The sequence below is a fragment of the Protomyctophum bolini genome (assembly GCF_963924005.1).
Source record: "Protomyctophum bolini genome assembly, chromosome: 20".
Lineage (NCBI taxonomy): Eukaryota > Metazoa > Chordata > Actinopteri > Myctophiformes > Myctophidae > Protomyctophum > Protomyctophum bolini.
The window spans coordinates 24090162-24234340 of NC_137881.1; the positions used below are offsets into that span (position 1 = coordinate 24090162).

General features: G+C 44.8%; 5 protein-coding genes across 9 annotated transcripts; 1 reads left to right on the plus strand and 4 right to left on the minus strand.

Annotated features, from left to right (window-relative positions):
* Positions 1-946: 946 nt before the first annotated feature.
* Positions 947-53096, minus strand: slc1a1 (solute carrier family 1 member 1; the record flags this gene model as incomplete). Its single annotated transcript, XM_080792287.1, has 12 exons — positions 947-1199; positions 31200-31334; positions 33086-33280; positions 33663-33785; positions 34733-34840; positions 35540-35724; positions 37657-37755; positions 39397-39439; positions 40968-41082; positions 42301-42393; positions 44065-44205; positions 52982-53096. The coding sequence occupies 12 exons, from the start codon at positions 53094-53096 to the stop codon at positions 947-949; spliced, it is 1605 nt and encodes a 534-aa protein (XP_080648413.1).
* A 1591-nt stretch (positions 53097-54687) lies between these two features.
* LOC308335813 (uncharacterized protein) lies at positions 54688-82338 on the minus strand. Of its 5 annotated transcripts, none has more exons than XM_080793027.1 (24): positions 82140-82338; positions 80802-80925; positions 80219-80422; positions 78977-79185; positions 78347-78491; positions 77609-77894; positions 76377-76638; positions 76154-76293; positions 75701-75829; positions 74484-74695; positions 73763-73888; positions 72188-72324; positions 67977-68105; positions 66890-67137; positions 66057-66243; positions 64443-64710; positions 63271-63404; positions 59593-59723; positions 58627-58775; positions 57005-57226; positions 56553-56641; positions 55791-55915; positions 55514-55633; positions 54688-54886 (listed from the first exon to the last, which is right to left on the minus strand). In XM_080793027.1, coding segments are annotated over exons 1-24 (3948 nt in total). In that variant the 5' UTR covers positions 82310-82338; the 3' UTR covers positions 54688-54884. The 5 variants fall into 5 exon arrangements, 4 of the variants coding, with proteins under 4 accessions (XP_080649153.1, XP_080649152.1, XP_080649154.1 ...); XM_080793026.1 differs by having other exon boundaries at positions 56553-56647; XM_080793028.1 differs by lacking the exon at positions 73763-73888 and having other exon boundaries at positions 56553-56647.
* Positions 69803-71416, plus strand: LOC308335843 (tudor domain-containing protein 3-like; the record flags this gene model as incomplete). Its single annotated transcript, XM_080793061.1, has 1 exon — positions 69803-71416. The coding sequence occupies one exon, from the start codon at positions 69803-69805 to the stop codon at positions 71414-71416; it is 1614 nt and encodes a 537-aa protein (XP_080649187.1).
* A 14376-nt stretch (positions 82339-96714) lies between the features above and the next one.
* Positions 96715-107976, minus strand: rwdd (RWD domain containing 4; the record flags this gene model as incomplete). Its single annotated transcript, XM_080792288.1, has 6 exons — positions 107816-107976; positions 106657-106737; positions 105960-106069; positions 104051-104201; positions 102700-102811; positions 96715-96830 (listed from the first exon to the last, which is right to left on the minus strand). Exons 1-6 carry the CDS (start codon positions 107837-107839, stop codon positions 96715-96717), a joined length of 594 nt encoding a protein of 197 aa, XP_080648414.1. The 5' UTR covers positions 107840-107976.
* LOC308335844 (mRNA export factor GLE1-like) lies at positions 98831-100984 on the minus strand (the record flags this gene model as incomplete). The annotated part of the gene is made up of 1 exon (XM_080793062.1): positions 98831-100984. One exon carries the CDS (start codon positions 100982-100984, stop codon positions 98831-98833), a length of 2154 nt encoding a protein of 717 aa, XP_080649188.1.
* Positions 107977-144179: the final 36203 nt, after the last annotated feature.

Below are 144179 nucleotides of genomic sequence, written 5' to 3' on the forward strand. Positions count from 1 at the left end.
CTGCCCGACAGCAACAATATATGACCGGTGTCTCTCAGGGCTCTATGCTTGGGCCGCTCCTTTTTCCCCCCTCTACACCAAATCTCCTGCTCCATAATAGATCTGCAATAGCACAAAGCACAGTGTTGCCGCTGTTGCGTCACGTTATTGTGAGCTTATATATCTGCTACTTTCTGTAAATGTTTCGCCTATAGAGTGTCGAGGTCTATGGGGGGAAATTAATGGGGAATTATTTCCCTTGTCGTTCTGAAAGGGGGCAGGACTGCGACGCTCTATTAAGAAGACAAACCTCTGAAACTGGGTTGAAGTGGCTAGAGGTGCCTCAAAAAATGACTCATCAAAAAAAAAGAACCGTTCGCTAAATTAATCGGTTATTTAGCAGGGTGAAGGCTCTTCTCGGAAACCTCTATCACTAGGGTTTTCCAGATCCGATCACGTGATCGGAAATCGGGGCCAATCACGTCATCTTCAAAAGATCGGAATTGGATCGGGAGCAAGAAAACATGATCGGCACATCCCTGTATATCATGGATATAATTAGACTGGATATTCTCTGTGATTTTGGATATTGTAGGCCTACTATTGTGATATGGCATAAACGTGTTCTTTAAAAAATATAAATATCGGATTGAGAAAAATCGGTATCGTGAACGTGATCGGAACATTCCTAATTATCGCCATGTAAAAGAACCATCTAAGGAAACATTTATTTTTCTGTGTGCACGTCTCCCATTCCCCACCCTTGCCCTGTCAATCAATCCCCAAATCTCTTGGAGCCCAGCCCCACCCCACCCCTGGAAGGAAGGTAAGGTGGAGCCTCTTTAAAACTGCGAGGTCTCGGTGAAGGAGATGGCGTCGGTCTTGTCGACGGTGAAGGCGGAGTCGCCACTTTAAAACTGCGAGGTCTCGGTGAAGGAGATGGCGTCGGTCAGGCGGAGTCGCCTCTTTAAAACTGCGAGGTCTCGGTGAAGGAGATGGCGTCCGTCTTGTCGACGGTGAAGCCTCCGTTGACGTAGGACTTCTTCTCTGCGTCCTCGTCGTCGGTCTCCAGGGCGAAGGGGTTGGCCAGGTCCTCCGAGCCGGATGGCGTCATCCCGGCGACGGCGTCCATGCGGTCCAGCTCCCGCCGCGACAGCTTCTGGACAATGCCGGCGCCATAGGCGTCCCCCAGCACGTTGATCATAGTGCGGAACCGATCCCTGGAAAACAAAACAAAAAACTAATTATTATGCCTTATTATGTATTATGTAATTTTTTTGGACCATTTACATGAGAACGCACACTTGAATGAACACGCTACAAAGTGCATGCATATATATGCCAGGTCGCTAGGTGGCGCGTGTCCTTGTGGGGTCCGTGTGACGCAGCGCTTATATAAACCATAGACATAAGTCACGCATGCGCAGAACTACTTCCGTTCTTCTTCTACACAGAAAGTAAACAAACGTCGCGTCCTCATCACACCATCACACCTCATCACACCGGACTATCCGACATGGTTGTTGTTGTTCGTTTCCCCTAGCCACTGACGCATGCCTATGACACCATGTAAAAACGTAGGACACGGGGCGAGCCGACCAGAGCTGGCGTAAGCCATGATGTCACAAGTTTTGCGGATCCACCGTTTTGCCTGTTTATATGGAGACCATAGGAAACGGCGTTCTAAAAGATTTCCACTCTGGGAGGTGGTTTCACTTCGTTGCGTTTTCACCTCCTGTGAACACGGTTCTCGTCTAAATGACAGCAGCAAACGATACTTTCTTTTGCCGTTTTTTATGAACACCATCCTCGTGTAAAGAGCACCTTAGTCTCGAGAGACTACTTTCTAAGAAAAATAATAATACTCCAGACAGGAGGAATGACAGGCTGCTTTGAACGAGCCACGCTGATTGGTTCACTCTGAACCTAGAAGTATGTGTAGATATGCAGTTCATATGGGGACATGTAAACGTTCAGTCAGTGTTGCCATGTCTGCTTATTATAAGCGACTTTGGGCTTGTTTTTCTGTAAAGTTGCTTGTAAATCATAGATTTTTACAGATCAATTGTTGTGGGTTTTTTGGGCTTGGTTTGAACCAGGGGTTCTTAAACATATTCATGGCAAGGACTGCCAGATTAGTATACAACATGATGTAACGATATCATCCACTCCAGACCAGTTCACACAGCAATTTTGTAACACACACCAAGTTTTCCTCCGAGGTGGAAAGCTTGGGTGACGTGAGGTTAGACTTCAAGTAGCACGTGAGATGTAAGTGTGCCGTTAAGGGGCCCAGCGGATAAATCAGATTATATCCGGTAGAATACCTAGTAGAAGTGAGCTGGTTCAAACCCAGGCCATCACAGTCCTAGTAGGAGGGTGCTGGTTAAAATCACCAACATGTAGAGGTGGGGGAGAGGCAGTAGATAGGGGGAGAGTAGGGGGGGGGGGGGGGGGTCAGGGGAAGTAGGTTGTAGTAGACACCCCTGACCTACTATGTTTGTTATGTTTTTATCGTTTACTATAGTCCTACTACTAGACCCCAGGAAATTACATTGAGCCACAAATAATCTGTATGTGAAGGGGGAGGTGACAAACTGACATATTGAGCCTACAGCACAGTATGGTAGCCCCCTTTAGTATACCCTAACCCATCGTTTTTGTCATTTCGTCATTTTTTTCAAATCTTCAAAAATGATGAAAAACTGCGCGCTATAGTATGCCGTACGATATGGGCTATAGCCCACGGTCCAAAATGATGAGAAACGAGGCTAACTTTTTTTTTCAACATTTCAAAAAACATGGGCTATAACCCATCGTTTTTGTCATTTCGTCATTTTTTTCAAATCCTCAAAAATGATGAAAAACTGCGCGCTATAGTATGCCGTACGATATGGGCTATAGCCCACGGTCCAAAATGATGAGAAACGAGGCTAACTTTTTTTTTCAAAATTTCAAAAAACATGGGCTATAACCCATCGTTTTTGTCATTTTTTCATTTTTGTCAAATCATCAAAAATGATGAAAAACGGCGCGCTATAGTATGCCGTACGATATAGGCTATAGCCCATGGTCCAAAATGATGAGAAACGAGGATAACTTTTTTTTTCAAAATTTCAAAAAACATGGGCTATAACCCATCGTTTTTGTCATTTCGTCATTTTTTTCAAATCTTCAAAAATGATGAAAAACTGCGCGCTATAGTATGCCGTACGATATGGGCTATAGCCCACGGTCCAAAATGATGAGAAACGAGGCTAACTTTTTTTTTCAACATTTCAAAAAACATGGACTATAACCCATCGTTTTTGTCATTTCGTCATTTTTTTCAAATCCTCAAAAATGATGAAAAACTGCGCGCTATAGTATGCCGTACGATATGGGCTATAGCCCACGGTCCAAAATGATGAGAAACGAGGCTAACTTTTTTTTTCAAAATTTCAAAAAACATGGGCTATAACCCATCGTTTTTGTCATTTTTTCATTTTTGTCAAATCATCAAAAATGTTGAAAAACGGCGCGCTATAGTATGCCGTACGATATAGGCTATAGCCCATGGTCCAAAATGATGAGAAACGAGGATAACTTTTTTTTTCAAAATTTCAAAAAACATGGGCTATAACCCATCGTTTTTGTCATTTCGTCATTTTTTTCAAATCTTCAAAAATGATGAAAAACTGCGCGCTATAGTATGCCGTACGATATGGGCTATAGCCCACGGTCCAAAATGATGAGAAACGAGGCTAACTATTTTTTTCAACATTTCAAAAAACATGGGCTATAACCCATCGTTTTTGTCATTTCGTCATTTTTTTAAAATCCTCAAAAATGATGAAAAACTGCGCGCTATAGTATGCCGTACGATATGGGCTATAGCCCACGGTCCAAAATGATGAGAAACGAGGCTAACTTTTTTTTTCAAAATTTCAAAAAACATGGGCTATAACCCATCGTTTTTGTCATTTTTTCATTTTTGTCAAATCATCAAAAATGATGAAAAACGGCGCGCTATAGTATGCCGTACGATATAGGCTATAGCCCACGGTCCAAAATGATGAGAAACGAGGATAACTTTTTTTTTCAAAATTTCAAAAAACATGGGCTATAACCCATCGTTTTTGTCATTTCGTCATTTTTTTCAAATCTTCAAAAATGATGAAAAACGGCGCGCTATAGTATGCCGTTCGATATAGGCTATAGCCCACGGTCCAAAATTATGAGAAACGAGGATAACTTTTTTTTTTCAAAATTTCAAAAAACATGGGCTATAACCCATCGTTTTTGTCATTTCGTAATTTTTTTCAAATCTTCAAAAATGATGAAAAACTAAGCGCTATAGTATGCCGTACGATATGGGCTATAGCCCACGGTCCAAAATGATGAGAAACGAGGCTAACTTTTTTTTTCAACATTTCAAAAAACATGGACTATAACCCATCGTTTTTGTCATTTCGTCATTTTTTTCAAATCCTCAAAAATGATGAAAAACTGCGCGCTATAGTATGCCGTACGATATGGGCTATAGCCCACGGTCCAAAATGATGAGAAACGAGGCTAACTTTTTTTTTCAAAATTTCAAAAAACATGGGCTATAACCCATCGTTTTTGTCATTTTTTCATTTTTGTCAAATCATCAAAAATGTTGAAAAACGGCGCGCTATAGTATGCCGTACGATATAGGCTATAGCCCATGGTCCAAAATGATGAGAAACGAGGATAACTTTTTTTTTCAAAATTTCAAAAAACATGGGCTATAACCCATCGTTTTTGTCATTTCGTCATTTTTTTCAAATCTTCAAAAATGATGAAAAACTGCGCGCTATAGTATGCCGTACGATATGGGCTATAGCCCACGGTCCAAAATGATGAGAAACGAGGCTAACTATTTTTTTCAACATTTCAAAAAACATGGGCTATAACCCATCGTTTTTGTCATTTCGTCATTTTTTTAAAATCCTCAAAAATGATGAAAAACTGCGCGCTATAGTATGCCGTACGATATGGGCTATAGCCCACGGTCCAAAATGATGAGAAACGAGGCTAACTTTTTTTTTCAAAATTTCAAAAAACATGGGCTATAACCCATCGTTTTTGTCATTTTTTCATTTTTGTCAAATCATCAAAAATGATGAAAAACGGCGCGCTATAGTATGCCGTACGATATAGGCTATAGCCCATGGTCCAAAATGATGAGAAACGAGGATAACTTTTTTTTTCAAAATTTCAAAAAACATGGGCTATAACCCATCGTTTTTGTCATTTCGTCATTTTTTTCAAATCTTCAAAAATGATGAAAAACTGCGCGCTATAGTATGCCGTACGATATGGGCTATAGCCCACGGTCCAAAATGATGAGAAACGAGGCTAACTTTTTTTTTCAACATTTCAAAAAACATGGACTATAACCCATCGTTTTTGTCATTTCGTCATTTTTTTCAAATCCTCAAAAATGATGAAAAACTGCGCGCTATAGTATGCCGTACGATATGGGCTATAGCCCACGGTCCAAAATGATGAGAAACGAGGCTAACTTTTTTTTTCAAAATTTCAAAAAACATGGGCTATAACCCATCGTTTTTGTCATTTTTTCATTTTTGTCAAATCATCAAAAATGTTGAAAAACGGCGCGCTATAGTATGCCGTACGATATAGGCTATAGCCCATGGTCCAAAATGATGAGAAACGAGGATAACTTTTTTTTTCAAAATTTCAAAAAACATGGGCTATAACCCATCGTTTTTGTCATTTCGTCATTTTTTTCAAATCTTCAAAAATGATGAAAAACTGCGCGCTATAGTATGCCGTACGATATGGGCTATAGCCCACGGTCCAAAATGATGAGAAACGAGGCTAACTATTTTTTTCAACATTTCAAAAAACATGGGCTATAACCCATCGTTTTTGTCATTTCGTCATTTTTTTAAAATCCTCAAAAATGATGAAAAACTGCGCGCTATAGTATGCCGTACGATATGGGCTATAGCCCACGGTCCAAAATGATGAGAAACGAGGCTAACCTTTTTTTTCAAAATTTCAAAAAACATGGGCTATAACCCATCGTTTTTGTCATTTTTTCATTTTTGTCAAATCATCAAAAATGATGAAAAACGGCGCGCTATAGTATGCCGTACGATATAGGCTATAGCCCACGGTCCAAAATGATGAGAAACGAGGATAACTTTTTTTTTCAAAATTTCAAAAAACATGGGCTATAACCCATCGTTTTTGTCATTTCGTCATTTTTTTCAAATCTTCAAAAATGATGAAAAACGGCGCGCTATAGTATGCCGTTCGATATAGGCTATAGCCCACGGTCCAAAATTATGAGAAACGAGGATAACTTTTTTTTTTCAAAATTTCAAAAAACATGGGCTATAACCCATCGTTTTTGTCATTTCGTAATTTTTTTCAAATCTTCAAAAATGATGAAAAACTGCGCGCTATAGTATGCCGTACGATATGGGCTATAGCCCACGGTCCAAAATGATGAGAAACGAGGCTAACTTTTTTTTTCAACATTTCAAAAAACATGGGCTATAACCCATCGTTTTTGTCATTTCGTCATTTTTTTAAAATCCTCAAAAATGATGAAAAACTGCGCGCTATAGTATGCCGTACGATATGGGCTATAGCCCACGGTCCAAAATGATGAGAAACGAGGCTAACTTTTTTTTTCAAAATTTCAAAAAACATGGGCTATAACCCATCGTTTTTGTCATTTTTTCATTTTTGTCAAATCATCAAAAATGATGAAAAACGGCGCGCTATAGTATGCCGTACAATATAGGCTATAGCCCATGGTCCAAAATGATGAGAAACGAGGATAACTTTTTTTTTCAAAATTTCAAAAAACATGGGCTATAACCCATCGTTTTTGTCATTTCGTCATTTTTTTCAAATCTTCAAAAATGATGAAAAACTGCGCGCTATAGTATGCCGTACGATATGGGCTATAGCCCACGGTCCAAAATGATGAGAAACGAGGCTAACTTTTTTTTTCAACATTTCAAAAAACATGGGCTATAACCCATCGTTTTTGTCATTTCGTCATTTTTGTCAAATCATCAAAAATGATGAAAAACGGCGCGCTATAGTATGCCGTACGATATAGGCTATAGCCCATGGTCCAAAATGATGAGAAACGAGGATAACTTTTTTTTTCAAAATTTCAAAAAACATGGGCTATAACCCATCGTTTTTGTCATTTCGTCATTTTTTTCAAATCTTCAAAAATGATGAAAAACTGCGCGCTATAGTATGCCGTACGATATGGGCTATAGCCCACGGTCCAAAATGATGAGAAACGAGGCTAACTTTTTTTTCAACATTTCAAAAAACATGGGCTATAACCCATCGTTTTTGTCATTTCGTAATTTTTTTCAAATCCTCAAAAATGATGAAAAACTGCGCGCTATAGTATGCCGTACGATATGGGCTATAGCCCACAGTCCAAAATGATGAGAAACGAGGCTAACTTTTTTTTTCAAAATTTCAAAAAACATGGGCTATAACCCATCGTTTTTGTCATTTTTTCATTTTTGTCAAATCATCAAAAATGATGAAAAAACGGCGCGCTATAGTATGCCGTACGATATAGGCTATAGCCCATGGTCCAAAATGATGAGAAACGAGGATAACTTTTTTTTTCAAAATTTCAAAAAACATGGGCTATAACCCATCGTTTTTGTCATTTCGTCATTTTTTTCAAATCTTCAAAAATGATGAAAAACTGCGCGCTATAGTATGCCGTACGATATGGGCTATAGACCACGGTCCAAAATGATGAGAAACGAGGCTAACTTTTTTTTTCAACATTTCAAAAAACATGGGCTATAACCCATCGTTTTTGTCATTTCGTCATTTTTTTCAAATCCTCAAAAATGATGAAAAACTGCGCGCTATAGTATGCCGTACGATATGGGCTATAGCCCACGGTCCAAAATGATGAGAAACGAGGCTAACTTTTTTTTTCAAAATTTCAAAAAACATGGGCTATAACCCATCGTTTTTGTCATTTTTGCATTTTTGTCAAATCATCAAAAATGATGAAAAACGGCGCGCTATAGTATGCCGTACGATATAGGCTATAGCCCATGGTCCGAAATGATGAGAAACGAGGATAACTTTTTTTTTCAAAATTTCAAAAAACATGGGCTATAACCCATCGTTTTTGTCATTTCGTCATTTTTTTCAAATCTTCAAAAATGATGAAAAACTGCGCGCTATAGTATGCCGTACGATATGGGCTATAGCCCATGGTCCAAAATGATGAGAAACGAGGATAACTTTTTTTTTCAAAATTTCAAAAAACATGGGCTATAACCCATCGTTTTTGTCATTTTGTCATTTTTTTCAAATCTTCAAAAATGATGAAAAACTGCGCGCTATAGTATGCCGTATGATATGGGCTATAGCCCACGGTCCAAAATGATGAGAAACGAGGCTAACTTTTTTTTTCAACATTTCAAAAAACATGGGCTATAACCCATCGTTTTTGTCATTTCGTCATTTTTTAAAAATCCTCAAAAATGATGAAAAACTGCGCGCTATAGTATGCCGTACGATATGGGCTATAGCCCACGGTCCAAAATGATGAGAAACGAGGCTAACTTTTTTTTTCAAAATTTCAAAAAACATGGGCTATAACCCATCGTTTTTGTCATTTTTTCATTTTTGTCAAATCATCAAAAATGATGAAAAACGGCGCGCTATAGTATGCCGTACGATATAAGCTATAGCCCACGGTCCAAAATGATGAGAAACGAGGATAACTTTTTTTTTCAAAATTTCAAAAAACATGGGCTATAACCCCCTTCACATTCAGTAGATCCTGTGAACTTTTGTGGCCAGATGTAATTTCTAGGTCTAGTAGGTCTATAGTAAATCATTTAAAAATGTCTACATGGGCTATGGGCATGGGTCCGAGTGGGCCGTGCACCCAGTTTTCACAAAGGGTCCACCCGTGTTAGCCCATATGGGCTTATGCGGGTTTCTAAGTGGGTCCAAATTTCTATTTCAGAACCATGTGTGCGCCACCTGTGTTTGCCTGTATGGGTTTGAACTGGGATCTGATTGGGCCTTAAGTGGGTACCAGCTGGGCGAATTATATGTGACCCATGTAGGCCACACTTGTGTCCGCCCTCATTGTCTTCCGTCCTGTTTCTTGCAAGCCGAAATAGCTCAGTTGGTAGAGTATTAGATTAAAGGTCCCTCAACCTGGGTTTCGGCAGTTGAAATGAAATTAGATATTAGATATAGAAAACCGTATGACTCTCAGGCTGAAGTTTGTTCAGCCAAATTTGTTTAAAAAGTAAAAATTAATTCTGGCTATAAAATAATTGTCTTGTAGAGCAGTGGTTGTCTGTGGAGCGAGGGGTAGGGCAGAGGGCGAGGGGTAGAATCCCCTTCGTTTGAAGGGATGTCTCGACGGGACTTAAAACGGAGCAACATCACTGAGGGCTGAAAGGTGGACGAGGTAAGAAGCCTTTTATGTACTTTATTATGGAAAAATATTATAATAACCAATATTATATGAATGTATTAACAATCTGCATCGCCAAAAATATCGCAATCTCTAGCAAAGGTTAACGTTACCTCACATGAACTAACGATATGATACGGCGTTGCATTCATACAACGTTACCCATTCATTTGGCGCCGCATCGGCGCTTTATTCTTTTTTATTTATCGCCGGTGCCCCGGTGATAGGCTACAACTCGGAAGCAAGCTAGCTTATTAGCAGGCATCAGTCCGACCCCCCTGACCACGATATGTCAACATTCTGCAGTTTTGGAGCCCTTAAAAGCCGTGAAATAGCCTACTGTACCTACATAACGCTGTCGCTGCATAACGTTGGCTACTCGCTGCAGTGATAGCTATGGTTTTATCATGACCAATGTTAAGCTAATCCCCACAAGTTGCAAAACTTACATAACTAATTAGCAATCTTGTTGTTTTTTCCCCAGGCAAACCAGCTATGGAAACAGATTGCAAGCTGCTGTGCAGACTGTACATTGGATGGAGATGAATCACGATGGCATTTTCATTGATAGAAAATTACTCTGTTCTTAATGATATTAAAAACGATGACCAGTGACCACAGCCCCTTCTTTCTATACTGTAAATAGTTTTTCCTTTTTCTAACCCTATATCTGTACCCATGCTATACAAACCAATAATCAATGAATCAGGTACAACTGTTGAGCAGGTGTCAGAATGAGCTATATCTAGCTGAATTACATTCTGCATGGTGGGCTACCAACATGAGACAAAACTACAATATATTTATTTCATCATAACCACAGCAATGTTATATTTACGTTGCATCTCTACAGCTTAAATCAAATGGAAAGTAGTTTCCAAAGTGGGTTATGGGCTAAATGATAGTTTGTACACTCAGAGTTAATTAACATTCATATAACAATATAAATTGGGGGTCCTAGAGACAGAAATGCCATCAAAGTTTGGGGACCACTGGCCTGCAGTGAGCTTGCAGATCAGCTATTTTCTGAGAACAGGTTGTATATCAATATCTACAAGGGACGTTCAATATTTAGGGACGTTCCAATTCCTAGGGGGATGATTTATCTCCCTACCCCTTGACACTCATTATGTAGGGACAAGGGGCAAGGGCTGAGGGGTAGGGTTAAAAAACGAATTGGGATTGGGCCTAAATGTTCAAATCCCACTCTTCCTAAAGTTTAATGCTAGTTATTGAGCTTAATTTACTGCTATTCTAGCAGTGGCTCACAGCCTCAGCCTCAGCCTGACTACCTCAAAACTCTAATTGTCGTAGTGGTTAAGATGTTGGCTTTCCACGTGGGAGACCAGGGTTCGATTCCCGGCTGTTACACTGTCATACAAAAGAAGACCTCAACAGCGCTAAGAAACATCTGATTAATATAATGCTGTGTTATTTAAACTTTACTAACTGAAGGCTAACGAACAAAAGATCACTTCAAAATTACCAGGAAACTTTGCCTGAGAGTGTCTGACTGATGGTGCAGTGGTCTAATCATCAGGCTTTCAGTACAGACATTCCATGTTGGCCGGTTCAAGTCCCATGTCATGACATCAAGGTGCTGGAGGACCATCGGGAGTTCCTCCTACAACTCAATGCTGCAGTAATTTGAACTTTTCAAGGCTTGAATAAAAAATAAAAACTCAAAAGCACCAGGAGACATCTGCTGAATGCCCCAAGGTGCCTTGGCTCAATGGTGTAGAGCGCTTGACCCGTTGTCTCTGCTTCAGACGGTTGGCCGGTTCAAGTCCCATGTCATGACCGCCAATTTCCGCAATTCCGCAATTTCCGCAATTACCATTTCCGCAATTTCCGCAATTTCGCAATTTCCATCTCCGCAATTTCCGCAATTATCATTTCCGCAATTTCCGCAATTTAGCAATTTCCATTTCCACAATTCCGCAATTTCCGCAATTAACATTTCCGCAATTTCCGCAATTTCCGCAATTAACATTTCCGCAATTTCCGCAATCTACGCAATTACCATTTCCGCAATTTCCGCAATGAACTATAGTTCATGGTTTTCGCAACGATTTAAAAAACAAATGTGAAAATGATAAAAAAAAACGACATACTATAGTTCAAAAGGTTAGCTGGACAGAGTTCTTTCAGACATAACCCCCAAACGTTACATTTCAGGAAACAGGGGGAGAGAGCACCGTCTCCCGATGGTCCTTCCCAGCACCTTGATGTCATGACATGGGACTTGAACCGGCTAACTGTCTGAAGCAGGGGCAACGGGTCAAGCGCTCTACACCATTGAGCCAAGGCACCTTGGGGCATTCAGCAGATGTCTCCTGGTGCTTTTGAGTTTTTCTTTTTTATTCAAGCCTTGAAAAGTTCAAATTACTGCAGCATTGAGTTGTAGGAGGAACTCCCGATGGTCCTCCAGCACCTTGATGTCATGACATGGGACTTGAACCGGCCAACATGGAATGTCTGTACTGAAAGCCTGATGATTAGACCACTGCACCATCAGTCAGACACTCTCAGGCAAAGTTTCCTGGTAATTTTGAAGTGATCTTTTGTTCGTTAGCCTTCAGTTAGTAAAGTTTAAATAACACAGCATTATATTAATCAGATGTTTCTTAGCGCTGTTGAGGTCTTCTTTTGTATGACAGTGTAACAGCCGGGAATCGAACCCTGGTCTCCCACGTGGAAAGCCAACTTCTTAACCACTACGACAATTAGAGTTTTGAGGTAGTCAGGCTGAGGCTGAGGCTGTGAGCCACTGCTAGAATAGCAGTAAATGAAGCTCAATAACTAGCATTAAACTTTAGGAAGAGTGGGATTTGAACATTTAGGCCCAATCCCAATTCGTTTTTTAACCCTACCCCTCAGCCCTTGCCCCTTGTCCCTACATAATGAGTGTCAAGGGGTAGGGAGATAAATCATCCCCCTAGGAATTGGAACGTCCCTAAATCCCACTCTTCTTAAAGTTTAATGCTAGTTATTGAGCTTAATTTACTGCTATTCTAGCAGTGGCTCACAGCCTCAGCCTCAGCCTGACTACCTCAAAACTCTAATTGTCGTAGTGGTTAAGATGTTGGCTTTCCACGTGGGAGACCAGGGTTCGATTCCCGGCTGTTACACTGTCATACAAAAGAAGACCTCAACAGCGCTAAGAAACATCTGATTAATATAATGCTGTGTTATTTAAACTTTACTAACTGAAGGCTAACGAACAAAAGATCACTTCAAAATTACCAGGAAACTTTGCCTGAGAGTGTCTGACTGATGGTGCAGTGGTCTAATCATCAGGCTTTCAGTACAGACATTCCATGTTGGCCGGTTCAAGTCCCATGTCATGACATCAAGGTGCTGGAGGACCATCGGGAGTTCCTCCTACAACTCAATGCTGCAGTAATTTGAACTTTTCAAGGCTTGAATAAAAAATAAAAACTCAAAAGCACCAGGAGACATCTGCTGAATGCCCCAAGGTGCCTTGGCTCAATGGTGTAGAGCGCTTGACCCGTTGTCTCTGCTTCAGACGGTTGGCCGGTTCAAGTCCCATGTCATGACATCAAGGTGCTGGGAAGGACCATCGGGAGACGGTGCTCTCTCCCCCTGTTTCCTGAAAAGTAACGGTTGGGGGTTATGTCTGAAAGAACCCTGTCCACCTAAAATTTTACAGATAAGAATTAGGTCAAACGTTTAAAAATAAAATAGCAATGCATTTTGGCCCATCATCTGACAGAATAGTCTGTGTTTTTGCATACTGGGGCCCGATTATAATCGTGGACAATGGCAATGTCATTTTCTTGAATTTTGACAATGAAAAACTACCGCAATTTCCGCAATTCCACAATTTCCGCAATTACCATTTCCGCAATTTCCGCAATTTCGCAATTTCCATTTCCGCAATTTCCACAATTATCATTTCCGCAATTTCCGCAATTTAGCAATTTCCATTTCCACAATTCCGCAATTTCCGCAATTAACATTTCCGCAATTTCCGCAATTAACATTTCCGCAATTTCCGCAATTACCATTTCCGCAATTTCCGCAATGAACTATAGTTCATGGTTTTCGCAACAATTTAAAAAACAAATGTGAAAATGATAAAAAAAACGACATACTATAGTTCAAAAGGTTAGCTGGACAGAGTTCTTTCAGACATAACCCCCAAACGTTACTTTTCAGGAAACAGGGGGAGAGAGCACCGTCTCCCGATGGTCCTTCCCAGCACCTTGATGTCATGACATGGGACTTGAACCGGCTAACTGTCTGAAGCAGGGGCAACGGGTCAAGCGCTCTACACCATTGAGCCAAGGCACCTTGGGGCATTCAGCAGATGTCTCCTGGTGCTTTTGAGTTTTTATTTTTTATTCAAGCCTTGAAAAGTTCAAATTACTGCAGCATTGAGTTGTAGGAGGAACTCCCGATGGTCCTCCAGCACCTTGATGTCATGACATGGGACTTGAACCGGCCAACATGGAATGTCTGTACTGAAAGCCTGATGATTAGACCACTGCACCATCAGTCAGACACTCAGGCAAAGTTTCCTGGTAATTTTGAAGTGATCTTTTGTTCGTTAGCCTTCAGTTAGTAAAGTTTAAATAACACAGCATTATATTAATCAGATGTTTCTTAGCGCTGTTGAGGTCTTCTTTTGTATGACAGTGTAACAGCCGGGAATCGAACCCTGGTCTCCCACGTGGAAAGCCAACATCTTAACCACTACGACAATTAGAGTTTTGAGGTAGTCAGGCTGAGGCTGAGGCTGTGAGCCACTGCTAGAATAGCAGTAAATGAAGCTCAATAACTAGCATTAAACTTTAGGAAGAGTGGGATTTGAACATTTAGGCCCAATCCCAATTCGTTTTTTAACCCTACCCCTCAGCCCTTGCCCCTTGTCCCTACATAATGAGTGTCAAGGGGTAGGGAGATAAATCATCCCCCTAGGAATTGGAACGTCCCTAAATCCCACTCTTCCTAAAGTTTAATGCTAGTTATTGAGCTTAATTTACTGCTATTCTAGCAGTGGCTCACAGCCTCAGCCTCAGCCTGACTACCTCAAAACTCTAATTGTCGTAGTGGTTAAGATGTTGGCTTTCCACGTGGGAGACCAGGGTTCGATTCCCGGCTGTTACACTGTCATACAAAAGAAGACCTCAACAGCGCTAAGAAACATCTGATTAATATAATGCTGTGTTATTTAAACTTTACTAACTGAAGGCTAACGAACAAAAGATCACTTCAAAATTACCAGGAAACTTTGCCTGAGAGTGTCTGACTGATGGTGCAGTGGTCTAATCATCAGGCTTTCAGTACAGACATTCCATGTTGGCCGGTTCAAGTCCCATGTCATGACATCAAGGTGCTGGAGGACCATCGGGAGTTCCTCCTACAACTCAATGCTGCAGTAATTTGAACTTTTCAAGGCTTGAATAAAAAATAAAAACTCAAAAGCACCAGGAGACATCTGCTGAATGCCCCAAGGTGCCTTGGCTCAATGGTGTAGAGCGCTTGACCCGTTGTCTCTGCTTCAGACGGTTGGCCGGTTCAAGTCCCATGTCATGACATCAAGGTGCTGGGAAGGACCATCGGGAGACGGTGCTCTCTCCCCCTGTTTCCTGAAAAGTAACGGTTGGGGGTTATGTCTGAAAGAACCCTGTCCACCTAAAATTTTACAGATAAGAATTAGGTCAAACGTTTAAAAATAAAATAGCAATGCATTTTGGCCCATCATCTGACAGAATAGTCTGTGTTTTTGCATACTGGGGCCCGATTATAATCGTGGACAATGGCAATGTCATTTTCTTGAATTTTGACAATGAAAAACTACCGCAATTTCCGCAATTCCGCAATTTCCGCAATTACCATTTCCGCAATTTTCGCAATTTCGCAATTTCCATTTCCGCAATTTCCGCAATTATCATTTCCGCAATTTAGCAATTTCCATTTCCACAATTCCGCAATTTCCGCAATTAACATTTCCGCAATTTCCGCAATTAACATTTCCGCAATTTCCGCAATCTCCGCAATTACCATTTCCGCAATTTCCGCAATGAACTATAGTTCATGGTTTTCGCAACAATTTAAAAAACAAATGTGAAAATGATAAAAAAAACGACATACTATAGTTCAAAAGGTTAGCTGGACAGAGTTCTTTCAGACATAACCCCCAAACGTTACTTTTCAGGAAACAGGGGGAGAGAGCACCGTCTCCCGATGGTCCTTCCCAGCACCTTGATGTCATGACATGGGACTTGAACCGGCTAACTGTCTGAAGCAGGGGCAACGGGTCAAGCGCTCTACACCATTGAGCCAAGGCACCTTGGGGCATTCAGCAGATGTCTCCTGGTGCTTTTGAGTTTTTATTTTTTATTCAAGCCTTGAAAAGTTCAAATTACTGCAGCATTGAGTTGTAGGAGGAACTCCCGATGGTCCTCCAGCACCTTGATGTCATGACATGGGACTTGAACCGGCCAACATGGAATGTCTGTACTGAAAGCCTGATGATTAGACCACTGCACCATCAGTCAGACACTCTCAGGCAAAGTTTCCTGGTAATTTTGAAGTGATCTTTTGTTCGTTAGCCTTCAGTTAGTAAAGTTTAAATAACACAGCATTATATTAATCAGATGTTTCTTAGCGCTGTTGAGGTCTTCTTTTGTATGACAGTGTAACAGCCGGGAATCGAACCCTGGTCTCCCACGTGGAAAGCCAACATCTTAACCACTACGACAATTAGAGTTTTGAGGTAGTCAGGCTGAGGCTGAGGCTGTGAGCCACTGCTAGAATAGCAGTAAATTAAGCTCAATAACTAGCATTAAACTTTAGGAAGAGTGGGATTTGAACATTTAGGCCCAATCCCAATTCGTTTTTTAACCCTACCCCTCAGCCCTTGCCCCTTGTCCCTACATAATGAGTGTCAAGGGGTAGGGAGATAAATCATCCCCCTAGGAATTGGAACGTCCCTAAATCCCACTCTTCTTAAAGTTTAATGCTAGTTATTGAGCTTAATTTACTGCTATTCTAGCAGTGGCTCACAGCCTCAGCCTCAGCCTGACTACCTCAAAACTCTAATTGTCGTAGTGGTTAAGATGTTGGCTTTCCACGTGGGAGACCAGGGTTCGATTCCCGGCTGTTACACTGTCATACAAAAGAAGACCTCAACAGCGCTAAGAAACATCTGATTAATATAATGCTGTGTTATTTAAACTTTACTAACTGAAGGCTAACGAACAAAAGATCACTTCAAAATTACCAGGAAACTTTGCCTGAGAGTGTCTGACTGATGGTGCAGTGGTCTAATCATCAGGCTTTCAGTACAGACATTCCATGTTGGCCGGTTCAAGTCCCATGTCATGACATCAAGGTGCTGGAGGACCATCGGGAGTTCCTCCTACAACTCAATGCTGCAGTAATTTGAACTTTTCAAGGCTTGAATAAAAAATAAAAACTCAAAAGCACCAGGAGACATCTGCTGAATGCCCCAAGGTGCCTTGGCTCAATGGTGTAGAGCGCTTGACCCGTTGTCTCTGCTTCAGACGGTTGGCCGGTTCAAGTCCCATGTCATGACATCAAGGTGCTGGGAAGGACCATCGGGAGACGGTGCTCTCTCCCCCTGTTTCCTGAAAAGTAACGGTTGGGGGTTATGTCTGAAAGAACCCTGTCCACCTAAAATTTTACAGATAAGAATTAGGTCAAACGTTTAAAAATAAAATAGCAATGCATTTTGGCCCATCATCTGACAGAATAGTCTGTGTTTTTGCATACTGGGGCCCGATTATAATCGTGGACAATGGCAATGTCATTTTCTTGAATTTTGACAATGAAAAACTACCGCAATTTCCGCAATTCCACAATTTCCGCAATTACCATTTCCGCAATTTCCGCAATTTCGCAATTTCCATTTCCGCAATTTCCACAATTATCATTTCCGCAATTTCCGCAATTTAGCAATTTCCATTTCCACAATTCCGCAATTTCCGCAATTAACATTTCCGCAATTTCCGCAATTAACATTTCCGCAATTTCCGCAATTACCATTTCCGCAATTTCCGCAATGAACTATAGTTCATGGTTTTCGCAACAATTTAAAAAACAAATGTGAAAATGATAAAAAAAACGACATACTATAGTTCAAAAGGTTAGCTGGACAGAGTTCTTTCAGACATAACCCCCAAACGTTACTTTTCAGGAAACAGGGGGAGAGAGCACCGTCTCCCGATGGTCCTTCCCAGCACCTTGATGTCATGACATGGGACTTGAACCGGCTAACTGTCTGAAGCAGGGGCAACGGGTCAAGCGCTCTACACCATTGAGCCAAGGCACCTTGGGGCATTCAGCAGATGTCTCCTGGTGCTTTTGAGTTTTTATTTTTTATTCAAGCCTTGAAAAGTTCAAATTACTGCAGCATTGAGTTGTAGGAGGAACTCCCGATGGTCCTCCAGCACCTTGATGTCATGACATGGGACTTGAACCGGCCAACATGGAATGTCTGTACTGAAAGCCTGATGATTAGACCACTGCACCATCAGTCAGACACTCAGGCAAAGTTTCCTGGTAATTTTGAAGTGATCTTTTGTTCGTTAGCCTTCAGTTAGTAAAGTTTAAATAACACAGCATTATATTAATCAGATGTTTCTTAGCGCTGTTGAGGTCTTCTTTTGTATGACAGTGTAACAGCCGGGAATCGAACCCTGGTCTCCCACGTGGAAAGCCAACATCTTAACCACTACGACAATTAGAGTTTTGAGGTAGTCAGGCTGAGGCTGAGGCTGTGAGCCACTGCTAGAATAGCAGTAAATGAAGCTCAATAACTAGCATTAAACTTTAGGAAGAGTGGGATTTGAACATTTAGGCCCAATCCCAATTCGTTTTTTAACCCTACCCCTCAGCCCTTGCCCCTTGTCCCTACATAATGAGTGTCAAGGGGTAGGGAGATAAATCATCCCCCTAGGAATTGGAACGTCCCTAAATCCCACTCTTCCTAAAGTTTAATGCTAGTTATTGAGCTTAATTTACTGCTATTCTAGCAGTGGCTCACAGCCTCAGCCTCAGCCTGACTACCTCAAAACTCTAATTGTCGTAGTGGTTAAGATGTTGGCTTTCCACGTGGGAGACCAGGGTTCGATTCCCGGCTGTTACACTGTCATACAAAAGAAGACCTCAACAGCGCTAAGAAACATCTGATTAATATAATGCTGTGTTATTTAAACTTTACTAACTGAAGGCTAACGAACAAAAGATCACTTCAAAATTACCAGGAAACTTTGCCTGAGAGTGTCTGACTGATGGTGCAGTGGTCTAATCATCAGGCTTTCAGTACAGACATTCCATGTTGGCCGGTTCAAGTCCCATGTCATGACATCAAGGTGCTGGAGGACCATCGGGAGTTCCTCCTACAACTCAATGCTGCAGTAATTTGAACTTTTCAAGGCTTGAATAAAAAATAAAAACTCAAAAGCACCAGGAGACATCTGCTGAATGCCCCAAGGTGCCTTGGCTCAATGGTGTAGAGCGCTTGACCCGTTGTCTCTGCTTCAGACGGTTGGCCGGTTCAAGTCCCATGTCATGACATCAAGGTGCTGGGAAGGACCATCGGGAGACGGTGCTCTCTCCCCCTGTTTCCTGAAAAGTAACGGTTGGGGGTTATGTCTGAAAGAACCCTGTCCACCTAAAATTTTACAGATAAGAATTAGGTCAAACGTTTAAAAATAAAATAGCAATGCATTTTGGCCCATCATCTGACAGAATAGTCTGTGTTTTTGCATACTGGGGCCCGATTATAATCGTGGACAATGGCAATGTCATTTTCTTGAATTTTGACAATGAAAAACTACCGCAATTTCCGCAATTCCGCAATTTCCGCAATTACCATTTCCGCAATTTTCGCAATTTCGCAATTTCCATTTCCGCAATTTCCGCAATTATCATTTCCGCAATTTAGCAATTTCCATTTCCACAATTCCGCAATTTCCGCAATTAACATTTCCGCAATTTCCGCAATTAACATTTCCGCAATTTCCGCAATCTCCGCAATTACCATTTCCGCAATTTCCGCAATGAACTATAGTTCATGGTTTTCGCAACAATTTAAAAAACAAATGTGAAAATGATAAAAAAAACGACATACTATAGTTCAAAAGGTTAGCTGGACAGAGTTCTTTCAGACATAACCCCCAAACGTTACTTTTCAGGAAACAGGGGGAGAGAGCACCGTCTCCCGATGGTCCTTCCCAGCACCTTGATGTCATGACATGGGACTTGAACCGGCTAACTGTCTGAAGCAGGGGCAACGGGTCAAGCGCTCTACACCATTGAGCCAAGGCACCTTGGGGCATTCAGCAGATGTCTCCTGGTGCTTTTGAGTTTTTATTTTTTATTCAAGCCTTGAAAAGTTCAAATTACTGCAGCATTGAGTTGTAGGAGGAACTCCCGATGGTCCTCCAGCACCTTGATGTCATGACATGGGACTTGAACCGGCCAACATGGAATGTCTGTACTGAAAGCCTGATGATTAGACCACTGCACCATCAGTCAGACACTCTCAGGCAAAGTTTCCTGGTAATTTTGAAGTGATCTTTTGTTCGTTAGCCTTCAGTTAGTAAAGTTTAAATAACACAGCATTATATTAATCAGATGTTTCTTAGCGCTGTTGAGGTCTTCTTTTGTATGACAGTGTAACAGCCGGGAATCGAACCCTGGTCTCCCACGTGGAAAGCCAACATCTTAACCACTACGACAATTAGAGTTTTGAGGTAGTCAGGCTGAGGCTGAGGCTGTGAGCCACTGCTAGAATAGCAGTAAATGAAGCTCAATAACTAGCATTAAACTTTAGGAAGAGTGGGATTTGAACATTTAGGCCCAATCCCAATTCGTTTTTTAACCCTACCCCTCAGCCCTTGCCCCTTGTCCCTACATAATGAGTGTCAAGGGGTAGGGAGATAAATCATCCCCCTAGGAATTGGAACGTCCCTAAATCCCACTCTTCCTAAAGTTTAATGCTAGTTATTGAGCTTCATTTACTGCTATTCTAGCAGTGGCTCACAGCCTCAGCCTCAGCCTGACTACCTCAAAACTCTAATTGTCGTAGTGGTTAAGATGTTGGCTTTCCACGTGGGAGACCAGGGTTCGATTCCCGGCTGTTACACTGTCATACAAAAGAAGACCTCAACAGCGCTAAGAAACATCTGATTAATATAATGCTGTGTTATTTAAACTTTACTAACTGAAGGCTAACGAACAAAAGATCACTTCAAAATTACCAGGAAACTTTGCCTGAGAGTGTCTGACTGATGGTGCAGTGGTCTAATCATCAGGCTTTCAGTACAGACATTCCATGTTGGCCGGTTCAAGTCCCATGTCATGACATCAAGGTGCTGGAGGACCATCGGGAGTTCCTCCTACAACTCAATGCTGCAGTAATTTGAACTTTTCAAGGCTTGAATAAAAAATAAAAACTCAAAAGCACCAGGAGACATCTGCTGAATGCCCCAAGGTGCCTTGGCTCAATGGTGTAGAGCGCTTGACCCGTTGTCTCTGCTTCAGACGGTTGGCCGGTTCAAGTCCCATGTCATGACATCAAGGTGCTGGGAAGGACCATCGGGAGACGGTGCTCTCTCCCCCTGTTTCCTGAAAAGTAACGGGTGGGGGTTATGTCTGAAAGAACCCTGTCCACCTAAAATTTTACAGATAAGAATTAGGTCAAACGTTTAAAAATAAAATAGCAATGCATTTTGGCCCATCATCTGACAGAATAGTCTGTGTTTTTGCATACTGGGGCCCGATTATAATCGTGGACAATGGCAATGTCATTTTCTTGAATTTTGACAATGAAAAACTACCGCAATTTCCGCAATTCCGCAATTTCCGCAATTACCATTTCCGCAATTTCGCAATTTCCATTTCCGCAATTTCCACAATTATCATTTCCGCAATTTCCGCAATTTCCATTTCCACAATTCCGCAATTTCCGCAATTAACATTTCCGCAATTTCCGCAATTAACATTTCCGCAATTTCCGCAATCTCCGCAATTACCATTTCCGCAATTTCCGCAATGAACTATAGTTCATGGTTTTCGCAACGATTTAAAAAACAAATGTGAAAATGATAAAAAAAACGACATACTATAGTTCAAAAGGTTAGCTGGACAGAGTTCTTTCAGACATAACCCCCAAACATTACTTTTCAGGAAACAGGGGGAGAGAGCACCGTCTCCCGATGGTCCTTCCCAGCACCTTGATGTCATGACATGGGACTTGAACCGGCTAACTGTCTGAAGCAGGGGCAACGGGTCAAGCGCTCTACACCATTGAGCCAAGGCACCTTGGGGCATTCAGCAGATGTCTCCTGGTGCTTTTGAGTTTTTATTTTTTATTCAAGCCTTGAAAAGTTCAAATTACTGCAGCATTGAGTTGTAGGAGGAACTCCCGATGGTCCTCCAGCACCTTGATGTCATGACATGGGACTTGAACCGGCCAACATGGAATGTCTGTACTGAAAGCCTGATGATTAGACCACTGCACCATCAGTCAGACACTCTCAGGCAAAGTTTCCTGGTAATTTTGAAGTGATCTTTTGTTCGTTAGCCTTCAGTTAGTAAAGTTTAAATAACACAGCATTATATTAATCAGATGTTTCTTAGCGCTGTTGAGGTCTTCTTTTGTATGACAGTGTAACAGCCGGGAATCGAACCCTGGTCTCCCACGTGGAAAGCCAACATCTTAACCACTACGACAATTAGAGTTTTGAGGTAGTCAGGCTGAGGCTGAGGCTGTGAGCCACTGCTAGAATAGCAGTAAATTAAGCTCAATAACTAGCATTAAACTTTAGGAAGAGTGGGATTTGAACATTTAGGCCCAATCCCAATTCGTTTTTTAACCCTACCCCTCAGCCCTTGCCCCTTGTCCCTACATAATGAGTGTCAAGGGGTAGGGAGATAAATCATCCCCCTAGGAATTGGAACGTCCCTAAATATTGAACGTCCCTTGTAGATATTGATATACAACCTGTTCTCAGAAAATAGCTGATCTGCAAGCTCACTGCAGGCCAGTGGTCCCCAAACTTTGATGGCATTTCTGTCTCTAGGACCCCCAATTTATATTGTTATATGAATGTTAATTAACTCTGAGTGTACAAACTATCATTTAGCCCATAACCCACTTTGGAAACTACTTTCCATTTGATTTAAGCTGTAGAGATGCAACGTAAATATAACATTGCTGTGGTTATGATGAAATAAATATATTGTAGTTTTGTCTCATGTTGGTAGCCCACCATGCAGAATGTAATTCAGCTAGATATAGCTCATTCTGACACCTGCTCAACAGTTGTACCTGATTCATTGATTATTGGTTTGTATAGCATGGGTACAGATATAGGGTTAGAAAAAGGAAAAACTATTTACAGTATAGAAAGAAGGGGCTGTGGTCACTGGTCATCGTTTTTAATATCATTAAGAACAGAGTAATTTTCTATCAATGAAAATGCCATCGTGATTCATCTCCATCCAATGTACAGTCTGCACAGCAGCTTGCAATCTGTTTCCATAGCTGGTTTGCCTGGGGAAAAAACAACAAGATTGCTAATTAGTTATGTAAGTTTTGCAACTTGTGGGGATTAGCTTAACATTGGTCATGATAAAACCATAGCTATCACTGCAGCGAGTAGCCAACGTTATGCAGCGACAGCGTTATGTAGGTACAGTAGGCTATTTCACGGCTTTTAAGAGCTCCAAAACTGCAGAATGTTGACATATCGTGGTCAGGGGGGTCGGACTGATGCCTGCTAATAAGCTAGCTTGCTTCCGAGTTGTAGCCTATCACCGGGGCACCGGCGATAAATAAAAAAGAATAAAGCGCCGATGCGGCGCCAAATGAATGGGTAACGTTGTATGAATGCAACGCCGTATCATATCGTTAGTTCATGTGAGGTAACGTTAACCTTTGCTAGAGATTGCGATATTTTTGGCGATGCAGATTGTTAATACATTCATATAATTTTGGTTATTATAATATTTTTCCATAATAAAGTACATAAAAGGCTTCTTACCTCGTCCACCTTTCAGCCCTCAGTGATGTTGCTCCGTTTTAAGTCCCGTCGAGACATCCCTTCAAACGAAGGGGATTCTACCCCTCGCCCTCTGCCCTACCCCTCGCTCCACAGACAACCACTGCTCTACAAGACAATTATTTTATAGCCAGAATTAATTTTTACTTTTTAAACAAATTTGGCTGAACAAACTTCAGCCTGAGAGTCATACGGTTTTCTATATCTAATATCTAATTTCATTTCAACTGCCGAAACCCAGGTTGAGGGACCTTTAATCTAATACTCTACCAACTGAGCTATTTCGGCTTGCAAGAAACAGGACGGAAGACAATGAGGGCGGACACAAGTGTGGCCTACATGGGTCACATATAATTCGCCCAGCTGGTACCCACTTAAGGCCCAATCAGATCCCAGTTCAAACCCATACAGGCAAACACAGGTGGCGCACACATGGTTCTGAAATAGAATGGCCCATTTGGACCCACTTAGAAACCCGCATAAGCCCATATGGGCTAACACGGGTGGACCCTTTGTGAAAACTGGGTGCACGGCCCACTCGGACCCATGCCCATAGCCCATGTAGACATTTTTAAATGATTTACTATAGACCTACTAGACCTAGAAATTACATCTGGCAGCAAAAGTTCACAGGATCTACTGAATGTGAAGGGGGTTATAGCCCATGTTTTTTGAAATTTTGAAAAAAAAAGTTATCCTCGTTTCTCATCATTTTGGACCGTGGGCTATAGCCTATATCGTACGGCATACTATAGCGCGCCGTTTTTCATCATTTTTGATGATTTGACAAAAATGAAAAAATGACAAAAACGATGGGTTATAGCCCATGTTTTTTGAAATTTTGAAAAAAAAAGTTAGCCTCGTTTCTCATCATTTTGGACCGTGGGCTATAGCCCATATCGTGATTCGTACGGCATACTATAGCGCGCCGTTTTTCATCATTTTTGATGATTTGACAAAAATGACGAAATGACAAAAACGATGGGTTATAGCCCATGTTTTTTGAAATTTTGAAAAAAAAAGTTAGCCTCGTTTCTCATCATTTTGGACCGTGGGCTATAGCCCATATCGTACGGCATACTATAGCGCGCAGTTTCTCATCATTTTTGAAGATTTGAAAAAAATGACGAAATGACAAAAACGATGGGTTATAGCCCATGTTTTTTGAAATTTTGAAAAAAAAAGTTAGCCTCGTTTCTCATCATTTTGGACCGTGGGCTATAGCCCATATCGTACGGCATACTATAGCGCGCAGTTTTTCATCATTTTGAAGATTTGAAAAAAATGACGAAATGACAAAAACGATGGGTTATAGCCCATGTTTTTTGAAATTTTGAAAAAAAAAGTTAGCCTCGTTTCTCATCATTTTGGACCGTGGGCTATAGCCTATATCGTACGGCATACTATAGCGCGCCGTTTTTCATCATTTTTGATGATTTGACAAAAATGAAAAAATGACAAAAACGATGGGTTATAGCCCATGTTTTTTGAAATTTTGAAAAAAAAAGTTAGCCTCGTTTCTCATCATTTTGGACCGTGGGCTATAGCCCATATCGTACGGCATACTATAGCGCGCAGTTTTTCATCATTTTTGAGGATTTTAAAAAAATGACGAAATGACAAAAACGATGGGTTATAGCCCATGTTTTTTGAAATGTTGAAAAAAAAAGTTAGCCTCGTTTCTCATCATTTTGGACCGTGGGCTATAGCCCATATCGTACGGCATACTATAGCGCGCAGTTTTTCATCATTTTTGATGATTTGACAAAAATGAAAAAATGACAAAAACGATGGGTTATAGCCCATGTTTTTTGAAATTTTGAAAAAAAAAGTTAGCCTCGTTTCTCATCATTTTGGACCGTGGGCTATAGCCCATATCGTACGGCATACTATAGCGCGCAGTTTTTCATCATTTTTGAGGATTTTAAAAAAATGACGAAATGACAAAAACGATGGGTTATAGCCCATGTTTTTTGAAATGTTGAAAAAAAAAGTTAGCCTCGTTTCTCATCATTTTTGACCGTGGGCTATAGCCCATATCGTACGGCATACTATAGCGCGCAGTTTTTCATCATTTTTGAAGATTTGAAAAAAATGAAAAAATGACAAAAACGATGCGTTATAGCCCATGTTTTTTGAAATTTTGAAAAAAAAAGTTAGCCTCGTTTCTCATCATTTTGGAACGTGGGCTATAGCCCATATCGTACGGCATACTATAGCGCGCAGTTTTTCATCATTTTTGAGGATTTGAAAAAAATGACGAAATGACAAAAACGATGGGTTATAGCCCATGTTTTTTGAAATGTTGAAAAAAAAAGTTAGCCTCGTTTCTCATCATTTTGGACCGTGGGCTATAGCCCATATCGTACGGCATACTATAGCGCGCAGTTTTTCATCATTTTTGAAGATTTGAAAAAAATGACGAAATGACAAAAACGATGGGTTATAGCCCATGTTTTTTGAAATTTTGAAAAAAAAAGTTATCCTCGTTTCTCATCATTTTGGACCATGGGCTATAGCCTATATCGTACGGCATACTATAGCGCGCCGTTTTTCATCATTTTTGATGATTTGACAAAAATGAAAAAATGACAAAAACGATGGGTTATAGCCTATGTTTTTTGAAATTTTGAAAAAAAAAGTTAGCCTCGTTTCTCATCATTTTGGACCGTGGGCTATAGCCCATATCGTACGGCATACTATAGCGCGCAGTTTTTCATCATTTTTGAGGATTTGAAAAAAATGACGAAATGACAAAAACGATGGGTTATAGCCCATGTTTTTTGAAATGTTGAAAAAAAAAGTTAGCCTCGTTTCTCATCATTTTGGACCGTGGGCTATAGCTCATATCGTACGGCATACTATAGCGCGCAGTTTTTCATCATTTTTGAAGATTTGAAAAAAATGACGAAATGACAAAAACGATGGGTTATAGCCCATGTTTTTTGAAATGTTGAAAAAAAAAGTTAGCCTCGTTTCTCATCATTTTGGACCGTGGCCTATAGCCCATATCGTACGGCATACTATAGCGCGCAGTTTTTCATCATTTTTGATGATTTGACAAAAATGAAAAAATGACAAAAACGATGGGTTATAGCCCATGTTTTTTGAAATTTTGAAAAAAAAAGTTAGCCTCGTTTCTCATCATTTTGGACCGTGGGCTATAGCCCATATCGTACGGCATACTATAGCGCGCAGTTTTTCATCATTTTTGAGGATTTAAAAAAAATGACGAAATGACAAAAACGATGGGTTATAGCCCATGTTTTTTGAAATGTTGAAAAAAAAAGTTAGCCTCGTTTCTCATCATTTTGGACCGTGGGCTATAGCCCATATCGTACGGCATACTATAGCGCGCAGTTTTTCATCATTTTTGAAGATTTGAAAAAAATGAAAAAATGACAAAAACGATGCGTTATAGCCCATGTTTTTTGAAATTTTGAAAAAAAAAGTTAGCCTCGTTTCTCATCATTTTGGAACGTGGGCTATAGCCCATATCGTACGGCATACTATAGCGCGCAGTTTTTCATCATTTTTGAGGATTTGAAAAAAATGACGAAATGACAAAAACGATGGGTTATAGCCCATGTTTTTTGAAATGTTGAAAAAAAAAGTTAGCCTCGTTTCTCATCATTTTGGACCGTGGGCTATAGCCCATATCGTACGGCATACTATAGCGCGCAGTTTTTCATCATTTTTGAAGATTTGAAAAAAATGACGAAATGACAAAAACGATGGGTTATAGCCCATGTTTTTTGAAATTTTGAAAAAAAAAGTTATCCTCGTTTCTCATCATTTTGGACCATGGGCTATAGCCTATATCGTACGGCATACTATAGCGCGCCGTTTTTCATCATTTTTGATGATTTGACAAAAATGAAAAAATGACAAAAACGATGGGTTATAGCCTATGTTTTTGAAATTTTGAAAAAAAAAGTTAGCCTCGTTTCTCATCATTTTGGACCGTGGGCTATAGCCCATATCGTACGGCATACTATAGCGCGCAGTTTTTCATCATTTTTGAGGATTTGAAAAAAATGACGAAATGACAAAAACGATGGGTTATAGCCCATGTTTTTTGAAATGTTGAAAAAAAAAGTTAGCCTCGTTTCTCATCATTTTGGACCGTGGGCTATAGCTCATATCGTACGGCATACTATAGCGCGCAGTTTTTCATCATTTTTGAAGATTTGAAAAAAATGACGAAATGACAAAAACGATGGGTTATAGCCCATGTTTTTTGAAATGTTGAAAAAAAAAGTTAGCCTCGTTTCTCATCATTTTGGACCGTGGGCTATAGCCCATATCGTACGGCATACTATAGCGCGCAGTTTTTCATCATTTTTGATGATTTGACAAAAATGAAAAAATGACAAAAACGATGGGTTATAGCCCATGTTTTTTGAAATTTTGAAAAAAAAAGTTAGCCTCGTTTCTCATCATTTTGGACCGTGGGCTATAGCCCATATCGTACGGCATACTATAGCGCGCAGTTTTTCATCATTTTTGAGGATTTTAAAAAAATGACGAAATGACAAAAACGATGGGTTATAGCCCATGTTTTTTGAAATGTTGAAAAAAAAAGTTAGCCTCGTTTCTCATCATTTTGGACCGTGGGCTATAGCCCATATCGTACGGCATACTATAGCGCGCAGTTTTTCATCATTTTTGAAGATTTGAAAAAAATGAAAAAATGACAAAAACGATGCGTTATAGCCCATGTTTTTTGAAATTTTGAAAAAAAAAGTTAGCCTCGTTTCTCATCATTTTGGAACGTGGGCTATAGCCCATATCGTACGGCATACTATAGCGCGCAGTTTTTCATCATTTTTGAGGATTTGAAAAAAATGACGAAATGACAAAAACGATGGGTTATAGCCCATGTTTTTTGAAATGTTGAAAAAAAAAGTTAGCCTCGTTTCTCATCATTTTGGACCGTGGGCTATAGCCCATATCGTACGGCATACTATAGCGCGCAGTTTTTCATCATTTTTGAAGATTTGAAAAAAATGACGAAATGACAAAAACGATGGGTTATAGCCCATGTTTTTTGAAATTTTGAAAAAAAAAGTTATCCTCGTTTCTCATCATTTTGGACCATGGGCTATAGCCTATATCGTACGGCATACTATAGCGCGCCGTTTTTCATCATTTTTGATGATTTGACAAAAATGAAAAAATGACAAAAACGATGGGTTATAGCCTATGTTTTTTGAAATTTTGAAAAAAAAAGTTAGCCTCGTTTCTCATCATTTTGGACCGTGGGCTATAGCCCATATCGTACGGCATACTATAGCGCGCAGTTTTTCATCATTTTTGAGGATTTGAAAAAAATGACGAAATGACAAAAACGATGGGTTATAGCCCATGTTTTTTGAAATGTTGAAAAAAAAAGTTAGCCTCGTTTCTCATCATTTTGGACCGTGGGCTATAGCCCATATCGTACGGCATACTATAGCGCGCAGTTTTTCATCATTTTTGAAGATTTGAAAAAAATGACGAAATGACAAAAACGATGGGTTATAGCCCATGTTTTTTGAAATTTTGAAAAAAAAAGTTATCCTCGTTTCTCATCATTTTGGACCATGTGCTATAGCCTATATCGTACGGCATACTATAGCGCGCCGTTTTTCATCATTTTTGATGATTTGACAAAAATGAAAAAATGACAAAAACGATGGGTTATAGCCCATGTTTTTTGAAATTTTGAAAAAAAAAGTTAGCCTCGTTTCTCATCATTTTGGACCGTGGGCTATAGCCCATATCGTACGGCATACTATAGCGCGCAGTTTTTCATCATTTTTGAAGATTTGAAAAAAATGACGAAATGACAAAAACGATGGGTTATAGCCCATGTTTTTTGAAATTTTGAAAAAAAAAGTTAGCCTCGTTTCTCATCATTTTGGACCATGGGCTATAGCCTATATCGTACGGCATACTATAGCGCGCCGTTTTTCATCATTTTTGATGATTTGACAAAAATGAAAAAATGACAAAAACGATGGGTTATAGCCCATGTTTTTTGAAATTTTGAAAAAAGAAGTTAGCCTCGTTTCTCATCATTTTGGACCGTGGGCTATAGCCCATATCGTACGGCATACTATAGCGCGCAGTTTTTCATCATTTTTGAGGATTTGAAAAAAATGACGAAATGACAAAAACGATGGGTTATAGCCCATGTTTTTTGAAATGTTGAAAAAAAAAGTTAGCCTCGTTTCTCATCATTTTGGACCGTGGTCTATAGCCCATATCGTACGGCATACTATAGCGCACAGTTTTTCATCATTTTTGAAGATTTGAAAAAAATGACGTCTTATGAAGGTCATTTATACTGCTCAAGGTCATTGATATTGGTCAAGGTCATTGAGCGGCACGCTATAGTGCGCAATTCTTCATCATTGTTGAGGATTTGAAAAAAGGTGAAAATCGCGGAAAAGCTAAAGGCTATAGTCCATGGTGTCGGAGGGCATACTATAGTATGTCGTTTTTCACAATTTCGGAGGATTTGAAAAAAAGGTGAAAATCGCGGAAAAGCTAAAGGCTATAGTCTATGGTGTCGGAGGGCATACTATAGTATGTCGTTTTTCACGATTTCGGAGGATTTGAAAAAAAGGTGAAAATCGCGGAAAAGCGAAAGGCTATAGTCCATGGTCACAGACTGCATACTGGTCAAGGTCATTTATACTGGTCAAGGTTATTTATACTGGTGAAGCCTTTCGCTTTTCCGCGATTTTCACCTTTTTTTTCAAATCCTCCGAAATCTCACGGAGATATATAATGTCACAGAGATATATAATGTAATATAATATACAGTATATGAGATATATAATGTCTCACCCTAGTGAGACATTATATACTTCACCTCCTCGTGTGTGGGCTAGGGAGGCACACCCTAGTGAGACATATATACTTCACCGTGCAACGGTATTGCACGCCATGAACAGCTGACATACAAGCTCACAGCGCGTCACGCATGCGACCGTTGTGCAACGTGGAGCTCTGCTGTTCTCGGCCGTTCTCTGCGCGCCCTCACGCGACGGGGGAACATAAAATAGGCTTGATGGGCTGCGCCTGCGCAAGCACGAGCAGGTTCTGCTGCTGTGATCATAAAGCGCCCGCTACGGTCTGAAGACAGTGACTGTAGCCTAGGTGTGGTTTTGAGGACAACTGCTTTGAATCGCTTTCATTGTGTACGGCGAACAGAAACCAAGTGATTTTATATTTCAAGGGCGAGAGATCACAATAAAAATACAAAGCAATCTTCCTCCGTACTGGGAGAAAAAACTGCATCTGAAAGTTTGATGGGATGCATTTTTGGGTGAGTGATGACAATCACTTCCCCGCCCAGATTTTTCCTGCCCTTCCGGGGCTCCTCTAACCCTTAGGCCACCGCTGCCACCATTACATCACCTAATCAACATGAGTTAGAATTTAATATATTAGCGCCCCTCACTTCACACGGGTGTTATTTTTTACATGCAGTGCAGTTAGTGACCACTTTTACGTTGCACGTGAGAGATAGAGAGAGAGAGAGAGAGAGAGAGAGAGAGAGAGAGAGAGAGAGCCTATTGCATATGCCTTTACTATTACATAATTTACGGTAAAATGCTGTTTCTGAAAGTCACAAATCAAAGTGCAGATCGAAGGACACCACACAAACAGTAAGCTGAACTCACAGGAGCCAATCCACTGCGACGATCAGCGTGACATCATTGGCTGGTAGTCCGACCGCCGTTAACACGATCACCATGGTGACGAGGCCGGCATTGGGGACGCCCGCAGCCCCGATGCTGGCGACTGTCGCTGTTATGCTGAAACAGACACAGATACTGTCGCTGTTATGCTGAAACAGACACAGATACTGTTGCTGTTATGCTGAAACAGACACAGATACTGTTGCTGTTATGCTGAAACAGACACAGATACTGTTGCTGTTATGCTGAAACAGACACAGATACTGTTGCTGTTATGCTGAAACAGATACTGTTATATATGCAGAAACAGATCTACTGTCACGGTCACTTATGCTGAAACAAACACAGATACTGGCTACTGCCTAGTGTCACTGTTATATACTGAAACAGAACAAACACAGATACTGGCTACTGCCTAGTGTCACTGTTATATACTGAAACAGAACAAACACAGATACTGGCTACTGCCTAGTGTCACTGTTATATACTGAAACAGAACAAACACAGATACTGGCTACTGCCTAGTGCCACTGTTATATACTGAAACAGAACAAACACAGATACTGGCTACTGCCTAGTGCCACTGTTATATACTGAAACAGAACAAACACAGATACTGGCTACTGCCTAGTGCCACTGTTATATACTGAAACAGAACAAACACAGATACTGGCTACTGCCTAGTGCCACTGTTATATACTGAAACAGAACAAACACAGATACTGGCTACTGCCTAGTGCCACTGTTATATACTGAAACAGAGCGTAGGGCTGTGTCTTAAGTACCAGGCCAAAGAGCATTGATCACGCCTCCAGGTCTTAAGTTAAGTAATAAGACCTGGTACTTAAGACACGCAAAATACAGCAGAGAGTGCATGGATACTGACACTGTTATGTTGAAACAAACAGATACTGGCTACTGTCACTGTTATATATCTCTTTGACTCGTAGTTTAATTAACACCCGTTATCTACCAACTACGATATATATCTTGTAGATATATCGCTTCATATCAAATATGAAACGGTTTAGCTAAAAATCTACTTTTAGCACTGCTAGGCAACGCCTTGCTCACCCCCGCCCACACAAAACATGCGCGCGCATCCCATAGAGTTCTGTTAAAATTACGAACTTCTCTCGGAAACTACGGCACTGTCCGTGGTGTTGATCATCCATCCGAGGTTCGGATCTGATTTGTGTTTTTTTAACGGCATCACGATTAAAATATTGACGTTTCTGGCGAAAGATAGACATAGTACCACCAGTGGCCACAGGGTGGCAGCAAAAGCATTAAGCAGAAACAGAGATAGATACTGGCTATCACTGTATGTTTCCCTGGAGTTCCCCAGTGTATTTTCCTCATGCTCTTGTTTGGTGATTGTCTGTCCGTCCGTACGGGGTCCCTGGCAGAAGATATTTTCAGATGGGGGTCCCGTGGGCCAAATACAGATCAATGTGGGCGTCCTCCTTGACAATAATAATCTAATCTCCATCATGTCTTCTGATGGAGGAACAACCAATAGATATAGAAAGGTAAGAAACCTCCTTCGGCTCTCGGGCGTGTGTGCTCAAGTGAGGGCGAGCTTCCGCGTTGGTGCTTCACTAGTCTCGCGTAGCCAGACAACTTTTTCTGAAGGTCACGCGAGAGTCTCGCATAAGCTCTCGCAGCGAGACTAGTGCTACACAGAAGCTTCTGCGCGTCACAGAGCGGACGTTCGGGTCTGACAAGTCCCGGAAAAGTCGCGCTGTGATTGGCCAGTAGTCACTCGAGTGGCAGCGTGGTTTAGCGTGGATGCACGTCGCTCCAATGACCTGCAGCGCCCAATGAGGTCGATATTGTTTAATATCCATGGGAACAGCGGCACCCACCTGATGGTGACGATCTGGCCCACGTCCAGCTGGTAGTCGTTGAGCTGGGCGATAAAGATGGCAGCCACGGCCTCGTAGAGCGCGGTGCCGTCCATGTTGATGGTGGCGCCGACCGGCAGAACGAACCGCGTGATGCGCTTGTCGATGCGGTTGTTCTCCTCGGCGCAGCGGAAGGTGACGGGCAGCGTGGCCGAGCTGTTACGGAAACACACAGGAGCAGTCAGTCAGACAGACAACTTGGATCTCCATATTTCAACTATACGTGGATTTCTTGTCTTCCCAGGAGCTCCCCAGCTAAAGTTGTTAATACAGCATCGCACTCATTTTAACCTCTTTATCCAGATTGTATACGTTGGCTATTCAAAAATGACACACTGACCTGGAGGAGATCATCAGTGCGGTGACCAGGGCCTGGGCCATCACACACACACACACGCATGCACACACACACACACACACGCACGCACGCATGCACACACGCATGCACACACACACACGCACGCACGCATGCATGCACACACGCGCATGCACACGAACACACCCACCCACACACACACACACACACACGAACACACACCTGGATGAAATCATCAGAGCGGTGACCAGGGCCTGGGCCATGCCTAGTGTGAAGGTGAACGGATTCTTCCTCACGATGATGAAGAAGATGAGCGGCAGACAGACGGTGGCGTGGATGGCCAGCCTGAGAGGACAGACAACCAATCAGAGACAAGCCTGAGGGGACAAACATCTGACCTCAGCTTTCAAACCGATTGGCTGCGTATGGATCATGATTATCTTTCTGACACGCGTGAAGCCATCCGCGCGCGGAACGGAGCCACAAAGAATATTCGATGGTTTTTCAAAGGTTAGTGAAAAGAACTCTCCGAAAACTCGGCAGGCAACAGGATAGAAGATGTTTTAAATACTGGTAGTCAATGTGTCAATGGGTTACAAATCCTATAATTGGTTTAACGGTTTAAAACGATTCACCATTAACCTCCCTGGTTGCTGCGTGAGTGGACACACTTGCGACGTTCCCAGACGCAGCCATCCTCCCTCTGAGCACACACAACCCGAGCACCGCCGAGCGAGTTAACGCGACCGGGATTTACTGTCCATAGTATTTAAGCCCATGTCCGTTAAGATTTAGAGGCGGAGGAGGGGCTGAACGGCCGACCCATGCTCTCATTAACCGCATCTGCAGCCCGAGCACTTTTAAATGTCCTTGGCCCTTATCAGCGCACACACAGAGCTCAGCTTTTTTCTTTTACAGGATCTCTGGAGCGCGAATCAGCCCCAAATGTCAGCCGTAAATCCCTGTGTGTGTGCGTGCGTGCGTGTGGTGGAAAGTAACTAAGTACATTTACTCAAGCCAACATTTTAGGTATCACTTTTCACTAGCCTACTTTTACTGTGATTATTATGACAAAACGTACATTAACCACTTCAGCCCCTGTACATATTTGGCGCATCTCAGAGCGACGCGTTCTGAGCTAGTACTGTAGATATGCTATTCTCAAAAGATTGTTATACATTTAGAAAACTTGAAATGAGACACATTCTGCACAATGAGGACTTTCACGTTTGGTACTATAAGGGTGTTACCCGCTCAGCACAGTCACCATGTCGTGCGTGCGTGCGTGTTACCCGCTCAGCACCGTGACCATGTAGAGGCCCATCTTCCTGAAGATCTCCCAGTCATCCACCTCGATGATCTTGGCGGCGATCAGGAACAGGATTCCCACAGGCATGTAGCTGCAAAGGACAAGTCAGACACTGAGCGCTTAACCCCTTTAGACCTGAGACCAGATTCTACACAATGTCTGAAAAACCTCTGTTTCTATATCAGTGGTGCTCAAACTATCTCATGTCACGGACCCCAACATTATATATGTAATTGGCCGCCGACCCCAATCTGAAAATATGTTGTTCCAGGGTAGAGTTAAAAACGTTCACTCTGAAAGAATATAATATTAAAAGATTTGCGCCACATTTTCACGATTTTTCAAATAAATAGCAGAACTACAAGCTCGTTTGTGAGGGTACCTACCCTAGGGGACACGGGGAGAACATGCAAACTCCACACAGAAAGGCCCTTTCACCAACCCCGCCTCGGGTATGGGCACTGATGACACGGAGGAGAGAACACGGCCCCAGCGCCCACAGCGTCCCGAGCGGGAATCAAACCCAGGACCTTCTAGCTGTGAGGCGACAGCACTACCGACTGTACCACCGTACTACTGATTTGGCGTGGCTTTCACCCCATTATCTCAGTTGGGGAAAATGCACTCCCAACAACATTATTTACGATTCAGTTATACGATAGCATTCGAATGGGGTGCGCTTGCATATATTAGCTTGTGTTTTGCCAATTGTGTGCCTATATTACCTACAGTATGACATATACCAGAATAGGGTTCATGTGGTTAATATTGAATAACATTATACATATACCACATGATTATCTGGACCAGTTTCATGGTGGCTTCATTCAAAGCGTCGAAGAACTCCAGCAGGATCCTCCCTCGCTCGCCCATCTTCCCGATGACGAGGCCGAAGGCCACGCAGAACACGATGAGGCCCAGCACGTTGATTCCATCAGTATACGCCCCGACGATCTTATACTCCTTGGTGATGTTCTGAGAACAGGAGAGGAGAGAAAGAATACGATCTTATACTCCCTGGTAGAAGAGAAGAGAAGAGAAGAGAAGAGAAGAGAAGAGAAGAGAAGAGAAGAGAAGAGAAGAGAAACCCATTCATGCTGGGTCAGTGAGCATTCCGGGGCTCTAGGAAGCTCTTCTTTTTACTACCTTTTCAGCTCACTGACTCTAAAGAGCCATTGATCAGCTGCACCGTTTTCTGTGCATGGGATCAGAGCACTCTGACCTTCGCCGGTGAGCTTGCAGATCTGCGCACGCACGCACGCACGCACGCACGCACGCACGCACACACACACACACACACACACACACACACACACACACACACACACACACACACACACACACACACACACACACACACACACACACACACACACACACACACACACACACACACACACACACACACACACACACACACACACACACACACACACACACACACACACACACACACACACACACACACACACACACACACACACACACACACACACACACACACACACACACACACACACACACACACACACACGGCAACAAGCAGTGCCAGGCTTCCTAATTACATTCCATTCAAGGATGAATTTGACCTGGATGATAACAAATTTGACCTGGATGATAACATGCAGGTCAGCTTAAATGTCTGTCTGTCTGTCTGTCTGTTCATTATTTAATTTAGATAGCATATGACAATTTATATGTATTTGATGTATTACCATGTGTTGTTCTTGCTTACTTTTAAGTCTCTCTCTAGATTAACCCTCTAAGACCCGCATTAATTTCTACTTGCAAGAAATAGCGTCTGCTAAATACCTAAATTGTAAATTGTGTTTGCTAATGCATTTCTGCTGCAATTACGACTGGATTTAGTAGCATTTTAACCACACCCAATTAAAACCAATCACCCAGGAAGCATGTTAATAATGCAGGGTGTAAATGGGACCATTGTTGTCATGTTTTGGCTGAGAGCAGAGAGTGCTGAGGCAAACTGCAGACCCACGCACGGTGATATATCGTCCCCACAGCTGCAAGGAAAAGATAGGGGGGTCTGACTGCCACGTTGCTCTGTATTTACTATTTACACATGTATTATCAACTGACAGCAATGCATTCTCCAACCCTTCTCTTCACATACAGATGCTTGGTCGGGACCACTTGGCATCGCCTTTTAACACACTGGGAAGAACCCCTTTAAAGTCATGGTTTTACGCTGCACTGAGTATGCACCCCTAGACATAGTTTTTATAAGATGAAGTTTAGGAATAAGGTTAGGCCTAGGCATAGTTTTACCGAGGATAAGGTTAGGTTTGGCGTAGTTTTATTGAGGTTAAGATTAGGGTTGGGCATAAAGTTTTACTGAGATTTGGCAGATTTGACCCACTGTGAGCATGCATTTTGGGGGTGAGCGTTCTTGCATTCCTCTTATAGACAGGGTTGTTATGTGACTGACGATGGAATTTGAAAGTTTGTCACGTGACTGACGAAGGAATGCAGACCTAATTGATAACAAGGCAACATGTTGCTATATTAAAACCATTGTAAACAAGTTAAACAACGTCAAAGAAGGCAGGAACTTCCTCAGGTCTCGACACTCTTCATATCCATGCATTAGACCTCAAATTTGACCAGACCAAGTATTTAAGCAGGAGGAGTAGGAAGTGAGAATGCCTTGCTCATAGGCGGCGATTAAAGCGCGACTCCGTTTTCTGGGGCTGAAGGGAGCGCATTGGCTTGTGATTGGGTGAGACGGACCATCATAGAGATAGGGAGCGTTCTGCTCTGGGGGGGGGGGAGGATTTAGTATTCTAGTAAACTATTCGACTTGCCTACCGGGTTGCAACTCGGACAGGGCAGAGTTGGCCCAGGTGAACTTCGCAACGTTCGACATGGCAACTCGCTCACACCTACCTCCATGGCTGCCATGAGGCTGGTGGTGAGAGGCTGGATCGTAGTGGCGTTCTCCGTCGTCACCCTGGCCGGCTCCAGCTCTTTGCGCTTCGTCTTGTACTGCAGTGGAATCAAAGGCAAAGTCGTACGATTTGTCACACACGTTACCGCAGTGAAATTTGTTCTCCGCATTTGACCCATCTCTTGGAGCAGTTGAGCCGCAGCCAAGGAGCGGTGAGCTGCAGCTGTGCCGCGCTCGGGAATCATTTGATTAGTAGATTTGACCCCCCAATCCAACCCATTGATGCTGAGTGTCAAGTAGGGAGGCATTGGGTCCCATTTTTTACAGTCTTTGGTATGACCCAGCCGGGAATCGAACCGCGACCTCCCAGTTTCAGGGCGGACACTTTTTTTTGTTTAGTCTTGTACTGCTGTGGAATGGTTAGTATTATTATGGTATGTTCACAAAGGCAAAGATACAGTCTATAGCAACATGAAGCTACGAAGCAAATCCGACGTTTGAAGCTGCTGCAAAAGCTACAAAGCTACAAATCGAAGCAGAGCTGGGTTCAACTCGCAGATGCAAAGTTACAAAGCTACAGCTGTAGCTGCAATGACGCAGCGAAGCATGAGCCAATCAAATTGTTCTATATTCCTCCTCCCTGCTTTTTCTTTTCCCCTGTTCTGTCTGACAAAAAATAATGCCTATAGGTCCAAAAAGACCTGTAGGTGAGACTCACTATGGGTATGGACGCACGCCTGACGTCGTCAGTGAGCAAAATAGGCTGTGATCTTTTGCATCTTTGCACATGCCTCGTGTGAACGCAACAGGGTTAACCCTGCAATGGAGTTTAGATTCACAATGTCACTCTCCGTCTCCATATTCTAACTTTTTGTGTTTTTTCGTAAATTAACGTTCTTATTTGATCATGCTACATCGTCACACAAGAGCATCAAAAGTATAGCAGATCCGAAAGCTCGAAATGTGGCACAAAGCGACACATTTCGAGCTTGTAGATCTGCTGCATTTGAATTTGAATCCTGAAAAGCAACAGCGTTGGACATATGAGGTTTCCACCCGGCAGAGACGACAGCGTTTCACATTCACCTATCCCGTAACCCCGGAGGGTCTTTGGGGCACCACAGACGACCTGTTGACCAGCTCTCTCCATCCCTCTCTGTCCTCGGCAGCTCTCATTGCCTCGCTGAGTTTCAAGTGTGTCCATTCTCCGATGTTATCTTCCCATCTTTTCTTTTGTCTCCCTCTTTTCCTGCCACCTCGTACGGTGCCTTGCAGGATGGTCTTTGCGAGGCCTGAGGATCTGGTGATGTGTCCGGACTCCGTACCACCTCAGTTTACGCTTTATGACAGTAGTAAGAAGGTCATCATGTGGGCCAATGGCTTGGCTGATCTTTTGCCGTACTACTACCTCGTTTGTGACGTGTTGGGTGTAGGAGATACCCATGAGTCTTCTGTAGCATCTCATCTCCATGCTCTGTATTCTCCTCTGAAGCTCAGCTGTAAGGGTCCAAGTTTCACAAGCATAAAGAAGGACTGCCATGACAAGTGATCGCAGTAGTGTCACCTTTGATGCCAGACTGATGTTTTTGTCTTTCCATATGGGCTTGAGTTTTGCCAGGGCAGCAGTTGTTTGCGCAATTCTGGCAAGGACCTCCCGTTTGGATTCTTCATCGGACACGATTGCTCCAAGATATTTGAAACATTCACATTCACATCATCAGATAAAGTATTTTACTGACCTGTTGAAAACAAGCCTGCACCAGGTTTTCAGGAAACATGTTTCTGTTGACAGGAGAAGAAGACAGTTGGAGGTGATGATGGGAATGATGGAATAATAAGAATATTTATTGTCCCTCAAGGATATTCCTCTTCTGACTCATGCATCTGTTTCACAGAACAACATAACACCAAGACAATATCCCACGTATCCCCAGGATACGTGGGAAGTCTGATAATCTAACGGCCTTATACTCATACTCCAATTTTAGGTGATAAGGTGACCACCGAAAACTACAACATGATGTCACTGAGCCGTGGTGGTAAGTGAGTCACCACTCACCCAAACACATCTCTCTGTTTTTACTAACCACGGTGGTCACCTTATCACCTAAAACTGGAGTATGAATAGGTCTTTAGAGGCAATGGGGGAATGTACAAACAGTATGTGGGAATGAATAGTGGCCTGAAAGCTTATAATCGTTTTGAATATATATATATATATATATATTATTTTTTTAATTCAGTTAGTTTTAATTTGTTTTTTTAGAGTGGATTTGTCAGTTTGTATTTAGTTTCTATTTTTGAAAATGCTAATAGTTTTTTTTTATGCTTATTTTTCAGGTGCAGGATTGAGTGTGTAATAAAAACTTGACAAAAGATGTATTAGTATTCCACCACCAACCATCCACAAACGAAAACTAAGGGCACGTTGTCAATAGCATAGTTTGTTTTAGTCAGCTTTGTAAACACTCAATACAGTTTCAGTTTGTTATCGTTTATTTCATAAAAATGTCTTCAATTTTAGTTTCCTTTATTTAGTTATAACTGTAATAACCTTGGTCTGCAAAACTGAAGCATGATTTATTTATATATACTTCATTGGGTGTCTCGTATCGGCGTCATGCATGCGCCTAAAAATAGCCTATCAACAACCTCTGCTATTTTTAGCGCATGGCCCCGTAACAAAGTCTATAAATCCAGCGTGATTTGTTTTCATCCAAAGGCCCACGCAGGTTCCCTCTGACATTATAGTAAACATTTTGGAGGTTGGCAATATGGCACACATTAAGGTAAATTAGGACAGATATTGTAGTAAAAAGAACAGCACATACTGGCATGTCCCCTCACACAATATTCCAAATCCTCCGGCGTACTCTATCTTAGCCAGTAGCACTTGCAATAGCCTCGACGACCTTACACCAACATTAACCCATTCTGACCGGGCACCCATTTTGGTGTTGGCATCATGTTATGCTTTAGCTATTGAAAAATAGCAGATCTACAAGCTCATATCGCGCCACCGAGTGGCGCGATACGAGCTTGTAGGTCTGCTATTTTTGAAAATTTCGAAGAACGACTGACATTTTTAGAATCTGATCTCAGGTCAGAATGGGTTCATCAGACCAGTGTGTGTCCAGTGGAAACCTCGTATGAATCTGATCTCAGGTCAGAATGGGTTAAGAGAAATCAAACAGCGAAAGTAGCTGATCGACAATCTGAAACGTGCTCCTCCATCCCGCAATGCTATTTGCTCGCTCACATGCGTGTCACTGTGTGCGTTCGGGGGTGGACTAAACAAAAATATTTTCACCTGACGAGGTCCAGCAGGGTGTCCACTGTGGTCACGTTGGGGGTGGTCCCCTCCCGTTCAATGTGGTCCGCCGTCTGGCTCACTCCAGGCTTGATGGTCATCACCAAGATGATACCTGGTGTAGAGGACAGGTGTTTAATCCATTAAGACCTGAGACCAGATTCTACAAATATCTTCTAAATCCAGAAAACATTTTTCCTCCCCGAAAAAAACCTATATGTCACGATACCTGATGGATCACAGATGTTTACAATATTCTACTGCTTGGCGATGGTGACAGACATGACTACAGTGCTCACAGACATGACTACAGCGCTCACAGACATGACTACAGCGCTCACAGACATGACTACAGCGCTCACAGACATGACTACAGCGCTCACAGACATGACTACAGCGCTCACAGACATGACTACAGCGCTCACAGACATGACTACAGCGCTCACAGACATGACTACAGAGCTCACAGACATGACTACAGCGCTCACAGACATGACTACAGCGCTCACAGACATGACTACAGCGCTCACAGACATGACTACAGCGCTCACAGACGATGTGGGCTGTCGTCGTAGCGGTGCACAGCAGAGTGGAATGACTGACAGCCTTATTTTCTTGTGCAAAGATTAAACTAGGGATTTGTTTGTAGTATTTGTAACGGAATGACACTGTTTTATTTATAGTATGTACAAAAAAAGGTTCCCTGACTTGCCTTTTGAACGATTGTCACATTGTTTGTCTTGTCCAAAGAACCAGAACCGTATAGCATTGAGGACATGAGGAGATGATAAGGCATGGCATGCTCTCACCCAGGATGACAGAACCGTATAGCATTGAGGACATGAGGAGATGATAACGCACGGCATGCTCTCACCCCGGATGACAGAACCGTATAGCATTGAGGACATGAGGAGATGATAACGCATGGCATGCTCTCACCCAGGATGACAGAACCGTATAGCATTGAGGACATGAGGAGATGATAACGCATGGCATGCTCTCATGCACCCAGGATGACAGAACCGTATAGCATTGAGGACATGAGGAGATGATAACGCATGGCATGCTCTCACCCAGGATGACAGAACCGTATAGCATTGAGGACATGAGGAGATGATAACGCATGGCATGCTCTCACCCAGGATGACAGAACCGTATAGCATTGAGGACATGAGGAGATGATAACGCACGGCATGCTCTCACCCAGGATGACAGAACCGTATAGCATTGAGGACATGAGGAGATGATAACGCATGGCATGCTCTCACCCAGGATGACAGAACCGTATAGCATTGAGGACATGAGGAGATGATAACGCATGGCATGCTCTCACCCAGGATGACGGCGATGATGGTGGTGGAGAAGTAATAGACGACGGCTCGCAGGCCGATCTTTCCAGAAACCTCAGAGTCCAGCGCTGCAACGCCTGTAGACACACAAGATTCCGTTATCAACCCCTGTAGATGGGGATGTCGAGATCACTTTTTTTTTTGTGCTCCAGATCCGATTCCGATCATTCGATTTAGAATATTTGCCGATACCAATTTTTCCCGATCCGATATTTATATTTTTTATAGAACACGTTTATGCCATATCACAGTACACAGTACAATACAATAATCCAACACCACGGACAATATCCAGTCTAATATCATGATATGTATATATATATATATATATATATATTATGGATATAATATTGATACTAGGGATCACGTTGTTAGTTTTTGTCACACAAATAATTGCGATTAACGATTTAATTGTTTTTTTGGCGTTGAACATTATTGTAACCACCCGAAGCAAAGAGTTTCGGAGTTCCCTTTAAAACATATTAAATATATATTAAAATATTTTCACACATTTGCAGAAGTGTGCAAGATCTAAAAGCTCATAGCGCAGCACAAAGTGACACGCTATGTGCTCGTATATTTGTTTTCTGGGTTTTAATCGGTTAAATAAATAAATAATGTGAGAATCACTGACAGCTTGGAAACCACTTCAAGTCATCATGCCACACCATTGTTTTGTAAAAATGGATTATAAAGAATCCATTAGCCTGAGGTCAGGTGACGGAACACATCCTCCATTAGGGATTAGACTACTTTAGGGATTGGGTCGTGGTTTCTTCAGAATATCCAGTAATTTGTCACTAACAATATGCAGGGGCGGCCTTAGGAATCTGGAGGCCCGTTTCAAGACCAAATATGAGGCCCCCATATACCTATGACATAATTATTTTGTTGATACAGCCGTATATTGATAGGAATAGTTTGACTGTTCAATATCACACGCAGCCATTACTCTAGACAATTAGCAACAACACCTTTCCTCATCCTGTCGTCCCTTCACAATTAAAGTGTCTCCCCTTTACCTCCCAATGCTGCACATTTTACCATGTTATTTACATAAAATAGGTGTAACTTTACTAACGTAACATTAACATTGTGGGAGAGAGCAAGGCAGTGAGTGAGTGAGAGAGAGAGAGAGAGAGGGCCAAGAGTGGTGGGGGTTGACTGAGGGGACTTCAGTGCACTGTACACTCTTGCTTCGTGTCCCAGGTTGGCTTGGTGTGGAATGTGCTAATTTGTCCCCTATATTCAAAGTCTGATTTCCATTGATTGTTACTGTACATATACCACCACAAAAGGCTCTGGTCAGTTTGGAACATTTACACTATTTTTTAAATTTATATCACTTAATTACTCATTATCTGTCAATGATATTCTTGTTATGTCATATACAAAATGCCTAATAAAAACAGTATTAAAAAAAAAGGCTCTGGTCAGGCTCTGCCAGTGGGCCTAATGAGGCCAACTCCTTTCACCTGTGCAATTTCCAGCCTCTGCCTCAGCCAATTGAGGCTCAACCAATCAGGCTCTGCAAGTGGGCCCAATTGATTGCCAAGTACACTTTTCACAGTCAGTTTGCCCACTTCACACACAGGTACACAGGCACATACACAGATCTCCATGTGGGACACCGGCTGACAGTTAAAACGGGTGCTATATATAGGTTCCCAAGTTGCATCGTTCCCAAGTGGGTCGGTGGCCGACTGCAACAGGCACGTACAGGTCTAGTCAAGGTTAACGAGGCGTACCTGTAATCATGCTGGAGATGATGAGCGGCAGGATGACCAGCTTCAGCATCCTCATCAGGATCTCTCCAGGGAAGCCAAAGTACTGCTTGTGCAGGTGAGACAGAGAAGTGTACTCCCTCACCACCACCCCCAGGGCGATCCCTGGAACAGACGCACGCACGCACGCACGCACGCACGCACGCACGCACACACGCACACGCACACACAGGAAGAAGTTTCATGAAAATGTGTCGTCCTACCCCTACTTTGTGTATCTCAAAATACCTCAAACCTGCAGATAAATATCTTGGATAACGCACTCACATTGAGAACAAAAACCAGACAGTCGAAATGATGCTCCAAATCTAAACCTACATCTGTTGTATGCAATACGTCGTAATGCGACACATTGTGAGCTTGTAGATATTCTAGATTCAAAAGATTTTAATGCAAATATACCTTGTGAAACAGAACTTTCTGCATCATGAGTACTTTTGGTACAGTGTATTTCTGCATTGCGGTATTGATACTTTTACTTTAAGTAAAAACGTTTTGTACTTTTCCCACCACTGCAGAATACCAAATGAAGAACTGTGCTTTGCATCGTTCTAAACATGGACAGTCCACATCAAGGTTGGCGAGCGGAAAGAAAAGTACATTTACTTAAGTACTGTAATTTTGAGGTATTTATACTTTACTGAGTATTTCCAATTTCCAATACTTTTACCTCTACTCTACTACATTTCAGAGGCAAATATTGTACTTTTAATCCACTACATTTATTTGAAAACCTTAGTTACTTTGTAGATTTTGATTATTATTACAAACCATACATTAACCACTTCAGCTCAATCAATTCAATACATTTCAGCCAATTGAAAATAGCCGTGCTTTAGTAGTATAGTATTTCTATATTGCAGTATTGATACTTTTACTATTTGAGTAAAAGTATCACATTTGTAAAACATTTGAGTATACTTTTTCCACCACTGCCTTTACGTTTCCATAGGAACGGCGTCATGTCATCTCCACCTGCTTCCTTGACGTCCAAACTCACACAGAACAGGACAGACTGTCCTCATGACAGGACAGTCATGTGTTACACAATAACCTTTCCTCCTGTAAACTGCAGCGATAGTATGAGTATGACAATATACAAGTTCCACTTTCTTTATTATTGTTGCTGTCGGGCAGAAACCTCACATCTCTATGTTTTATATGGAGATCAGTCGTGACAAGTATCAACGTGAAAAGTACATGAATGGGGCCTTTTGATTTGGTGTTGTGCCACGGCCTTCGGGGGGGGGGGGGGGGGGGGGTGATCCGTCACTGATGGAGATATATAAGATTATATATGAGATATATAAGATTTTTTTCTTCCATAAATGAATCATTGATCATGATTGATCATCAGAGTCATACAAAGCATCAAAAGTATAGCAGACCCACAAACACGTTTTGAATATAAAGATAGCTGAGCTACAAGCTCACTTTTTTGTCTGAGCTTATAGATCTGCTATTTCCCATAAAGAACACCCTTAACACACGTGAACACACATGAACCGTGCATGCACGCACGCACACACACGTGCAGTGTCGTGCACGCAGTGTCAGATTCCAGTATGAATAACACAACAGTCAAATCTGCAATGATTTGACTCAGTGCTAGAGAGAGTGGTAGAGAGAAAATGTGATTGAATGTGAACGCTAGGGCCTGCATGGCAGTTGTCATCCCCTGGGACCTTTAAACGACGCCCCTGAGTGACACAGTGAATGCATGTAATCATAGCACACAGTCGCCGCGGTATCAAGGGGGATGTGGATAGAATGGGATGGATTGTGTTCAGTCCTTCAAACGAGATGCTTCGATGGAAAACGGAGGGATCTGTAAATTAGACTAGGCTACTGTGTGTGTGTGTGTGTGTGTGTGTGTGTGTGTGTGTGTGTGTGTGTGTGTGTGTGTGTGTGTGTGTGTGTGTGTCTCAAAGTGGGGTGTGGGGTCCACGGAGGGTCCACCAGGCTGTCCCAAAACAACCCTTTAATATACTGGGAAGGCTGATTGCCGAAACCTTTTTGTGTAATGATCTTTGCCATGCCTTAACTTACAATAAAGGTTTTTTTTTTCACCTCACTGGAACAGAGTGCCTTGGATCCTCTTCTTTATTTTCATGATTTAAACCCTTATACTGTTCAGAAACCTGCCTAGCTGTGACATCAACCCATGAATGATGTCACTGGTAGGCAGGTTTCTGAACTGTCCATATAGTCCACCAATGATCCAACCCTTATTGATGCTGAGTGCCACTGCCAAGCAGCGAGGCTCTGCCCCGGTCGGGGATCAAACCCCTATAACTCCCAGACAGTCTCAGGGTAGACACTCTAACCACAAAGCCACTGGCGCACTCCATTATAATATGAAGATACAAAATGCTACAAAAATGCTTTCTTGGTGTTCAGCATTCTTTGAAGTTGCATTCCAACAAAACTCTGTAAGGATTCCAGGAGCACTGATCCATTTCAAACCTGACACCTTTGATACTGCGGCCGCTCCATCCACTGCCATTATGAGCTGCATGGCCTAAGGTTGTCTGCCAATGTTGGAGGCCGAGGCAAGGCAACTCCTTTTATTGCTTAATGCATCACTGCTAGCTAGGGGCCGGTAGGTATAGCACTTCACTATATCATGGACTAAAAAAAAGGTACTTTGGCAATTGAAGTTTCAAGGTCTTTATTTGCCATGCCAGCAACAAGGCTGATAGAAATGTTTCTTTAGGACTATGCAGTATGCTCACACCGGGCAGGTTTTTGGCCAATCCAGATTGGAAGGGGGTGCATAATGTAGCCGGTTAAGACTGACGTGTGGGCCGTGTGGCTGAGCTGCACTGCTGGTTAAGACTCACCCATGGCTTCCGCATGCGGTTATTAGGGTTAGATTAGGGTTTGGGGCAGGGTGTCGGACTAATGCTTGTCGGACTGTAAAAAGTAGCAGCTCTGCTATACTTTTGATGCTTTTGTGTGTGACGCTGTAGTCATTTACGAAAAAGACAACACAACAAGTTAGAATATGGAGATAAGAGGTTTCTGCCCGACAGAGTGTTGCTGAATGGCAGGGAGCTGCACTGATCTGATCTCATCTGATCACTTGTAAACAACAGTGTGGACAGACAGCCCGTCCTATGAGATCAGATAGTAAGGGCCGGCCCACACTGGGGACGGAATTGGCTCCACTGCAACTGTGATCAATGGAACCCAGCTGCGATGCGCAGGTTGTGCATAAGATCAGCATGAATCTTTTTTGCAATATTTCGCAATCAATGTTGTTGACAAGCCTTGATGTGTTATTATTACGGTACAGTATAGGCTGATTCATAAGAGTTGCTCATGCAGTTGGCCAACAGAAACTCTATGAATCAGCCGTACCATGACAGATACTTTACTTTGTTGTATGATCATAGTGTTACTTAAAACCTAATCATTGGTGAAGAAGATTAGTGAGCAATAGTGCATCATTTAGGAGTTTGTCTCCATCGGGTGGGAACCTCATACTGTACTGTATGTCCATAACTGTTACTTTTTTCAGGATTCAAATAAAAGTAGCAGATCTACAAGCTCAAAACAAGTTGCTTTGCGACGCGTTTCGAGCTTGTGCATCTGCTACTTCTGATGCTTTGATGTCGTCTCGCGTGGCCAGACAACAATTCCACAATCTCTGAATGCTATTAGTGCTGCCAACGAATATGGAATATTCAAAAGAATATTCTAATATAAAAAATCAGAGCAGAGTTAAAAGTCCACAATGCGTCGGTGATGCAACACGTTGTGAGCTTGTAGATTACCGGTAGTTATATTTGCCATGCGACACCGGCATACAATGAAGAATAAATCAGCTGCCTCGCACCGCTCTGCCCAGACTTCACACTGACCACATAGTGACAGAGGGGCACCCAGCTGCAGCCTTGCAGACGAGACGTGACACGGTCAGTGCAACCACAGTTGCCTCCAGACTCGAAGCATAGAGTTATAAGCCTTGGAGTCGGTAGGCTTTTGACTTTAACTTGCTCACACGTTTAATCACACAGGTAAAGGCAAGCTGAAACGGTGATTCATCTTGTCATGAAGGCCATCAAGGCAAACAGTTTACAGTGAGACTCGACGACCGAAAACGCGATGTAAAAACAATGCATGGATTCTTGTCTCTCGCGTTAAAGCTCCCTACTGTATGTTACACATTTATCTCGTAGCCTACCTTAATTTGATTTAAACAAAAAACAAAAGCATTGCTTTGATTATTTCCCGTTTCAAGGTAAGAACTTCTATCACAGCAGGCTCAGCACGATGTGCACATCGTTGGAGCGATGCGTCTCTGTTCCCCAAATAAGTCCCGGGCTTGTATCTAAACTACACCATTATACAAGAATTAGGCTATTAAGATAATTATAAATCATTCATTTGATCTCGCAAGAGAGCGCATTTGTCAGCACCAACCGCGGCCGATAAAGGACCGGTGCATCTAGAGAAAGAAAGAGAACGTTTTTCTGCATAAATTATATACATTAGACATTGGAATCATTCGAACCCACATGGTGTTTTAAAAGGAATATTCAAATCGCATTTTGTGGCCAATTCTGGCAAATGCTATATAATGCTCTAGTATATAGTGCTCTACTCAGACCATAAGATATTCGACCAATCATGATGCGGTGCTCATGGAACTGAACCCATTGGAAACACAACCGAGACGGCAGCATAGAGTCATACAAGCATTATTTGTGTTTTTTCTAGTGAAAGAAGAAATAAACCGAAAAAAGTAGTGAAATAAAGATAACGCCTACTAAACCAGTGAGAGAAGAACAATCGACACGCTGTTTTGCTTTGACTCAAGAGCTAGTGTGGGAGGGGGGTCAAGTTCGAGTCGAGACCGAGACCAGATTGAGTTTTTCTTATTTTGATACATTTGATGAAGTACAGAAAACATTGCGAGAGCAGGCAGGCACGTCAACTGCACTCTGTTAACTGTCTGTTAAAGCGCCAGGCAGCTCTCTTATAATGTTAATGTGAATGAGCACCTCATAATATGGGTATAATCCAATTATTTCATTGCATTGTAGTGACTCGAGTGGACTCGGTACGGGGAGGGGTCCCGAGTCCCTTGGTCCGAGACCGAGTCAAATTAAGGGCGAGACCGAGATGAGACAGAGTAAATAAAAATGTGGACTCAAGACCGGACTCGAGACAAGTTAAGGACTCGAGTACTACAACACTTGGACGGTGTTATATGGTTCTGAAGCTAAACATTTTCAAGTCAAGGACCCCGCAAATTGATATGCATTTGTCCGCAGACCACCATCTGAATCGTGCCAGGGACCCTCAGAAGAGAAGATTTGTGTTAACATTTCTGCAAGAAGAACGGGTCACATTGCGACCCATTGTGAGCTTGCAGATCAGCTGATTTTGAATAGCCAAACGATAACAATGAAGTCAAAGATGCTGCCTATTCATAGTCTGGATTTTCGGTGGTGAGGTGACCACCGGAGCTGTAATAACCTGGAGCGGTGGTGAGTAAAAACAGAGAGAAGGGCTGGGGAGAGCGGTGGTTTGCTCTTCACCGCGGCTCCGTGATGTCATGTTGTAGTTGTGGTGGTCACCTCACCACCGATAAATCAGACTATGAATAACGCTTAACTCATTTTGGACTCCCCTTGTGAACCCCTTCAAGGACCCCTGGGGGTCCCCACCAGACCCAGTTTTCATTTTACCAGAAGTACCAATGTACCAAATGTAAAATATGCAGTACGGCCTATGTTCCATTTCACAAGTTTGTCATGTATAAAAAACCTTTTGAAAACAGCAGATCTACAAGCTCACAACGTGTCACAAAGCGACACTTTCAAATAGCCAAATATACTGTAGCATAGGGTTGAATTGGTAAACTTATGTTTTTTAATAACATTCAAAATCCTCAAAGTAACTTGTAACGAAGGCTCTCACTGCCTATCACGAGAGTTCCACATTATGGAGACGACAGAGACATCTAGTGCTGACATCAGGTCAATGTAGAAACTCCATATATGGATATGGACAGCATCGGCGTTGTGACGGGCATTCAGCCGACCCTATAAGAGTGGTTGACTGGTTGTTGCCCTTGGCAGAGGGAGAGGTTAGCAGCATTTGCTACGCTCCAAAGCCTTCCCTACGAGACAGGATATTTGGCCTTACAGCCCAGATATTCTCAGCAACATATGGCCTTATGACCCAGATATCGTTGTGTCAGAGATTCCGTCATCCCGGTTAAGTTCTCAGCGGACACCACTGCAGCGGGGTCCTATAACCCAGACAACCAGCTCTAGTTTGAGTAGTATATAACTAGTAACTACATTTTTCAAATATTAACTGCAGTGGAGTAAAACAAAAAAGGTGCAATATTTGTCTCTGAGATGTAGTGGAGTAGAAGTAAAAGTATTGAAATTTGGAAATACTCCAGTAAAGTAAATAATAATTATTGCGAACGCAGTGAGCATTTACTATGAGACCTAGCAGATCATGTCTGTCTGTGTGTGTGTGTCCCACCTTTGTGCCCATATATGGAGCTGAGTGATTTGTTTGTGATTGATGCAACACACTCCATATTTGGACGTATAGCTGCTTTGGGGACTCCTTATATGGTTATGGCTAAAACTTAACTTAAAAATAACTTAACTTAAAAAAAAAATAACTTAAAAATAAATCTTAAAAAAACCCAAATATGTACGAGCTGCGTTTGCTTCCCACGTTTGCGCGTCTTACTGGTAATAAATACTATAAATAAGTACAGCACTTTGAGTATCTGTATTTAGTTACTTTGTACCACTGGTGTTAAACATAATCATTAGTGGAGAGTGACTATAATAAAGTGAAGAAAGGACACATGCTTGCCTTGGGTCAATCAATCTTTAGTCAATGTTTACAATGTTTGCATGCCCGTAAGCATTTTAAAGCAAAGCAAACCTGACATTCTCCTTTTTGGGCATAGACAAGATCAATGCTCGGTTAAAACACGCTACAGGGAATTCAAAAAGTATGCCAGTGACATTAAAAATAAATAATCTTTGTGACCAGTCCAGAATTATCCAGACCTCTCAGGTCATCTGGGACATCATCGTCGTCATCTGTTTTCAAGTGGTAGCAGCTGGTTTCCAAACCTTTTCATGTCAAGGACCCCCAAAACAACACTCGTTAGCCTGCGGACCTTCATTAGAAAATATATGCCAAGGACCCCCAAAAGAGAAGCTTTTTACGGCTCTAACAGTGATGTTCAACCATTTTAATTTCAAGGACCCCAGGTTTGACCTGAATTAGGCTACGGCCTCCCATTTAAGGGCATTTCAATCTCTGGGACCCCAATTTATATTGTAAAAGCAATGTTCATTTAACTCTGAGAGTGTACAAATGGTGTTTCATTTGTTCAGGGCTGTTTTATCCGGAATGATCTACTTTTGACCATAAGAGATTGTATTTCACCATGCTTTTTTTTTGTCAATGTTAACTTCCCAGACACAGGACAGGAGGATATGGGATAGACTACTGGATACATGTTACGGTGCACCTGAAGTTAATTGAGGACGCACTCTTCCAACAGATGAAGTTCAATCTAAAAAAGGTTACTCGACAACCACACCTGAACCCATGTATAGTCTAATTGTCTAGTAGTGCACCTTGACAGCGTATCCACAATTACTTCAAAGCAATAATGCACTTTATGCACAAGTTACTTCAGTTACAAAATGCTGCAAAACCACATGTATGCACTTTATACCTTGTACTTAATTGTTTAATTATGCTTTGTCTCATAGTGTAATGTGCTTCACTGCCTGCCTGTTTCCTTTTCTATGTGGTACGTACCACATTCAAATTTCTATAAAGAAAAAGGGGAGAGCAGCTGTCAAAATCCCACTATTATCACACAGACAGGTGTGTGTGTGTGTGTGTGTGTGTGTGTGTGTGTGTGTGTGTGTGTGTGTGTGTGTGTGTGTGTGTGTGTGTGTGTGTGTGTGTGTGTGTGTACACGTGGGGGGGACAAAATCCAATTCCTGTAAATGTCATGCGTTTTATTGTGCTGTTTATCCCGGCCACTGTCTTGCATAATGCAAACACTGCTGCCTTCATAAGCTACAATAAAATCTCAGGTCTGCTCAATATAACACTCTGAGTGTGCAAAATGGAAACAGATGGACCCAAAAAGGTTATTTTGTAAGCAAATAGACCCTTTTTGGGTCCATTTGCACATAAAAACCCATTTTGCACACACTTAGTGTTAAAACGAACACAATAGAGGATTTTAGGGGCGAAAGCGCTATAGCCTGTCACTTGAGTCTAGTCACGTTTGACTGAGACAGAGCTACAGGCACAGACACACTGGTGAAAGTGAGATCAGCACCATGCGAGAGAGAAGCAATGCCATCGCCCATCCAAAGTAGCGTACACGCACATACACACACACACACACACACACACGCACGTGTGCACGCTCGCACGCACACAAACACACACACACACACACACACCCTGTTAACCCAAACCCCTGCCCTAGCTGCATGCCTCCCACCCCGGAGCAGAACCTTATAGATTCAAGATGATTTCATTTGTGTCTTATTCTTCAATTGGCGACAGAACACAAGGCAGAATAGCAGTCAGATTATGATACACAGTAGACAGTATATAATTTTAGGCTACTATCCCGCGTGGGTTTATGGATCCCCCATGCAGCCACAGACATGATCTAGACAGTCAGACAATGCCTGGGGTGCGTGTTATCCTAGAAGATTTAGACTCTCGTGGTGTATTTTATCGATTCTGACATTTTAAATGTCAGAATTGATTAAATACATCTACCAGAGTCTAAATCTTGGGCTAGGTGAGGTGTATCGCATTGTTGCATGGGTGGGAGGGATTGATCACATACCTAACAGCACAGAAACGACCGTGGCGATAAGGAGCCAGTTTCTCTTCAGCAAGCCTTTGAGGTTCACCACGGCTGATGATCCGCGACGTTGCTTCTTGTTGTCCAGCAGCTCCATGATGATGATGGTGAAGATTAGCCTATGATGCGTTAATTGTCCTTGTTTTTCTCCTTTCTGTTAGAAAAGATGCGCCGGGACGCCGCTACAAAGGATAACGTTATTATTTAGGCTGCCCCTGCATGTACTACTGTCCTGTTGGCTGCTCGCTGCTGTATGCCTGCCTGCAGCTCCGACTGGTGAGGTATGAGAGAGAGAGAGAGAGAGAGAGAGATGCCGCTGTCAGCCGCTCCTACGACGGCCTATGCGCCCTGTAGCGTGTGTGTGTCCGCGCACTTTGTGCAGGGGAGGAGAGGGAGCGTGTGTAAAATGTGTGTGCGGCTGTGCGCTCAAGGGACTAGGGCGAGGGAGGGTCGAGCAGTCCTCCAAAACCGCTGTTACAACGAAAACGGTTACCTGTGGAATTCTGTGACAACACGCACGCACTGACTCTACCACTACCGTACAGACCACATGGTAGCACCTGATTGATTGACGGAATGCTGTTGCTTTTATTGCTCGTGTGTGTGTTGGGCAGGTTCGCCAGTCGCCACTGACTGCATGCGCAACATGCAGCTATAGCCTAGGCGCCTACACTGTCTGAAACACTGTGTTGAAACGTAAAAATACAAAATGATCATTGTTAATTAATTGCAGGTGGACCCTCTCTGGCTTGTTGTAGGCCGAAACAAGTGGTGCTTTATCATGGTTCGTCCACAACGTAACAGTTTTTGTAATTGACTTAGCCTATACGTGCTTTCGTTTGAAATGTACCCATATTCTGCATACTGTGAAGTGAAATTTCAATGCACGAGGACTGAGAAATTCGCAACACTGCATTTGAAAACAAATTAGGCAGTGAAGCACAACAAGTCAATAACTAACCAACCCCACCCAAGTCATTCCGTGCCTGCACAATGCAACTGTAATCACAAGATGCCCAGCCCGCACAGGCTTACAAGAGACTCACACAATAAATTAACTTACATTACACCACAAACAAACATACAAAACAAAAAACATGCACATTTGTCCAGTGCATACAGGCCTATATACTAACTAAACGTTAAACAATGGGTCAAAACTGGGGCACCAAAATAATTAGCAGCACACCCTTACCAGATACAGCTTCCCTGGGGTTTGGGATACTTGGACAGTGGTTATGAGTTGAGTTGAATACTAACTGTGTTTAACAACTTGGTCAGACTAGTAACTTTAGCAGACTCATTATGCTTTGATTGGGAAAAACAAAAGAACAGGGTCTCAGCAGCAGTGTTTGCATGTGGTGTTGATACAATAATGGCAGAAGAGGCTTGTGGGCTGTTCTCTCTCTCCTTTTATAGTGGGTGGTGATGAGGCCCAGGTGTGTCCCAATCTCCACGACACACCTCCAATCCCTACTGCCACGCCCACCATCCATCATCAACACTGGAAAACACTAAAAGTGTATTATGCACAGACCAAAACAACACTAGGGCCACATTAACAATCTCAATGGGTGAGAAGGACAGCTTGGCAGTGGGTTGACAGTGGGTGGGGCTTAGCGAAGGGCTAATTGCCATCCCAATGCCCCACATGAAGCCCCCCCCACCCCCCCCAACGTTGGGAGAAGTCTCAGGAGTCCTCCTCATCCTCACTGCTGCTGGACTCCCCAAAGAAGTCCTCCTCCTCATGCTGCTCCTCTTCCTCCTCTTCTGGGACCACCGCGGTCGTCGTGGCAACGGGGTGGGAGGAGCTGAGGGTGACGGAGACGAGGACAGGGCTGTGGCTGAGTCCCACCAGCAGGCGGCATCCTCCTGCCCCCACCTCTCCTCCTAGGGCTGGGAGAGCGTTACAACATTTAAGTAAGTTGACCGTAAAATGTCATAGAAACAACTATCCAGTGGTGTGCTGTGGAGTAGAGGAGCTATATTTTAATGACGTCACGTGCATATGCACATGCATGCGTGCGCGTTTGCACATACCCGCTATAGCTCAGCTCAGTGCTATAGTTGAAATACTGTAGGCCTATTCAACATTATGGGATGGAAAACCTTTTTAAATGTAATTATAATATTATTTAGTCACATTGTTGATTATTTTTGATTAAAAACAAGCCTACAAGCCTAAAATAATCACACAAAAACAATCAGAACTTCAACAACGGTCAGGGATATAACCTTGCGAGTTTCTGGTACAGCTCTGGTTCTTGTGTTAAGCTATGCTAAGGATCCATTCCAAGAGATTACAGATTCTGTAATGTAGGGTGGCCCATGTAACTTGATTAACAACAAGGCTGAATACCCGTTTAGCGTTTGTACGGATTGGTGTGATGATTAAATTCATCTGGCTGAAGCTCAAGAAATGTTATGCAAAGTAGCGAGGGAGAGGGCTTTTGTTCTAGGTGTTGCGGCGGCGTCAATTATCTCAACTAATGGATTATGTAATAATTGTAACACACCTACCTCCTCTTCCTCCTCCTCCTCTTCCTCCCAGCACGGTCAGACGGTCTACATGAGCATCCAGAGACAACACAGACAACACAACGCTTCTGTCCAGGTCCCACAGACTGATGCCCCCTGGTGGAGGAGACGAAACATAACACTGTTACATGATCTGTCCACATGTCCCTTGGAGGGAAGATATGGATAGCTAAACACATTGACTGCCCAAATTCTATTTTAACCTTCTTTTATGCAAGAGACGAGTGGCCCCCTCAGTAACCGCCCTGCGTACCTGACAGCAGAATGGCTTTGGCTCCTCCCTCCATCAGGTAGAGTTTACTGGACACGTCTACCCTCAGGTCACCATAACCACAGATGCTCTTATGAGTTCTTCTGAATGGATCCCACACCTTCACTCTGACAGGGAGGAGGTTACAACAATAATGGATCCCACACCTTCACTCTGACAGGGAGGAGGTTACAACAATAATGGATCCCACACCTTCACTCTGACAGGGAGGAGGTCACAACAATAATGGATCCCACACCTTCACTCTGACAGGGAGGAGGTTACAACAATAATGGATCCCACACCTTCACTCTGACAGGGAGGAGGTTACAACAATAATGGATCCCACACCTTCACTCTGACAGGGAGGAGGTCACAACAATAATGGATCCCACACCTTCACTCTGACAGGGAGGAGGTTACAACAATAATGGATCCCACACCTTCACTCTGACAGGGAGGAGGTTACAACAATAATGGATCCCACACCTTCACTCTGACAGGGAGGAGGTCACAACAATAATGTTTTACTGGACACGTCTATCCTCAGTGTGGTACTTTTTCCCCCTCTTTCTAATTATTTGATCTGCCCAAAACATTGTGTTTATTGTCCTGATTTGTCAAAACAAGAGTTGCCTTTTCTGAGGCTTTAAATTTCTTTCAATAAATACACGTCTATGGGAAAAATGAATGGGGAATTCTCTTCCGGACCTCTCGTCGTTCTGAAAGGGGGGGGACTGCGACACTCTATAGCTGAAGTCTTACTTGTTAGTTCCCGTGACGGCAAAGGCCACCCTGGAGGCGTCATCCGTGATGGACACGCAGCACACCCCTGGCTCATTCTGCAGCCTCTTCTGAACCTTAGAGGAGTATAAGTATGTCGACGTTATTTTGGTCCATTTAAAAGAGCATGTACATTGTACAAGGAGCAAGTTTTCCAACGGCGATATTGCGCAAAGAACTGTCCTGATATGGAGTGTCGGTCATTGCGCTGCGACGTAACCTGAACCAATCAATAGTTCTCAACCAATAGTGTTTGGGGCTGCGAAACCTCGCTCAAATAGAGACTCTGCAAGCAAATCTAGGAGGGGTGGACAAAGTCGCTGCACACTCGACAGTCTCATTGAAAAACAAGTATTCAAATGAGATTTCATCGTTCGCTCGGTCGAATCTCTGGCAATGCTAAAGTTGTGTAATGAGTACAGCGTTGCACCCACCGTGCCAGTGCTCAGGTTCCACAGGGTGAGGTGGGGCGTGCGCCGGCCGTGGCTGTACCCCGCCAGCAGCAGGTGGGTGCCGGGGTGGCTGAGGGCGGCCGTGCGCAGACCCAGCAGCGACGCGCGGTCCTCCAGAGTGTGCAGCAGATGGTCCTGATGGGAGGAGCCCACCGCCATGCGAAACACGTTGAGGTGGTGAGAGAAGTAGGAGCACACAACCACCTGATGATGAAGAACACAATAGGAACAATAGTCTAAATGGTAAATAGTGCATTTATATACCTGTGGAATGCCCTCCCTAAGGCACTCAGAGATGGCCCCACCCTCCAAACTTTCAAAACCACCCTCAAGACCCACCTCTTCAATATTGCCTTCCCTAGCTAACCCTTTTCACTGTCTTTTAAATGTTCTTTAGCTTTTAGTGTTTTTTTTTCCTTTTTTTCTAATAAAGTTGTTTTTGTTTTGTTGTTACCTCTGTAAAGCCTGCATGTAAAGCGTCTTTGGGTACTCAGAAAAGTGCTATATAAGTTTGAGATATTATTATATTATATAGTGTTTATATCCAAGGCGCTTTATATAGATTGTGCATTACGTTCACACACACATTCATACACAGATGGGCGATAGCGGAGAAAACCATGCAAGGCTGAACCAACCTGCTCATCGATTAGGGGTTCTGACTCCAACTCTAACTAACTCACTCTGGGGGAGCCCGCATCGTACTGGAAAGTGGGAACCTTTCGGTTACCAAGCGGCCGCTCTACCTCCTGAGCCACTGCCGCCCCATATGGAAGGAGTCTATCACAAAATTAAACTATAGTTTATTACCAGTAAGACGCGCAAACGCGGGAAGCGAACGCAGCTGAGACCCTGCAGATCATGTCTGTCTGTCTGTCTGTGTGTCTGTCCCGCTGTTACTGTATATGTGGACCTGGCCCCTTTTGTGCCCATATATGGAGCTGAGTGGACCTGGCCCCTTTTGTGCCCATATATGGAGCTGAGTGATTGCTGATGCAACACACTCCATATTTGGATAGCGGGACAGACACACGGACAGACAGACACACAGACATGATCTGCTAGGTCTCATAGTAAGTGCTCACTGCATTCGCAACTAAACACTCGTTTTACTGAGTCGGAGCTGTACTTTGACGGCGCTTTCTTCGGTCTCTACTCTCTACACCACATCTTTTCACCAAAATAGTCGATCTACAAGCTCATACCTGTTGGTCCACTCAGAAGGTACTTGAAAAGCATACATACCTGTTGGTCTACACTCAGAAGGTACTTTAACTTTAATGTCTCTTTAGCTTTTAACCACTTTAACCAATATTTTATAAGCTACTTTAGCTGAAAAATCTTGAAAATGTGTGCAAATCTTTTAATATTATATTCTTTCACAGTGAACGTTTTCAACTCAAATATTTGCTTCTGGGGGGGTCCCTGGAACAACATATTTTCAGAAAAGGTCCACGGCCAAATCCAGATAATTCTGAGGGTCCTTGACATGTAAAGGTGTGAGTAGCAGTGCACCACTGATACGTTTTTCAGAAAACTGTCTTTGGAAGACATTTAGTAGAATCTGGTCTCAGGTCAGAAAATGGGTTTAACATCATACATACCTGTTGATCTCCACTCAGAAGGTACTGGTCAATGGCGTTGTGTTTCTCAGCCTCCAGCCTCCTCTGCTCCCCTCTCCCCCTCTCAGCGCTCCTCTCCGTCCTCCTACGCTTGGCCGAGGCCCTCTCCGTGCGCAGCTCCCACGACATCACTGTATTAACATCATGGAGAACAGGGACAGTGAGCTCCCACGACATCACTGTATTAAAACACATTTTGGGCAGGAACACCTTTTGGTGTTAGCATTATGTTATGCTTTAGCTATTGAAAAATAGCAGATCTACAAGCTCATAGCGCGCCACCAAGTGGCGCACTACAAGCTTGTATAGGTCTGCTATTTTTGAAAAACCGAAGAACCACTGTCAGGATGTAGAAGACATTTTTAGAATCTGATCTCAGGTCAGAATGGGTTAACATCATGGAGAACAGTGAGAAGATATCACTCTTAAAGGGACACTTCACCCTTTTTGCAAAAACATATATGTTAATGACGTTTAGGAGCTTTAGAACACTTTCCTGGGGGTCTTTATGTGTGTAATATGTGGTTTTAGATATTTTAGATTGTAGCAGTGAGCCTGTTGTCTCTGATGTCATGGACACTGGTCTCACTACCTTCCTGGACTACAATTCCAATAATTCTTTGGTGCACTGCTCCTCCTTGTGGATAGGGGGGAGAGCTCTTACTGAGAGAACATGTAGTCCAGGAAGGAAGTGAGCCCAGTGTCCATGACATCAGAGACAACAGGCTCACTGCTACAATCTAAAATATCTAAAACCACATATTGCACACATAAAGACCCTCAGGAAAGTGTTCTAATGCTCCTAAACGTCATTAACATATTATTTTTTTGCAAAAAGGGTGAAGTGTCCCTTTAACGTTGTGGAGAACAGACAGTGAGTGGGCTCCTCTGAGTCCTATAGGATGCCCCAGCAACGTGTGTACTGTGTACTGTAGGAAGCCAACTGACGTGTTTTGGGGGCGGGAGGAGGCGGTCCCTGCATCGGGACAGCACTGGCGGAATGCAGCGACTCAACGTGGGGGGCTCTGATCCGATCTCTGATGGAACCCGAGTCCAGATCCCACAGGATCAGGTGGTCCCTGGAACAACATAGCACACTGTGTGAGGCAGGAAAGGAACATACCTGTCCATTGTTCATTATTTACATGATGTGAAGATACCAGTAAGACACCCTGAGGGCGAGAAAGGGCGAGGTCGCATGCGCGCATCCGCCTGGGTGATGGCAGACTGCAGACCGCTGGGCGAGTGCTGACATTGGGGGTCAGATCAACATATGGACTGAATTCTGTACTGGCCATAAATAGAGCGTGCCTTGAGTGTGTAGGGTTTGATGAGGTCAGATCCAGTCTTCTCCATGGATCCAGATTTAGATGAGGTCAGTGTGGTGATATTCATATATGGAGATCGCCTATACTGTATGGCGGCGTAACATGTCGTGAGGCACCATGGAGATCTAAGGGTCTTAATTTCATGATGTCACATAATGTCACGAGGCGTGACCATAATATGGAGACATGATGTCTCTATCCTGTATGTTGACAGACGACATAATGACCACCATGGCATGCAGTGACATCACTAAATTGTCATCACAACATGTCATTTGTCCTCAAATTACATGGAAAGAAAACATTACCCAGTTCTGCAGCAGTTTAGATCTGAGTAGTCTGACTAAGTAGTCTGACTGAGCAGCTAAGGCTGCAAAGTACATTTCCAACAAAGCTAAACAATTTAAGTAATACAACGTCTTAGAAGATGTTGCTTGGGGGAAGAACGGCGGCATTCTGTCTTTTACTGCTGGCTGTGTTGGCTCAGGCGTGGTGTCTCAGTGGTACGGAAACGGGACTTGGCGCGGGTGGATCGACGCAGTCGAACGGTCAGATCGAGGGCTTGGTGACGGTTCCGGGAGCGAACGCACTGTCCAAGATCGAGGGCACGGAGACAGTTCCGAGAGCTAACGCACTCTCCAAGATCGAGGGAATAGCGACGGTTCCGGGAGCGGACACACTCTCCAAGATTGACGGCAGAGCGGCGACGGTTCCGGGAGCAGAGAACGCACTCTCCATGATCGAGGGCACGGCGGCGACGGTTCCGGGAGTGGACACACTCTCCATGATCGAGGCCATGGCGACGGTTCCGGTAGCAGAGAACGCACTCTCCAAGATCGAGGGCGCGGAAATGGTTCCGGGACCGGAGAAGGCACTCTTCAAGATCGAGGGAATGGCGACGGTTCCCGGAGCGAACCCGCGCGACTGGGTCTCCACGGCCAGGGTCCTGGCGGTGGGCGGACATGGACGACAGCATGTGGGCTTCCTGAGAACGGACGGCGGCTTCGCCGTGAACAACGTCCCCTGGGGGTCCTACGTGGTGGAGGTGACGGCGCCCGCGCACCGATTTGAGCCGATCCGCGTGGACATCGCGTCCACGGGGAAGACTAGGGCGCGCGCCGTCAACTACGTCATGCCCTACGAGGTGGTCCCGCGGCCATACCCGCTCCGGCTGCACTCCGCCGGCCCGCCCCGCTACTTCACGGAGAGGCAGGGGGCGTGGGGGTGGCTTGCGGAGCCGTCCGTCCTGGTCGCCGTCGTCCCGGCGCTGCTCGTCTTCCTGCTGACCAGGATGGGCAACGCCGACGACTCCGAGGTGGTCAACGGCGATGACCCCGAGGTGAGGAAGGAGTTGGAACAGTCCGTGAGTAGCGCGCTGAACCTGGAGGTGCCCCATGTCTCCACGTTCATGACCAACATGCTCTCTGGATCCACGGGTTCTTCTGGCAAACCAGATTCTATCTCTGGATCTAAGGACTCTTCTGGAAGGCCGGAGTCTTCCTCCGCCTCCAGCAGCTCCTCTGGTAAGCCAGCTGGCAGCCGTAACCGTAAAGGAAAGAAGCAAGATGCTAAACGGAGGAAGTAACCAAGTATAAAAATGAGGTCTGGGAATTTATAACGGATTAATTCATTAATTACCCTAAACCTAACCCAATCGCGCTTAGTTTTTGCACCATGGAACCTTTCTCACTGGACGAGTTTCAAAATAGAACAATAACATACAATAAATACATGTTAACAAAAATACAATAAATACATTTATAGGATATTCTAATATTTTTAATGCATATTGTTTAAATATTTGTCCCAGTGCATGCAGCGTTGCCTCCACAAATACAGTAATACATTTGAAATACTTTGAAACGTATAGTTCTGGCTCAGGGTGGACAGAAATTAGTCTAACGAGAGGATGTAACGTTACTGTGAGTGGTGTATTACCAGTAAGACGTGCAAACGCGGGAAGCGAACGCAGCTGAGACCTGGCCCCTTTTGTGCCCATATATGGAGCTGAGTGGACCTGGCCCCTTTTGTGCCCATATATGGAGCTGAGTGATTGCTGATGCAACACACTCCATATTTGGATAGCGGGACAGACAGACAGACACACAGACACACAGACAGACATGATCTTCTAGGTCTCATAGTAAGTGCTCATTGCGTTCGCAATAAAGTTACTGTAAGTGGAGTGCTATAGTTCTGTATTTGCGAAAGCAGTGAGCACTTACTATGAGACCTAGCAGATCATGTCTGTCTGTGTGTGTGTGTGTGTGTGTGTGTGTGTGTGTGTGTGTGTGTGTGTCTGTGTGTGTGTGTGTGTGTGTGTGTCCCACCTTTGTGCCCATATATGGAGCTGAGTGATTTGTTTGTGATTTATGCAACACACTCCATATTTGGACGTATAGCTGCTTTGGGGACTCCTTATATGGTTATGGCTAAGTTAAAAACTTAACTTAAAAATAACTTAACTTAAAAAAATAATAACTTAAAAAAAAATCTTAAAAAAAACCCAAATATGTACGAGCTGCGTTCGCTTCCCGCGTTTGCGCGTCTTACTGGTAGTAGTGGAATGTAACCAAATGTGTTTACTTACGTACTGTACTTAAGTACAGTTGAGGTATTTGTACTTATACTAAATCTTGGATCCAAATATTGTTTTAATAATCAGTCAGCGATTTATATTTTGGCTATAAATTGAAAATACCAGACCTACAAGCTTACAATGTGTGACACATTGTGAGATTGTAGATTTGCTATTTCAAAAGATTTGTATACATTTGCAAACTTGAAATGGGACATTCTGCATAATGCATACTTTTAACTTTTGGTACTTTTAGTACATTTAATACCAATACTTTTGTTCTGGGACAGTGGACGGTGTCTCACCTGGTGACTGTCTCTACTGGGGACGGACAGGGGACGGTGTCTCACCTGGTGTCTCTGTCTCAACTACTGGGGAGAGGGGACGGTGTCTCACCTGGTGTATGTCTCAACTCTCAACTACTGGGGACAGGGGACGGTGTCTCACCTGGTGTCTGTCTCAACTACTGGGTACAGGGGACGGTGTCTCACCTGGTGTCTGTCTCAACTACTGGGTACAGGGGACGGTGTCTCACCTGCGGTGTCTCTGTCTCAACTACTGGGGAGAGGGGACGGTGTCTCACCTGGTGTATGTCTCAACTCTCAACTACTGGGGAGAGGGGACTGTGTCTCACCTGGTGACTGTCTCTACTGGGGACAGGGGACGATGTCTCACCTGGTGTCTGTCTCAAACTACTGGGGACAGGTGACGGTGTCTCACCTGGTCTCTGACGGGCCCATGAGGACGCGGGCGTCCTCTACCAGCCTGTACTCGTGCTGGGGACAGGGGACGATGGACATGCCCGTCTGTCTCCTCACGTAGCTCTTCTTCACCAGGTCATACACCAGCAGCGTCTGCAGGGGGCAGTGGTGGGTTGGTGACGAGGAGTCAGAATAAAATAGAACAGCGCACATCCTCCGATCTTGGTCCCGAGCCAAACTGTTAAATTAACAGATATCATGAAGAAAAGAAAAGGCTCGCAACTCACTTTTGTAATGCTCCAAGTATTAATTTCACAAACACAGCAGGCAGGACATACAACATTTCGACTGGTATTGGGTCTTTTTCAAGTATACTTCATTTCATACTTGAAAGACCAATACCGGTCGAAACGCTGTCGTTTCTTCGGGTTGGTGACGAGTTACACGGGAAAGCGTCCGTGTCCATTCTTTTAATTTAGTGGTGGCTGTTCAAAAATAGCAGATGTACATAATGTAAATCGCTTATTTTTATCGCTCAGATTCTTTTCCTTCTTATTTGTTTTGTAGATTGTCTTTCATAATAACTAAATAATCTCTACAGGGTTTGTGTCCCAAATGGGCCACTGTAGTCAAAGACTACGGATGACATCACATGCAGTTGAAACCTCACACAAGCTTATACAGTACCGGTACATCTTTTTTGAGAACTACTAATTTAGAAGGCATTTGTAGAATCAGCCTCGGGTTTTACACCTGTGTGAAGTGAGGGCAGCTCTTATCGTGCATCATCATGACATAAAATAGACACTATGGGCTGTATTTTGCGTGTCTTAAGTACAGGGTTTTATTACCTAACCTAAGTAAACTAAAGACCTGGAGGCGTGATCAATGCCATTTGGCTATTCTGAGTGGCCAAAGAGCATTGATCACGCCTCCAGGTCTATAGTTTACTCAAGTTAGGTAATAAGACCTGGTACTTAAGACACGCAAAATACAGCCCTATATGTCTATTTGCTCAGACATCTCCATTCATTGTCAATGGGAATTTAATGTTTGTGTGAGAAAAAGGTTTAAGTTTGTGGACAGACACCGAAAGCCAAAAGTTTGTGGACAGACACCAAAAGCCAAAAGTTTGTGGACAGACACCAAAAGCTCCCCTCAAAAAAAGATTAGAAAGGAGCGTGTGAGTACCTGGAAGACGGATGAGGGTGTGTTGGCGCTGTGGGCGGAGCTTCTGTCAGTCAGGTCAGCGCTGTGGGCGGAGCTTCTGTCAGTCAGGTCGGCGCTGGGGGCGAGTCCTCTATCAGTCAGGATGTAGAGTTTAAGGCCGTGTGCCAGCGCTACGTCCGTGGCTCCGTAGAGGCCATGCTCCACGCGCACCGCACGCCCCCAGAACCTGCGCCGGGCCAGGTTCCACACCCGGACCGTTCCGCTGCGCAGGGAGTGGCAGATGGCATACCTGACCAGCAGGGGGAGACAGAGAGCCTGAGATGAACAAACAGTTCTTCTGCCTACACATAGGGCTCCATATTGCGCCACGCTTATTATCCCTTATCCCTAAACTAATTTGCCATTTTTTACTATTTTGAAAAACCTTTTTAAATAGTTCACCTAGCCGATCTATATCGAAACATTGTGAGCTTGTAGATCGGCTATTTGAAATATTTGTTTCAATAGTAAAAAATGGCAAATTAGTTTAGGGATAAGGGGTGGCACAAGATATAGCCCATAATGTCATGTCCTAGTATGAGCCAATAGGGGAAGTTAACCCATTAAGCCATTTTGGGCAGGAACCCCTTTTGGTGTTGTGGTGTATTTTCACACAACTTAACCAACATGTCGTATCTGACAAACAGACACACGGCACCTGTAACCATGGAACGAATGCTTGCAACCTGTAACTGATTGCTGACCAATAAATGGAAAGAAGGAAATGTGCCTGCTTGGATCTCCTATTCATTTCAACAGCAACTTCAACAAATGAATTAGGTAAATTAATCCACAGAGCCCTGTAAGAAAAGACACATCAGTGTTTCAAGCATTCTGTTATACTTTAAGCTATTTTTGAAAAATCGTAAAAATGCGGCACAAATCTTTGAATAGGTATATATTCTTTCAGAGCGAACTTTTATTTTTTTTCGACGTCAGGCCTAAGTGGGTTAATACCTGGAACTTAGCTTAGATTCATTTTAACCCCTCTTTTATATTTTAGCTGTTGAAAAATGGCAGATCTACAACTTCATAGCGTGACACAACTTTGTTGTAAATTTGCAATTTCTTTAAGTTGTGAAAATGTCTGCAAATATTTGACTATATTATTCTTCCTCAGCAAACCTTTAAAAAAAGAAAAATCATATCTTCCCGGGAACATTATTTGAGATGGGGGTCGACGGCCAAATACATAATAATTTTAGGGGTCCTTGACATGAAAATGTTTGAGAATCACTGACATAGGATTAGAATTTAGGATTTAACAGTTAGGATCAGAGTCTGATCTCGGGTCTTACAGGGTGAAGGGTACCAACGTCACGTGATTCTTTGTTTGATTATTTGTTTTGAAAACTGTGTCTCTCAAAGAATATGATTATTGGCAGAATCACAGAAAGTTTAGGATATTTGGCGGTCCCATTTTCATTTTTCCCACCACAGTGTAATTAACTGCACTACAGCTTATAAATAAAACCCAATTCAGGCCATGTATTGTGGCTCCCCTATGGGTGAAAGTGTGCAAGTGTGCATTGTGCACGTGCACACTTGGCACAAGCTGTAATCCGTCCATGCAGAGAGTGTGTCGTTGCTAAGTACCGTGGCATGGCGCCCATTTTGGTGACCTTTGTGCCCACGGGGATGACCTCTGCCGTGCCGTCGCTCATGGTCTTGTGGACGTTGAAGGTCAGGCTCTGGTCAGTGATCCTGGAGGACAGGTCCCAAAGGCGCAGGTACCTCTCTGACTCACACATCCCCACGCAGTAGCGCAGGTCAGAGCACACACCTGTTGAACGAATGAACGAATGAATGAACGAATGAATGAATTAATTAATGAATTAATAATTAATGAACGGGCGAATGGAGAAACGAATGCATGGACTGATGAATGAGTCAATGAAACCTTTATAGCACCTTTATCCACGGCGCTTTACATAGATAGTGCATTACATTCACCCATTCACACACCGTTGGCGGAGGAAACCATGCAAGGCACCAACCTGCACATCGGGAGCAATTAGGGGTTCAGACTAGTCTTGCTCAAGGACACTTTGACCCTAACTCTGCTGTAACCTTCCGGTTACCAAGCGACCACTCTACCCACTGAGCCACTGCCGGGTCCATGTGTTTGGTCTGACGTACTAACCGTCTTATAGACATACAGTCATGAGTCCGACACCCCGCCCAAAACCCAACCCTAAACCTAACCTCACGCTAAGGGCGGCTTAGTTTTAACCTGCCGCACATGCCAGGAGCCACGGTTGAGTTTTAGCCTGCCACGGGCTAGTTGTAACCGGCCACGCATGCAGGGGGGGGGGGGGCGACGACGTTGTCTGCATGCATGTCTAACCAACGTACGCACCCCGCCATGGCCGCCCCGTATGAATGAAGGAACAAACGAACGAGCCAGTGTTTTGACCAGTGTTTTCTACCTTGCGTGAGGATCCCAGGGAAGCGGGCGAGGTGCTTGTGGTCCTCCGTCTCCAGGTTCCAGGTGACCAGCTGGGTGAGGCGGGTGCGGGGGGAGGGGCAGAAGGCCACGGCGTGCGACCCATCGCTGGTGACGGACACCTGGGAGATGTAGTCCTGACTGCAGCCCAGGATGGAGCGCTGGTACTGCAGGGAGGAGGAGCCAAACAGCTCGATGTGGAGCATCTCGCTGTCGCTCTTGTACGGGTACCTGAAATCAGAAGCATCTTTTAGACCCTCCGGAGAAATACGGGCAAAAATCCTTGATTATGCAGATTAAAATTCTTGATTATGCAGCTTAAAATTATATTGGAAATGTATTTCCTGTAATTATTTCCTAGTGCCCTCGTCGTTCTGAAAGGGGGCAAGACCCTCTATTATGCGATCGCATGCACACATTTTTCCGGAGTGAAATGAAAAATGTTTTTCACACTTTGAGCTTTTTTGCATATTTTTACCTTTGAACTTCACTAGTAAGAGACCACACCTTCGCTCAAGATGAACAGTTTATTGAAACAGAATGAGATGAATGCGGAGTGGAGTGAGGAACCCAAGGTAGGACGGGACTCAGGGTGGAGGTGATAATGAAAGGCAGGTGAGTTTGATAAGGAGGGAGGAGTTGTTGATAATGAGGTTAAGGTCAAGCGGAAGGAGGTCTCTTCTCCCGAAACTGCGTTGTATAAATACAACTTCCTGAAAACGTGCTGCATGATGCGTCCCGAAGAATCTTAATGTCATTAAACACAGCTGATTTTGATTACAGAATTAACTACTCTGTTTTTAATCTCATTCAAGATGACATGTCCAGACAGTGTATTACTCATTTTAAACTTAATCACACGCTAAAATATAAGTAGCAAACGTATGGCTGAGCTGGCCGTTTGGGAGGAGCTAACATCCAAAAGCCTGAAGGGATGCGACACTCTGATCGGTTCAGAAACGTAGCCTACAGGCTTCCGTTTCACTGAAACCTCAAATAAAATGACCGAAAATGCCATTTCACTACGTCTTTAAGGTCACATGTCAGGTTTACAAGTATAAAACGGTCACCTGCAGAAGATCATCAGGTATTCTGCAGTCATCTCCACCGCCTGGATGGAGGCTGATGCATGCTGGGTATTCAACACACACAGCACAGTACCCGACCGCGCACCGAACACTGCTGCTTGACCTCCTGACCTGAGAGAGAGAGAGAGAGAGAGGGAGGAAGAGATATGTTAACATTTTATATTTTAATTTGATCAGCAGCATTAGGACAAACGAGTGTGACACGCAGCAAAAAAAGGTCGTCGGGATCGTGAGTCGAACCCGCGACACGCTGTCAGGTTAGCAGCCCAGGTGCCCCGCCATTTTGGTACTTTTACTCAAGTACATTTAGAATTCCGGCGTTGTCTTATTATTCTTACCCTCCCTGCTACCTCAAATGACCCCGTCTGTTGATTGGCCGATGCCCTCGCCACTCAACTGTCACACACACACACACACACACACACACACACACACACACACACATTTTTATCAGGTTCCACAATTAAGATTAATCACCTCGTGGAAAGAGCTCATTAATATGTTGTCAGCTGACTCTGTCAACCACATCCAGTGGTGGAAAGTAACTAAGTACATTTACTCAAGTAATGTACTTAAGCACAATTTTGAGGTATTTGTAAAGTATTTCCATGAATTACTTTTTCCCAAATAGTTTTACTTCTACTCCACTACATCTCGGGTCCAAATATTGTACTTACTTACTCCACTATATTTATTTGACAACTTACTAGATTTTTATTATATTATTACAAAACATGCATTAACCACTTCATCCCTATACATTTTGGCCATTTGAAAATTGCAGATGCACAAGCTCTCAATGTGTTCCGATGCGACACATTGTGAGCTTGTAGATCTGCTAATTTCAAAAGATGTTTTATACATTTGAAAACTTGAAATGGCACATTCTGCATAATGAGTACTATCTATTTTTAGTACTTTGAGTACCTTTACATTGCAGTATTGTAGTTTTTTCCACCACTTACAAGTTAATAGCACATCTCCTGTCAGGCTGTTAGACTGCGTGCCGAGTTACACCAACATCCGAGAAGAGGACGACGGATATGGCGTTTACTAATTCATACGGATCAATAATTCAGAGGTTGTCTCTTTAAAAACCCTGTTGTTGAAATCTGTCTAGGTGTTACTATGGCGGCCTGATTTGACACCTTGTTAACAAAGGGTACAGGTGGTATTATTTAAGGACGAGCCCTAGATGAGAGGTACAGTGACGCCTGGGACAGTCCAGCAGAGGTCCCGTTGTGGTGCAGAGGAACAATGCAAGCTCGACGTGTATTGTGAACCTGTAGGTCTGCCATTATCAGTTAGGGACTTGGGGGTGGGAGTGGATCAGGGGTAGAGTGGCCCCCAATATCTAAAACCACATATTACACGCATGAAGACCCCCAGGGAAGTATTCTAAATCTTCTAACATATTTTCTTTTGCAAAAAGGGTCCCTTTAAGGGTATTGATACCACACCATGACAAGATGGATCTTTGCTGCAAAAGTACTTGGTGGTTCAGCACAAATACCACATGGTTTTGACCAACCCACAAAGCCCATGATTTGGGTCAGCCAATGGATGTCTATGGAGATCTGTCTGACCGATGTCAGGCCTATGACATCATATCACATCAATGGCATCAGGAACCTCCATATATGGGCTTAAAAGCGACGCAGGCTGACAGACAGATAGTCATTCATAAAGTCGTTTCGTTTAAGAGTTACACCTGGCAAGTCCAGCATCAAGTCCAGAATGGTCATTGCAATAATAACATATTAAAAAACAAACCTATAGAAATATAGGCCTTTTTTTAGACAAAGATAATGAGCGACTTGATCTCATCTCTGACCAGAGACGGCTGGCACCTCAGCGACGAGGGGGCGGCGCAGCTGAGAGGCGAAGCCGCGGACAAGGCGTCCCACGGCGACGTCGTCCGCCTGGCGCTCGACCGCGACCTCCGGCCCATCGGCAGAGCGGCCCTGCCGCCGGACATAAACGGCGGACGCGTGGAGAAGCTGGAGGGACCACTCGTCCTCCAGGTCCAGAAGGTGAGGAACGTCTCGGCGCCCAAGGAGCACCCGGAGAGCCAGGCGGCTCCCAGGATGCTGCGGCTGCAGCTGACCGACGGCCACGTGGCATGCGCGGGCCTGGAGGTCAGACCCCTTCCGGGGCTCGGCCTGAACACGCCGCCCGGCACCAAGGTCAAGCTCCTGGGCACCGTCCCGGTCAGGAACGGCCTCTTGCTCCTGGATGAGTCCAACGTCTCCGTTCTGGGCGGAGCGGTGGAGAATCTGGTGGAGAAATGGGAGCTCCAGCGGAGCCTGGTCAAACAGCAGCGACAGCGTGGCGGGCGGAGGAACGCGGAGGACGGCGGACCTCCTCCCTTCGTGCCGTTCGGACAGAGATGCGCGCGGAGGGACGAGAGCATCGACGAGCTGGACGAGAGGAAGACGCTGAAGGCCGTCGGCACCTCCAAGGCTCCGGCCGTCGGCGACGACGACTTCGAGAAGCAGCGGGTAGCCGCCATCGCCGAGGTGGCCGAGAAGGCCAAAGAGGCGCCGCTGCGCAGCTTCGGCGGCGGAGCCAACGCGGGCGCCAACCTGACTAGCGGGTCGTCCTCCTCCTACCGCCGCAGCGGGGGACACGACTCGTTGAAGCCGCCGCCGTCGCGCTGGAGGGAGGAACGGGCGATGGAGAGCAGGAAGGCCGAAGGCAGCGGAAATTATGCTGAGGTGGTGGTGGATGAGCAGGCTCTGAGAGACGTGGTGGAGATGGGCTTCAGCAGTGAGGACGCTTGCCGGGCCTTAACGGAGAGCAACAACAGCATAGAGGCGGCTCTCGATATGCTGACTGGAGCTGCCGGCAACAGCAGACCCTCTCCCACCCTGCCCATAGAGTCCCGCAGACCCCCGCCCAGAGCAGCAAGAGGCAGAGGAGGAAGAGGAGGAAGAGGAGGAAGGTCCAGGTTTGAGGATGAGGAGGAGGTGGGAGTGGGAGGAAGGCCCTCTGGCGCAAACACTCTGTTTGAATTCATGGAGTCCAAGATGGGAGCGTTCTCCATCGACAAGGAGGAGAGCCAGCAGCCTCCGCCTCCTCAGACACTCCACCCCCAGCAGCCTCCGCCTCCTCAGAGACACCACCTCCAGGGCGGTAGGACGGGTTTCTCCAACCTCTCGTCACGCACCAAGTTCTACCGCGGCGACGACAATGGACAGCAAAGGAGCGACGGAGCGCCGCCGCGTTTCTTCCACAGAGACAGTGACTTTCCCAAACCAGGCCAGGAGGAGCCCAGTTCTACCTCTGCTGCGGCCTCTCGCACCTTTTCCGCACCTCCCCACACCTCCTATGCAGCCTCTCACACCTCCTCAGGCTCGGGCCAGCGCTGGAAGGGCCAGGAGAAGGAGAGGAGGTCACTAGGTGCCATTGGTGGAAAGTAACTAATACTAAGTACTGTCTGTACTAGCTCAAATACAAGTAGAGACCACTTTTACTGTACTTTTACTGTACATTTCAGAGGCAAATGGCGTCATGTTTTACTCCATCACAGTTATTTGACAGTTTTAGTTACAGGTTGTTTGTACTGTAGATTTAGCTTATTGATACAGTGGCTCGGGAGGTAGCGTGACCGAATGGGAACCGCAAGGTTCCCAGTTCGCTCCCTGTGGGCTCCCCCAGAGTTAGTGTCGAAGTGTCCTTGAGGAAGACACTGAACCCCTAATTGCTCCCGATGAGCAGGTTGAGCCTGCCATGGTTTCCTCTGCCATCGGTGTATGAGTGTGTGTGTGTGTGTGTGTGTGTGTGTGTGTGTGTGTGTGTGTGTGTGTGTGTGTGTGTGTGTGTGTGTGTGTGTGTGTGTGCGTGCGTGTGTGTGTGCGTGCGTGCATGCGTGCGTGTGTGCAAATGGGTCTGTGTGAACGGGTGAATGTAATGCACAATATTTATATATGTAAATTATAAATATATAAATGGAGCATTTACCATTACTATGTATTAATACAAAACATCCCTTAATCACTTACACTGGCAACCCACCCAAAAAGTATCACTCCCTCATGCATGCTTCATTGAGCGTGCAGGTTTGGGCACGACTGTTCTTTCCGAACCTGGCTACAGCAAGAAGTCTGACCGATGCGTTTCAGGGACAATGTGCACAGTCAGACTGTTCTGTGGAACCGTGGATATATAAGACGTGGTCTTTGAGATCTAACCTGTAGGCGAACAGGACGTAGTCTTTGACGCAGTTGTTGTGCGACAGCAGGACGGAGCGGTCTCGGTGGATGGCCTGTCCCTCCAGAGACACGCGGGCACAGGACAGCACAGAACACGAGTCACGCAGGTCCAACACCTATAGAGGACATTGAGACAGAACACGAGTCACACAGGTCCGACACCTATAGAGGACATTGAGACAGCACAGAACACAAGTCACACAGGTCCAACACCTATGATAATAATAATACATCATTCTCTGTGAAAGAACGTTTGCAATATTGAATTATTAGGTTTAGCCATTTGCTACGTACCTTGCTTTTGGAGGAAAATAAGTAGTATTTTGAAGTATGGTAATGATTACTTATGCCCGTTATGTCAGATTACATATTATTATATGTATACATAGGGGCATTACCTTTAGTCCACCCGACACTGAAACATGTCATCGTTATGTCACCATCGATAACCAATATACCCTGGCATTGGTACATATATTCATCACGTCATATGCTCATATGTCTATGTATATGTCTATATGTATGTATATGTCTTTTCTGAGTTGGTTAGTGGTATAATGTGGTTACTCGGGTGGTTTGATGCCTATGTCCCTTTAATCCACCCGACACTGAAACATCATCAATATGTCACCATCGTAAACCAATTATGCTAAGGGACATACGCATCGTAGCACCTGACTGATAACATTACTTGCACGCTCTGCTTGTTCAAGTAATAACTAGAACTCAATCGGCCTTCTGCCAGTCTCGCTCTAGCGCAGGGCTACTCAACTTAAGATGGCTCAGTGGCCACTCCAGAAGTGGGCCGCAAGCCCAAATAATGTTGGTCCTATATTGGATTTTTTGTCAGTGACTTTCTAACACATTATGAGTAGTCTAAACATTGAGGAAACACACATAAAGCAGCCTACATTTCCATATATAAGGCCAAACCTCATTGAAGAATAATATTGTCATGACATCGAATGATTAATGATGAAATGAAGTTACAAAATGACAGATTACTGTTGCAAATAACATCAGCCAATACTGAAATAAAACCATATCACAGTCTTATGGACTGGTACAGGCATACCTATAGCTACCTAAAATACAGTTTTGGGCTTCGGGCTCTCTGGATATATTAAGGCTCTCTGAACATAAATAAAAGATGTGTGAAACGCGAAGGCGATTCCGCACACGCATTACGCATTATCCATATACAGTATATAGCAACATAAAGAAGAAACAAACAAACAAAATTTATGATTTTGAGTATATAATAGGGTTGAAGTTGCTAAATTGATTGATTGATTGATTGATTGATTGATTGATTGATTGATTGATTGATTGATTGATTGAATACCGCATTCAAACAGGACTAGGAGAGGTTTTTTAACATTCTTTGTTAATATATTGCTGGCCGTTGTTGTCGGGCAGGAAATTACCACCCTACTCGATCATGCTATAGTGTCACAGGAAAAATGGGGCAGTGATATTAGTCTGGCCATGCCAGGCTACAAAAGTATCAGATCTACAAGCTGGAAACGCGGTGCCAAAGAGACATGTCTCGACCTTGACTTGATGGCTCCCGTCATAGAAGGCCACTAGCAGCTGACCCTCACAGGCCGTGGTCACTATGGGGGTGTCCACGGAGCCACTGTCTGAGTAGATGACATGTCCAGACCCCACCTCTCTGACCTGGAGAACAAACACACAACACAGAGTGAAAAATTGCCTTGTCTTCCCAAGCTTTTAGGTCAATGTGGCACTTCTTTCGGTTTGTTTTAATGTTGTCCTTATACCTCATCTTTTCACCTCCCGGGGCCCGTTTCCCTTTAACAAGCTGGGAGTACAGGACTTGTTTTGGGAGGCGAGAGTCAGGCATGTAGACAACATGGCCAGCAAAAAAAATGGAATGTCATTCTAATGCGTTTTTTCCATTACTTCTTTTCCAGGTCAGATGCCAGCTGAGCGGCGACCGCTCATCATCACCTGCAGTCTGGCTCCTATTCAGACCACCATTCAAATTCATTCAACCTCAATGAGAGTCAGCTGACCTGCAGTCTGGCTCCCATGCAGACCACCATTCATTCAACATCAATGAGAGTCAGCTGACCTGCAGTCTGGCTCCCATGCAGACCACCATTCATTCAACATCAATGAGAGCCAGCTGACCTGCAGTCTGGCTCCCATGCAGACCACCATTCATTCAACATCAATGAGAGTCAGCTGACCTGCAGTCTGGCTCCCATGCAGACCACCATTCATTCAACATCAATGAGAGTCAGCTGACCTGCAGTCTGGCTCCCATGCAGATCACCAGCACAGTGCCGTCCAGTCCCAGGGTGAGGGCGTCTGCCACCACGCCCTCGGCCCCGCCCAGCGTCCTGACCACACGCCTCCGCTCCACGTCCCACAGCCTCAGGGACCCGTCCGCCTCCCCGCTGACCACCAGGGACCCCCGCTGCTGTCCCCCTCCCAGCGCCGTCAGTGAGGACCAGTGACCTGAGGGGGAAGATGTGACAGTGACACTGAAGAATAACCACGTGAAAGAACAACACAGTCACTCCCCTGCGGCCCCACCTCTAGGGGCCGCGCAGTCTGCATTCAAAGATTTTGCGAGAAGCTTTGCCATTGGTCCAAACCTTTTTCGCCGGAAAATGACATGGATTCATGCATTGTTCCTCATGTTTGAAGGCAGACTGCGGCCACTAGATGTGTCGCAGAGACTACATTTTTTTGGGAGCGTGTAACTCATTGCTGGCTGTCTGAAAAAGAAAAAGAAAGTCATAAAAAATTGCATATTATTATTACTTATAGCTACTTTAACTCGAACAGTGTTAAAGTCTGCTGAAGTCTGCAGAAGTGGACTTCACAATGCTCGGTGGCGCCCCTAATGTCTTTAGACTGTGTGGCGTTAGCATGCTATAACGGAAGCCATTGTTCTTGCGATAATACCAGTAATAATAATAACAATAAGGGTAATAATAAAATCTGAACTATTCCTTTAAAAGATAACCTGCTTTCACTGCCGAATACGTGATATCACATATTTCAAATTAGTCCCGTTGTCGGCCAAATACGCGATATCACGTATTTGATCGCTTTATATCAATATGAAACGGCCACGCTGAAAAACTACTTTTAGTCTTGTCCCGGTTGCTCGGAAATGCCTTCATCACCCCCAGCACCAGGATGCGTGCGCACGCACCCCATAGGGTACCATTAAAAGTAGGATCTTCTTTGACTGTGATCTCGCCTTGTACTCGCTGGCACCCGCCGCTCTAGACCAGAAACCACACAGGCTGGGCCAGTGTTTGTCGGACTGTAAACAAGGAAGTAATGGGTGCGCGGGAAGAGCTGAGAAAGGTGTTGCCTGGCAATGGCCGTTTCCCCAAAAATGGATTTTAGCGATCCAGGCACCCCACGGCTTTATTTGACAAGACATGTGTGGACGTCCTGGCCATCAGAAGTGTTAAGTACAGTACTGAACTAAATGTACTTCGTTACCGGCCAGCAGTGTGTGCGTCAGTCCTCCAGGGGGCAGCAGACAGGTGGAGGACGGCACCAGGACGGGCAGGGAGGACAGAGGACACTGAGCCAGCAGGGCGTGGAGGTAGGAGAACTTCAGAGGGTCTCCTGGAGCCACGCAGGAGGACAACAGTGTCATTATATATGGAGGTACATTTCACCGTCTTACTTTTTGGACCCCAGGGCGTTTAAAAGGAACCAGGGAGCCATTTGTGGCCTTTATTTGTTTTTGCACTGGCTTGCAGTGCACCAGGCCATTCTTTACATTACAGTACAGTAGAGGGACCCCCTGGGGACGCCCACATGGTAACTGTCATTTCTCAACCATTTCGGACGTGGGGCGGCTCCCGGTACCCTGGGCGCGTTCCTGTGGATCAAATGCCCCTTTAAAGTGTACAGGTGAAATTGTGGCGCGGGTGCGTTTCTTGTTACCTGGGGCTACGGGACGGTCCTCAGACACCAACTGCCCCAGACGACCCATGATCTGACCGGCCAGCTGGCACGGGTCCTGCTCCAGAACGGCTCTGGACATCTGGAGAGCTCCACTCAGCATGGACACATCCAACACCTCCCTGGGGCGAGAGAACCTCACATCAACAACATGTCTACATCAGTTGTTCCCAAACCATGCCAGAGACCCCCCACTGTAGTTTACCTGTCGGGCAGCACGGCTCCTCTCAGGTCCTCCTCTACGTCATGGACAGACAGAGCCCAGGTCTTGTGCAGCAGGAACTCGTAGTTGAAGACACACTCGTAGAACAATGGGAGGATCTGTCCGGAGTGGACCAGGTGGTAGGGCAGGCCGTGGAGCTTCCTCAGGTTGAACACTCGGAGACTCCTGCGCTCGCCACCCCCATCCTTCTCCTCCTCCTCCTCCTCATTGCCCAGGGTCCACGCCAGAGGCTGGAATATGCAACCTGTGGCGACAAATGTGTCAATACTAATTATGTACACGATTATGTTTACATTAAGCCTTTCATACGTCTGGAAAACGTGTTTGTGGTCTAAATCAACATAGCCCAAGATAGCACCAGGGAATTATTTTGTCATCATCAGTTTAAACAGTAGAATACAAATATATAATAGTAATAATAATAATCTGTACATTGAAACTATAGGCCTACAGCCCTACACCATATACAGTAGGTAGTAGTATGCCAGGTCAACTGTCTCTACACAACATGTTATCTAAATAACATTTTGGCTATAAGCCTGCAATTGGGTGGTCAAGGCTATAGGTCAAGTGGGGGACAGAGTGCAGGCATTCCGACACACTGCCATTCCAACCAATCTGTGAGAGTGGGGGTGTCGCGACGTAGGCCTACTCGCAGTGAATGGTGCCTGATTCCAACTACGTGGCTTCCGCGTGCGGTTAGGGGTTGTCATTATATAGAGTTTTCCGATCACGGCGGATGATTGGGAGTGAGTCTGCAGATCTTCTAATTGATCTGCTTATAATAAAGTAGTGTTGTAGTCGAGTCCACCTAAAGTGAGTCCAAGTCAAGACCAAGTCTGAAATGGGACGAGACCGAGTCGAGACCGACACCAGATTATAATTTTTTTAAATCACATTTGATACACATTTGGTACAGAAAACACTGAGAGCAAGCTGGTCCTGCTGTCTATAAGCACCAGACAGCTCTCTGACTGACAATGCTAATGTGAATGAAATATGGGTAGAATACAATGATTTCATTGCATTGTAGTGACTCGTGTGGACTTGGTGGGGAAGGAGTACCGACTCCCTTATTTGTTCAGAGACTAAGTCAAGACAGAGTCAAATTATGCGCGAGACCGAGACGAGACTGCACACAACACTATAATAAAATGTTAATTTAATTCACTCTGTGTGGAGGATAACAATCGTGTTCCGACCGTAACACACACCTCCGTGAAGGGACTTGTCTCGGTAGTAGTCGGCGTAGTCGGCGTGCACGGCCATGCGTGCATGCCGGCTCTTCAGGTAGCGACGGGCGCAGACGTGGCCCAGTGCGGCGTGGCTCCAGCGGTGCACCCACGTCCCGTTGCTCTCCACCTCGCTGAGGTGAGGACCCAGGGCCCGTCGCAGAGCGGCCCAGCACACGTAGGGCACCCTGGGGGGAGCGCTGTGGGACGAGGAGGAGGAGGCCTCCCGGAGCAGCTTCTCGTCTTTGGACAGGAGCGCCAGCAACTCCTGGTGGACGCGGAAGGGTCACGTTACACCAGTGCTTCCCAAACAAGTGGGTCAGGAACATAGTCGAGAAGGAATAATAGAGAGGGCACAGCACAGAAAATGACACATTCACTTGTATGGAGTTGCTCATGCTGCATGCACCACATACGGTGCTGTGTCATTAGTCTGACGGCTCATTATTCCAGCGGTTGGTCCGACTAGCGCATTACTAACCCTAACCACACGCAACGCCTCGCAGTATGTGTCGGAGTTATGGGCAGTGCACCCGCATGCTCCCTTTTCACCGATTGGAAAAGTGTGACGCGTGGGGCCTATTTGGGTCCTATGCAACGCGTTTTGCATCGTCTCGCATGCACAGTATAGTGTCACCTCCGTGTGCAAACCTGTGCGCAAGCTCGTGAGTCGAACCCATTCGTCGAAACGTTCCACGCGACAGAGACAACACCACCCACCTCTTCAGTGACGCCTCCGCGAGACAGAGATATGAGCGTGGCGGCCCGTCTCAGCAGGTGACGTCCGTGTTCCCTCTCCAGACGAGCCAGCATGCCCAGGTAGAGACCCTCCATGCTGGCCGGGAGATCCAGGGGGTCCTGGGGACTGAAGAAAACGCTTTATAGATTAGCATTTTCCCAATCTTTTTCTTTTGTTGTATTTCTTGTTCTTTTTTTTTTCAAAGTTTAGTTTTAAAGGACCACTTCACCACTTTACAACCTATCTTATCTTCATATAATTGGTCCTCACTAATGTTCATGATAAAATACCCCTCCCCCAAAATCGATCCGTGTCTCACAGGAGGGCTGTGGGAGGTTCAGAAACCCGTCCACCAGTGACAGAAAGAAGAAGAAAACTATCATAATTACATTAAAGGACCACTTCACCACTTTTCAACCTATCTTCATATATTTGGTCCTCACTAATGTTCATGATAAAATACCACCATTTTTGAGGGCTCCTATGCCCAGCTTTGGGTGTCTGTGTGTACCACATAGTGATAGGCATACGTACAACATATGCCTATAATGATGCATACAGTATGAAGATAGGTTGTAAAGTGGTGAAATGGTCATTTGAACTCCATTAACCCTGGAGTGAAGGAGGTCCAGCGCTGGCTCTCCCACAGAGCAGCCTCCAGGTACAGAGGGGAGGGGCACGACACACAGGCCGCCTGCATCGCCTCACGCTGGTGTGGCTGGAGACGGCGCTGTGACGCCTGCAGTCTGGCCGCCAGCGCTGCGCTGATGTCATCCTCACTGAGCGGAGGCAGGGACAGCACCGTAGGATGACATGTACTCTGAGGGAGGGAGAGAGAGAGAGTGGCCACAACTCACATCAAAAATCACAATTTTCAAGACGTTTGGCCATTATCTCTGGAACAGAATGATCTCAGTTCAAAGCTTGTTGGATGCGTGACTCCAAAGCATACTTTTCAGGGTTTGGGGTCTAAAACTAGGCGTGGCCAATGTAGACCGGGCCAATGGGGCCGGGTATTCATTTTCAGGCCCGTTGAGCACTCTACCTGTAGTAGGTTAGAATTAGGGTTAGGTTTAGTAACAGGGGTTACTAAACGTCAAACGTGACGTCGGACAATGGCTGACAAACAACAACGCCAATGTGTAGGAAATGTCCATTTCTGGCTCCATTGCATGGTGTTGATAAGGGCTGATGACAGAGATTAAATCATCTGATAACATCCAAAACCGCTACCTGTAGGTAGCGTGGCAGCACAGGGGGAGTCGGTGGTTGCAGACTGACCTGTAGCGTGGCAGCACAGGGGGAGTCGGTGGTTGCAGACTGACCTGTAGCGTGGCAGCACAGGGGGAGTCGGTGGTTGCAGACTGACCTGTAGCGTGGCAGCACAGGGGGAGTCGGTGGTTGCAGACTGACCTGTAGCATGGCAGCACAGGGGGAGTCGGTGGTTGCAGACTGACCTGTAGCGTGGCAGCACAGGGGGAGTCGGTGGTTGCAGACTGACCTGTAGCGTGGCAGCACAGGGGGAGTCGGTGGTTGCAGACTGACCTGTAGCGTGGCAGCACAGGGGGAGTCGGTGGTTGCAGACTGACCTGTAGCGTGGCAGCACAGGGGGAGTCGGTGGTTGCAGACTGACCTGTAGCGTGGCAGCACAGGGGGAGTCGGTGGTTGCAGACTGACCTGTAGCGTGGCAGCACAGGGGGAGTCGGTGGTTGCAGACTGACCTGTAGAGTGGCAGCACAGGGGGAGTCGGTGGTTGCAGACTGACCTGTAGCGTGGCAGCACAGGGGGAGTCGGTGGTTGCAGACTGACCTGTAGCGTGGCAGCACAGGGGGAGTCGGTGGTTGCAGACTGACCTGTAGCGTGGCAGCACAGGGGGAGTCGGTGGTTGCAGACAGCAGCATGTAGACGTGCGGTGGCAGCGGGACAGACAGCCAGGACAGGTCGGCTCCGTGCTCCTCAGACAGACCGTCCAGACCGTCCAGCACCAGCACCAGGGGGCGCCCGGCGTCCACCTGCTCCAGCAGAGACTGGAACTCGTTGACCAGCTGAGGGAGGCCCTGGGAGGAGGAGGGGAAACATGTACGTACGTGTTAGGTTTCGTCGACCAAAACTATGACGAAGTTGTCCGTAGACCAATGTTTTTCACGGACGAAAACTAAATCTAAACTAATCTACGAAGACTAACACCAAGACTAAATGTACTGACAATGTACAGAGCCTTTTGTGGTGGGTCAGACCGACTCGAGGCCGGGCACTGCGCTCCCTGCGGGGGTGTGGAACGCGTGTGTCGAATTTGAGTTCTCGGGTTACGTGCATTACACACGTGCACGCAGACATTTATATATATATATATGTGTTGTTCTTGCTTACTGTAATTCGCTCTGAATTAAGAACGTCTGCTAAATGCCGTACATTGTAAATTGAAAGCGCACATACCTCAGAGAGGTGTGCGTGGGGGAGGTAGGTCTCTGCCAGCTGGACACACACACTCTGAAGAACCAGGCGGACGTTGCTGCTCTCTGCCGTGAGACCCACGAAACACACCACCACCTTCACACTCCTAGAACACACACACACACACACACACACACACACACACACACACACACACACACACCATGAGATACACAATACGATGTGTTACTTTTAACTACAACTATACAACGTACAAATGTAACCGAATGGACCCGTATTATGGCCCATCGCTAATAGCTAGAGGTCTACAAGCCTGATGGGTCCCAGCCCGACCCGTTAAGGGCTGCAGGGCTCCGGCCATTTGTTTCTATTAACGGGTCATCACACAGGCCCCTTTTCCACCGGTTGGTTCCCAATGGGAACCGGTTCAGTTCTTTTTGTCCATGAGCCAGAGCTCCAAAATTGGAACCTAAATTATGAATTGAGTGGGCAAAACTATACCTATATTAGATTGTTATCACCATGAAACTTCCCTGGTTGATTACTTACACAAAGACAATGATTTTCTTTTATATGCAAATGAGGCATTATGTAGGAAAATATGCAAAATACAGTAATCGAAAATATGAAAAAGCTACTACTGTGGAAGTGTTATCATGTATTCATTTACTTGTATTGATCCTACAAACAATTTAATATAGGTCTAGTTTCCCCACCAATTTTGGAGCTCTGGCTCATGGACTAAGAACCAAAAAGAACTGAACCGGTTCCCATTGGGAACCAACCGGTGGAAAGGGGGTCACAGTGGTATGCACCAGTGAACTGAACCTCTCTCCTTTCATTGACAATAAAAGGAGAGAGAGGTTCAATGATTCTACGTCGCGTTATAGTCTTGTCTCTGAAGCCTGACGAGTTGGGAGTACCTCTCAGTTCAAAGAAAGGAAAGAATGGTAGATAATAAAACTTCAATTGCTTATTTGCCATGCTCGATCAAGTAACAATGGCTTTGTCGTTTACACTTGCTTCTCTGCGATAGTCACTATAGTAACATCATTTTGTGAGCATTATCGTGGGTGGCGTTCATTTTATCTTGCTGCTGGATCACGCAAATTAGACGTGGAAAAATAGGGACGCCATAATTATTATGGTTAATATTGCATCAGGCCTTTCTGACGCCATCAGACAATTCAAGTACTAAAATATCTAAAAACATTATAAACGTCAGGAAAGTGTTTTATATATATATATATATATATTTTATCCGACGATTTTGTAACCCATTTTTCATCCCTGTGTCAGGAAAGTGTTTCTCGTGTCCTAAACATAATTTTGTTGTGGCCATTTAGAGCACCATCTCACCCCGCCAGCCAGCGCGGTGCCAGCTGGGCCACTCTGGCCAGCGCGGTGCTCTTTCCCCAGCCTGGAGGTCCCAGAAGCAGCGTGGGTCTGTTCCCCCCACAGTCCTCCATGGTGGGTCTGTTCCCCCCACAGTCCTCCATGGTGGGTCCGTTCCCCCCAGAGTCCTCCATGGTGGGTCTGTTCCCCCCACAGTCCTCCATGGTGGGTCTGTTCCCCCCAGAGTCCTCCATGGTGGGTCCGTTCCCCCCAGAGTCCTCCATGGTGGGTCTGTTCCCCCCACAGTCCTCCATGGTGGGTCTGTTCCCCCCAGAGTCCTCCATGGTGGGTCTGTTCCCCCCACAGTCCTCCATGGTGGGTCTGTTCCCCCCAGAGTCCTCCATGGTGGGTCTGTTCCCCCCACAGTCCTCCATGGTGGGTCCGTTCCCCCCAGAGTCCTCCATGGTGGGTCTGTTCCCCCCACAGTCCTCCATGGTGGGTCTGTTCCCCCCACAGTCCTCCATGGTGGGTCTGTTCCCCCCAGAGTCCTCCATGGTGGGTCTGTTCCCCCCACAGTCCTCCATGGTGGGTCTGTTCCCCCCACAGTCCTCCATGGTGGGTCTGTTCCCCCCACAGTCCTCCATGGTGGGTCCGTTCCCCCCAGAGTCCTCCATGGTGGGTCTGTTCCCCCCACAGTCCTCCATGGTGGGTCTGTTCCCCCCACAGTCCTCCATGGTGGGTCTGTTCCCCCCAGAGTCCTCCATGGTGGGTCTGTTGCTCTCCCATCCCTCCACAGCCTTCCTCACGTCAGCAAGGAAGGACTGCCTGAGGACACACAGCTTCTCTCTGAAATGACACAAACTTAAATGAACTTGGACTATAGAAGTCGACAGTAGCAGGGTGAACACAGCCGAGGTACAATGAGACAAGATGGACGGATGGACGGACGGACGGACAGATAATTAAAGAGCTCTACAGTATATTCCGATAGTACTCATTGCCATCTGTCTCTCCAGCTCTTGAAAAAACAATAAATCAGTTCAGGTCAGGTTATCCAATCACAATAGCAGATACAAGTGTAACCTTTCCTGACAATTAACGTATTGCGCTTTCTGACCAACATTACTGAACAAACACTCTTTACGCAATGCTTACTATCACAACACAAGAGTTTAAACTTCAGAAGGTGACGTCCTCACATGGTCAGTCCATGGTGGACGTGGCGTTGGATCTCCTCCTGCACCCTGATCTTCTCAGCTTCTCTCCTCACCATGTCAAACGGACCTCTGGAGACGCTCACCTGCATGACACTGGACCAGGACATGATGTAAAACATGTCAGTCCACTCCTACAGCTGAGAATATATCCAGACAGATTCACTCCGTTCAGCGGAACCTTTTTTTGAACCACTCCAAGGAACAGCAATGTCCGTGTTCACCCACCCACCTATGTGTTCGCCTATACGTTAACCCACCTATGCGACTATGAGCACCAGTATGACTATTAGTACCAGTAGGGGCGCTGTTGTGCCAGAAACAGAGAGAGAGATAGTGCTGCACTTTTTACACCAGGCTTTTCAGCGTGCGCTTGCGCGTATATGCACAAACACACTTATAGATCCAGTCCTATTTTAAGGTGCACGTATGCGGGACTCGCGACATGCGCTCGGTGTAGCTCGGCCGTAAGTGAACGGGCCGTTCTTGGACCAGACCCATAAAGAGAGATAGAGACAGAGCCCATACAGCCCATGTGTAGTTCCAATGTTTAGAACTACAGCCTCCATAGCACCCTGCTTTGCTGCAGTTCTATATATATATATATATAGGTCTGTCTCAGACACCTCTGCACAGAGGATTCTGATTGGTCTGTGGGAGAGCCTTCGTAAAGAGCCTTTGTAAAACTCAAGCCACTTCCTTTCTTAATGTGATTCGTTGCACTATCCAATCAGCAATGGCGTGCCTACGTCACAGGTGACGATCGCAAATGCAGGCCCAAATGATAAGACGGCCGGGCTGATAGCGAAGTGAACGGACCAAATCATTCTGGAGTCTAGGCAAAATATTGTTCTGACTCCAAACTGCCGTATGTGTGTGTGAGCGGTCCTCCTACCTGTTGAGGGCGCTGGTGAGCGTGCGTTGGACATGAGCGCAGATGCGTTGGGTGTAGAATCGGTGGGAGCGGTTACGTTTGGGGTTCAGGCCCCGCCTCCCCCAGCCCACGTTGCGCTCGTAGATGTTGGTGTGACGCAACTGGAAAAATAAGAGTTATAGCAGTAGTAGTAGTAGTAGTAGTAGTAGTAGTAGTAGTAGTAGTAGTAGTAGTAGCAGTAGTAGTAGCAGTAGTACCACGTCTCTCCAGCACTTTAATAAACAGAAACTTAATGTTCAGGTGGGTCACAAATTTCATCCAATCCAATACCCTATTAGAATCTCGCCTTTGACTACCCCTACATAACGACAAACAACTTAAATGCACGAATAAAAACGATACTAGTGAACCCGCTTTGAAAATGATTTCAATCTAACTCCACCCATCTAACTCCACCCATCCATCTCCAACCGCTTATCCGGAGTCGGGTCCACCAGAGAGCTCCAGATTTCCCTCTCCACAGCAACATTAGTAACTTCATCCTGAGGGATCCCGACTTCCCGAGGCGGTCCAAGGCCACTGTGGAGATATAATCCTCCCATCTCATCCTTGGTCTTCCCGAGGGTCTCCTTTCAGTGGGGCATGCATCGAGGACTTCCCTAGAGAGACATCTTAACTTAACTAACCAGATGCCTGAAAACTTAAGCTGTCTCCTTTCCAAGCCAAAAAGCAGCGACTCTACTCCCGAGTCTCTCACACGTTACTGTTCTCAACTTATCTCTAATGCAGGGGTTCTCAACCCGTGGGTCGCGACCTCTAGGGGGGGTCGCCAAATTATTTTGGGGGTCCCTAAATTTCACCCTTTTTTTTGCAACTGAATGGCTGGAAAATGGAAATGAAGAGTTTACATAGTACACATAGTGCATGCATACACTTTCCTTAATGATTATATCTGGTTTCAGTATTAATTTATGATATATTTTCTCTATTATTAAGGTTATTTTTGCAGAAAACTAATTTCGGCCACTTGTATTCGTGACCTTATTCTTTCGGTCATGACCCACACTTCATGACCAAATAAAGTGAGAGTAAGAACGAAGATCGCTCCGTAGACAGAGAGCTTTGCCATTTCAATCTAACTGAAATTGAAATAAAATAACAAAATTAGAACGAATGAAACATGCAAGACTGTATAACAACCTTGTACTAACACACCTTGTTGTGAACGCGCTCCACGAAGCGCCGGTGAGCGTTGCAGAGCGCGGGGTCGACGGCCGTCCGTCCCGGCAGCAGGTCGACGTAGCGGGCGGCGTGCCGGCTCCGCAAGTTGGAGAGGAGGTCCGGGATCATCCTCTTGTAGCAGTGGCAGTGGTCCTCCGCTGGGCCCCGGGACCCCAGGGGCCTCAGGCCCTGCTCCACCTCCCAGTCCACAACTACAGGTGGTGAGACAGGGAAAAGCACCGTGATGTTCCCATTGAAGACATAATGATGATGTGGAAAAACAATCTAATATAATAGTCTTTGGTGAGTTTGATCTTGTACTTTCCATCTCTGATGCTTTCTCTTCGTTGTGGTGATTTTTAGGGCTGGGACTAGATTTAAAAGAATACACACGCATGCACGCACTCACGCGCACGCACGCGCACGCATGCACGTCTCAAGATAGTCGTTGACAATGGACGGATAAATTAGGTCAAAATTCCGCTAAATATGACGTAAATTGTTTGTTTAACTGTATGTAATGTGTTTTATTTTCGTTTTTCGTTTTATTTTTCGTTATGTCATTATTTATTTATTTTTGTTTTGTATTTATTATTGTTAATTCATTTCGTGATAAGATTTTGTTTGTATTTGTGCTGCCAGAGGGATGTGGGGGGGGGAAATATATGTCAATTGTTGAAAATACTTGTGTAATATAAAGAAAATTAATAAACATATGTTTAAAAAAAAAACGTAAATTAAACATCAAAACATTAAACGCCATTGACATTGAAGGGAAATTTTACACCATTTGTAAACGAGCAAATCAGCTAACCAATCACAGGCACACGGTTGTGATTTTTTTTTGTGCGTTATTGTTTCTGAAATTAATGAATCAATTAAAGTCCCAGCCCTAGTGATTTTACTTGCAGAGGGTGTGTGTGATATTTATTGTGTTAACATGAACGTTAAATAGCTCTATATTGTAATAGTAATCATTGCGTTTGTTCAGCAACGGCAGTCTCCCACACCTCTCTAGTGCCTTGCTAGCATACCTTTAAATAGTTCTTTGACTTCTTTCATGATTACACACGTTTACAGAATCAACCCAAACCTACCGGTTCTGAGCAGCAGCTCTGCCCCCTCCTCCCCCACGGCCTCCTGTGCACACCGCCGCAGTGCTCGCCACAGGCGCTGGCGGCTAGCGCTCCACTCCTTTCTGGCCGCCTGCTTCCGCTGGCTGTCCTCACTCAGGACGTCCGGGTAGAGAGAGCTGTGAGAGCAGTGGTGGAAAGTAACTAAGTACATTTACTTAAGTACTGCACTTAAGTACAACTTTGAGGTATTTCCAATATGTTCACCGCTACTCCACTACATCTTGGATCCAAATGTTGTGCTTTTATTGCGTTTATTTGAAAACTTTAGTTACTTCGATTATTATTACAAAACAATAGCCACTTCAGCCCAATATACATTTTGGCCATTTGAAAATAGCCGATCTAAGGGTCCTACCTGATAGGAAGTAGACGGTACATGGAAGGAAGGGGGTTCTCGTCCAGCCTGTACCACATGCGGAGCAGAGTCAAATCCTCCGCCATGCCCCTCCCTGCAGTGCTAAGCTCCGCCTCCTGCGACGAAATGGAACTCTGGGAAGAAGAAGAACTGCGACTGGACGACCCGTCAGAACTCACAGCGTCGTCTTCTTCTTCTTCTTCTTCTTCTCCGAAACTCAGATAATTCCCGTAAACGGACTCTCGGGTGAAAGTGCCTGTGGCCACGGCTGCGATGATCCTGGACTGCGAGTGTGAGGGGCTGACTTCCTGTCCCGGCGTCTCGTGGGACGTTCTTTGTCCGTATTTCTCCAGGACTCGGGCGAGGGCTTGGAAGACCTCTGGGGACATGGTGGAAGGAAGGGTCTGGACCTCGAGCTTCTGTCCTAAAAACAACTGAGAAAAATACACAACGATATCAGCATCTTGTACATGGCTCACTGTAAACACTCTGCTACACCAGTAGGTCTAAAAGTGTCCTTGCTTGGGTTCATAACTCTGAGAGTGTACCAATTGAACCAAATGGACCCGTACTGGTGTGCAACTCTGAGAGTGTACAAATGTGTACAGATTTGTACACTCTCAGAGTTATGTGGGTCCTTGAAATTTAAACATTTTCTAAGTAGCACAGGTAAAGGCCGGGGGTGCTTTGACCCAGAAATCAGGAAAAGGGGGAACTGTTTTGAGAACCACTGCTCTATGATACAGTGATATCTTACCATAAAGTTTGGGCCTGGGGTCTGCCGACACTGAGCGAAGGTCTCCACATGCATAGGGCTGTCATAAGTTGACGATTAATTGGCACACAAATAATTGCAATTAACGATTTAATTGTGTTTTTTGCATTGAACATTGGGACGTTGCAATTTGGATTTCTGTTTGCCTTTTAGGAAAACAGCACCTACCCTAGGGGTAGGACGTCATGGGCCGCTATGTTCGATAACAGGCTTGATAAGCCCAAAGCTTGATACCGGATAATAAATAAGCTTGTTATCGGGTTTCAAGCTCCATCCCTAGTCAGGAGACCACACGGCCAAACTTTATAGTAAGATATCACTCAATGCACGTGTATCCCTGTCACAATTATTACATAATCGCCTAATCGCCTAACCTCATTTTAAGTCAGTCCGCTGCTCTCCCCAGGTTGGCAGAGGAAGTGTAGCACTCAGGATTACTTTAGATAATTGACACTGGGTGAAAAAATGTGTTGCAAAAAAAACTAATCGCCCATTGTCGGTCTAAAAGTGTATTGATACCTGCCAGCCAGCACTGACTGGGTAAACAAAAGTATGCTTTTAAAGTGACAGTACAAACTATAACCAGTTAACAGTTTCTTCGATATCATTTTCCAAAAGTAAAAATGTCAATTGCCCCCCGTCTGTCAGAAAAGTACTGTATTTGAAGGCAAATGGTACAAGATAGGCTACTGGTTCTGTTCAGAATTTATTGTCGTCTCCCGTCTTTACACTAAATAATATAAAATGCTCCATAGTGGGCTTGATAAGAACCCGGCTCGATAAGCCTGATCGATAAGGTACTCGTTATCAATAACAAATTAAAGGGCTCCATGACACTCCTACTCCTGACACAGAGCGAGAGTCTCCACATGCAGTGAGTGATATCTTACTATAAAGTTGGGCCCGATGTCTCCTGACACAGAGTGAGTGATATCTTACTATAAAGTTTGTCCCGATGTCTCCTGAGTCCTGACACAGAGTGAGTGATATCTTACTATAAAGTTGGGCCCCAATGTCTCCTGACACAGAGTGAGTGATATCTTACTATAAAGTTTGTCCCGATGTCTCCCGACACAGAGTGAGTGATATCTTACTATAAAGTTGGGCCCGATGTCTCCTGACACAGAGTGAGTGATATCTTACTATAAAGTTTGTCCCGATGTCTCCTGAGTCCTGACACAGAGTGAGTGATATCTTACTATAAAGTTGGGCCCCAATGTCTCCTGACACAGAGTGAGTGATATCTTACTATAAAGTTTGTCCCGATGTCTCCCGACACAGAGTGAGTGATATCTTACTATAAAGTTTGTCCTGATGTCTCCTGACACAGAGTGAGTGATATCTTACTATAAAGTTGGGCCCCGGGGTCTCCTGACACTGGGCCAGGGTCTCCACATGCAGCTGTGCCGTGTCATGGTGGTCCGCTACGGGGTTTCCGACGCCCCGGCGCAGGTCCAGCATCCTGAAGTCGTAACCTCTCTGCTTACAGTAGAGGTACAGTCTGGGATACACGTCCTCCATGAGGGCGCTCCGCTCTGCTACCGTGTCTGAAACACGCACGTACAAACACACACACACACACACACACACACACACACACACACACGTTTTACCCCTCTATCAAACGGAACAATGTTTTTTGTGTCCATATCACTAAGCCCCAAAAAATAGTTCCATGTGATAGAGGGGTCAAAGTCGAACGAAAGTTGCGCGCGCACACACACGCACACGCACGCACACACACACACGAGAGGAAAGGTGCTTTCTTTCTGTTACCTTTGTACCCTCCACAGACATACACCATGAACCTCCTCTTCTGAGAACACTTGTGAGGCGGGACTTCCTGTTTCCGACGCACCCTTCCGGCCGCCTCATTGGACGAGGGGCGACTACTTGCTGTTGCAGGTGGGATGACTGCTTCCTCCTCTTCCTCCTCTTCTTCCTGCCTGCTTTTAACGACGCCCCGATGAGACCCAGCAGACAGATGCGTCCGGCCTCCTGTCATTAGAGGTGACACGATTCACTTAGCTCCCGATTCGATCTCGATACCTAGGGTGCCGATTCCATTTATACAGCAATTCTTAATTACATTGCGATTTGATTCGATATTGCAATTTATTGCAATTTTTTCCCCCAAGCTACATTTTTTATACTAGAACATTTTAAAACAATTCTAAACAACATAGACCATGAAAAGTTCAATCATACACTTCAATGCAGCCAGATAACGTCAGTCAGTGTTTATGACATGAAAAAAATAAATGAACAAAAATAATAAAGAAAGAAAAATGGATTTTGAACTTTGCGATATCGTGGCTATATATTCATAATTTCTGTTGCCCACCCCTACCTGTCACAGTGCTGCAGACACCGTCATCATGGTCTTTCTCCGTCCCTGAGTCCTCTTCCCTGAGTGTCACCAGACTCTTCGGTACCTTCTTCTCATCCATGGTTACTTTGAGTGTCACGAGACTCTTCGGCACCTTCACCTCATCCATGGTTACTTTGAGTGTCACCAGACTCTTCGGTACCTTCTTCTCATCCATGGTTACTTTGAGTGTCACGAGACTCTTCGGCACCTTCACCTCATCCATGGTTACTTTGAGTGTCACCAGACTTTTCGGTACTTTCACCTCACCCATGGTTACTTTGAGTGTCACCAGACTTTTCGGTACCTTTTTCTCATCCATGGTTACTTTGAGTGTCCCCAGACTCTTCGGTACCTTCACCTCACCCATGGTAACTTTCCCTCGTTCGCTCACGTCTGGTAAGGTCTGGAAGGTCTTGTCCTGTCAGAACGAAGCCATTCGGGCCAGTTTGACGGATGTGTGACAGATTTGTGACAAAGACATTGACACGTGATGATATAAACAGATTTTGTTCAGGACACCCCGGTTTGAGAACCATTACTATTATTACACAACAATGCTCACCAGACTCTTCGGTACCTTCACCTCACCCATGGTTACTTTCCCTCGTTCGCTCACGTCTGGTAAGATCTGGAAGGTCTTGTCCTGTCAGAACGAAGCCATTCGGACCAGTTTGACGGATGTGTGACAGATTTGTGACGATTAATTGCGATTCATTATAAAGGGACAAGCCCTTAGGGACTTTGGTCCCTTATCGTTTTTGTCTCTTTTTTTCTTCACCTTCTGCCAAAAATAGCATTTCTGGCTGAACCGTGCAGTTGGTTTTCGCACAAAACAATATGGTAAAGACTATGCCAAATGGTCAGCACGCGAAGCCCACGGCCATTGGCCAAAGTGTGGTGCTATAGCATTCAAATGAAATGCAAACAGGCATAGCTCATGAATGTTAGTGTTAGTAAAAAGCAGGTAAAGGAGTAATGTTTGAGCAGACCATCAGTCACTCTACCATTCAATGTAGTAGAAGACGTGCAGGTTTACCCCGCAGCTACGTCAGCTCCGCCTACAGGAAATACGTAAGCTGCGACCATGAGACCCGTTTCTGGATTCGTCTAGTCTATACCTTCGACAGGCAGCCTCTGTAGACACTTTTAAAGCACAGCTCAAGACCTACTTCTACACTCTTGCATTACTGGATACACAGATGTTTCTAATATCTAAATGACATTACTTGATAGGCTACTGTTTTATATCTAAAGCAGATTACATGATACACATAATTTATGTTTTATATATAAAGCAGTTTACCTGATGCACAGATGTCGGACTGTGGGCGATGGCAGGGAATATCACCGCCTCTCTGTCAACCTGCAACATGACACTAATGATCAGGCTATTTAAAAAAAAATCATATATAATATATTACTGTAATTTATTATTATTTAAGCACTTCTAAAAAATTACAAACATGTTTTATTAATAGCACAGGCCATAAATTCTCAACTTGCAAGGACACCCAGTTTGAGATGCATTAGGCCAAGGACCCCCATTTGATATGATTTATCTGGAACCCTTACAGGCAGACGGCCGGAACAAACTCCCACTATACCTTCCACAGGCAGCCTATAATTATATCTACAGTGTAAAATCTGTGTCCATTTAACTCTGAGAGCGTGCAAAACGAGATAGGCCTACTTAGTTTTGTTTATCCAAGAAGCCAAAGTAGGCTATAAAAACTAATGATTTTCTCCTTTGGCTGAAATGAGCAACTCACCTGCACATTTATATGCTGAGCTAGAGAGACGACCTCTATAGTTCTGTTACCTTTTTTTCTGTATCTTTTACCAAAAACGTTTTGTTTAAACCAAACAAATACCACTACTATAAACATGTATACTTCTCTTACCTTGTTTTTCCTCTTGGGAACCTCAGCACCTCTATAGTAGGTCCACATCGCTGCAGCGCTGACTGCTACTGACACACGCACACACAGGAATTCGACCTATCGTATTCTGTGACTTGTGACTCATGACACACACACACACACACACACAGGTGACCTACCTGTATCATATTGTGACTCATGACAGACACACAGACACACACACACACACACACACACACACACACACACACACACATAGGTGACCTATTTTATTCTGTGACTAATGACACACTAATGTAATGACACACTAATAACATCTTATTCTGTGACTCATGACATGCGCGCACACACACACACACAGTTGTGACTCATGGAAAATAGAGGAAACCCCACGAGGCACTGAAATGCAGTATCTGAGCTACAATCAATGTTCTAATCACCACGAAGGCTAATCTAACTTGCATAATGGCAAGATCAAATCAGACCTAATTAAAATTAATTCTCAAACCAAATCTACATGCCAAAATGGTAAAACATGAGTGTGTCAGTGTGCGACTGTGACCGGAACATAATAGGGCATATCAGTGGGCGTGGTTTGGTAATTTACAAAAATATTATATCAATAACAATTATTTTAAGCCTACAATCAAGCCCTCCAGGATCGTGGTGATTCATGATAGGCCTACAATCATTGATTCTGTGAAAAAAAAATAGAATGTTTAATTATATTATAGACTAGGCCTACATGTTGTTTAGCGGTTCATGTTTATTGTTTTGTAAATATCTATGGGGGAATATTAATGGCCGATTTTGCAGTGGAACCAGAAAACCACGCCCACATATCTGCTATGATGTCAATGCTGATGTAACATACAGGTAAAATGTGTGATAAAACTATATGAATATGATGACACAATTTTATTTATTTATTTTCTCCCAGATATTCCAAAAAATAGGGAGGCCACTGTGCTTGCCACAACTCACCCCGGTGCTTGCCCGTTTTTCCTCCCGGAATTTTCACCAGTGAGGGGGATAACTTTGTAATATGCTATTGGCCGTTTGTATTCTTTTTGGAAAAATATAAAGATACTCCTGTGGAAAGGCTATATTATTTTACTTATATTGACCCAATAAACAATTTAGTATTATTTAGTATATACGGTTTTGCCCACTCAAATGGTACCTCGTCAGATAATCCCCATATGCTACAACAACTTCACTGTAGTAGCTTTTCATAAATTATATTTGTACTTAGGCTGTCTGCTGTCATGAAAGTTTATAGTTGGAGAAATTCAAAGTCCAGTCGTCTGCTGCCCAGCCTCTCCCACCCCTCACTGGGGAAAATTCTGGGAGGAAAACAGAAACGGGGTGAGTTGTCTTGTTACCCTTTAGACATGTTTGTCAATAAATATGAACACTGAGCAGATAGGATACAATGAAATGAAACTTTTTTTAAATTAATTTATAGTTCATATAAAAACTGTTTTTCAGCTCACAGGGAGGAACACAAGAAAGTCAAGAAGAAGAAAGAAAGTAAAAAGCCAGATATTCTGTTGACGAGTTATAAATATCTTGTATGTCAGAATACAACCATTACATCACATCACGTGTGTGATACCATATAGCCTACAACAGTATATTTGTTTTACGTGAAGCTTGGCATCCAGCCCCCCGTTGTAGCCCCATTACAATGGCAGTGAACGTTATTGGAAGTTAAAGCTACAATCTGGGACTTGTTTTAGTTAAGAGTATCAAATAATAATTAAAAAATAAATTAGTAGAATAATCAATTAAAAAAAAACACGAAGGCAGTCAATCTATCAATAGTCAATTAGAGGTGGTCTGGTCTTTACTCTATCACTGAGACATTTACATTGTCTGGTAGTCTGGTAGGACCCCTAGTGTTTGACTAGCAGTACTGCGTGAGTGATGTCTGTTGCCAAGCAGGAATTCTGTCTTAACCCGATTCAACAAAGGCCTTCCAAAATCAGTACTTCTAAAACGTTTGCGTGCCAAGGACCCCCCAAATTATATTTATTTGGCTGCGGACCCCCTAATCCAACGACAACTAATTATTCTACTCTCTTGGGTCAAAGAGGCTAAATGTCATCAAAGTTCAAACGGTGGTTTGTGGCTCAAATGCCAAATAGATAGTGGACCTCGATATGAAAAAGTTTGAAAACGAACCACTGGTTGAGTGGTTCTCAACCAGTGGTCCGGGGACCACCAGTGGATCTTGAGGGGGGTTCCAGGTGGTACCCAGCTAAATGATGGAGTTGGTAACTAAATGGACCCTTGTAGATCTTTAACTCGAGTGTAAAATGAAACCAAATGGACCCTTCGATCTGTTATCTCTCCTAATAGTACCAACATAAATACAGCATGGAATTGTGGACAAAATCGACGATAACATTCTTTAGTTTTGCATCTGCGAGGCAAAATCTCATCAAACGTAGGTCCGTAGCTCAAATGCTGAATAAATAGTGGACCTTGATATGAAAAGGTTTGAAAACCACTGTTTTAGAGGACTGCCTTAATAATGTTAAGTTATCTATCAAAGATTTAAGCTCCAGTCAGTGTAACAGAAACCATGTTCATTCTCCCATTGACAAAAACAAACTGTGTGGAATCCAAATAAACCACAGAAATGATCTTTTCACTGAACTATACCATACCACACTATAGTCTTGAACTGCTCTACACGTTCTGAAAGCTGAGGAAGGAAGCAGTCATCTGTTCGTCGTTTAACTTCTGTTCATTTATGTTAATCAGCAAGCTATAATATACTGTATGCTTCGACTGATGTGAGTTACATCACAGTACGTTTTAACAGCGGGCGTCAGCCTGGCGTATTTTCCGGAATTGCGTTATTTGTCTATGGGACCCGGAAACTACTGGCGATAGCAGGCAAAGAGGAGATAGTTCATCTTTGGGACGACATCATCTGGCGATAGCCAATCAAATTCCTGTGCTGCTTCGTTTACCCTCCACGTGGAGCGGTGATACGTTTACATTACATACAGTAATGACAGCAGGAACGCCCACTTGGAGGTTTTTATCGCGCAGGGTCGCCGCCGTTCGCCTGCTATTAAAATGTAGTGTAAGGACAAGTTGAAGTGGGTGGAGAGGCAGGAGATACGCTTAGCGAAACATGGCCGATTCACAGGTCAACGGCAAAGATGGAATAAAATTAAAAACATGTGTCCACATACATACAGTAGGTAATTTATTTTTAATTCATTGTGTCTACTGTAAATTGTCTGTCTGGCGGCCACAAGCAACGTCGTCAATCAAAGCAAATGGCACCCACGGGTCCAGAAGAGATAGAAAGGACTGCTGTTGAACTTTGTAGAACCGTGTGTGTGTGCGTGTATGTCTGTGTGCGTGTGTTCATCACCTGAGCCATGGAGGTGGCCATCTTTTAAGTATGGACTAAACGGAGTTTCAAAGATATGCATTTTATACCACCCCGTTTGATAGGATTTTCTTTAAATGTACGGGACCCCAATTTCGATTCAACCCAGAGAGCGCTCTCAGAGCGTCTGAGTGGCGTAGTCAGTGGGGGGCGGTCTGTCTGTCATGGGAGGGGAGGGGGGAAACTGCTCCTCCGCACATCTTCTTAAGATTCACCGTCTTTTCCTCCTGTTTTGCTCAGCTGAAACAGCAGAGAGAGGAGAGTTAAACCAGGCAGTGACACCTACAAGCTTCCATGTTCTTGTATTGTAGTGACCTAAATGAGGAGTATGATTAGGGTTGTCCAAATCCGATCACGTGATCAGAAATCGGGGGCCGATCAAGTCATTTTCAAATGATCTGAATCGAATCGGGAGCAAAAAAAACATAATCAGTATGAATGTTATAACCATATCATGATACCAGACTGGATATTGTCTGTGATTTTGGATTATGGAATAAACGTGTTCTATAAAAATATAAATAACGAATGGGGAAAAATCGGTATCGGCAGATACTCAAATGATCGGAATCGGATCGTGAGCAAAAAAAAAGAAAAAAAAAAAGAAAACGTGATCGAGACATCCCTAATTATGATAATTAATTATTATTACTGCAGGGTAACATTTATTTTATTTTAAATTATTTTGTGTTCACTACTGGAAGAGATGGTCTCAACCACCACCACCACAGTCCGGCAACCGACAGGCTTCTTTTGTTTAAAGTGGGAAATTATAAAAATAGTATTTTTTATTGGCCTAAAATATAGTCTATATACATACATTCATGAATCTGACCGGCTGTCGGCATTGAGCAATTATTTTAATAGCGGTTTATATGTGACCATACATACCATTAACATCCTATATATGGCAAGATTTTCAAATATTCAATATGCTTTATGTAGCATGTGACATGTCAAACTAGGGGGTTTCCATGATTCCGAATCCATTTCAAGCATAAGTTTTGCACAAAAAACACTCCTTGGGCTAAAAATGGCCATAGCCACAAATTGTGCTGACCTCATCACATTTGTGAGGATTGCAATGGCCGTTTTTAGCCCAAGGAGTGTTTTTTTTGTGCAAAGCTAATGCTTGGAATGGATTCAGAAATGGGACAATATTTTAGGCCAATTTGTCCCACCCCACAAACCCGGCTGCCAGTGTGTTTTCCAGAGAATTAAATCAAGTTTATGGTACTTACATGCTGGACAGTCATGAATCGTTGATAAGCGAGAGGATGAGAGAGAGAGAGAGAGAGAGAGAGAGAGAGAGAGAGAGAGAGAGAGAGAGAGAGTGTTTGAGTGTTAATCATCAACATTCAATGCACATTTAATGTCATGTCTGCCACCTTGTGGGTGGAGAAGGTGAATGCAGAAGACAGTACCTTGACAACGTCGACCCAGTCCCAGCCTCTGGGCAGCTCCCCTTTGTTATCTGATGAGGAGAGAGAGCACAGATTAGACACTTATGGACAGTGGTGGAAAACGTACTCGCATGTTTAACTTGAGTTAAAAGTATCAATACTGCAATGAATAGAAATACCCTGTTACAAGTAAAAGTATCAAAAAAATCATCACCGTACACCACATTCCATGCTCAGTCAATCAAATGCGTGCACTAACACACACTATGCAGAATGTCCCATTTCACAAGTTTTCAAATGTGTAAAATGTCTAAACAATAGTGAAATATTGTGAATAAAACACAAAAGATCAACCTAAAACGTTTGTGAACGATTGTACTAGGACACACACACACACACAATGTCCCATTTCACAAGTTTTCAAATGTGTAAAAAGTCTAAACAATATTGTGAATAAAACACAAAATATCAACCTAAAACGATCGTGAACGATTGTACTAACGCACACACACACACACAAGTAGATTGGCTATTTTCAAATGGTCAAAATGTATGTCACGTTAATAATCAAAATATACTAGTAACTAGTAACCAACGTTTTCAAATAATTGCACTGGAGTAAAAAGTACAGTATTTGCATCTGGTATGTAGTGTCAGCTCAATGTGTTCTTATATTATCATCACTTTACCCAAATACAGGTCAATGTGTTCTTATATTATCATCACTTTACCCAAATACAGCTCAATGTGTTCTTATATTTATATTATCATCACTTTACCCAAATACAGCTCAATGTGTTCTTATATTTATATTATCATCACTTTACCCAAATACAGCTCAATGTGTTCTTATATTTATATTATCATCACTTTACCCAAATACAGCTCAATGTGTTCTTATATTTATATTATCATCACTTTACCCAAATACAGCTCAATGTGTTAATATATTTATATTATCATCACTTTACCCAAATACAGCTCAATGTGTTAATATATTTATATTATCATCACTTTACCCAAATACAGCTCAATGTGTTCTTATATTTATATTATCATCACTTTACCCAAATACAGCTCAATGTGTTCTTATATTTATATTATCATCACTTTACCCAAATACAGCTCAATGTGTTCTTATATTTATATTATCATCACTTTAAACAAATACAGCTAAATGTGTTCTTATATTTATATTATCATCACTTTAACCAAATACAGCTCAATGTGTTCTTATATTTATATTATCATCACTTTACCCAAATACAGCTCAATGTGTTCTTATATTTATATTATCATCACTTTACCCAAATACAGCTCAATGTGTTCTTATATTTATATTATCATCACTTTACCCAAATACAGCTCAATGTGTTCTTATATTTATATTATCATCACTTTACCCAAATACAGCTCAATGTGTTCTTATATTTATATTATCATCACTTTACCCAAATACAGCTCAATGTGTTCTTATATTATCATCACTTTAACCAAATACAGCTCAATGTGTTCTTATATTATCATCACTTTACCCAAATACAGCTCAATGTGTTCTTATATTATCATCACTTTACCCAAATACAGCTCAATGTGTTCTTATATTTATATTATCATCACTTTACCCAAATACAGCTCAATGTGTTCTTATATTATCATCACTTTAACCAAATACAGCTCAATGTGTTCTTATATTATCATCACTTTACCCAAATACAGCTCAATGTGTTCTTATATTATCATCACTTTACCCAAATACAGCTCAATGTGTTCTTATATTATCATCACTTTACCCAAATACAGCTCAATGCGTTTCCCCTATATGAATTATTGTGTGGCGGGCAACCACACAATCATCACCAGCCACCACAGTATGATTTTAAGAAGGCAGCCGCGAATAGGCCGGAAAAAAGGCAAAAAAAAAGACGGCACACGTGTGCACGGGTCCGGCACATGCAGGCACGCTGCACAAGCGTGCATGGGAGAAAGCTCCACCACACCATCAGCGTCTGGCTAGGGGAAACACTGGTGGAATAACGGCAGGTCGGAACAGTGACATTACTGTTACCAATCAGGACCTCCAGAAAGCCGAGCTGAGCTGGCCTTTAGGCAGAAGCACGCGTCTGCTCCTGAGCGACGTCTCCAGAAATTCCCTGAGCCGGACAACGGCGCCTGCTTGCCCCGTGGCGACAGCGCCAGCGGCTTCGATCCTGGGCAGGTACTCCTCCCTGACGAGCCGGAGCATCTTCCAGAACTGCCCGTGGTACTGCCTCTCCAGGGCGTTGCCGCACACCTCCAGGACGTCCAGCAGCAGCGTGGCCGTGACGTCTGGCTTCGGCTCGCTGTTGAGCGTCTGGGCCAGCCAGCGCCACGCGTGGTCCAGGCCGTGCGGGTGGGGGGGACGCGGGTCACTCGCGGACCCACCGCCGTCGTGGGGCCACCTCTGCTGCATGATGGCAGCGTACAGGCGCATCATCCCGGACATCCTCTTCAGGAAGGCATCCTGGCTCTCCACACCACCGCTGTCCACGCGGTAGCCGAGCAGCCTCTGGCGCTCCTCCGCCGAGGCGGTGGTCCCACCCGAAGGGGGATGGTGGGGCACGGCGTAAGGGCACTTCCTGTGCAGGTGGGCGAGGAAGAGCTTGCCCACTCTGGGGTGCGCCTCCCAGAGCCCTGAGGCCACCGCGGCGATGGGGAAGGCGGCCTCGTGGTGCGATGCCACCTCCTCCTCCCCCTGTCTCACGAACTTCTCCGCCAGCTTGTAGGCGACGTAGTCCGGCCCCGCGGGGTGGTGGGACGCGGAGAAGGACCTCCCGGCAGAGGCCGACGACGCCAGGGTGGCTCCGCGCAGCAGCGCGTCGAGCTTGTTGTAGATATTCCGGAGCGTCGAGCCCGACACGCTGGAGATCTGGCTGACCGGGATGGCGGCCGCCTTCTGGAGCTCCCTCCTCAGCGTCTTGGTCTGCAGGTCTTTGGGGTCGCACAAGTCATGGAAGGAGCTCTCACAGTGCGCGGCGTTGTCCTGCAGCTCCTGGTACCACTGAAGAGTACCGCCGTTCTTGGCCTGAAGACCATTCCCCTGCGGCGCTTCCTCCGGGGCTGAAACGGACGCTGCCTTCTTCCTCTTCTGCTCCTCCTGCTTCTTCCGCTGTGCCTCCTCTTCCTCCTTCCTCTTCATCTCTTGGGTTTCGGAGGCCTCCTGCATCGTCTTGACGAGGACCCTCACCTCTTGCAGGGCCAGTTTCACCATCGTCACGTCCTCGTCGGAGGGGAACTCGCCGCTGTCGGTCGCGCCGCTCACAACCTCGGACACCTGGGAGCAGAGCTGCTTAGCACGGGTGAACCCGTTTTCTGGACCCGTTTTCAGTTCCATGAGCGTGCCGAGTTTCAGGATCTCTTCCTGGATGGCTTTAAGTTTCCGCAGCCTCTCTCTGCCCTCCTCCTCCGCTTGCCTCCGCCTGTCCGCCTCGGCCTCCTCCTGCTGGCGCTGCTGCTCAGCTTCCCGCAGGCGCTGCTGAAGGATCACCGTCCTTCGTATCTGCTCTTCTTTCAGCTTCTCGCGGCGCCCAGCGATCTCCTTCGCCTCTCGGTCCGCTGCGTCCGTCTCGCTCCGACGCTCTTGGCGGTGTTTCAGATCCAGCCGTTCTTCGAAACGTCGGAGCTGCTCGTATGCGATGTCTGCCGCTGAGGCCGACAGCCGCTGCTGCGTCTCCTGCCTCAGAGCGAGCTCGGCGCAGGCCTCGGCGCGGTGCTTCTCTTCCAGGATGCGGAGGCAACCCACTGTTCGTGTCGCTCTGGGAGACAGCAGGGAGACAGCATGTCTATGCTGGAAAGGACTGCCAAGAGCATCTCCTGGAGACTTCCTCCGGACATCACCAGAAACCCGTTCATTGTCTGTCTTTGTGGAAGGGGTCACAAGTGGCGTTGAAAGACCATTTTCTTGAAGGGTGGTAAACGATGATGAGCTCGCAGAGAGTGGCGACCGAGACTCCTCACGCGGACTCGAGTCACGGGAAACTGATCTGAGAGAGCAGGGCTCGATCTGAGATCGGGGACAGAGTCGTCTGTTCAGGATGAGCCGGGAGAGGGCGAGCAAACTGGAAGTCTCGTTGTAACCCGCTAAAACGTCCTTGCCCCTTTCCAGCCAGTGTGCATCATACTTGAGTCGTCCCTTTGAGGAGAATTCCAAGGCTTCTAATGTCTCCCGCAGATTTCCAGCATGCATGGCGATGGGAGCCGATAAACTAAACTAGTCTCTGTGAAAACGCTATCCTGCGCTGGCTGTTGATATTGGTACATGAATAACGATCCCGTTGTTTAATGTACCAATGAAAGATCATTGATAACAGTGTCCATTTGTAACTCGTGTTACAAATGTAAACAAACGGACGGCGTTACATCGGTTAAACAAAAACAAGGGAACCTGATTCCCATTTATCTGAGGCGAGCAGATTAATAAAGTAGTGTGGCAAGGAACCGTGTTCTTTTCCCTCTATGAAATGCTGATGTCACAAAACGTTGACATCAGATGTGTCATTACATCAACAATGACGTGAAACGACACACGTATGACATCACGTTGCGATAATGGCATACGTAAACATTATTGCGACCGCAGGTTATGAAAACCTGCAAAACCAGTCAGTCCGTCCGTCAGAACTCGTGACACGTTCCATATATGGCCGTCGGTCCGTCATGCCTCGTGACACGCTCCATATATGGCCGTCAGTCCGTCATGCCTCGTGACACACTCCATATATGGCCGTCAGTCCGTCATGCCTCGTGACACGCTCCATATATGGCCGTCTCCATATATGAAGATCACGACACTGACCTCAACAAACCCTGGATAGTCATACATGAAGACTGGATCATCACCTAGAGCTGCATATGGAGCCGGCCAGAAACTCTACATCTGATCTCAAACCTTTAGATCTCTATGGAGCTGATCTGTTCTGACATTCCATATGTTGATCCTCCACACCCGTCCTTCCTCTTCGATGTCTCCCTTTTGACCGATACCTGTCCATTCAAACTCTAGATAGGCCCGCCCCAAAGTTATTAGCACAGCCGTGCCCGGTAGCCTTCTAAACAGGCCCGAAAATTAAGGCCCGGCCCTAGTGCTGAGCCAATCAAATCATCACAAATATGGTACACACAGACACACAACGCTGGGCATCTGGGAAAGAATCCAGGATAAATGCATCTTAGTAAATCTGTTTACATTGAGGATGGAGCAGACTTTTCACTTCAGGTTATATCGATCTCCTAGCAAGCTAAAGCCATTCACCTAAAGCTCAAAGTGCTTTACAGAGAAACAAAAGAAAAAAAAAGATAAACATGAAATAACATTAAAACTATAGAAATAAAAAAAACAGCGAATCAGGGAAAACAATGACATGAATAACAACACAGAGATTTAAAAAATAACTAAAAGTGAAGAAATCAAATGTCTTGAGATGTTCTTTAAATGTGTCTACAGAGGCTGCCTGTCTTAGGTGTAATGGCAATTTATTCCAAGCCATGCGGTAAAAGCTTCACTGTGTTTTTAGGCACATCGAGCAGGCCAGTAGTGGAGGACCTGAGGGGTCCTATAGGACATATAGGCAGGCAGTCAGAGGGGTAGGACGTTGCCAGACCATTGAGAGCTTTATAAACAAGTACAATATTTGTAAAATAAAACCTAAAAACAACCGGGAGCTAATGTAGTAAAACTGGAGTAATATGTTCTCTCATCTTAGTTTTAGTTCAAACTCTGGCTGCTGCATTTTGAACTTATTTTGAAATGGTAATCTCTAATCTTTCAAGTTGTTGTCTTTGACAGGCCAGAAAAAAAGTATGTTGCAGTAATCAAGCAGAGAGAAAACAAAAGCGTGCATCTGAGTCTTTTGAATTGTCCAAAACGACAGACCGGCTCTAAAATCACAATGTTTCACTCACCCGTTCTGCAGGTGATTTTTCTCTTCTGAGACTTGGACAGCTGTTCCTTCTTCTCCCTCTTCTTTCCCGCCGGGGCATCACTGGTCATGTTGTTGTTGTCCGAGACGGCTATCTGTAAAACACCAGTCACACAGTCAGAATCTGCGCTGATGCAAAAGCATGGACAAAAATGAGGGCCAGTGGCAAATGTATCTTATCGGTTCTCAACCTGGGGGTCGTTTAAGTATTGTGGGGGGTCGCCAGATTATTAAGAAACAAGCGCAAATTGATTAAATCAATTAATTACCAGCTGCATTAATATTATCTGCGGGGGTATGCTATAACTTTATAGTGATCAAGTCATAATGCTACATGGCGACATGGCCAAAACATTTCTGGGGGTCCACAGTCCAAAACGTTGAGAGCCCCTGGAGTACAGTAACACAGAGTTGCTACAGGCTAGTGGTTCTATAGAGAAACGTACCACATCGTTGCTACAGGCTGGTGGTTCTATAGAGAAACGTACCAGTGTTGCTACAGGCTGGTGGTTCTATAGAGAAACGTACCACAGTGTTGCTACAGGCTGGTGGTTCTATAGAGAAACGTACCAGTGTTGCTACAGGCTGGTGGTTCTATAGAGAAACGTACCAGTGTTGCTACAGGCTAGTGGTTCTATAGAGAAACGTACCACATCGTTGCTACAGGCTGGTGGTTCTATAGAGAAACGTACCACAGTGTTGCTACAGGCTGGTGGTTCTATAGAGAAACGTACCACAGTGTTGCTACAGGCTGGTGGTTCTATAGAGAAACGTACCAGTGTTGCTACAGGCTGGTGGTTCTATAGAGAAACGTACCACAGTGTTGCTACAGGCTGGTGGTTCTATAGAGAAACGTACCAGTGTTGCTACAGGCTGGTGGTTCTATAGAGAAACGTACCACAGTGTTGCTACAGGCTGGTGGTTCTATAGAGAAACGTACCACAGTGTTGCTACAGGCTGGTGGTTCTATAGAGAAACGTACCACAGGCTGGTGGTTCTATAGAGAAACGTACCACAGCGTTGCTACAGGCTGGTGGTTCTATAGAGAAACGTACAACAGCTAGTGGTTCTATAGAGAAACGTACCACAGGCTGGTGGTTCTATAGAGAAACGTACCACAGGCTGGTGGTTCTATAGAGAAACGTACCACAGGCTGGTGGTTCTATAGAGAAACGTACCACAGGCTGGTGGTTCTATAGAGAAACGTACAACAGCTAGTGGTTCTATAGAGAAACGTACCACAGGCTGGTGGTTCTATAGAGAAACGTACCACAGGCTGGTGGTTCTATAGAGAAACGTACCACAGGCTGGTGGTTCTATACTGAGAAACGTACCACTATGTTGCTGACGGGCTGGTGGTTCTCCATCAGGTCCAGCTGGTTCTCCTTGGCCCACTCAAACAGGGTGTACATCATGGCGGTGCCCAGGTTGCTCTCCGCCTGCTCCTCCAGCCTGGTCAGGATCAGCTGCTTGGTCTCCGGTGCTCTGAGAGTGAAAACACACACAGAACATTATGGCAAAATAAAGTGATTCTCAGTGATAACCATTAACCAAAGGGTGCCACGATGGGAGTTGGGACAACTTGGCAGATGTTGTGGTAGTGTGAATGCTGCGTAATGTTCCCAAGTAAAGAGCAGATCATCCAACTGTTCCCAGAGACCACCTGGAGGTAGTCTCGGGACTGTGTACTCGGATACGGATTGCTGCAATGTGAAAGCATTGAGAATACAGTTGAATGAAGTGTACTCGGGTGCGGAAGAATCAAGGCAAATGCGAATCATGGGAACAGTTTGAATTAAATGGATTCAGTGTGAATTTGCCTTATGGGGTTAACATTACTCTAATATGTATGAATATTCAAAAATGTCTTCCCTGTGTATTTTTGGTCTCTTCCTGAAAGATGTTGAGTCAAACCCAAACGAAAAAACACAATTTTTATGACATCATAACCCTAACCCCTCCCCATTATCATACAACACACTGTGTGGACGAGGCTTAAGTTCAGATGGATGTTGCCACGGTGAAAACCAGGCACCGGTATACGTAATGAATATAAAAGCATAATTTTTAACACTTTCTGTACACATTTTTTCCTACTAGTATAATCATAGCACCTGATTATCATGTTTTAGGGGGGGAGGGGAGGGGGATCATGGGCCACGGCCCTCAATCTTTAACCCATTTTGGGTGGGAACCCCTTTTGGTGTTAGCATCATGCTATGCTTTAGCTATTGAAAAATCATGGCGCAAATTTGGAAACGGGTAGAAACAGAGGTATTTCAGAAAACTGTCTTGATTTAGAAGACATTTTTTAAATTTCGACGTCAGGTCTAAATGGGTTAAGCTCTCAAATAGTATTATCTCTATGTCATATCAATCAGCTACACAGAGGCCAATACATTAATACATATCAGCATTTAAAATGACAAACACATCTTCCCATAAAGGTATGACACAACATAATGCATGCACAGTTTACAACAGGTCCAAAACATTCATGATATCACCGTGGACTAGAAAATACTGTTCCTGAAGAAACAGTGTTGGGGCTCGAGTAGCTCTCTACTCGAAGATGATTTTTTGATTTTGCAACCCATTTTGTTCACCCAGTGTCAATTATCCATATCATGATGTATGCCACATGGCATCACACATCCCCTCCCTCTGTCTTCCTATTGGTTGACGCACATGACGTCACAGCCCCCTTCCCTCTGTCTGTCTTCCTATTGGTTGACCCGCATGACGTCACAGCCCAGGGGGGGGGCGAACGGCCCGGGGGAGTAATTACGATAATAGTGGACTCGCTACTCGAGCCCACGATAAGAAACAATAAAAAGACCAGCACATCCCACATCCAATACAATAGGTGCTGGATAAAAGAATAATAAAAAGGCCTCACTGATGGATTACTGTTTTTTATTATTGAATACCTCAACATCGATATTGTGAGATGCAACACTCCACTCCCCCCTCAAAATGAGGTTCCCCAAAGAGCAATACAATGCATTCCAATGGACAACTGTGTACAGCGCGCAATCTCAATCACAGCCAACAGTCTGTCGCATTTGCACAGAATGGAGCGACGCAAAATATTCCATGATTTTTCAAAGGTTGGTGAAAGACGCTCTGAATCACCCGACGTGTTAAGATGTCCAAGACGATATCTAATCTCATATCTCAATGTTCCAGCCCTAGTCCCGAGCCCAGTTGGGTGTATGAACATGCAGGAAACGTGGAACTTACATCCTGTTGTTAAAGAAGCCATCGAGGGACATCTGAGGGACAGACTCAGGATACGTCTCTGGCCACGACACGTCCAACATGAAGGCCATGGAGTCTTCTAGCTCTCCTATCTGCAATAAAAATACATCCAACATCAACAAGCTTCTAGTTCTCCTATCTGTAATGGAAACAATCATATGTGACTTCAACACTAGTCTCATGTAGCCAGACAACTATCCCACAATCTCCAAATGCTATATAGGGATAAGGCGTACAAGATAGGGCCTAAGAATTCGCTTTCAATATGTACATTAAGACTAAAGGTCCTTATAGACTGGACTATATGACTATGGCACTGAAAACTATGTTTTATTTAATTTATCAAAGGGAAGAAAAAAAAAATCACTTTGTGCACAGATTAGAGGAGGTATATTGCCACTTTACATTGAAACAGGTCGCTATATTGGGTTGGATGAAGAAGATCGAACCTGTATAATGGATGTTATAATGAAGGATAATAATTGACTGTCCTCCTTACCCTGAACAGTTAGGAAATGGGACTGAACGTTATGATAAAACTCACCCTGAACTGAAAGGAAATGGGACTGAACGTTATGATAAAACTCATCCTGAACTGAAAGGAAATGGGACTGAACGTTATGATAAAACTCACCCTGAACTGAAAGGAAATGGGACTGAACGTTATGATAAAACTCACCCTGAACTGGAAAGAAACAGGACTGTTCTCCTTAAAGCACTCGTCTCCCTCGTAGATGGAGCGCAGAGCCTCCAGCTCCATCTGTTGAGGACATGACAGATAGGTTAGATTAGAACAACACCACAAGGTTTGGTAAAAACACACACAACAACAGTAGCTACTAGCTATACTAGAAACTAGGGGTGGGTTCGATGAATCGATACGGCAATAATCGTATCGTATTCCTTCCCGATTATCGTATCATACCACATCAATAGAGCAGGATATGATGTGTGTGACGCGGCTTTAACATCAGCCTCAGTTTCTACCCAACATTTACGATATATATGATTACATTACATTAAATTAAAGACCTGTAAGGGTCCATCCATGTGGTTTAGATTTGTACACTAGTTAGAGTTATGTTAGATGTTCCACTATCTAATCTATCATTTAGCTGTGGACCCTGGAGCCCTCAAAGAGTCCCTGGCCTGGATATATTGTTGTAGAGGAGAGTCAAAATCTTATGCTATAGCTTTACATTGCCTTACAGTTTACATTGACCCCTCTGTACTGTAAAACTATGTTTATCAAATGTATTTAGCTCATTGTCGCCTAATGTTGTGGGGAAGAAATGACTCACATTTTCGACATACCGTTTAGTATTAGTAAAAGTATCAATTCTGCAATATAGAATACTCTGTTACAAGTAAAAGGGCGGAATTCAATGTACTCGAGTAAAAGTACAAAGGTATTGGCATCAAAATGTACTTAAAGTACAGCAGAATGTCCTAGCTCTGGTCCTAGCTTAATGCTTAATTCTGCCTTGAATAGCATTAGGGCTATATGGACCAGAGCTAAGAATGCCAAATGTATAAAATATATTTCGAAAATAGAACTTTAAATGCACTTACAGTACTTTGTAGTTACTTTACACCACTGCCTAATGTTTATTATGACCAGAACTATAGCTCTGGTCCATAGCCCTAATGCTTAATTCTGCCATGCATTAAGGCATAATGTTGCATTAGGGCTATGGACCAGAGCTAGCCCAGAACAAGGCTGGTATGGATGGCACCGGGTTAATAGGAAGATAGCAGATCTGCTATTTTCAGCAGTCTAGCATTATTCCGGTAGGTAGCAATTTTTTTGGTGGGTTTATGGCCGTTCCTCCGCTTACCTCTTGATCCTCGTTGGCCGTCATTAGCTGTGCGGTGTGTGTTCGTGTCTAAGCACTCATTATGACTCAAAACATTGATTATTTAGGCGTTAATTAATTGAAAGAACCATAATAATACACAAACACACGCTGATTCAACATCCGCAACCTCCATGCCGTCGCGCGCATGCGTACATTGCATGCATGCGTACTGGCTCACTTCCGGCTTCTTCGCCAGGCTAACCACAAAGACCTACTGTACTTATAGCAGCTACCGCCACCTTCTGTAGCGGAGTATGTTACGCAGGGTTATTTTTCCTACAGTCTATATAAACATAGAGGATAATGCTTACATTATATTTTAGTAATATTTAAAGATGACAAAATCTTGTCTCTTTCAAATATCTTACATTTGTTCCTGGATTATTTCACCATCATTTAGTCAAATAAAATATAATTTAACTAGTATATAATAATCACATATTCGAAGATTTAAAAAAAACACCCCAAAACCGCACAAAACCTCCAAAATAGCCAACATTTCACGTGCAGGGCCAGGGGTGACTTCTACAGAGCCATCCTTGGACTCTGAGAGCATTTTACACTCTCAAGAGTTACATATTTGTTATAGACCCCACCTGGAACCCCCTCCCCCAAGGACCACTGGTGGTCCCGGGACCACTGGTTGAGAGCTATGTTATAGGCAGCTTGACTCCTGAATGAGTAGTCCCATGCCGTGGTGGAAGAATAATGTCAGGTTTCAAGCCAGAAGGGACAAATGCCCCTTATTACTTGCGCAAGCAGAGCACGCAAGTACTGCGATCCGCAGGGTATTGTATGTATGTCGGTGTTGTCCACCGGCCAATAAGGGACCACCATTCTTATCAGTTATCAGTTATATGCGATCGGCTGGGTATGTATTATGTCGCTGTCGGTGTTGTCCACCGGCCAATAAGGGACCACCATTCTTGATGACGTAAAATAGTACTTTTCAAGGTTGGTATAAGGTCAATAGGGGGTATGTATGTGTTACGTTTGCCAACGTACGACTGCTGCTCTGAGTAGCCTACTAGAGCTCTCTGCTGTCTGTCTGGGTACGACTGGCATAGAGCCTCTAGGACTCAGAGCAGCAGTCGTACCCAGAGAGACAGCAGAGAGCTTTAGGACTTTAGCAGCAGTCATACCAGCAGTGGCACGACTGGTGCGCTCTGCTTGTGCACAAAATAGGCCATGCATGGCCTGCTTGTGCAGTTCTGTGCTGTCACAAAATTTGACCATAGGCTATGGTAGGCTCATGGGAAACGGTCAATAATTGAATATCACTGTCATTTTGTCAAAGGGCCTCTGCTCTGACCCTTATATCTCACAATGATCTATGATTGTATAGATGAGATTGATAAAGTATATCATCCACTCTTTTCCACACATTTCCATTTGTTTGTGTGGAGTCAGGAACCTGCTAATGCATGTTTGGCTGCGGGAGTAAAGCGTTGACAGACAAATTAACCCCTCAGCCAATCAGGGTAACAAAAAAAGTGACGTCATAGTCTACAACGAGATTTATTGTGGGCTCGCTCCAGCGAGCACATATAGTTCTCTAGACACTAGACACTTTTTTGGCACAGGACTACTTCCACATACTTTGTGTTAGAAATCTACTTCAATGTTCAGCTTTATGCAGTTATTTATATGCTTGTGTCGTTGTGTGTGTCCTAATACAAACATGAAATGCAGCCATTGATAATGAATGGCCAATTTTTAGTTTGTGTAAACACAAAAAAGACTAATGATTATCATTCACGGGTGTGATTTTTCTTTTTACATTTTTTTCTTTTGTAAAAGTTTTTGCATGAAGGGTCAGATCATTCTAGGTTCACACATCGCTATGACAACCCATTCAAACCTCTTCTGCTTCCTGGGGCGGCAGTGAATACATCTTATCACGCCATGCCAACAGTCCATTCTTTTAAAACTTTTTCTTCAGCTTTAATACATTTTCTACTGTATATACATTCCGGGTTTCTGCAGGAACTGCTTTTCCCGTTGTTTTATTGCATTTATGGCTTGGCCCCGTCTTATCGCAGCTTGCAGCAAGATATTTGGTTGTCTTTTGTGATTTGTCAGGGGCAACAGTTAAAAAGCTGGAGTAAGACTGTCTGGCACGTGTAAAATATCGCCATCAGTGTATGAATGTGTGTGTGTGTGTGTGTGTGTGTGTGTGTGTGTGTGTGTGTGTGTGTGTGTGTGTGTGTGTGTGTGTGTGTGTGTGTGTGTGTGTGTGTGTGTGTGTGTGTGAATGGGTGAATGTAATGCACAATCTATGTAAAGTGCCTTGAATAAGGCACTATGTAAATGCACCATTTACCTCTTTCTGATACAGAGACACCACGCTACTGTACCTCTATCTGACACAGAGACACCGAGGAGTCTGACCAAGAATAAGGCCTGAAGCCAAACCCTGCATAGAGCGGCTCGGTGAATCTGGACCGGTAGGTGTACAGGTGTGTCCGCACGTCAGCAGACACTCCGTAGAAGGACAGAGTGCCTGCGGGCCAGTCCAGATACACCCCTACCCTGTTGGAGGAAGGACGGACGAGGTCCTGCTGAGTCCAGAGGATAGTCGGCTCTCCGTTGTGACAGACCTTCAGGCTGTCGGGTACTTTGCACGTGCTGCCTTGGGGCACCTCGTAACAGTCCAGACTCCAGGACTTGTCGTAATGCCCGAACAGGCTGTCGTCGCCCCGTCCCCTCCTGTTGATTCCGCCGTATGTCACCGCTATCGAAATGGAGCCGCTCCAATCGACCTCCCAGTAACAGCGTCCGGTCAGACCCTCTGTGCACAGAACCTGCTTGCAGATCTCAAACCTGTTTGGGTGATCGGGATACGACTGGTTCCTTTCCACACGCGTCACAGTTCTGTTGTTCTCAGACAGAGAGAGGTTTCTGTTGACTGTATTTGGGTCCAGTGTGAGTTCAAAGAACCGAGTTGTCAGGTTGTTCACTAGTTGAACATTCTTGATCTTCTCCGGTTGCACCTTGTTCTCGGTGGTCTTCCTCTTGTTCATGTCGTCATTGTGCTCTGCGGGCATCAGTCGGAGCCTCTCCTGCTCCCATGTGCTCCTCTCGTCCTCCAGGCATTTAATCTTCTCTTCCACCTCCAGCACGTGGGTCTCCATCACCTTCGCCTGGTTCCTCGCGTCTTCGCTCTGCCGCTCTGCGTAGAGGAACCGTTCCACCAAAGCCTCCTTGTCTCTGATCACCTGGAGTCTCTCCTCCTCCCTCTTGACGGCCAAGGCTTCCATTTCTTGCCTCTCCTCCTGTTTCTCCCACTTCTCCCTCCTCAGCTCTTCCTGGAGGGAGGCGATCAGTGTGTTTGTCTCGTCCAGCCTCTCTTTCCTGAGGGTCGCAATCACCTGGCGGTTCCTTTTCTCCTCCGCTTCCAGTTCCTCCAGCCTCTTTTCCATTCCCAGGAGCTTGACGTCTCGGGTCTTCCTCTCTTCCTCCATGTCTTTGACCTTCTCTTCCTGCGAGAGGAGCCTCTCGATCACTTTGTCTTTGGTCTCCTCCCAGTCATTCTTCTCCTTGGCGAAGACCTGGTTAATGTCCTCCATTGCCTTCAGGAGGCTTTTCTGTCTTATCTCTCTGTTCTGCATGTAACAGTAACCGACCATGACAGCAGATGCCACCGAGGCGACACCAACGCCATACTCTTTCACATTAAACAGCATTACTTTGAATAAAACGTCCTTGATTTGGATAACGGTGCGAATGGTTCGATACAGCTCTGACGGCATGTCATGTCATTATGTCGTTCAACTCTCCCAATAGGCTGACATGTTTAGACAGATGTTTATTTTACGACATTGTGGTTGATATGGTAATAGAGATCAAACATACTCTGCTATTTATCTCATGGAGTTGGAGATCGTTTTGTTCTTGTTCTCAGCGTCGCATCCGGGTGGTGGAGCGCATACGTTTGTCCAACGTATAGTCCGACATGCGTCAGTCTGACACACGTGCCGGTTACGACATATGATATGATATGATATGATATTGTCAGTTCACAATGAAATTTGTCTTGCGACACAGCAGTCAAGTATGCAGAACACATATACACACATTTGACATAACACAAAGAACAAGACAATTTACATAAAGACATGAAGACAAGAGCGATATCCACCGCTTAGATTATCCTGTGGCTACTACAACTTCTGATTAAGCCTCAAGGTCGAATGGTGGACAAAGGACCTCTTTAGTCTGACCTTATTGTATGCTGGTACACCATATCTCCTTCCTGAAGGTAGCAACCTATATTCTCCATACAACTCAACCGTGGTTTCCGCGTGAGGTTTGGGGAGATATGCACCCATGGGGGGCCACCAGGGGTCCAAATTGACAGGTCTGTAGCTCTCAGAGTTTGAGACCCTAACAAGAGCACAAGAAAGACTTAAAAAGTCTTTAAGTCTTTCTTGTGCTCTTGTTTTTAAATTCCTACTATTTGTCACATACATTGCTGTATATGCGAGATGTGTTGTCCGCATTTTACCCATCTCTTGGAGCGGAGTCGCAGCCGTGCCACGTTCAGGAATGATCTGTAGTTTGATCTAACCTCCCAATCCTACTATTGATGCTGAGTGCCAAGCAGGGAGGCAACGAGGCACTGGTTCCGGACACTGTAACCACAAGGCCACTGAGCTGGTCGATGATTGTACTTATTGAGGGTGTAATTTTGTTCTGCACCGGAGTCACCTTTTCACATTGTCCTGTTAGCTCCACCAGGAGGCAGAATTTTGAAAAACACATTTTTGAGGTGCGCTAGGCTAATGACCTAATTTCCGGAAATTAGGTCATTAGTGTATGGACTTTCCATGTTTGTTTAGAGCCTAATTCAAAATAACTGGTCGCCAACCAAGTCTATGGACTTTAATGTTTGTTTAGGTTAGTTATGGTGGGTTTTTTGCCAGCCATGTCTATGGACTTCACTTAAGTAAAACGGTACTTTGTCCACCACTGGTGGAAACTTTGTATGTGTATTTCCAAAACCTTTACTTTAAAGGGAAACGGGAAAGGAATTACTTTACAATTTTTTCCATTTCCAATAGATCCAGCTAGTGTAGTTTCTATTTATAGAAAAGGGGGGTGAATTATGGAGGTGTCTACCCAACAGCAACGATATACAAGTTAATGTACATTTCAAAGTAATTTAATTCAATGGAGGTCGTTGGGAAAGTGGGGCGGCACCCTAGCGCGCTCTATTGACCAGACGCCACAGATATATTAGCTAATTTGGTAATGGGTAAAAAAAACATGTTACTGCAACAAACACTGACATTTGATGCATCTGTAGCACCCCCATAGGCTGACATGTGTTGTATAGAGGCTCCTTAATATGTAAAATAGGCCTGTAAAACTGGAAGCCAATTATAACCATGGTATGCAATATCTAGAGTCTGCATCATACATGCCCATCTCATTACTCCAGAGTCCAGAAGAAAATGCAAAACAGAGGAGGTAAATCTAATCAGGTGGAAATGTGTATGGTCTAAATATATACAAGGAGATGTGTCAGGATCTAAGGAAAAATTATCTTTTGATTTTATGGACCTACCGCCGCACAAGATAGGCCAACATGTAAAGCAGGCTAGTGAATCTCACCATGAGGCACATTTGAAAGAGCTTGGGCGGAGAGTCTTACTTAGGCCTACTGGCGCGGTCCACGAAAAGCTTGACGCTAATGCCGGTGCATCGTGTGAAAAAAGGGAGACAAACAGAGAGACACACAGGGATGCAAAAACATCATCTCTGTCCCCCAGTCTGTGTGACGGAGATTTAAAAAAATACATTTAACACTGATCTCATAAAGGCACACAATTAAGAATGAATATAACAATACCTGTATATCTCGCATGGTCACTATCACATGCAAAAATACAATAATATGAAAAGGAGAAAAAAAGAGAACTGGATAGTGAGAATATGTCATGTTCTTGTCATTGTAAGTAGAACATCTGTCAACAGTGTCGTCTTTGGAAGACAACACTGTTTGGACTGCCTTCCTGCTCCTCTACTTCAACCACTTATAGACGAGGAGTCCTCATACCCTCACCCAGCCCCCCTGTTTCCGTGGCCTATATACAATGTACAGTTTAAAAGTACTCTGGATGCATTTCGCAGACACTCCAGAGCGATTTACGGTAAGCAAGAACAACACGTGGTAATAGATCAAATGCATAAAAAATAGTCAATCAAGAATCATAAGTGAGCTAAGAACATCTGTCTAACAGTAGAATATCTGTACAATGAAACTATGGGTATACACTATGGAGTGCTATGTCTACATTGAGCCTCTGCATACGCCTGTAAGGTCATCAAGACTAGGGCAATTGCTACAAATAGCATGCAGTACATCAATACCATCACCGAGCCCCACTGGCTGCTTCTGGGGCCTCAATACCATCGTCTCGCTCCCAACAGGGCTCTCTCTTTGAGAAGCAACCGGCCACATGGGTGGCTGAACTTCAAGTCGGTTTTTCACTTCTTCCTCCATGTCCGTGTATAGAGTCAGGCTTGGCAGCTGCATCTGACCAGGTCATGAACCGTGCCCTCTCGAAACCCCCTCTTCATCTGCCGATCTACCGTCAGCCACAAGCTTCAGGCTCTCAGCAGCTGAAAGAAGTGAAGCTGACTTGGCCTCACACTTGGTCTGGGGGTCTGAGTTCAAATGGCCACCTAACTACTGTCAGATAGAACCTGTCTGTATGTGCTCATTTAATATGCTTTTGCAATCATCACATTTAAAGAAGGTTTCTCTCAGTATTTGTATTGTCTTCCGGAGATAAGAGAGACGGTATGCATGCTTTTGTGTGAGCGCGTGTGTGTGTGTGTGTGTGTGTGTGTGTGTGTCCACACATCCAGAGTACACATTACAGATGTTACTTTATGTCTTCTCTTGGACACAGAGCTACCGAGGAGTCATCCAACCAGCACCAGAACGCAGCATATATGGGTTCGGTGAATGTGGTCTGGAAGGTGTACATGTGTGTCCGTGTGTCAGGGGAGATGCTGTAGAAGGACAGAATGCCAGCGGACCAGTCCAGATGCACTCCCACTCTGTTGGAACCAGAGGGACAGATGGGAAGTTGAGTTTTCTTCCTGTCGTGACGGACAATGTACGTCGATCCCTGGAGACCATACGAAGACTTCGCAACGTCGTAACCTTCCAAACTCCAGGAGTTGGCATTGTGTCCAAGCAGACAGTCATCAACACTGATTCCCTTGCGTTTGATTCCACTGTATGCCACCGCTATGGACACCTGCTTTCTCCACTCTACCTCCCAGTAGCAGCATCTGGTCAGACTCTCTACACACAGGACCTGTGACCAGTAGTCAAATCTGTCTGGATGGTCAAGATACTCCTGCTTCTCTTTCACATGTGTCGCCATCGTGTTGTTGTTGGACAGAAAGAGGCGTTTGTTTGCAGTGTTGGGGTCCAGCGTGAGAGGACAGTAATGACTCAAGATGGCCTCCATCTGGTTGATGCTCAGGACCGGGCTTCCTGTCGCCGTTTGCCTCTCCATCTCGTGGAGCTGATGTCTCGACTCCTCCCACTTGACCTCCACGTCTTTCCTCTCTTTCTTGATGACTTCCATCTTCTCTTCCATCTGCACCACGTTGTCCACTGTTGCCTTCATTGCGTCCTTCATCTCTCTGATCTGTTCCACCGCCATTTTGATCTGCTCCGCCACGGCCTTCTCGTCCTTGAACTTCGATATCACATTGATCATCGGGGGCTTAGTGGTGATTGGGGTCCTGGATTTCGGGGTCCTAGGGGAGCTCGGGGGCCTAGGGGAGATCGGGGGCCTATCGGGCAACCTATTGCGTGATGGCGACCGTGACGGGATTGGAAACGGGGATAACCTATTGCGTGATGGCGACCGTGACGGGATTGGAAACGGGGATAACCTATTGCGTGACGGCGACCTTGCCGACCTTGGCAACGGGGACATCCAATTGCGCAACGGCGACCTTGGCGAGATTGGCAACGGGGACTCAATGCACGGTGGCGACGGGAAAGTTGGCACCTCCTCATATCCCACAACACTCTCGTCTTCCGACGTCTCCTCTTCGCTGGACTGGAGACATCGGACCATGTCATGGGCATGTTCTCTCTCCTCCTCCCACTTGTTCACATCCTCCTTCCGATCGTCTTTGATAACTGTGATCTGCTTCTCCCATTTCAACACGTCTAGCTCTCTTGCTTTAACCTCGTCTTTGAGGCCCTGGATCTGCTTCTCGGCTTCGATCATCTCCTGCTGCACGGCTTCCTCTTTCTTGACCAGCTTGTGCACGTTATCCATCGTCGACACCAACTTCTCTTCCAGCTCCTCTACTATGGGTGATTTCATGATTTGCCTCACCGCGTCAACATCGTCCTCTGTGTACATCGGTTCCCCCCGCGACATCGGCGTCTGGGGTCTATGCTGCGGTCTAAGCTGGTCTAACAAATCCCTGTGCTTCTGTTCAGCAATGAGCACCTGTTGCCACGCCTCCTCCCTTCTTTTAATCATTTCTTTCACGTTGACCATGGGTGTCATGTCCTCCGTTGTCGTTGTCTTGTCATTGTTCTGCCACGCAGCTATCATTTGGTGTCTCTTTTTCCTCTCCTCAGTCCGCTTCTCCTCCGTCCGCCTGTCCTTGACGTATTCCAGTACCTTCTCCTTTGTCAACTTCGTGTTGTCCGCGACACCATTGACCTCCGCTAACACGTTCACGTGCCTGTTGTTCTCTGCTGCCTTTGTCTTGTTTGTCTCATCGTTCTGCTCCGTGGAGATCTGTTGAAGTCTCTGCTCCCATGTTTTCTCTTTCTCCGCCTCCTCATCCTCCTCCTCCTCCTCATCCTCCTCGTCACTCTGCTCTTCCTCGAGTTTTACCCTAGAATACGGATTCTGGGAATTAATGTCTTGGAAGTTCTCTACAGGTTGTTGGACGTTGTGATTGTACCTCATGTTTTGAACATCGTCTTCTGATTCGACATTCTGATTGCACCTCTTGGTTTCTATGTTGTCATGTGGTGAGTAGACATTCGGATTGTACCTCTTGGGTTGAATGTTGTCTTCTGATTGGTAGGTTTTCGGATTGACATTTTGATAACATGGAAAGTCCATTTCGGGAATGGTTATGTCCGTTTCGATTATGGTTATGCTCTGGTCGTCGGTGGATAACTCCGTCATCGCCTCCCTTTGTCTAATCAGCTGTCTCACGTTGACCATCATTTTCATTTCCTCTTCCATTCTCAGCAGCCGGTCCTCCGGCGTCAGCTTGTGCACCACATTGTCTTGCACAGTGACAAATTGGAGTCTCCTGTCCCACCGGTGCCCCTCCTCCCTGCAGACCCCAGTGTCATCCGATGTCTTAATGGTGGAGCGCAGCTGTTCTTCCAGTGCCTCCCGGTCTCTGACCAGCTTTTTCACGTTCATCGCCATGTCCTCTTTTGTCCTCGGTTCGCGTCTGGACCGCATTTTCCTCGTTTGCTGGGCAGAGGGCGGGCGTTCCGCCAAAGGCTCCCAGGTGTGAGGCGAGGTTGAGGGCAGTGGCCAGGGATCCCGGGCCGGCGAGGGCAGCCGATCTAGATCGCGGGGGTGCTCGGCCGTGAGCAGGTGCTGCGCCAAGGCGAAAGCCTCCTCCTCTTCTCTGATAAGTTGGTTCAGTTGGTCCATTTCCACTTCCATTTGCATCACGTTGTGCTCCGTCGTCTTCATCTGTAAAATAATGTTTTCGATCTTGCCTTCCATATCCAGGACATGGTTCTCCGTGAACTCCATGTCGTGGTTCTGCTCTACGCACATCCGCTGGAAACTCTCCTCCATCATCTTTTTGTCCTCCTCCATGCGTCTCTCTGTCTCTGTGTCTGCCTCCATCTGTCTCTCTACCATCATCTCCGTCTCTCTCCGTGTCTCTGCCATCATGTCCGCCTCTCTCCTCCTCTCCGCCATCACCTCTTCCACCACGCCTGCGAAGTTCTCCTCGATTTCGGGAATGTTCTTTATGCTCTTCATGTTCTGACTCTTCTGAACAAGAAGGTATTTCTTAGTAGCTGCCTCTCTAAGTCTAACTTCTTTTTTGACATTCACCATTGCTTATTTACTCACCGAATGAGCTATTCATTACAGGTTATCATTATAGTGCTCAACGGCAGTGTTGACACATTTATTGAATGTCCGCAAACACTCCCGGGTTGGTGCATCAGAGCTGGGCCCTGATTGGGTATATTTTCACGACGTCACGGACGGTTGATATGGCAGCAGAGATAAAAAGATAGAGCTGTTTTCTACAGCATTGGTTCCTAATGTGGGGTCCAGGACCGTTAGGCTGTCTGCAACTCTGAGTGTACAGATTTAACCACATGGCCCCTTATAGCTCCATTTGATTACGCCTGACTTTGTGGGTGCCCCCTGTCACTGACTATAAAACCAAACACCATGTTCCAGACTTGGACCCCTCCCTTCCTGGGAGGCTAAATGATTTTTATTGTCGGTTCGATAGTGAAAACCATCAGTCCCCCTCTTTTCCAAGAGAGCAGGGTGACTCTCCACCCAACATACATGAACATGATGTCAGACTGTTGCTCCGTCAGCAAAACCCTAGGAAGGCGGCAGGGCCTGATGGTGTGTCGTCTGCCACACTAAAGCACTGTGCTGACCAACTTGCACCTATCCTCACTTCCATTTTCAACTGGTCACTTGAACTCTGTACTGTGCCTGCTTGCTTTAAATCTGCGGTTATCATTCCTGTCCCAAAGAAAAATAATATCACCTGTCTTAATGATTATAGGCCTGTTGCCCTAACATCTGTCATTATGAAAGTCTTTGAGCGACTGGTCTGTAAACACCTGTCCAGCATAGCACTAGACCCCCACCAATTTGCCTACAGAGCAAATAGGAGTGTAGATGATGCAGTATCCCTCTGTCTGCACACTATTACCCAACACCTAGAATCCAGATCCACCTATGCTCGTGTACTTTTTGTTGAATTGAATTGAATTGATGTAGTGAAACAGCTGGTCCAAGTTAGCAGGAAAATGTGTAAATAATGAGACTTTACAGGATTACTGCAGCCTACCGACTGATGAACTTGAATTAATTAATTAATGTGATCCAACGTGTTTTAAGTTGTTAACTAATTACTGCAGTGTGTTTCTGCCAGCTATATGGGCATAGGCTACTTTATAGCCAACAGATCCGTATCAGTATACTGTGTGTGTGTGTGTGTGTGTGTGTGTGTGTGTGTGTGTGTGTGTGTGTGTGTGAGTGTGAGTGTGTGTGTGTGTGTGTGTGTGTGTGTGCGTGTGCGTGCGTGCGTGCTGGTCGTCATAGTCGCACATCATCATAAGAGACGGTTTACTGGCTATATTATTATATCACAATGTTATATCATAGATCTAAATGGTGTTATATCAACAACACCATTTAGGTCATTATAATAATAAAGGTTAGGCCTATGTCCTTTTCAGAAATGATTTTGGACATGAGTGTAAAACTTTAATTAAACATGCATATAGTGACTTTTTACCGGAAAGTCCTAATGATGGTCTAATGTAATCCATGGGCGCTACACTCCCTCTGCCAACCTGGGAGGAACAACAGACGGACCTCATGCTTCCTTCAATGCATGATGACTCTAAGCCACTTCCTATCACCTGACAGGGGGGAGTTTCTCTGGTGGAAGTAACACGTTATTCCAACCAGTTCCTTTCCCCTCCATTAGGCGCCCTGGCTGGCCAGGATGAGGCAGTATAGAGACCAGGATTATTGCATGATTTTTGTGAGGTACAGTAAGTACAGTACTTAACCGTTTCCCCGCAAAAAAAAACGTAGCCTATTTGTCGGGAAGCGACGCTGCCAAAATACATAGCCTACTTTTATTCAGTTGTATAAATATGTTTGATCCTAGTGGAAGGGCTACTTACCTGTTGTTAGCTTAGACACTGGACTGCGCCATCTTGATTGTGCACGCACGCTTTCAGTCGTTTTTTTCTCCAAATCCCCCTCCCAGGCGGCATTTCTGGTCAAAACAATGCTTATTTCATGGAGCCTGGCGGTCGCAATAATGGTGCCGGCCTATGCTGAAACGGGGTCATACCTATGTTCCCTCAGCCCTATGTTCCCTCAGCCCTAAATTCCCTCAGAAGGAGCATTGGTCCGAGGTGCGCTGGGGGTCGGGAGAGGGTGGGTGGTTAGGTTTAGGTGTCTGCCCCGGGGGAGGTTAGGGTTAGGGTGAGGGTTTGAGGTAGGTTGTCCATCGGACCGTCGGCATATTGACGCGGACCCGAGGGAACATAGGGCTGAGGAACATAGGTACGGTCCCGCTGAAACAATAACAATCGATCCGACAACAAACACAACATTAAGCTGACACAACATCCGGTTGGATCTTCAAAATAAGGGCCTGGGGGGATATCCTGGCATGTTATTAATTAATCCCAGCGGATTAAGGGTTAAGTAAATGTATTTAGGGACTGATTCTTATTTTCAGAGGTTAGCATGGTTCAGACTTTTTATGAAATATATTGATATGGTTTTTTACCATAATTGGACATAATTATGTAAGCCTATCTGTGTGAGAGAGAGGCTGTATAGTTCAAGTCAACATCTGGACTTTATTAAGAATAAGAATGTCTGGGAATACCACCAACAACCCAAACCCATGCAGCATTGTGTAATCTGGTGCAACTAAAAAGCATGATATTGTGTACTAGCCCTTTAGTTAGGCTACAGAGAGTCTGGTAAACACATACTTTGGCTATAGACAGGGTACGTTGGAGTTACGCAACTTTCCAGAAAGATCGATCACTTATGTAACTCAAGAATATAAAGTTAGGACCACTCTCTTGTGAGGAAGAGAGTGGAGGAGAAAGGGAGAGAGAAGGACGACACAGAGAACCGTGTGAGAGATGGTAGCTGGACTCTGGGTGTTGGTTCTCTGCTTCTGACTGTCACTGAATAAACTGAAGATGTCAAGAACTACTGTGTCTCCCAAATTACTTTCGATAACAATATGTATCAATATAGATAGATAGATAGATAGATAGATAGATAGATAGATAGATAGATAGATAGATAGATAGATACATAGATAGACCCATTGTAGTGGATGTCTCGAACGGGATTTATATAGACATGTTTCAATAACTTGATTGGAGTCTGCTTATGGCAAATTAAATTGATTTGACATAATGTTTCTATTTGCCTATTTGCCAAAGAAGCTTGCGCGTGCACAAATACGCCATTCATGGCCAACTTGTGTGCAAAGCGCATGTTGGCAGCTCGACAGAGTGCATTTCTAGTTTAGAGTGAATTTCGTCACCAAGGGTAAAAAAAACGTAGGAAACAACAGTGACGTGACATTTTGTCCTTCGTCACAACAGGATACTTTGATTTTCTTAAAGCTACTCTTGCCTGGTCATGTCCAGTCCAGGTGAGCTGAGGAAGATCACCCACAGTATGTACATTAGGGGAAGCACCCTATACGGACCATTGCTCCGAAGGAGCATTGGTGCGCTGGGGGTCGGGAGAGGGTGGGTGGTTAGGTTTAGGTGTCTGCCCCGGGGGAGGTTAGGGTTAGGGTGAGGGTTTGAGGTAGGTTGTCGATCGGACCAATGGACCGTCGGCATATTGACGCGGACCCGTACATTAGTGGACATCAAGTGTCTTTCAGCAACTGAAACTCATAGCTCCTTGCAAAGCTGTAACCAAACAGAAGCATCCCGGTAGATAACGCATCATGTCAGCACTAATAGCTGCACGTCCTGCAAACTGGACTCAACTCATCTGTTGTTATTTTAGCTACTGGTAAATGTTGCTAAGCTACCATAGTGCCTAGCCTTCCTATAGCCACACATTGCCGTTCATTACAAAGGCATTTCACGTCTCAGAAATCTAGCACACTTCAGGGACACGCATAGATCTAGGTTTTGCCAATATAGGTTTTGCCAATTGACAAACAGTGCTTTGTCGCACCAGCTAGCTTGCTAAGCTAACAAAAAAGAACAGGCATAGGGCCATGAAGTATGGGAAGCCCTTGTCATGTACACGTCTGTTTACAAGACGTAGTTACCATAGAACTTATCTGAACTCTCTCTCTCCACCACATATGTAAATACACATTTCACGCTGTAGGCTACATATAACCATTTGCAATGCTTACGCAGTCAAATCCAGTGTCAGCCTATTTGCATTCATTGCTGGCCCGGACACAGCTTAGTCCGCTTAGTCATGTTGTGTAAACATGCTTGATAGACATTTATTACAAGACAAAGTGGGAAATGTGCATGGGTGAGATCATTGGGGGAGTCGCTAACCAAGCTCAAAGGGGTAATTTAATTTGACCGTGGCAGCCGGTCCTACAATGTTGGCGAGACTGCTCGGTTTCCACTGTTTATAATCCTCGTCCTCCATTGTCAGGGACATTATTCGTCTTTCTCTTCGTGGCTTTCCTCCTTCCTGGGCTCGGGAGTAATCATGGGTTCCAACATAGACTCCCTGAACTTAATGAGTTTCTTAACGTTGCCTATTATCTGCATCTCCTCTTCTATCTTCAGTACCTTTTGCTTCATCTCATTCCTCAACTCTTTGTCCTGCTGCAGTTCATAGCTCTTCATGAGCTCCCTGTGTTCAATGAGCCGGCTCATGTTAACCGATTCCATTTCATCTTCCATTTTCAGGTTCTTCGGTGACTTTGCAGTGTTTGAGAAGATCTGTTCGCCCATAGACACCCTGCTTTCAATCAACCGGTCCATTTTAACCGATTCCATTTCCTCTTCCATTTTCAGGTTCTTCGGTGACTTTGCAGTGTTTGAGAAGATCTGTTCGCCCATAGACACCCTGCTTTCAATCAACCGGCTCATGTTGACCGATTCCATTTCCTCTTCCATTTTCAGGTTCTTCGGTGACTTTGCAGTGTTTGAGAAGATCTGTTCGCCCATAGACACCCTGCTTTCAATCAACCGGCTCATGTTAACCGATTCCATTTCCTCTTCCATTTTCAGGTTCTTCGGTGACTTTGCAGTGTTTGAGAAGTTCTGTTCGCCCATAGACACCCTGCTTTCAATCAACCGGCTCATGTTAACCGATTCCATTTCCTCTTCCATTTTCAGGTTCTTCGGTGACTTTGCAGTGTTTGAGAAGATCTGTTCGCCCATAGACACCCTGCTTTCAATCAACCGGCTCATGTTAACCGATTCCATTTCCTCTTCCATTTTCAGGTTCTGCGGTGACCTTTCCGTGTTTGAGAAGATCTGTACGTTCATAGCCTCCCTGTTTATGATCAGCTGGTCCATGTTAACCGTTGTCATAACCGATGTCATTTCCTGTTCCATTTTCAGGTTCTCCGGTGACTTCGGCGTGTTCGAAAACAGCTGTTCGCTCATATCCTCCCGGTTTTCGATCAGCTGGTTAACCGTTGTAATGTCCTGTTCCTTTCTCAGGTTCGCTGGTGACTTCGCCTTGTTCAAGAACAGCTTTTCCCTTGTAGCCTCCTTGCCCACGTTAACCATTGCCATTTCCTCTTCCACTTTCAGGTTCTCCAGTGTCGTCTTGTTCGTGTCATCCTTCTGCTGTTCAAAGCCCGGTTGGTGTGTCTTTTCTGGCCCTTTCTTCCCCTCCTCCCTCTGCACTTCCTTAGAGTCTTTAATCTCGTCTCTCGTTTGGTCACTTGTCTTGGTGTGCTCTCCGGCGATGATCTGCTGGAGCCTCTCCTCCAATTTAATCTGCTGGTCCTTCCGGTCCTCCTTGACACCTTTAATGTTGTCATCCAGCTTCCCGTTCACGTCTTTACCCTTCAGGTCCGTAGATGTCTCCATCACCCGGATCAGCTGATTCACGTTAAATATCCCCTTCACGTCTTTCATTTTCGTGACCTGGTTCCCTGTTGACTGCATCCTGTACAGGTCCTCGTGCTTTGCGGAGAGCAGTTGAAGCTTCTCCTCCCACTCCTTCCTCCGCACTTCTTTAATGTCTTTGAGCTTTTCGATTTCCAGGACATTGTTCTGTGGCGTCTTCATCTTGGTCCTCGAGAGTGTATTCTTCTGCTCGTCAGGGATCTGGGTCTGTTGGAGTTTCTGATCCCATTCAGTCTTCGCTTTGATCCGTTTATCCTTAATGTCATTGATCCTCTCTTCCACTTTCATCTTCGTCTGTATCGATTTCATCCTCTCGTTCTGCTCTGCGTTGCGCTTTTGGAGCCTCTGCTCCCAGCTCCTGTCCTTCGGCCCCGGTGAGATCTTTTGGAGCCTCTCCTGCCACGTGTTCCTGTCCTTGATCCTTTGTTCCTTAAGCTTCTCTTCCATATCCAGGTTCTCTGGTGTCTTTGATATAATGTCCTTAACATTATCTTTCATTTCCAGGTTATCTGGTGTCAAAATGTCCTTAATCCCATCTTTCTTTTCAAGGTCCAGGTTCTCTGGCATCAAAATCTTAATGTTGTTAATCCCATCGTTCTTTTCCAGGTCCTGGTTCTGTGGGGTCAATGTCCTAATGTTCTTAACCCCATCTTTCTTTTCCAGGTCCTGGTTCTCTGGCGTACTCGTCCGTGTCCTCGCTTCCTCATTGACTGCACTCACAGCTTCTTTTTTCGGGACACTCTTCACTGCTGTCTTTCTCTTCGCCTCTACCTTTTGTTTAGCTATGTTCAACGCCGTAATGAACAACCGTTCTGCTTTTGCCTTCTGCTCTTTACTCAGTTTATTCACGTCAATCATTTTTGTCATCTCTTGTGCACTCAGGAGCTTGTTCTCGGTCGTTCCGTACTCTCTCCCTTCCGCGAGGTCTCTGATTTTCAGGACGTTGCCTCCTGTTGTCTTTGTTTCGTCCTTTGGTTGTTCATGTGCCATCTTTACTTTGATCACTTGTTTCGTCGGCGTCTTCCGTTGGATATCCTCCCTCTTCCCTTCCATTTCCCTCCGTAACCTAATCTGTTGTTTCACGTTAGTCACCGATGTCACATCTGTTTCGACGTCCTCTGTCCCCTCTGTCCTCTCTTTGGCCATGTCATTATTCTGCCCTTCAGGGCTCAGTTGGAGTCCCTCCTCCCATTTGCTGCTCTTCTGCCACCTCCTTAAAAGGCCTTTAGTGTGCGGTTCCATTTTCGGGATGGGTGAAGATGCAACGAAGGATCTTGGCGTGTTCACTAACACAGCAACACCCATTGGTGAACGACAAGGCGAAGTCGTTTGCACTGGTGCGCGATACGGTAAAGGTGACCTCACAATTGGCGAGCGACAACGTGAAGGTGGCATCGAACTTGACGAGAGATAAGGTGAAGGCGACTGCGAAATTGGCGAATTTGTCGAAATTGGCGACTTCGAAATTGGTGATGTCCTAACCGAGATTGGTGAGTAACGAGGCAAAGTTGGCCTCCCTAAGGCATCAAGATCCGCTGGTGAACGACAGGGTGAAGACTCTTTCGACTTTCTCAGGTTCTTCACGGCTCTGTTCCTCAGAGCATTCTTTCGTTTAACCGCATGTTTTATTGCGATGAGCTTCTCGTCATGGTTATCCATCGCACCTGTTTTTCTCTTGTTAATGTCTGCTGCAGAGATCGTCTGGGTTTTTCCCACCATCCCCACGTCCTCGTGTTTAATGTTTGTGATTTTTTCTTCCATTTTCAGCACTTCGCACTTCGTTAACCACATCTCGGTTTTCAGGTCTTTAATCGCCCGCTCAATAGTGACCAACTGTTCTGTCATATGCTCCCTTATCCTGATCATATATTTCACGTTAACTGACAATGGAATTTCCTCTGTTGTCATCTGCGTCTTGTTCATGTCCACGGTCTGCTCTCCAGACAGCCGTCGGGTTCTCTCTTCCGTCCCACCTTTAATTTGTCTAATGGCCAATTCCATGGAATGGAGCTGCATCTCGGTTTTCTTCAGCTTGTTCCGCAGGAATTTCAGCTTCTGCTCGGCCGTCACCAGTTTGTTTTGTCGGTGTTCTCGTAACCTAATTTTGCTCGTTGATTCCTTTGAGCTTTTCCCATCCTTCCATTTGCTCTTTTCGTCCTTGATGTCAATCTTGTGTGATTCATTGTTTGGGACATGGTCCCCAGCTACCTTCCTCTTCTCTTTTTTAGGATGTTCACTGACAGCTAAAAACTGCTTTGTTATTACGGCCTCCCTTTGTTTAACATGTTTCTTCAAGTCTGTCACCTCCCCTTCCCTCATTGTCGACTTCATTTTCACGCCAGTCTCTGAAAGGATAAAACTGTGTAGATCCACCTTCCAGTTGTCATCCTTCTCTGTGATCTTGCTCTTCGTGTGTTTACTCTTTCGCTCGGCCGAGGGCGAACGCGTGTCCTTCCATTTGTTCTCGCCATCCCTCCTGTGTTCCTTAGCGTGTATAGGTTGTGCTTCCAACTTTGGGAACTTATTCTCTGTCTTCGCCTTCCCATATTTACCCGGTTTTGTCCCACCCTCCCTTTCACAAATTATTTGCTTTATGTTTTGCGTGGTTGTCTCTTCCAGTCTTGGGAACATCTCTGTTGTATTGGTCACCTTAGCGTCTTTACTCCTGTCCTCCTTCTCTCTGATCTGATCTATTACTTTAATAATCTCCTCTTTCGTCTTAATGACGTGGCTTTCTGTGTTCTTCACCTCGTTTCTCAGTTCTTTAATCTTCTTCTCACTATAGAGCAACCGTTCTTTCAAATCATCCCTCAATTTAATTAGTCGTTTCATCAGTGTCCTTTCGTCGTCGTCCTCTTCCACCACCTTGTACTTTGTTGTCTTCATTTTCTTCCTGTCAACATTCTGCCCTGCAAAGACCAATTGGTGCAGATCCTCCTTACATTTCTCCCCATCCTCTGTCCTCTTTTCCTTAATCTTCATGTCTTCATGGCCAGGATAGTGCAGCTGTTCCTTTGTTCTGATGAATTGTTCTACGCTAATCTGAGGTGTCATCTTCTGTTCCAGTTCCAGGTCCTTGTGCTCGGGTGTCTTCGTCTTGTTCATGTCTGCAGAATTATTCCGGAGTCTCTCCTTCTCAAGGTCTTTAATTTTCCCTTTCATGACATTGGTCATTGGTGTCTTCTCCTTTCTCTTGTTCTTCATATTGTTCTGCTCAGAAGAGAGCATCTGCCCTGTCATAGCCTCTCTATCTCTTATGAGTTCCTGTACGTTAACCATCTTTGCTAAAGATTGTTGCAAAGATATGAACAGTGGTGCAAATTTACTAAATGGTAAATTGCAGCACAGGCTCATTTATTTAACATCCCCAAACTCTCACAATTTGGTGCATCACCGCTGCATGTTGATTGGACAGTGTATTTTCACATCATCACGGTTGCTATGGTAGCAGAGGTCAAATGGACTCTATATGGCGGGGCTGCTAAAGGCCCATTCATACTTCAGTTTTAGGTGATAAGAACCGCAGTGTAGTTTCTAAGTTTAGAAAACTACAACATTACATCACTCACCGCGGTGAGTATAGCAAGACACTGCTCACCTGACACATATCTCTGTTTTACTGACTGACATCTCACCTTTTCCTCTGGGCTATCACCTCATCCACTGATTGGTCTAGAAGTTGGGTGGTGGGTCCCCTTGGTTTTGTAGGCACGGGGGTTGTGCATCTTAAACAGAGGGATGGCCTCGACTCTTTATCATCATTAGGTGATCATTGGAGGAAGAGGTAAACAGTAGAGATGTGTTTTCTTTAAAAAAAAATCATGTATGCAAACGCTCTTAAATCCTTCAACAATCTCAGTCCAGGGGTGCATTAGAATAATATAATACTTTGATAATATTTGTATTATCCACTTAGACCCTCTGTGCTTTAATAAAACAGACCCGAGTTGCACTGTACTTGATGGCGTGACACACTGTAAGCTTGTAGATCTGCTATTTTTGGTGAACGTTCCCCCAGAATAGGGATGTCGTGGTTCAAGTGGTTAAACATGTGTAGGCTAATGTTATTTTCAGTCTGTTCCAGTGAAATGGAGTTTCATTTCTCTCCAAAGGCCCTTGAATAATGATTAAATAATATGATTACGGATCCCTTTGATTCACACACACCGTACCTGTACATTTCACCAGCCCCCACAACACCAAAAAAAGAAAAAGATAAAACAAGCCTGGATTTGACTATTAGTCGACTAGGTTTTTTATTTCTTATAAAAATCCTTAGTCGGTGACGGCCCTAGCGCAATATATGACATGAGCTTCTAATGTAATTCAGAGGTGCGGTGGATGAATAATTTATTTAGAGGTGACCTGAGTGAAAAACGTTTGAGTAGCACTGGCACCAGAGTACAAAGGGTTCAGTGGGTGTGTTAATTTTTGTAAATTCTCATTCATATTGTAATTGAACAAAATGTCATTATGTCATATTGTAGTCATCTGAAATGTTTAACTTTTAAACTATGTAATTTCGATAGCATATTTTGTAGGCATAAAATTGTATAGTGTACTGTATACCGGTACCGGTAACTTTCATTGTACAGATATTCTACTGTTAGATGGATGTTAGCTTCTTAGCTTATTTTAGGCAACTAAATACCATAGGATTTTAGTCGACTAAATTTATAGCTGATTTTGTCGACAGAAATGCCTCAATGGCGTTGTAATGGCAGATGTTACACTTTGTTGCATGGTGAAAATAGCCGACCTAGCGCTAGTTGTTTGTTAGTGAAAAAAGGTAGTCGACATTTTTTCCATCATAGTTTTAGTCGACTTCAGTGGATGTGGACTGGAACAAGTGTGTTCATGTGGCACTGTAGAAGGACTTAGGGATCTGGAACATAGATCTAGAAACCTCGATAGCTGAATCGCAGCAGCAGTTAATTGGAGCGACCTGTATTGCGGCCGCCATATTTGGGGAGGCAAGCTGCCACTCAAAGAGACTACTGGCCAATCACAGCACGCCTTTTCCTGGGACTTGTCAGAACATAGGGTGCCTTTGAATAAACAAATGACCAAAGCAGGGCATTGACTCCATCCGAACGCACCCTGGATTATGAAAAGACCCGCCCTCACCTGCCTCAGATTGGCCTGCCGAATGTCCCCTTCTGTGACGCCCCTGAAGTTTGCCTCCCCTGAAATGACGGCCGAGATACAGATGCCCCAGAGCTGGAGGAGGCGTCTACCTTTTTGAAGGAGTGCAGGCCCCTCCCAACACCTGACTTTCAGAAATGAGATCATGTGGCAGCCCGATCTCACCCAAACATGGTGAAATAACACGGATTGGCAATTCCGTACATATATGACCGGAAAAACCCCAAAATCTGTACATATACTGTCTTGACCGCAACGGGCGTGGCTTTCACTAGTAGTGTATGTACTGCATTGCCAATCTTTTCTCTTTCACCGTGCTTGGGTGAGATCGGGTTGACATTTACGGTACTGTGCTGAGTTACAACTCGGACAGGGCTGAGTAGGCTCAATCGAACTTCGCAACAATTTACAATTTGATCATTAGCAATCTAGAGCGATTTACAGTAAGCACACTCATGGCAACTTGCTCTGTGGTGGCTCTTGCAGCTCAAGTTTGCTTGAGAGACGCCGCCCATCCGTTGCAGTCTATGGGGAGGATTTCAGTGTAATATGTACATATTTTGGGGTTTTCTAGTGCGGAATTGCCAATCTGTGTTATTTCACCATGTTTAGGTGGGATCGCGCAAGGCAGCCAACTCTGTTATTACAGCCTCCCTTTCTCTAACCTGCTCTGATTTAGCCACGCTTTCCTGAATGGGTTGCGTCATGTCTGTCACCTCTCCTTCCTTCTTTTTTGGCATCATGCCGGTGTTCACGTCAGTGGTGTTCTCTGCAAGAGTAAAACTGTCCGCCCTGCATTTCTCCCGATCCTCTGTCCTCTCCTGCTTGATGTGCGGAAGTTGTGATTCCATGTTTGGGAACTTGCTCTTCATGTGTTTACTCTTTCGCTCGGCAGAGGGCGACCGTGCGTCCTTCTGTCTGTTCCCGTCATCCCTCTTCTGTTCCTGTGTAGGTTGTGCTTCCGAATTCGAGGCCTTCATCTCTGTCTTCGTCTTCCCATGTTTACCCTTGTGCTCTACAGACTGTTTTGTCACACCCTCCCTTTCTCTAATTAGTTGCTTCATGTTTTTTGTGGTTGTCGCCACCTCTTCCCGTCTTGGGACCATCTCTGTTGTCTTCGTCACCATTGCGTCTTTACCCTGCTCAGCGGCCTCCGTTTCTCTAATCTGATCTATGACTTTAGTAATCTCCTCTGTCATCTTTGTGACGTAGCTTTCTGTTTTCTTCACCTCGTTTCTTAGTTGGTGAATCTTCTTCTCACTATAGAGCAACTGTTCTTTCAAATTGTCCCTTAACTGAATTAGTCGTTTCATCGCCTCTTCCTCTTCCACCAACTTTGTTGTCTTCTTAATTTTCTTCCTGTCAAAATGCTGCTTTGCTAAGACCAATTGGTGCAGATCCTCCTTACATTTCTCCCCATCCTCTGTCCTCTTTTCCTCACCGTCTTTAATCTCTGTTGTCTTCATGCATTCATTCCTCTGGCCAGGAGAGTGCAGCTGTTCCTTTGTTCTGATGAGTTGTTTTACGCTAACGTGTGGTGTCATCTTCTGTTCCAGTTCCTTGTGCTCGGTTGTGATCTTGTTCATGTCTGCAGAATTATGGCGGAGTCTCTGTGGTATCATCTTCTGTTCCAGTTCCAGGTCCTTATGCTCGGTTGTCTTCGTCTTGTTCATGTCTGCAGAATTATGGCGGAGTCTCTGTGGTGTCATCTTCTGTTCCAGTTCCTTGTGCTCGGTTGTCTTCGTCTTGTTCATGTCTGCAGAATTATGGCGGAGTCTCTCCTTCCCCCTATTTTCTTTCTTAAGGTCTTTATTTTTCCCTTTCATGACATTGGTCATTGGCGTCTTCCCCTCCCTCTTTTTAATCATATTGCTCTGCTCAGAAGAGAGCATCTCGTCTATCTCTCTCTCTTTATCTCTTATCAGATCTTGTACGTTAACCATCTTTGCTAAATTGTTGTGCCAAAGCAATGAATACTGGTGCAAATGTACTAAATGTTTAATTGAAGCAAGGGCACATTCATTTAACATCCCCGAGCTCTCACAATGTGGTGCGTCACAGCTCCACAATGATTGGATAGAGTATTTTCACATCATCACGGTTGCTATGGTAGCACTTATTTATTAAGTTATTTATGGTGGGGCTGCTGGGATCGGCTCGTAATTCCGACAGAGCGGGCAGCCGTATAGCTGCCTCTCACTGGCCGTGCGGTCTGGCTGCAGTGTTGTCGTCAGACCTGCTGCTCCTCTCCTCTCACACCCGTTCTCAACGTCTACAATAATTACAAACCTATATTGAGCTACTCAAATAAACAACACATTCATATAATTAAACACAAGAATCCGTTCCCAACGCATCAAATACTGCGGCATGGTCATGCTGGACCTCCAAAAGGCATTGTGAACCACTCCATACTGTTAAACAAGCTGAAAGCAATTGGTTTTGCAATAATGCAATAAATAAATGTGGAACGCCCTACCAACAGTCATTAAGACATGTGAATCCCTTGACTCCTTCAAAAACGCTCTCAAAGGGCACCTACGGATGGCTGCAATTCAAAACTGGCCCCCGTAAAATCTGAATCCCCCACCCACCCCTTTTGCCCCTCACTGTATATTTTTTTCCCCCTTTTTACCTATGATGATTTCCTGTTTTGACTATATAGTTGTGTATATTCGTACGTCTCTAAATGTTTTGATGAACTGTAATTCTGCAAACTGTAAATAAATCAATCAATCAATCAATCAATCAATGTTGCAATGTCTGCTCATTACCTAAGCAACTTTCATAAGCTGGCTTCTTCCTTTCCCTGCACAGTATTTTTGTATTGTCTATTCCTTTTTAAAACTATGTGCTGAATAAATAAATTAAACTATGGCTCACTGGAGTGGATTATTCTGTTAAAGATGGGGTGCCATGATTTTTTTCCACCCTAAACATGATCATCGGGTATTATTATTATTATATATATATATATTATTATTATTTTTTTTGTACAGTATTTGTTGTTTTTATGTTGCCACACCAACCAGTTCATTAAGTAGCCTATGCCTAGTTTGCCTGGTGACGGGTGGTGATCCACCTGAACTGAAGCCACACTTACAGCTGTGGTTGTATGATATGATATGATGATGAAGGGGAAGGGGATGATATTGTGATGCCACTATATCGCTGTTTATTTCATTGGCACGTTTGACTGTCAAGGTTCCAGCCTCCAGAAGAACGCCTAAAATGCATGTTTTGATTAGAATCTTAATCTGTGATTTAGATTCATAGGAATCAGCCCAAGAAGATTATGGCTCCCGTTCATTATAATGGAGGGGGAACACTTTTGCTGCCGGACCAACCGGAAGTGGTTTTGAAAGTTAGCGCAATAGACGCTCATAGACAGTAGTGTGTAACTCGCCGATAGCAAACAATTAAAAACAGAGATCTCCATGTTGGGCAGTCAACAGATGAGTTTGAAAAGACTGAGATCTCCATCTTGGGCAGTTAATTAAATTACAATTCATCACGAATGACATACATAAAGCAACAGTACAATTGTAAAACATTTCAACTCTCTCATTGAGTGTTTTGTTTTAATTATGTATTTATGTATTTATTTGGAGGGGTGCCAGAAACAAAGTGAGACAGCCCATTCTCACCCGTCAACAAAAAAAACTATCAAATACTGCCATGGCGATTTGTCAAAATCCAAGGAACTTTCAAAAAATACTAATTTGGCTAAATGTCATGTCACCGAACCTTTCTTAGTAGAAAGATCGCCCGGAAAGATCGCCCTACAATGCCAGCAGGCCAGTCCAGACTGCACACTCCTACACTTTTGGGGATGATCGGGACAATAGCTGTGTTCCCACTGTACATCGTCTGTACCCGTTACCCTAGGATACCTTCATAACGACACTTGCGAACTTCATAACAGCGTTCAGTGTGAGACTAGAGTGTTTTTCCCCACTTCCTGGTCCTCATGTATTGCAGCAGCAACAAAAAGTAAGAATAGTAACAAAAGGAAAACACACAAACAAGCGCACGGTGGTTAACACGGTACGCTTCAGAGAGCCTTTACGGACAGTGCCAACTGCTTGACCCTTTGTTTGCATGCAAATGTAGACAAGTTATCAGACTTCCACTCGTTCCAAAGTTGTTGTTTTTGTAGGACCTTGTTATCTGATCTTGTTCGGACATCCATCTGCTCAGCAGAGATGAACTGTTCCGCCAATGTCATCTCCTCTCTATTTTGACAGTATTTTTCCTCTGTTTGTCTTTGTCTCGCTCATGTCCAGTACGGGGAGTGCGCATTAGTCCGACATCCCGTTAGTCCGACTATGACATGGGCGGTTAAGACTCACCCCATGGCCGGGTAAGACTCACCCTGTGGCGTCCGCGTGCGGTTATGGTAAGGGTTTGGGGTAGGACCAGTGTGTTCGGACCAGTGCTACACTACCGTCTGGTACTGGTGTCTCGTGTCTCCTATCCTTCCATTTGCTTCCCTCCCCCCTCCCCTGTTACACCCTATCACACCCTCCCTGAAGACAATCGGTCGTTTACCACAGATGGTCACCTCCGCTCCTTTTTCTTCCGCTCGTCAGAGAGGAACTGTTCTGTCATAGCCTCCCGTAACCTAATCAGTTGTTGCACGTTATATACTTTACTCATGTCCTCTTCCATTGTCCGGACTGTGTTCTCGGGTGTGGCCACCCTGTTCACCTGATTTCTCTCTTTCTTATGGCCCGCTTTCCACATATTATTGATGTTGTCTATTATCATAGGTGTCTCCTTCTGACAGCCTCTGATGGCCGGCTTAGCAGAGTGTGACTGTTCTCCCGTAGACTCTATTTCTGCAACGACTCGTTTCATGTTCATTGGCGTCATCTCGACCAGCTTCATCTCCTTGGTTTCTTCAATCTTCTGCTCAGCAGACTGGTCTGTAGAAGGCCTCTTTTGTCTACTCGTCGCTTCCTTCATCAGGTCCACTCTCTCTCTTGTCTTCGTCCTGTTCATGTCATAATTCGGTTGGATCGGTTGGAGTCTCCTGTCCTCCTCTTCGGCACTGGTTTTAATCTTTTCCATTTCCACGTCGTCAGTCTTAGCCTTAATGTCTCGGATCGGCAGAATTTTGTGTTGTTTCACACTGGGCCTTGGCATCAGCTCCTGTTCCACTTTCACTTCTTTCTCCTCTGTTGTCTTCAACTTGCTCACGTCACCATACAGTTGTAATCTCTTGTCGTCCGCCCTCTCCTCCTGAATGTCTTTCTTATTTTCAGTTCTAATCTCGTTCTTCGTGTATTTACTTGTTCCGCCGAGCCAAAATTCTTTATGTTGTTCCTGCGTAACAATTTCTTCCATTTCCAGGACCTTGTCCTCCATTGTCTTATTTTGGTCTCTCACATCTTTATCCTTCTGCTCTTCAATCGATGGTTCTGTATTCAATTGTTCCATCAATGTGTCCTTTTCTTCAGTCAATTGTTCTGTCAAAATCTCATTTTCTTCAATAGATTGTGTCAATGTTTGCTTTTCTACAATCGGTTCTTCAATGTTAACAATTGTTGCCATTTCATTTTGCTCTTCAGAGAGAAATTTGAGTCTCATCACCTGCAATTTGTTCTCCTCCTCCTCCTCCTCCTTGATGCGTTTAATCTGCTCTTCCATAGCCTCGACCTTCTTCTCTGTAAACTCCAAAACGTCCATGTCCTTTCTCTGTTCTAAAGCGATACGCTGGAGGCTCTCCTCCTTGATGTGCCTCATCTTGTCTTCCATCGCCCGGACCTTGCTTGCGGTGTTCTCCAAAATGCCCATGTCATTCACCTGTTTTGCGGTGATCTGCTGGAGTCTCTTCTCCCATCGATTCCCTTCTTCCTTCTCCCCTTCCTCCTTCTCTCCTCCCTCCTTCTCCCCTCCCTCCTTCTCCCCTTCCTCCTTCTCTCCTCCCTCCTTCTCACCTTCCAACTTCTCTCCTCCCTCCTTCTCCCCTTCCTCCTTCTTCCCTCCCTCCTTATCACCTTCCAACTTATCCCCTTCCTCCTTCTGCCCTTCCATAATGCCTTCCATTTTCCGTTCATCCACATTCATGTCATCGTTCTGCTCTGAGAAGATTGCAGACATTTCTGCAGTCTTTTCGTCCCCCTGTTGGTTCAGCTCCATCGCCTCCTTAATGTCTGCCATGTTATTAACCATTTCCGGGCGATTTTTCTCCGTCATCTCTACCGTGTTCTGCTCTGCAGTGATCAGCGGGAGGGACTCCTTCCATTCTGCCCCATGCACCCCCTCTGGAATATTCCCGACCGCTGGATTGTTCACCTCATGCTCCCATTCCTCCTTAATGTCTGCAATTCTATCTTCCATCTCCTTGAGCTTGTCCTCTGTCATCTTCATCTGGTCATTCACGTCTTTATTATTTCGCTCAACACGGTGCAGCTGATCTGTCAACGTCTCGCTTAGTACAATCGGTTGTTTTGTCAAAGTCTTCTTTTCTTTCGGTTGTGTTGTCAAAGCCTCCGCCTCCTTCTCTATTCTTTGTTTCTTAACAGTCTCCTTTTTGTTCCGCTGTAAAGTATCAGTTTCTCTCAGCTGTTTTGACGAAGTATCCTTTTCGATCTGTTGTTTTGGCAAAGGTTCCTTTTCCATCTGTTGATTCGGGAGTCTCTCTTCTGTCCTGTATTCCTTAATGTCTTTAATGCCCTCTTTCACTTTGTCTTTACTCGCATGTCTCAACTGCAGAAGTGGTTCCTTAGTAGCCATGGGTTTATTTTCCTCTTCCTTGTGCTCCGATGTCTCCTGCCATCTACAGGGTCGATGAAACCAGGGGACTTTCTCCTTCACCTCTTCCACGTGGGAAGGGGCCTTGATGTCAGTCTTCTTTCGGACAGGGGTCACTGCTTTCGTTGTCTCAATCTTCTGCTCCTTGAGCAGAAGATCTTTTTCAGAGATCCGCTGTTCTGTTAAAGCCATGATTTTACTATGCCGCTGTTTAATGTTAACCATCAGTAGCTCATCCTCCGTCGTCTCTACCGTGCCTACAGCGTCAGACTTTTCTCCAAGTGTCTGTCCCGCTTCCTTAACGTCTCTGAATCTCCGCTCCAATTTGGACAATTTGCCTTTTTCTTTATTCCTCTCCTTGGCGAAGTCCAACCGCTTCTTTTCTCTGGTCACTTGTTTGTTGTCGTCCACGGTTTTTACCTCCAGTTCCATCTGCTGGAGTTTAGAATTGCACAAGTTGGTCTGCTCCACAGTTGGACTCGGTTGGACTCTCTCCTCCTCCATTTTAACTTTCCGCTCCACAGTTGGACCCCATTTGTCCCAAACCTGCCCCACAGTTGGACTCGGTTGGACTCTCTCCTCCTCCATTTTAACTTTCCGCTCCACAGTTGGACCCCATTTGTCCCAAACCTGCCTCATCTCCGTCGTCTTGTGTTCAGTCTGCTTTTGGACATTCTTTCTATGCTCAACGGAACGCAGACGTTCAATAGAAGTCTCCTTTTCTTGGATTGGTTCCTTCACGTCAGTAATCATCTCTGCCTTTTTCAGGAATTTGGTCTCTGTTGTCCTTTTCTTCTGCACGGCAGGGTTCCTTTGGGTTTTCTCCTCACATATTGGACTCTCCTTCTTCAGCACGGCAGGGGTCACTTGAGGTCTCTCCTCAACCTGCTCAACGGAATGCACACGTTCCAAAGTCTCCTTTTCTTGGATTGGTTCCTTCACGTCAGTAATCATCTCTGCCTTTTTCAGGAATTTGGTCTCTGTTGTCTTCTTCTGTAGGGCAGGGTTCCTTTGGGTTTTCTCCTCACATATTGGAATCTCCTGCTTCAGAACGGCAGGGGTCACTTCAGGTCTCTCCTCAACCTTCTTTTCCAATGTCACCTTGTCCCTGGTCTGCTCAAAGGAATGCAGACGTTCCATCAAAGTCCCCTTTTCTTTAATTGGTTCCTTCACGTCAGTAATCATCTCTGCCTTTTTCAGGAATTTGGTCTCTGTTGTCTTCTTCTGCACGGCAGGGTTCCTTTGGGTTTTCTCCTCACATATTGGACTCTCCTGCTTCAGCACAGCAGGGGTCACTTGAGGTCTCTCCTCAACCTTCTTTTCCATCTCGCCCCTGGTCTGCTCAAGCGTCTTTTCCAATGTCAACTCGTCCATGGTCCTCATGTTTCTGCCGGGAATTCTGTATTTTTCCATTTGAAAACTTTTTTTCAGCAGAAGGTCTTTCAGTCGCTGCACTTGGTTGTATATAGCCGTCATGTCATTTTTCACTTCTGGCCCCAGCTTCGGTAGCTGCTCGGCAGACAGCCGTAGGATTTTTTGAGACACATTGGATATTTTCAGGTCCTTGTCCTCCATTGTCATCTGGTCCCTGTGTCCCTGGACATCCTCTCGTTTCTGCTTCCCCGCCCTCTCTTCCTTAAAGCCTTTCATCTCCTGTTTTGGGACATGTTCCTCCATTGTCTTCTCTTTCTGTATTACATGGCTCCATTCCGGCTCAGCAGGGAGCAGGCGGTCTGTCGAAGGCTCCCTCTCTCTAATCGCTTGTTTAAGTTCATCTGTCCTTTTCATCGGTTCCCCTGGCAAAGGCTGCCTCTCTCTAATGAGTTGTTCAAATGTATCTGTCTTTCTCATCACTAACGTTTCCTTGGCCACAGATCTCTGCTCAGGAGTGACGAGTGTCTCCTCCTCCCCGCTCTCTTCCTTAATACTGTCCAAAGTATATTCTTCGGTTTTCACGCCATGTATCTCTGCTGTCCTCGTGACCTTATGTTGCTTATGTTGCTCAGAAGAGAGCAACTCTTCTGCCAGTTGTATCACATTATTAATTGTCGTCATCTCCTCTTTAGCTTTCTGCACCTTATGCTCTGTCGACTTCATTTCGTTCTTTAGCTCGTCGTACTTTTTCCGAGTAGAGAGCAACTGCTCCGACATGGCATCCTTCAACCTTAGCAGCTGTTTCCTGTTAACCGTCGTCTTCAGGGGCACTACGGCATCCTCCGTTGCGTTCGTGGGGTCTGTTTCATCGCCGTGCTTGATCAGTTTGTTCAGTTTTTTCACCTCCTCCCTGTGCTGTTCCATCTTGATCTGCATCTCCGCGAGCTTGTCCTCCGTCAGCTTCATCACTTTCATTTCATTCCTCCGATCCGCGTCGATCAGCTTGAGAGTCTTATCCCACCTCCCGCCCTCCTCCCTCTGCTCTCGTCTCTTCTTCTCCATTCTCTGCTCATGCGCGGTGCTCACGGCACCACCATTCTGCTCGGCAGAGAGTTGTCTGATTCTATCATCCCATATCTTGCCCTGCGCCTTGCGCTCTTCTTTGATGCCTTTAATCTTGTTCTCAATCTTCGAGACATTGATCTCCGTCACCTTCATCTCGTTTTTCATTTCCTTCGTCTTAGTCTGCATTTTCATCAACCTGTCCATCATGAGCTTGTCCATTTCCTCTCTTTCTTTTATCAGCTGTTTGACATTAACCACTTTCTTAGGCTGAGGGTTGTTGTCCTTGTCCTTGTCCTTGTCCTTGTCCTTGTTGTCCTTGCTGTTCTCGTCAGTATTGTTATTTCCGGCCATTTCAGCATTCATGGCTGGTGCAAATCTAATAATGTGGACTGCAGACCTGACACATTAATTTAACATCATCAAGCTCTCCCTAATTGGTGTGTCACCACTGCGTGCTGATTGGACAGGGTAAGTAGTAATTAAGGTAAGTAGTAAGTCGCCTTTGAACCAGATGGCTTAAGAAACGTTGGTTCCCAATAAGGCTACTTACTTACCACTTGGGGTCGAACCATACCCCACTTTTAAAGCCGAATTTAAGTCAGTTTGGCTCTGTCCAGACTACAATGTGACGTCATTCAGAGGTTCGGAAAGAGACTTTGACGCTACCCATGAGTGAGTATGAATTAATTTTTATAGAACCGAACTAAAGTCGGTCGGGGACCCATCCTGAACAGACTTTTTGTCGGCACTAAAAAGGAGTATGAATCGACCCTTACTTACCACTACTACTCCCCTGTAGTGTGAGGCGACGTGTACAAGTGTACATCACGCCGTAGTCTGGACAGAGCCGAACTGACTTAAATCTTGCTTGATACTCAACGAAGGCGCCGGCGGTCGCATCTTTTCTTCTCTCTCCCTCCCTCGTGTGTGTACCACTGCCTACCCGTCTCTGTCTGCCTTGGAGCATCTCTCGCCACACTGTCTCTTCGAAACTCAAACTTTTAAACATGGATTTAGTGAGCTGGTTTCTCAACGCAATTGACAAAAATCTTTTCAACAAGGAAATTGGGGTCCTGGGAGCCCAGACGGGACGTTTGCGGCCGGATACATGATGGACGATAAGTGGAGGGTTGTGTGCCTGGCTGTTCTGTCTGTGGGGGGCATAGAGGACGTATATCTATTTGGCTTTATGATAAAAGGGCTTTTGCTAATTGACGTGGGCATCGCACTTGTGTATCGGAATTGGAAAGACGCCAGCACTTCATGGTGCCCCAAAGCTGCCCGTCATGATAATTGAGCTGAGCAGGGCAGTGCAGGGAGATCAGTCTGTGGCGATCACAGAGATAAATCGGAAGCTGGACACCATCTCAGACAGACTCAATGCCCAAGATTGCAAGTTGGATACTACCTGGGAGCTTTGTTGTTGAGAGACAAAGAGGAAGAATAACCACTGTATTCCCTCGCTCTAAAAACGATCCTGGATCTAATCCACCCCCCCACCCCCCCTCTCCATTAGCAACTTTTCCTACAGAAGAGACATCGCAGAAAGAAAGCTCCTCTGCCCTCAACCCCTGCTCTTCATGGACACGGGGTGTTGTGTCTCTGGGCTGGGGCCATGATCAAGGACGTTTCTATAGCAACTTTGCTATCACACTGACACCGTGGACTGAGACAACTTGACCTGGCATTCATTCCAGAATGAATGAAGGCTTACCCTCATAGGCACATGAACTTTCTTATGGACACATACATATCTGCACACCTTCTGCACACATATACACAGAATGGCCCATAGACATATAAAGGCCTCTTCCTGTTCTGGGGCGTGTGTTCTCGAGAGGGGTCAAAGCTTTCCCGAGATTCCTTGCGAAGCATAGCGGGAGCAAGTCCCGGAAAAGATGCGGTGTGTTTGGCCAGTAGTCACTTGAGTGGCAGCGTGACATAGCGTGCCTTCCACACTTCCAGCGCACTTCCACCCCAGAGTGTAATTACTCCGCCCTCCCGTTGACACACATGGCTCCAACGAACTGCAGCAGCCAATGAAGCATCTATTCTTTGAGGGGAGCTATGTACAGCTTTTAGTGTGTGTGCACAAACTTTGTCCTACACAAAACTTAAATTCCCATTGAAAATGAATGGACAATGTTACGTCATAGTGTAAACACAAACATTGCGTAACACAACCATTGATATGATATATATAGGAGGCTTCCAACTCTCAACTGTCAGTAAGAAGTCTACGATGATGACAAGAGCGCCCCTCACTTCACATGGGTGTGACAGCTTTTGTCCCCACACGTCTCATATTTGTCATTGACAATGAAAGGAGAAATTAGGTCAAATGTCCGCCAAATATGACATAAGTTTCTGGCAACACAAACATTAAATGCCATTGACAATGGAGGGGAAATTTACATCATAATATGTAGACGAGCAAATCGGCTCACCAATCACATAAATTCAGTTCAATTCAGTTCAATGAAAGGATAAATTAGGTCATATGTGCATCAAATATGACGTAAATTTTGTCCCCACACGTCTCAAGATGAATGACAATGAAAGGAGAAATTAGGTCATATCTCATAATGTCCTTCAAATATGACATATAAACATAGCCCCTCCTATACAGCTTTTGTCCCCACACGTCTTAAGATTTGCCATTGACATTGAAAGGGGAATTTAGGTCAAATGTCTGCTAAATCTTGTCCCCACACGTCTCAAGATCTGCCATTGACAATTAACGGAGAAATTAGGTCAAATGACGTGAATTAAACATTAAACGCCATTGACATTGAAAATGTACGTCATATGTAAACAAGCACATCAGCTAGCCACTCACAGGCCTCAACAGGCATTCTGATTGGCCAGTATGAGATGATGCATGATGATAAGAGCGGCCCTCACTTCACACGGGTGTGATTGTTTTTAATATAGATGGAATGGCCTACCAACAGCCATTAAATATCTCGATTCTCTACCCACTAAAAAGTGATCTAAAATGTCTGTCTGTGTACGGTGCTGTACTAGAATTATATTCTATTTGTAATGTTTGCTAGCCAAGTCTATGGACTTTAATATTTGTTTAGAGTGCTTATGACGTAAGTGGTTCGCCATTCAGGTCTATGGACTTTAATGTTTGTTTAGGGCACTAAATCACGACGTAAGACGGCATGTGGCCGATATAAATACAGTGGACTCCCCTCACTTATTTTGAGGGGAGTCAAAAACCTTTGTGTTTACACAAACCTTGTGTAAACACAAACATTGAAGACAAAAGTGAGGATCGGGAGTCGAACCCGCGACAAGGCTGGATTACCAGCCTAGAACAGTGATCGGCTGGGTATGTATGTCAGTACATTCCACCAGCCAATGAGAAACCACTGTTCTCGATTACGTAACTAATGTACGTTTCAAAATAGGTCAATAGGGGTATGTGTGTATGAAGGTGTACTCCACCGGGCAATGAGGGACCACTGACCACTGCTGTATTTCAAACCTGGACAGCAGCAGAGAGCTTTAGGACTCAGAGCAGCGGCCATACCAGCAGTGGTGAGAGCACCTCATGGCCCGCTCCGCTTGCGCACAAGTAGGCCATACTTGTGTGCAATGCGCACGTTGGCAGGGTGCATGTCAATTTTTTATCTTGTTAAGAAACGTGCCTCTGCACACGAGCAAAGTTACAGCACGAGCAAAGGTCTTCACCAGTCTAGGTAGCCTACCCAGGTCACCCAGGTCAGTCCAGTCCGCAAATAGTTGAAGACAATTAAGGCCAAAAATTATGGAATACCAAAATCTGTTTGATGGTCATAGTCACATGAGTGGAAGTGAAATTGCTTTTGGCTAGGCATTGTTTAGAGGCCCCTCAAATTTGTGATTAGTGGCTATGCTTCACTTAGGGGCCGCTAAAATGTGTGATTACAATGTTGGAGATGTAGGATGCTTGTGTTCATGGGTTGTTTTCTACCAAATCATTTTTGGGGCACATTTCGGACCCCATTGACTTCCGTTAAAGTTAAAGATTAACAAAAATATATTAACAAAAAGGTACCAACATGGCCTACTGGCAGCATGCACAAGGAATGTGGTGCAGCAGTATGAGAGATTATCTTTGGACGGACGGACGGACGGACAGACAGAAGTGCTGGTAGCCAATTGTATGAAAAAGTAGACACCATCCATTGTTCACAGTTGTGCCAGCATCAATGGAGTTAAATAGGCAACATTTCCTTTGTGGTCTTGTTGAAAGAATCACTGCTCTATCTCACACAGAGTCACAGAGGCGTCCACCATCCAGCACCAGAATGCACAGTAGAGTGGTTCGGTGAACGTGGTCTGGAAGGTGTACAGGTGTGTCCGCGTGTCAGGGGAGACGCTGTAGAAGGACAGAATGCCTGCGGACCAGTCCAGATACACTCCCACTCGGTTGGAGACCACTATACCGTCGGGGACAACAGTTGTGTTCCCGTTGTGACGGACAATGTACCTGTTACCCTGGAGGCCCTCGTAGCTGGACCTATGAACTTCGTAGCAGTCCAGACTCCAGGAGATTTCATTGTATCCTAATAGACAGTCGTCACTATGTCCTGTCCTGGTGATTCCTCTGTATGCCACTGCTATAGAAGCCTGTTCGCTCCACTCCACCTCCCAGTAGCAGCAGCCTGTCAGACCCTGTCCACACAGGACCTGAGCTGCACTGTCAAATCTCTCTGGGTGAGAAGGATATGGCTGCTCGTCTCTCACGTTCATTAGACTCCTGGCGTTCTCGGAAAGGGCGAGGGAGGAGTTTGCCGTGTTCGGGTCCAGCGTCAGTTGACAGAACTGAGTTGTCCAGTTCTCGTCCAGTTGGGTAGCCTCGCTCAGATCCTCATTGATGTTCAGGAGCTTGCGCTCTTCTGTCGTCTGAATGTCGTCCGTGTCATTGGTCTGCTCTCCGGAGATCCATTTGTGCTCCTGCTCTACCAAGAGTGACTGTTCTGTCATGGCCTCTGTCATCGGTCGTATCACGCTAACCTCTTCCATTTCCAGGACCTGGTTCTCCGTTTTCTCTTCCTTTTCTCTAAGCACTTGGTCCTCTGCTGTGATCAGTCGTACCACGTCAACCAGCTCTGTGACAGAACCTCCTGTTGCTGCATCTCCTCCACTTGTTTCACCCACGTCTGGGGTACCAGCTTCATCGGGGGGTACATCGTTTTGGTGGGGGACATTGAGTCTGTTGACCATCATTGTTGACTGTTCCTTTTCCAGCTGCTTACTCTCTGTTCTCTCCTCTTCTCTAATCCCTTGGTGCTGGACACTCTCCTGCTCTGCTGTGAGCAACTGTTCTGTCACGGTCTCATCGTCTGTGATCGGTCGTTCCACATTGACCATCACTGACGTCTCTTCCTTCTCTCTGATCACTTGGTGCTGGAGGCTGTCCTGCTCTAATGTGTGCGACTCCTTTGCAGAGAGCAACTGCTCTCTGGTCAGACCTACCACGTTGACCATCACTGACGTCTCTTCCTTTTCCAGGACTTGGTTTTCCTTTGTCTCTTCCTCAATCGTTTTTTCTGTCAATGTTTCCATTTCTGCAATCGGTTGTTCTGTAAATGTTTCAATTTCTCCCATCGGTTGTTCTGTCAAAATATTGGTTTCATCAGTTTCCTCCACTTTGATCACTGATGGGACAAGTCCGCATGCCTCCTCCTGTTCATTTTCCCTTTCTTCCTGTGTCCGCTCTCCCTCAATGTCTTCAGTCTTTTCCACTGTCGGGACATTTTCCTTTTTTAACTCCGTCGTCTCTCCCCCAATGTCTTGAATCTTTCCCTCCACCAGGACATTTTCTTCCTCTGTCCGCTCTTCCTTAATATCTTGAATCTTTTTCACTGTCAGGACATTTTCGCTTTCTAAGTCCATCCTCTCTCCATCAATGTCTTGAATCTTTTCCTCCACCAGGACATTTTCCCTTTCTCCCTCAATGTCTTGAATCTTTTCCTCCACCAGGGCATTTTCCCTTTCTCCCTCAATGTCTTTAATCTTTTCCTCCACCAGGGCTCCCTCAATGTCTTGAATCTTTTCCTCCACCAGGGCTCCCTCAATGTCTTGAATCTTTTCCTCCACCAGGGCTCCCTCAATGTCTTGAATCTTTTCCTCCACCAGGGCATTTTC

What these genes read in the sequence shown, in the direction of transcription:
- LOC308335813 (XM_080793026.1), bottom strand. Translation starts at nt 82,309, where the DNA reads ATGGAGGACTCTGGGGGGAACGGACCCACCATGGAGGACTGTGGGGGG. An exon ending in TACCTGATGATCTTCTGCAG is followed by an intron (nt 67,138 to 67,976) that starts GTGACCGTTTTA and finishes TTCTGATTTCAG; the next exon opens with GTACCCGTACAAGAGCGACA. An exon ending in TCCTCCCGCCCCCAAAACAC is followed by an intron (nt 58,776 to 59,592) that starts GTCAGTTGGCTT and finishes ATGTTAATACAG; the next exon opens with TGATGTCGTGGGAGCTGCGC.